At 43.1% G+C, this 127,930-nt stretch overlaps 7 protein-coding genes across 13 annotated transcripts; 5 read left to right on the top strand and 2 right to left on the bottom strand.

The window, feature by feature from the left end:
* Window positions 1–31,251: 31,251 nt before the first annotated feature.
* Window positions 31,252–33,629, top strand: rasd2 (RASD family member 2). Its single transcript, XM_034190554.1, has 2 exons — window positions 31,252–32,879; window positions 32,968–33,629. Exons 1-2 carry the CDS (start codon window positions 32,357–32,359, stop codon window positions 33,486–33,488), a joined length of 1,044 nt encoding a protein of 347 aa, XP_034046445.1. The 5' UTR covers window positions 31,252–32,356; the 3' UTR covers window positions 33,489–33,629.
* A 2,327-nt stretch (window positions 33,630–35,956) lies between these two features.
* Window positions 35,957–46,278, bottom strand: rsad1 (radical S-adenosyl methionine domain containing 1). Of its 2 annotated transcripts, none has more exons than XM_034190999.1 (9): window positions 45,952–46,278; window positions 44,243–44,376; window positions 43,940–44,144; window positions 43,502–43,867; window positions 38,628–38,691; window positions 38,407–38,554; window positions 38,023–38,077; window positions 36,731–36,837; window positions 35,957–36,638 (listed from the first exon to the last, which is right to left on the bottom strand). In XM_034190999.1, the coding sequence occupies exons 1-9, from the start codon at window positions 46,090–46,092 to the stop codon at window positions 36,542–36,544; spliced, it is 1,317 nt and encodes a 438-aa protein (XP_034046890.1). In that variant the 5' UTR covers window positions 46,093–46,278; the 3' UTR covers window positions 35,957–36,541. The 2 variants fall into 2 exon arrangements, with proteins under 2 accessions (XP_034046890.1, XP_034046891.1); XM_034191000.1 differs by having other exon boundaries at window positions 35,958–36,638; window positions 36,731–36,834; window positions 45,952–46,277.
* A 3,344-nt stretch (window positions 46,279–49,622) lies between these two features.
* LOC117528370 (GTPase IMAP family member 4) lies at window positions 49,623–54,927 on the top strand. The gene is made up of 2 exons (XM_034191001.1): window positions 49,623–49,749; window positions 53,682–54,927. Exons 1-2 carry the CDS (start codon window positions 49,731–49,733, stop codon window positions 54,704–54,706), a joined length of 1,044 nt encoding a protein of 347 aa, XP_034046892.1. The 5' UTR covers window positions 49,623–49,730; the 3' UTR covers window positions 54,707–54,927.
* A 1,039-nt stretch (window positions 54,928–55,966) lies between these two features.
* cldnk (claudin k) lies at window positions 55,967–75,357 on the top strand. Of its 2 annotated transcripts, XM_034190074.1 has the most exons (8): window positions 55,967–56,336; window positions 58,868–59,140; window positions 59,255–59,332; window positions 61,044–61,268; window positions 61,357–61,504; window positions 61,602–61,628; window positions 72,135–73,457; window positions 74,291–74,351. In XM_034190074.1, the coding sequence occupies exons 2-7, from the start codon at window positions 58,871–58,873 to the stop codon at window positions 72,677–72,679; spliced, it is 1,293 nt and encodes a 430-aa protein (XP_034045965.1). In that variant the 5' UTR covers window positions 55,967–56,336; window positions 58,868–58,870; the 3' UTR covers window positions 72,680–73,457; window positions 74,291–74,351. The 2 variants fall into 2 exon arrangements, with proteins under 2 accessions (XP_034045965.1, XP_034045966.1); XM_034190075.1 differs by lacking the exons at window positions 55,967–56,336; window positions 58,868–59,140; window positions 59,255–59,332; ... (1 more) ...; window positions 61,357–61,504; window positions 61,602–61,628 and having other exon boundaries at window positions 72,922–73,457; window positions 74,291–75,357.
* Window positions 75,358–78,656: 3,299 nt separating this feature from the next.
* Window positions 78,657–91,485, top strand: hgs (hepatocyte growth factor-regulated tyrosine kinase substrate). 5 transcript variants are annotated; one of them, XM_034190022.1, is made up of 20 exons: window positions 78,657–78,806; window positions 81,909–81,993; window positions 82,113–82,188; window positions 82,570–82,662; window positions 83,283–83,406; window positions 83,948–84,000; window positions 84,094–84,162; window positions 84,284–84,408; window positions 85,394–85,508; window positions 86,013–86,111; window positions 86,194–86,289; window positions 86,402–86,440; window positions 86,555–86,719; window positions 86,817–87,030; window positions 87,124–87,296; window positions 87,386–87,526; window positions 87,977–88,160; window positions 88,294–88,436; window positions 88,548–88,715; window positions 90,440–91,485. In XM_034190022.1, the coding sequence occupies exons 1-20, from the start codon at window positions 78,770–78,772 to the stop codon at window positions 90,539–90,541; spliced, it is 2,301 nt and encodes a 766-aa protein (XP_034045913.1). In that variant the 5' UTR covers window positions 78,657–78,769; the 3' UTR covers window positions 90,542–91,485. The 5 variants fall into 5 exon arrangements, with proteins under 5 accessions (XP_034045913.1, XP_034045914.1, XP_034045915.1 ...); XM_034190023.1 differs by having other exon boundaries at window positions 83,286–83,406; window positions 90,440–90,577; XM_034190024.1 differs by having other exon boundaries at window positions 85,397–85,508; window positions 90,440–90,577.
* A 2,871-nt stretch (window positions 91,486–94,356) lies between these two features.
* zgc:103625 (methyltransferase-like 26 B) lies at window positions 94,357–95,785 on the bottom strand. Its single transcript, XM_034190537.1, is given in 7 exon segments — window positions 94,357–94,639; window positions 94,723–94,801; window positions 94,893–94,960; window positions 95,041–95,100; window positions 95,190–95,352; window positions 95,518–95,700; window positions 95,778–95,785. Coding segments are annotated over 7 exon segments (609 nt in total). The 3' UTR covers window positions 94,357–94,591.
* A 1,411-nt stretch (window positions 95,786–97,196) lies between these two features.
* Window positions 97,197–116,348, top strand: LOC117528439 (39S ribosomal protein L12, mitochondrial-like). The gene is made up of 6 exons (XM_034191061.1): window positions 97,197–97,400; window positions 113,137–113,335; window positions 113,439–113,513; window positions 113,687–113,824; window positions 115,740–115,891; window positions 115,961–116,348. Exons 1-5 carry the CDS (start codon window positions 97,339–97,341, stop codon window positions 115,854–115,856), a joined length of 591 nt encoding a protein of 196 aa, XP_034046952.1. The 5' UTR covers window positions 97,197–97,338; the 3' UTR covers window positions 115,857–115,891; window positions 115,961–116,348.
* Window positions 116,349–127,930: the final 11,582 nt, after the last annotated feature.

Below are 127,930 nucleotides of genomic sequence, written 5' to 3'. Positions count from 1 at the left end.
GTAGAGTCATCTGTCAGGACTGTATCTTCACTTGCAATGACTGCAGTGTTACAAAGTGTAGATTTTGGAGGAATGCAATGCTTTGATTTTTTTTTTTATAAAAGCAGCCTGAGAGCCGTTGGACCACTGATGGTGTCATCTGCTCACAGCCTCCCTACTTGTGACATCACAACTTTTTCACAGTTACCCAGTTACAGCCCAGAATTGACTTCTAAGTCATACACTGCAAATCCTCTGGATGATATTCGGAGTACTCTCTGAGATGAACCACCTCCTCATATGAACATCAGTGACTTCATTGTAATTCTTGGCAGATTTCAGGGTCTTATTGCTGAAAAACTCCCACATTCAGTTTGCGTCATTTATTGTGTCCATGCTTACAAGTACTCCACCCAGATTGTATAAAAAACTTCAACAGTTTGAACTTGAATGTGGAACACAACATAAAAAACATTCTGTGGGATTCCACTTGAAGGGAAGGTAAAGGAGGTTTGCAGTTGGGGTTCCCGAAACGGGTACTACTTGTACTGACCATACAGGTCAGAAGGAGTGTCCATCATCTTAAACAGAAGAATGTGAATGGACTTGTTCTCTTCTACGCCATCAGTACTGCAGTAACATTTTCAACAGTAGTGTTCTACAAGTTGGAACCTGGATAACGTGGCCATATGGAAGTCATCCATGACCAGCAGAGGATCACCTCTAGGCTAGTCTTCAGTCACTAAGCGAAGCTGTGTGGAAAACGCCTCCCTCACTGTGTGATGACTCACCGTCTTTGGAGTGTAGATTCGACAACAGACAAATCTGAGCTTCATAATAAGCATGTTGACAGGGGTGATATCTGACACCATTAGACGGTGCAGGTCTCTCATACCTACTACCAATCAGCACTGGAGTGACCGGACTAAAGGTGTATTCACCCATGAGATCTGGCTGTTTCCAGGTCTGTGGATTTCAGCGAGCGTTGCCACAAGAATGCAAAGCCTTCCAAGCTACTTAAACAGCACTAGAAGGTGGTCATTCTTGCTGAAAGAAAGGATGTTCCAGATGCCTGTCTGCACGAGCAGCCTCACGTTTGGAACCGGGCACAGAGAGAAAATACGGCAGTAACATTTAAGATTAATATTCATGACAGAAAAGTGCTCAGAACTATTACAGCCCAGCACACATCTGCAAAGATGCTGAAGATTAAACTTCAATACCAATTCTACACAAAGTCTAGAAATCACACACACATTGTGATATTACAATTTTGCCATCTAGGAATTACAAAGAAGAAATACCTTAAAATGCAGTACATCATGAAATGAAAGCAACACAATCTCACACCCAACTCATCGCATTTTGGCTCAAATGGTTCATTTTGACAGAATGTCAATATGTGACGAGTTGGGAAGCCTCTTTTTGTCACTATATGACATGCAGGGAAATGCTAACCTGAACCATAACGGCGCTTTCACACTCTCATGATTAGCTCTGCGTTTGCCGACGTACAGTGAAAAGTTGGTTAATGGTGACCAGTGGCGAGGTCTAAGACGACATCAGTCGGGCAACACTGATGTTCATCGTGGTCCCAGATATATTTTAACATGCTTAAAGTCTTCGATGTTCATGCTAAAATACCGATAAGAGTTGAATTCCGCTACCACTACGTCACCTCCGCTATTACATTTATTTCTCTGCTCGCCTGCGCCAGCCTTCCCCATAGCTGACATCAGAGGCTTTACTGGACACATCACCTCCTCTGGATCCCTTGGGCATGAAGAAATATGAAGAAATGTGAAGCAATATGTCAAATCTGTCTTGACAACGCATCAGGAGCATGTGACACAATCGCAGAGTTACATCACATTTGAACAGGCTCCGTCACATCTCAAACATGTGACATCTCACCTACACCCTATGATAAGTCAATGTACGTAGCCAAACATCAAGCTCTGCCAGCACAACGTCGCCCACCGCTGAGCTACGTCGACCTGCGTTGAAGACACAAAGTTTGGACCACTGCAGCGAGCCTGCTTGGGCATTTCAGACATTTTTGAGTATCTGCTACATCAGCTAGTGCCAGCCGCTTCACAGCATGGTGTGAATGGGCCCTAACCTTAACCATGACCATAACCGTAAACAAAACATAGATGAATGCTGCCTGATGATGTGGAAGTGAAGAAGATAGATCTGTGTGATGTAAAGAGAAATGATATCGCTGTTAAAAAAAATGCATTTCCCCATGACAGCTCTGTGTAATTTGTCCCATAGTGTCTTAAAGGGGCACTGACCAAGCGTAAAAATATGAAGATTTGGGAATGAGAATTTGCGCCTCCTATTAGGAATATCAAATGTGAACAAACTAATAACCCTTGAATCAGTAATCATGTTACCTTCGAGGAATTCCCCTTAAGTAGATTTCTGCTTCATGACTGCATCTCAGCTCTTTACTTATTCATCATCACTAATGGAATTCTGACATCCTCATGCATTATAGAAGGCAAAATCTTTCCTGTTTCCACAGTGGATCTGATTTGGCAATATGTACTTACCCCTGCCACATTTCTCCATGTAATGTGGAGTTGCGTCAGGAAGGGCATCTGGCGTAAAACCTGTGCCAAATCAACATGCAGATCCACCTTGGATTTGCTGTGGCGACCCCGAGTGCAAACAAGGGAGCAGCCGAAGGGACTTACTTACTTTTTACTTAGTACTACGTAGCTGTGTCTTTGAAAATATAGTCACAAGAAGCAAATGGAAAGACTGGTGGCTGGTGTTAACTGAGCAGGATATACAGGAAATACCAGCTCCGCCTTGTAAAAACAAAGCACAACTCTTGGAGATGACAATAGGGCAAAGTGTAAAAAAATTTAGCAACGTCAGGAAGCGTGAAACTAGCTTCAGATGGTTCAAATGTGATTGTATTGTGCTTTTCTGTCTGGGTTTGATTGTTCTCACTGCTCACCTTGGTTGAACTCATATTTTTACACGTGCTTCAGGGTTTTTCCTCTCGATCGTGCTGCCCAGTGTCTTTATTTCTCCTGAAAACAGATGCCTGAACATTCTTTGTTCCACAACAAAAGGCCTGATGACGTCAGTGCTGCTGATTGGGGTGTGTGGCATGCTGGTGAGGTGTGGGAAGACAGAGGGGGAGGACTGATATATCAACAGCATGTTAGGGATATCGCACTTCAGAGGAAAGTCATGTGTGCACGGGGTGTACAAGACAGACTTCCATTGAGATATGCAGGCTGTGACTATTGTTGCAAATTGCAAAATTAGTGTGTGAAATCATTAACCACCTAACCTCTCTGTGGAATTTGTTCCTCTTTTCTGACATCTAGTGGTTCATATTTCATGAGTCTAACGTGGCGGCTCCAGAGGATTTTTTTAAATGGATATATATTTTAAAGTAAGTTTCAAAGACCTACTATATTTGTGTTGTTAATTCATTACACACCATCCACACAACTGTTGGAATATAAAATAGAAAATGTATAAAAAAATTATACTTATGGGTGAACGCAAAAGAAAATTGGAACATTTTAAAGAAGCTTATCGGCAGAACAATAAAAACCAGCACAGCTAACAACAAATGACACACTCAGGTTTGACGATTCTCTCCTGTAGGTGGCGCTGTTCAGTCCAGGATACAGGAGTATTATATGCAGTAGGTCCTGAACAATGATACTTTCATATGAGGTGTACACATATAAAATATGTACAACCAGTTATTGCCCTGAGTATATACAGCCAGTTCCATAATTATGGGAACACGTTTTGTAATTTGGCCTCTGCACACCAGCACAGTGGAGATGAAATGAAATGAATTAAGACGTGCATGTAGTATAAACCTATACTTTTAATTCTGATTAATTTCAGTTCAGTAGATTTAATTAGGGATATGATGGTCTGGAGGTTACAGAGTTGAGCTTGTGACCAGAAGATCCTTGGTTTGATTTCCACATCACACAACAAAATCACTAAGGTCCCTTGGGCAAAGTGCTTAATCCCCAAGTTGGTCCCAGTGTGCAGTTGAGCACCATGTGTACACTGACACTGATGTGTGTATGTATGATTGTGTGAATGTGAAGCATCACTGTAAAGCACTTTTTGGCATCTACATCATATTTAAAAGCACTGGAGAAATGCAGTCTATTGATTTCAAATAACGTAAAACAAATATAAATTAAAAAAAAATCCCATTACCCATACAACCATTTATATACACAGTGAGGAGGTGGGGATGTGCTGGTTGTCAGCCTGGGTGGTTGCCATCCAGAACCCAAAACAGTTCCATGGTGTCATGGATTTGTATGCTCCCAGATTTGAGTTGACTTGAATGTTATACACAGTTCCTTCACTTTCAGTTGCCATAAGTAGCATTTGGACAAACTAAATGTCAGGATCATTGCTTCTGAGGCTTGATTGGAGAAGCTGCACCATGCAGATTTTCTGTTGCATCACCAGTCACACAGCTTCGTGAGTGGCACAGAGAAGCACTGTCTTTTAAAGAAGATGCAGAATTTCAGCTGCATTAGGGAACATGGAAGAATGGAGCCTATAGATTTGGTCAGCTTTCTTGTATTAATAATGGATTTTTATGTTCTTGTGTTTCTACTTTATGGCCTTAAGATGGCGCTATAGACCAGTTGATAAAATGGCCACTGGCTGATAACTGATGTAGGGGTGAGTGAGTGAGTGAGTGAGTGAGTGATGAGTGAGTGAGTGATGCAGCCACACAGAAAAAAACGAGCTACAAATAAACCTGACAGTGTGATTTTCAGATGATCCATGTGGTGATGCACAGCTATCGTCTATATGTTAGTCAGACACTTATATTTTATGATATTTTAGTCATCATTGCATTATTGAGCTGGTTGCTGCAGTCTTTACGCAGCACAATTACTAATGCATGAGTAATACAAGCTTTTTTTATTGTACTTTTGGAAATTCAAATGTGCTCTCACTAGGAGAGTCAATGTCCTTTCTGCATGACACTATGTTCAGCCAGTTCATCAGAGCTTTGAGAAGGAGCTGTTACGTAGGCTGCAGCCTGTTCACTGTGTTCTTGGTTTGTGAAAAGAAGCTGAGGTGCCTTCATGGAGAAAAGCAGCATTTGGAATGTCCTCACTCCTGAAACGCTGTAGTGTGGCACCTTACAGCTGTACATCATGTCTTTTTTTCTTTCATCTTGCTGTATAATAGGTCTGGTGGTTTCAAGATGGAGCACACTGGAGCAAATTCATTCATTCACATTCTTCTGTTTTAAATTGTTATTTATGCCCCCCACTACATGTGAGTAGTTTAAAATGAGTCCAGTTTGAAACTGCTACCCTCCAGTGGACTCATAATCATGTTTTAAGAGTCATAAGAAGACTAAGACTTTTTAAATCTTTACAGTCAGAGCACATCATGATGAGAACACAGTGAGGTTATGCTGAAAGAAAAGGTCATAATGAATCACAAATTTCACAGTTAGCACAACAGGTGGTTTTTCCAAGTGTTTTAGGCTGAAAAAGCTGTATGATGATAAGTTAAGTTTATTCACATGTGAAGGGATAGTGTAAGTTGATGTGCATCACCATACAGCGAAGTAAACAAACCAGATTATAGCCTCTGGCTAATTTCCATCTGTTGAACCCTGGTAGATGTTCCACAGCATGTTTTTGATTGTGGGAGGAAACCCACGCAGACATGGGAATACATGCAAACCTCACACAGAAAGGGCAGGAAGAAATCCCACAACCTTCTTGCCATGAGGCATCAGTGCTAACCACTAATCCACCATGGTGGCACAGTGGCTTTGTGGTAACAATGAACTTAAAAATACATGAGGCCCAGGAAGCACACTTTTTGGCCATAAGTGCAGAAACAGAAGTGCAGAATAGGTGCAAAGGGGTTAAGTGTGACGCCCCTCTTAATTATTCACAGTCAAAAACATTACTGATGCCTGCCTTAAAACATCTGAAAGTTCAGCTGAAAATCTATAACTGGTTTGGCCACAACAGCATTTTAAGTCGGAAAGGTGATGAATTTTGATTTTCTTCGAGTACAAGTGACCTTATGGCCTATATTTTCATAACCAATGACACAACCAACATTTATTCAATAGCAAAAGTTAGTAGACCCCAAGACCTTTCATATAACACCTAATTTGTCCAGATATTAAAATGATAAATGTTAGAGCTGGTGTATCTGATTTAAATGGAACACTGTAAATTTGGCCTACGGTAGACTCCACCATCTAATCACGATAAGGCCTGTGGAGTTTTTCAATCCAGGAAAACTGCTCCTTTGCTGGGGGGGGGGGGTGAGGTGAGCTGAGGCGTGTCTCTCTCTTAGTTGAGGAGTGTCTTCCGCACTTAGCAGTTCTATTGCTGATATTTGCAAAGCTGTTGTTTATTTCAGCGGACATACCGCGATATGAATTTTAGGTCATATCGCACAGCCCTGATAAATGTGAGGTCTGATCGATTTCCTTTACCCTACCCGTAATTTTCAGTACGTTCGTTCAGTGGGGGCACACAAGATAATCAACTCAAATGCTTATTTTGTACCACTTAATTTGATGTTAATGTAGCGGTTGCACTATACAATCACGGCCCCAGTGTAACCGCGCTCAATTGTACTTCATGCAACTGGGCTGGTTCAGTAAACCCCTCGACTCTGCGTTGTGATTTTATTGAAGATCAGGAAGCTTGCTTCAGAATTTGGTTGTTTATTCAAAACAAAACAGAAAACTGGTCAGACATCACAGCTCGGTGTCTCACTCACGCAGCACACTACAACACAAGTTAGTGTGGGGATAAACAAGTAGTTGAATATATGTTACCAAGATATATACACTTGTAAATGATATGGACATCACTAATACATACAGTACTAATCAGTTACAGCTTCATATCCTACCAATTGTGAAATAAAACAAAATAAATTGCTAACAGTGTTGTGCTCTGCAACTCACCTTGAGCATCTCTCTCATACACTGATAAGGCGGTACCACTGCCTAAAAGGTTTATATAGTTGGCAGAGACAGAGGGCGCTCTTGAGCCATGGACTTAGTGAAAACCACACAAGGAGCAAGTGGAACGAAACTCCCCAGTCTCTGTTACATTAACATCCTTTTTCTGATGCAGTAGGCCTTTATACATAACAACATACCAAAGAAGAAAAGCTGTGGTGGGGCGGGGCCATGGACTATGTTTATTGTTTATATATATATATTCTGATTTTATAAAATAAGTTAATTTTATTTCTGATCATATTTTAAATTCTGTACACAAAGCTACACTGTGTGGGATTTAGTGTGATCTAGTGGCGAGGTTGCAGATTGCATTATGCCATTGCCATTCGCAATATTCTTTCCCTTTGTTTTTGCTTCTTTGGCAGCAGGTGTTGATGCTTGAAGACCGTCAAAACTCTAAAGAAACACCTGAAATCCTAGATCAGTATACTGGAATTCACAGTAAAAGCATCTTGATTTTATTCTCACTTCAATAATTCAAGACCATGTTATTTTAAAATGTAGTGCACATAAACATCCGCTACACTGCCCTGACATGGACAGCGGACTGGTTTCCACTCACAACTCCATCTCGAGTGATGAGTTCTACGAAAATAGCAGATCGACGTCAGCACTTAAGTGCTGTGAGATAACATTTCCGTTATTTAAAATTTTAAAGAAGCATAAGCAAAAAGCTGTTTTACAATAATTTTCATGACTCACTGAATTACATGACATTAAAATTATAATGACTGGATAAACTGAATATAAGACTGCAACAGATAAAAGATTAATGAAAGAAAATTAATCATTAGGTCTAATTGATAATAAATTAATTGTAAAAGGTAAATTTCAAGGAAATTATGTCAGATTTGCATTATGAGGGATACAAACTTTTAACTTATTTTTAAACAGTTGTATACTAAGGATAGAGTGGTTTAAACCATGGAAATAGACTGGAATTGACGTCACGTGACTAGCGGCCTGCCGCACGGCAGCCATTACTAAGGGTGGAGAGAGCACCTTGAGCCAGTTAAGGCACCTGTTAAACAGAAGCGAAATGAGAGGAAAAAAGGCAGCCAGTGCTTCGCCATCAACTGCACCAACTAAAAAAACAAATTCTCCAATACTAAAATGAACTGTACAAGAGCCTTAATGTAATTATGTAAAACAAATGTCTATTTTAAAGTCGTTATGTCGCAATTTAATATCGATATACTGAGAGTATAACTCAACGCTATAAGTTCTTTTCATTAAGCTGCGTTCACATGCATATACGGAAACAAAAATGATTAAATATATTTATGTCTACATATATATACTTGCAGTTGTTTAATATGATTTGTACATGGTGGTCACAGGCGGCATTTAAATTTTAACAGTGTGGTTGGAGGGGATGGACGAGATACTTTTTACCCTGACTGAGGGTCAAAAGTCATAAATTCTGAATGGCTTTATCTACTTGGAATAAAATGTTAGTAAAAATCATATATATGTTGTTGTCATTAAAAGACTAGCAATAATATTACAGTGGAAAAAGCAGCAAGATAAATGACCATAATGGGAAGGCATACTTCAGATTTATATTTTAATACATAAGGATTTTTTTATCCAGGCATTATTAAGCTCATTAGAGCTTTTAATCAGCTTGAATACAACTTACAAGGCTTCATTTATAAAAATCCATTGAGAATTATGATGACAGGAAAAAAAACATCACAGGAAATGAACAGAATTGTTGTGTGGGCCGCTGAAGAGGAGGTACTGCTGGCCCACCACCACCAGAGGGCGCCCTGCTTGGAGTGCGGGCTCCAAGCACGAGAGGGCGCCAGACCCAGAAGAAGTGACAGCTGTCACTCATCCTCTGCACAGCTGTCACTCGTTCATCATCACCACCATAAAGCCGGACTGCAACTCCACCTCCCCGCCGAGAAATCGACTACCATTACCAAGGTAATTTCTCTGTGAACTTAAGACTGTGTATCTGTCTAAACTCTTCTTTGCAGCCATTTTCCTGTCGGTGAGACTCGTCTGTGGAGGTGGCGTTTGAGGTGTTCAGCGACGGCTTCGCAACACCTCCCACCCAGATAAGTGCTCAAACAGGAGCTGCACGAGTGTGTGCTTGGAGGTGGAGGCGCTTCCTCCCTCGTTAACTGTGGATTTACTGAGTGTGCGGACTCACACTCACTCATCATATTTCTGCTTTCTGCCAGCAGTACCAGGGTCGACAGCCGAAGACAGAGGCCACCTGGGGACTCGGGACTTGGCGGCTCCGGTGTTCTTCAGACCGTTGGTGGTGGAAGCTGTGTGGGACGCAGCTTCTCTCTCGTCGGGGGTCTTCTATCTTCGAGCCTGCCCACACGTCACCTGGTGTTAAATTGACTGTGCAGATTACAGTACGTTTCGTTGTGTATTATCGCAACATTAAATTGTTACCTTTTTGGCTTATTCATTGTCCATTCATTTGCGCCCCCTGTTGTGGGTCCGTGCTACGACACCTTCCCAACAGGATTTCTCGGCCATCGTCATGGATTCCGAGGGGCGTCAACCCGAGCTTGAACGGCCAATGGAAGAGCCAGGAGCGCAGGCATCAGCGGGAGGCGTGTTGAGTGAGCTGCAGCATATCTTAACCGCCTTCACGGCTCGGTTAGATTTAGTGACCGAGCAGAGTGTCCTCCTTAATCGGAGGGTGGAGGCTCTCACCGCCAGGGTGGAAGCGCGCGATCAGGGCGCTGCTGCAGCCACTCCTCTGGCTGGTCCTGGGCCTGTATCAGATGTTCCACTGGTCGTTCAACGAACCCCCCCCACCGTCCCTGAAGCATACATAAGCCCTCCGGAACCGTACGGGGGCTGTGTCGAGACGTGCGCGGACTTCCTCATGCAGTGTTCGCTCGTCTTTTCACAGCGCCCTGTCATGTACGCATCAGATGCTAGCCGGGTGGCTTATGTTATTAATTTGCTTCGAGGAGAGGCACGCGCATGGGCTACGGCGCTTTGGGAGCAGAATTCACGGCTCCTAACGTCTTATACTGGGTTTGTACGGGAGTTCAAACAAGTGTTTGATCATCCCAACAGAGGCGAGACCGCTTCGAACGTGCTGCTGTCGATGAGACAGGGGCGCCGTAGCGCAGCCGAGTATGCAGTCGACTTTCGCATCGCGGCGGCGAGGTCCGGCTGGAATAACGTTGCGCTCCGCGCCGCCTTTGTAAATGGACTGTCCCCGGTCCTTAAGGAGCACCTACTGGCTAAGGAGGAACCGCAGGATTTTGACGGGCTTGTCGATTTAGTTATACGCTTAGACAACCGTTTAAACGAGCATCGTCGGGAGCAGGCCGGGGGGCGTGACCGGGCACGAGCCGTCCCTCCCCCTTCCGGTTCCGACAAGGTGACGTTGTCCCCACGCTTCACTGCCAGAGAGCTCCGTGTGGCTACAGCTCCCCCTGCTGAGGAGGCTAGGGACACGAGCAGGGCCAAATTAAGATCAAATATCAGACAAAGGAGGCTGGCCCGCGGGGAGTGTTTTGTCTGCGGCTCTTGCGAGCACATGCAGAGGGACTGCCCCCAAATGGTCAAACTACAACGCCCATCCTTAGAAACTGGGCTAAGGGTGGGCCATAACACGCATGCGGGAAAACCCCGCAAATCTGCACGAATCCCAGTAACAATCCTTTGTGGGGATTTAACCCTTCACGCCCCAGCACTGGTAGACACGGGGTCTGAAGGGAATCTGCTGGACAGCAGATGGGTAAAGCAAGTAGGGCTCCCTCTGGTGGCTCTGCCGACACCATTGCGGGTGCGAGCACTAGATGGCAACCTGCTTCCATTAATCACACATCAGACACAACCAGTGACTTTGGTTGTGTCTGGGAATCACAGGGAGGAGATAGTGTTCCATGTAACACCTTCTACCTCCGAGTGATTTTGGGCTTTCCATGGATGGTGAAGCACAATCCCGGATAGATTGGCCGTCCGGGGTAGTCACGCAGTGGAGCGAAACCTGCCACGGGAGTGTTTAGGATCCTCGGTCCCTCCCGGCACTACGGCTAATGAGGAGGTCAAAGTTCCCCCCAATCTATCGGCGGTGCCAAAGGAGTACCATGATCTTGCTGACGTTTTCAGCAAAGATCTGGCGCTCACTCTTCCCCCGCACCGTATGATTGTGCCATCGATTTGGTCCCGGACGCTGAGTACCCGTCCAGTAGGTTGTACAACCTCTCACGTCCGGAACGCGAATCAATGGAGACCTACATCCGGGACTCCTTAGCTGCCGGGCTGATCCGGAACTCCACCTCCCCGATGGGTGCTGGTTTCTTTTTTGTGGGTAAAAAAGACGGCGGACTCCGTCCATGCATTGATTACAGAGGGCTGAACGAGATCACGGTTCGCAACCGATACCCGTTACCTCTGTTGGATTCAGTGTTCACGCCCCTGCATGGAGCCCAAATTTTCACTAAATTGGATCTTAGAAACGCGTACCACCTGGTTCGGATCCGGAAGGGAGACGAATGGAAGACGGCATTCAACACCCGTTAGGTCATTTTGAGTACCTGGTCATGCCGTTCGGCCTCACTAACGCCCCCGCGACGTTCCAAGCTTTGGTAAATGACGTCTTGCGGGACTTCCTGCATCGGTTCATCTTCGTATATCTGGACGATATACTCATCTTTTCCCCAGACCCTGAGACCCATGTCCAGCATGTACGTCAGGCCCTACAGCGGTTGTTGGAGAACCGGCTGTTTGTGAAGGGCGAGAAGTGCGAGTTCCACCGCACTTCTTTGTCCTTCCTGGGGTTCATCATCTCCTCCAACTCCGTCGCCCCTGATCCGGCTAAGGTTGCGGCGGTGAGAGATTGGCCCCAACCAACAAGCCGCAGGAAACTACAGCAGTTCCTAGGCTTTGCAAATTTCTACAGGAGGTTCATTAAAGGTTACAGTCAGGTAGTTAGCCCCCTGACTGCCCTGACCTCCACCAAGGTCCCCTTGGCCTGGTCGGATCGGTGCGAAGCCGCGTTCCAGGAGTTGAAACGCCGGTTCTCGACTGCACCAGTTCTGGTGCAGCCTGATCCTGATCGCCAGTACATAGTAGAAGTGGACGCCTCTGACTCAGGGATAGGAGCCGTGCTGTCCCAGAGCATGGAGGCTGATAAGGTTCTCCATCCTTGTGCCTTTTATTCCCGGAGGTTGACCCCCCCTGAACGGAACTATGACGTCGGCAATCGGGAACTTCTTGCGGTGAAGGAGGCTCTTGAAGAGTGGAGACACCTGCTGGAGGGGGCATCGTTGCCCTTCACGGTTTTCACGGACCGTCGGAACCTGGAGTACATCCGGACCGCCAAGCGGCTGACCCCAGGCAAGCCCGCTGGTCTCTGTTCTTCGGGCGCTTTGACTTCCAGATCACGTATCGCCCCGGGACCAAGAACCAAAAACCAGATGCATTGTCCCGGGTGCACGAAGAAGAAGCCAAAGCGGGGCTGTCGAACCCCACCGAGACCATCATCCCCGAGTCCACTGTCGTGGCCACCCTCACCTGGGACGTGGAGAAGACCGTCCGGGAGGCCCTGACAAGGAGCCCGGACCCGGGGACTGGCCCCAAGAACCGACTGTACGTCCCACCAGAGGCAAGAGCTGCCGTATTGGACTACTGCCACGGTCCTAGCTGTCCTGTCATCCCGGAGTGCATAGGACCGTGGCAGTAGTCCAGCAGCGCTTCTGATGGGCGTCCCTGGAAACCGACGTCCGGGACTACGTCCAGGCCTGTACCATCTGCGCCAGGGGCAAGGCAGACCATCGGAGGACGACGGGCCTCCTCCAACCCCTGCCAGTGCCTCATCGCCCCTGGTCTCACATCGGCCTGGATTTCATCACGGGCCTCCCGCCGTCCCAGGGCAACACCGTGATTCTCACGATAGTGGACCGGTTCTCCAAGGCGGCCCACTTCGTGGCCCTCCCGAAGCTCCCGACGGCCCAGGAGACGGCAGACCTCCTGGTCCACCCCGTCATGCGGCTGCATGGGATACCATCGGACATTGTATCAGATCGTGGTCCCCAGTTCTCTTCACAGGTGTGGAAGAGTTTCTGCAAGGAGCTGGGGGCCACCGTGAGTCTCTCGTCCGGGTACCACCCCAGACCAACGGCCAGGCAGAGCGGGCCAACCAGGAGTTGGAGCAGGCCCTTCGGTGTGTCACCTCCGCATCCGGCGGCCTGGAGTCACCATCTGGCCTGGATCGAGTATGCCCACAACAGCCAAGTTTCGTCTGCTACCGGCCTCTCCCCTTTTGAGGCATGTTTGGGGTACCAGCCCCCATTGTTCCCACTGGTGGAGGGAGAGGTCGGTGTGCCCTCGGTCCAGGCCCACCTCAGGAAAGACAGGGTGAATCCGCAGTGAAGCGGATTCACCCTGTCTTTCATGTTTCCCGTCTCAAACCACACCACACCTCGCACCTCTGTACTCCGGGACCTACGCCGCCTCCTGCCCGGCTCATTGACGGGGAGCCTGCCTGGACAGTCCGCAGGCTCCTGGACGTCTGTCGTAAGGGCCGGGTTTCCAATATCTGGTGGACTGGGAGGGGTATGGACCTGAAGAACGCTCCTGGGTGAAGAGGAGCTTCATCCTGGACCCGGCCCTCCTGGCCGAGTTCTACGCAAGACATCCGGACAAGCCTGGTCGGACGCCAGGAGGCGCCCATTGAGGGGGGGGTCCTGTTGTGTGGGCCGCTGAAGAGGAGGTACTGCTGGCCCACCACCACGAGGGCGCCCTGCTTGGAGTGCGGGCTCCAAGCACGAGAGGGCGCCAGACCAGAAGAAGTGACAGCTGTCACTCATCCTCTGCACCAGCTGTCACTCGTTCATCATCACCACCATAAAAGCCGGACTGCAACTCCACCACCCCGCCGAGAAATCGACTACCATTACCAAGGTAATTTCTCTGTGAACTTAAGACTGTGTATCTGTCTAAACTCTTCTTTGCAGCCGTTTTCCTGTCGGTGAGACTCGTCTGTGGAGGTGGCGTTTGAGGTGTTCAGCGACGGCTTCGCAACACCTCCCACCCAGATAAGTGCTCAAACAGGAGCTGCACGAGTGTGTGCTTGGAGGTGGAGGCGCTTCCTCCCTCTGTTAACTGTGGATTTACTGAGTGTGCGGACTCACACTCACTCATCATATTTCTGCTTTCTGCCAGCAGTACCAGGGTCGACAGCCGAAGACAGAGGCCACCTGGGGACTCGGGACTTGGCGGCTCTGGTGTTCTTCAGACCATTGGTGGTGGAAGCCGTGTGGGACGCAGCTTCTCTCTCGTCGGGGGTCTTCTATCTTCGAGCCTGCCCACACGTCACCTGGTGTTAAATTGACTGTGCAGATTACAGTACGTTTCGTTGTGTATTATCGCAACATTAAATTGTTACCTTTTTGGCTTATTCATTGTCCGTTCATTTGCGCCCCCTGTTGTGGGTCCGTGCTACGACACCTTCCCAACAAGAATGGCATATTTTCCCCAAATTTCCACCCTTTACAAAAAACATTTTTTTTTACCAGACATGTATGGGTTCATTAGAAGAGCAACTAAAGGGCTTTAAACAAACTTACTTTTATTAAAATCTGTTAACAATAGCGACAGTAGAGAGAGAAAAGCAGCACAGTTTGTCATAATTTCCCCAAATTTCTGCATTTACATAGAATTTTTTTTTTCACCCCCACACGCATAGGTTCATTGGAAGAGCTTTGAAAGGGCTTTAAAACAAGCCTACATTTATTAAAATGTGTTAAGAAATAGCGACACTAGTACAAAAAAAGCGGTCAGTTTATTATTGATGATCTGCACAACTCCACCCTTAGTAATGGCACCTTCCTGTCCTGAGCGACGCTAATAGATTGAGGCGCACACATCCATTCCAGTCTATATTTTCATGGTTTAAACTAGTCATTTCCTTCAGTTTCTCACTTTTTTCCCCACTTGGGGTCCATAGCAGACCTGACCTACATATTGATTTGGCACATTTTACACTGGATCCCCCTTCCTGACATAGCTCACATTATATGGAGAAATGGGCATGGGTGGTCTTGAACTGCGAACCGTCTGCTCTGGAAACAAGTGCATTAACCGTTTGGCCACCACGCTGCCCTCATACACTGCTTTTTAAAAATTTTATACATTTCTACATTCATTCATTCATGTCTTTATTTCTATACCCACTTACTCCAATCAAGAGTCACAAGGGGCTGGAGCCTACCCCAGCAGTCAGAGGGTGAGAGGTGGTGCGCACCCTGGACAAGATGCCAAACTATTGGAGGGCCAGGTTTAAAGGGTTTTGAATTAATTTGAAACATTTAATATAATGGGTTAGGGTTAGGGAGTTTAATCTTGGTGTACAAGGTCTGTTAGAAAAGTATCTGACCTTTTAATTTTTTTCAAAAACCTGATGGATTTGAATCACGTGTGCTTGCATGAGCCAACCTTGAACCTTCGTGCGCATGCGTGAATTTTTTCACGCCTGTCGATTGCATCATTTGCTGGTAAGCAGCCTTTGTGTGAGGATGGGTGGAGTCTCTCGTTGGATTTTCATTGCAAGGAAAATGGCGGAACAACTGGAGCAGCGCTGTCCTGTGCACCAGCAAAATTTCCTGTATATTCGTTTTGTGAATTGTTTTGTAATTTGTGTCGGTAGCATGGCCCAAGCAGAGGGTCACCCCTTTGAGTCTGGTTTGCTTGAGGTTTCTTCCTCAGAAGGACTTTTTCCTGTCGCCTGTATGCTTGCTCTGTGGGTTGGTAAGGTTAGACCTTACTTGAGTAACTTAGTTGTGATTTGGTGCTATATAAATGAAATAAATTGAAAATAGGTGAACTGGAAACATTAAATTGGCCGTAGGTGTGAATGTGTTTGTCTGTCTATATGTGGCCCGCCTCTCACCCAATGACCGCTGGAATAGGCTCCACCTACCTGGTGACCCTTAATTGGAATAAACGGGTATAGAAAATTAATGGATGAGTGATTAGCAAATAGCAATTTAATCACTTCCAATTTTGTAGACGCTATCATGTATTTTTGTAATTAAGCTATCATGGAAATAACTACTCTACTTGGCTGGAAAACCTGCAAAATATCTAGAATGTCACTTAAAACAATGTATTTTTCCTGTAAAATGGAACATTAGTTAATCTGTGCAAGTATCTTTTGCCCTGTGTTTTAGCTATTGCACTAGTTAAAGTTAGTCTGGATCAGGATTAGGCTAAGTCTTATTTTATTAGTGGCCGATAAAACCATGTTGGTCATTGCTGCATCAATAGCCCTATGTAACACATCTGACAACTGGAAGAACAGTCCGAACGTGGCTGTTGTGTGGGCGCCAGAAGAGGAGGTACTGCTGGCCCACCACCAGAGGGCACCCTGCCGATAGTGCGGGCCTTCAGGCATGAGAGGGCGCTGCCGCCTCACAGGAACAGCCGAGGTGACAGCTGTCACTCATCAACTATGACAGCTGTCACCGATCATCTGCACTTCACCCCAGATAAAAGCAGGATGACACCTCCACCACGTCGCCGAGATATCGTTCTTCTAAGGAGGTAATATTCTCAGTCATAAACTAAACTGTATCTTAGTCTGAACTCTTTTTGCAGCCTCTTTCCTGTGGAGCCTTGTCCACTGATTGGTGGTTTGTGAGAGTGCCGACGTCTTCGCCTCTCACTCTTTCCAGATAAGTGCTGAAACAGGAGCTGCACGAGTGTGTGATTTGAGGTGGAGGTGGAATTCCCACCGTTGTTGTTACTGGGTGTACACACCCACATTTGACTGTCTTTGCTCTTCGCCAGCAGTACCAGATCCGACACGCGGAGACGGTGGCCACCTGGGGGATTCGGGACCTGGCGGCTCCAGTATCCTTCGGGTTCGGTGGCGGAGGAAACCGTGTGGTTCCGGTTCTTCTTTAGACGGACGTCTCCTATCGTCGAGCCTGCCCACACGACACCTTTATCCATTGACTTTGTATCATTCTATAATCTGCTGTGTGTGGTTGTGGCATTCACAACAGTAAAGTGTTCAAATTTGACTCCTTCTATTGTCCGTTCATTTGCGCCCCCTGTTGTGGGTCCGTGTCACTACACTTTCACAACAGTGGCAGATTTCTGATCCTGTATTAAACCCAATGTGCGAGAAGAACGAGTTACCACAGAGCAACTGGAAATACCGGACAAACAGTTGGAAAGTAACACATCCACATCCAGACCTGCAGCAACAGCCTACAAATTACTGCAATTACTCTCTAGGATCGTGATACTGGACTCAGCAAAAGGCTAAGATTCAAGCAAGTAGAGTGGATAATAAAGTTTGTCACACCTAGTGATCAAGGTGCAATTAAACCCCCATATGGACAGATTTCTGCTCTGATCCCAGTTACATTTGCCCAGTCAAGACACAAATACAATTATCAACAAGAGCAATCTGAGATTTCTGACATCCACCAAGGGTTGACAAGGACTCAAAATAAAAGATACACGATTCACATCGTGACCCGGACTTCACTGGAATCCAGATTCCACAACACAGTACAATAATTGCACACTGATCCAGAATGGTTCGCCTGATCAAGATACTGCAATCTGATATTTAATTCACAAAACAATGTGTTTTCCATGGCCTAATATCTATCTTTGGTGAACATTTCATCAAAATCCGTGCAGTAGTTTTGATGTAATCCTGCTAACAGACAGACAGACAAATAAATTCAGATGATTTTATTACATCCTTGGCAGATGTAACAATTTTATCAAATCAATCATTTAAAATTGGCAACAAACAAACAAACGTTCTCTGGTTCCAGATTCTCAAAGTTGATGAGTTGCTCCATTTCTCTGATTTCAGTGTAAACTGAATAACTGACTTTTTTAATGAAAAATTTGAAGATTTTGCCTCAGATTATGGGTAACGTTTTGTTATTTTTAATCACTTAATTGAAAAACAGCAGATATATTCATCTATAATGAAAATTATCATGACTTGGAGCTCTGGATTGGGTATAAATCACATATTAGAGGCAGCTCAACCCACTTATCTCTCAGCACAGTTAGAGCTGAAGTCATGACTTTGTCATGATGACGGATTAGAAGAATTCCAGTAATCTGTCAAACGCATCCTGGTGTTCACAGATAGATCAAGAACTGTGCGCCACTGATCCCAGATCAGGCCTACAGCCGTCAGGTTTTACTGCGTCCTGTGTCAGGAGTGGGGGAAAAAGCAGGTATTGATCCATTTATTAGTCTGAGGTGCCCTGTGTCCCAGAACAGGATGAACGGGCCTGGATCGGACACGTTGCGTCAAACGGGACGATCGTATAATGAAGTGACTCAGTTTTTGTGTGCGACTTTAAAAGTTAACCGCGTCAAAGGCGCAAAAACACCGAAGGGCGAAGCTCAGACTCACTGGTTCACTTTGCGTCTTACCTTCATGCCATGGCGCGTCAAAGGGTCCCAACTCAGGGAGTCAGAGGACAAGAACCCAGTCCCTCATTCGACATTCCCGACGATTTTGGGAAAGACGAAAGGAGGGAGAGAAGGGGAGAGAGAGAGAGAGAGAGAGAGAGAGAGAGAGAGAAAACAACGTTCAGTGCGCAGAAGTGAACATCACCAGAGATCCGGATCCTGAACGCGACACTAAAGCGCCGCTGTGCGTTCTGATCGTCAAACTTTAGTTGTGCGCGTATTTGACGAATGGAAGAGCTGGACTGCAGATGGTAAGGCACACCCCACCCCCACCCCACGGAAGAAGAAGGAAAAAAAGCGCACAGAGGGAGGGAGCAGAGGTTCAGAGCATGCAGTGTCAGACTTAACCCGCTCAGTGCCGCACCAAGAGCCACGCCGGCTGGCACAGGTGGAGCCTCAACGAACAATGCAGGGGCGGAGACAGAAAATCATAGGCGGGGGGGGGGGGGGCTGTCCACTAGCTGTGCATTATATTGTTTGAGCATATTGAAATACTGAATATTTTTCAGTCAGCATTTCAAGGGTTTGCAAACAGTGAATGATTTTGTGAAGCATGTGTTTCATTGAATATTTTAATTGTTTCAAAATGGGGAATCAATATCTGAAACAAATGTTTTATTTATAATGTGATAATTTATTTAGAGCACTTTTTAGGCAGGGGTGGTGGCCCAGTGGTTAGTGCGCTTGGTTTCAGTGTGGAAGGTTCCCAGGTCAAACCCCACCCCTGCCACATTTCTCCATGTGGCATTGCATCAGGAAGGGCATCTGGCATAAAACTTGTGCCAAATCAACATGCAGATCCACCTTGGATCTGCTGTGGTGACCTGAGTGAAGAAACAAGGGAACAGCCAAAGGGTCTTTCTTTTTTATTATTATTATTATTATTTATTTAGAACACTTTTCAAAGCATTGTTACAAGGTGCTATGCATTAATGTGATAAAAAAAAAAATACAGTAAGAACTATTAGAATGATACACAAAAATCACACAACTCATGAAGGTACAATTATAAAATATAGAAAAAGAACATTTAAAAAACTCAAATGGGCAAAAACAAACCCATGACCCGGTTCCAGATGAGCGGTTGAAAATGAGTGAATGAAACAAAAACAAAAAAATATGGAATATAGTCCCATGAATACGGGACATGTATAAATATAACAATAAAATAGAAAAGTACATTTGACATGTATAAATATTACAATAAAATAGAAAAGTGCATTTTAAATGTATTAAGGGCACAATTTTGCAATCTGTAGCATATGGCTAAAGTGTGTAGCACATTGTGTCTAACTCCACTGCTACTTAAATGGCACATTATCTGAATAAAAAGTAAGGCACACAAAGGGGGTTGTATTTAGTCAATTGATTATGGGTGTGTTTTGGGTATAACATCACTTAAACCAGTCAGATTGTCATCTGTCATTTCCTTTCAGAGCCAGGGTGAGTTGGAATAAGAATAACAATAAGATCAACTTTATTTATCCTGAAGGAATTATTTAGACGGCACAATCAAGTGAGGGATTGTCTTTTCAATCAATCAACTTTTTTCTTATATAACGCCAAATCACAACAAACAGTTGCCCCAAGGCGCTCCATATTGCAAGGCAAGGCCATACAATAATTATGAAAAACCCCAACGGTCAAAACGACCCCCTAGGAGCAAGCACTTGGCAACAGTGGGAAGGAAAAACTCCCTTTTAACAGGAAGAAACCTCCAGCAGAACCAGGCTCAGGGAGGGGCAGTCTTCTGCTGAGACTGGTTGGGGCTGAGGGAAAAAAACAGGAAAAAGACATGCCGTGAAGGGGGGCAGAGATCGATCACTAATGATTAAATGCAGAGTGATGCATACGGAGCAAAAAGAGAAAGAAACAGTGCATCATGGGAACCCCCCCACAATCTACGTCTAAAGCAGCATAACCAAGGGATGGTCCAGGGTCACCCGATCCAGCCCTAACTATAAGCTTTAGCAAAAAGGAAAGTTTTAAGCCTAATCTTAAAAGTAGAGAGGGTGTCTGTCTCCCTGATCTGAATTGGGAGCTGGTTCCACAGGAGAGGAGCCTGAAAGCTGAAGGCTCTGCCTCCCATTCTACTCTTACAAACCCTAGGAACTACAAGTAAGCCTGCAGTCTGAGAGCGAAGCACTCTATTGGGGTGATATGGTACTACGAGGTCCCTAAGATAAGATGGGACCTGATTATTCAAACCTTATAAGTAAGAAGAAGAATTTTAAATTCTATTCTAGAATTAACAGGAAGCCTTTTGAGTTTAACAGATTTGTTTAATTTAGTGTTTTTGACCGTTTTAAAACTGAAGCAGTTGTTTCATTTAGTTTATTGAGTATTTGAAATGAGTGAATTATTTTCTGAAACATTTGATGTATTTTTTAAAAGTATCAATAGGTTAATGTAATGTCCCCATCGCTGTGTGTGGAGTATTTTGGGAGGGTCTAAATTTTAAATCCACTGACCTCTGCTCAGCCTATATAATGGCCCAGTCACACGGCACACAACAATTCCTGAACGAAGGGAAAAAAGTAAAAAACAAAACAAAAAACAAAATCACAATTCGTTGAGAAAAGGCCGACGAATGAGCTTTATCACCGAATAGCCTGCGAATCAAGAGCGCAAAGGGACGAAAGAGGAATGAAACGAAACCGAAGCCAACGTTGATCAGGAAGCTTTAAATGAAACGCGCCTGAAGCCACAGGTGGAGCAGTGTGTGTCTGTATCTCTGCGTTCCAGGACTCGGAGCTGGGACGGAGCTGCAGCTCCTCCACAAAAGCGCTCAAAAACCGGCTTTTGTACAGTGTGAAAACATTCAGCTGGTTGAACAAAGTCAAACGAAAGGCTAACGTTACAAAACGAAGCAAACGATAAGAAACCGGCAGAATGACAGCAAAACGAAATACGGATGAATTTATGTTTTTGTTGCCCTTTGTTCAAATTTTCCGACAGTTTGAAAGTCCTGACGAAGCGACCGCTGTAGGAACGAAGCTGAGCGAAGGTTAAACGATGCCAACGAAAGTCAGTGAAAGTCCAGATTTCTTGTTTCGTTAGGGCTTCGTTGCCCTTCGTTAAGTGCCGTGTGACTGGGCCTTAACATACAAAAGGTTAATAATTTTATTATATGGCTATTATATATATAAACACGCAAACTTACGGTATCACCCGAATATGAAAGCTGCTGAAGGTTATGGGCTCATAGTCAGAGACTTGTTTGCTTTCTTCACCTCCATAAATGAATTGGCTTAAAAGATGATCAGGTTAGCTGGTAAACTTTCAATCTGTGTGTTTTCTCCGATGCTGTTTAGATATTTATGGAGTATGTTCATGTCCGACTTGGTTTTAGCTTTCTGGTTTGTAACGAATGTGATACACAATCCAGACCGACTGTCATGGTAATGGTCTGATATGGGAAAATATCAGACCGGAAATGTTATATAGGCTGTTGTTTTACAATAAATCTGATAATATTTTGTGCCATCAGTACAGGAGTGGCCACATTCCAAGGAGTGAGAAGTCATATAGGTATTATATCACACAGGTAATAATGGTTGTAATATGTTATGAAAATAGTGTGTAATATAAATATTGCCATTTGGATTACTTCTATATTTAGGGAAAAACTTGTGTTTGTTTTTGTTTCTTAAACTCCACAAAATTGTTACTTAATGTCATCTTGACTTTGTGTCAGTGCTGAAGCCTTGAGTTAATGACTGACCATTCTTTTGGGCGATGTTTTCGAATGAAAATTTGAAGGGGTGAAAAATCAGCTGCACGTATTATGTGCCGCTGCACTTGTGCAAAGCGGGCAAGTCACCACCTCTGTGCAACAGCGGTTCACAAACTGGGAGCACAGAACTACTGAAGGAGTGATAATAATTTCAGGCCTGTAATAATGTGTGTGCTTCTGTGACTTTAAATAGAAATGAGCTGCTGCTCCAAGCAGGAAGAACACGAGCAGTTTAACACTTGAACAGTAAGTCTGCCTCCCACAGAATGCGTGTGTCATACAAAGCACATATGAGTTCAAATGGGTTCAGCTAAAGACTCCTACTACATATTTCAAAGGTCAAAAACATGGCATTTTAGGCCTAAGTATTGGTTACAGCAGAGTAGTTCTGTATGTACACAGACAGAATTGTGTGACTTTTAGGATGTTCAACATGAAACACTAATCATCATCATCATCTTCAACCACTTATGTGGAACCGGGTCACGGGAGGCAACAGCTCCAGCAGGGGACCCCAAACTTTGTTTTCCCGTGCCGCATTAACCACCTCTGACTGGGGGATCCCGAGGCGTTCCCCAGTGTGGAGATATAATCTCTCCATATAGTCCTGGGTCTTCCCTGGGGTCTCCTCCCAGATGGAAGTGCCTGGAACACCTCCCTAGGGAGGCATCCAGGGGGTATCCTTACGAGATGCCCGAACCACCTCAGCTGGCTCCTTTCAATGTGAAGGAGCAGCGACTCTACCCCGAGCTCCCCACAGATGACCGAACTTCTCGCACTTTCTCTAAGGGAGACATCAGCCACCCTCCTGAGGAAGTCCATTTCGGGCCACTTATACCCGCGATCTAGTTCTTTTGGTCACGATCCAATCCTCATGACCATAGATAAGAGTAGGAACGAAGATCGAGAGCTTCACAGGAATCAGTCTGACTGGTTTAATTGATGTTATACCCAAAACACACCCATAATCAACTGACTAAATACAACCCCTTTGTGTGTCTTACTTTTTATTCAGATAATGTGCCATCATACTAATCATACTTAACTGATTTAAATAATTTTGAAGTATATGACCTATTAGGACCTATTTAGATTTTTTGGGGAATGCAGGCCTGGTAGTTTTTTTCTTTTTTTTGAATCCAAAGGGTGGCATGGCAGAAAACGCTGGAGCATCTCTGCTGTACAAGTCAGATCTGGGAGCATGTGCTGTGCTGTACATGTCACCACATCCAACACGGTATAGAACCTCCCTGGGTCCTGATCAGCAACCACCCAGGCAGACCACTGGTCCATACCCACCTTCCAAACATAGCCATCTATTTGCTACAGCAAATGAGACAGGCTTCAGCTGAACATTTTCCAGTTGCTGGTACCCTCTACACATTTGCTGACAGCACAGGGAAAACATTTTCACCTCCCGAAAAAGGAGCTCAGCCCCAGTACTGCAGATTCCTGCAGCTTTACCCACTCCCAGCTGTTTCATCACCATTGCAATCTCACTGACATTCAGTGGTTTACTTCTGACTGGAAGATCATCCATAAGTACCCTACAATGGAGATGTCCAATGTTCTGGCAGGTGGATCAGCCTTATAGAGTTGCTCAAAGTAGCTGGTCCAACAGGACAGTACAGTAGAGTCATCTGTCAGGACTGTATCTTCACTTGCAATGACTGCAGTGTTACAAAGTGTAGATTTTGGAGGAATGCAATGCTTTGATTTTTTTTTTTAATAAAAGCAGCCTGAGAGCCGTTGGACCACTGATGGTGTCATCTGCTCACAGCCTCCCTACTTGTGACATCACAACTTGCTTTCACAGTTACCCAGTTACAGCCCAGAATTGACTTCTAAGTCATACACTGCAAATCCTCTGGATGATATTCGGAGTACTCTCTGAGATGAACCACCTCCTCATATGAACATCAGTGACTTCATTGTAATTCTTGGCAGATTTCAGGGTCTTATTGCTGAAAAACTCCCACATTCAGTTTGCGTCATTTATTGTGTCCATGCTTACAAGTACTCCACCCAGATTGTATAAAAAACTTCAACAGTTTGAACTTGAATGTGGAACACAACATAAAAAACATTCTGTGGGATTCCACTTGAAGGGAAGGTAAAGGAGGTTTGCAGTTGGGGTTCCCGAAACGGGTACTACTTGTACTGACCATACAGGTCAGAAGGAGTGTCCATCATCTTAAACAGAAGAATGTGAATGGACTTGTTCTCTTCTACGCCATCAGTACTGCAGTAACATTTTCAACAGTAGTGTTCTACAAGTTGGAACCTGGATAACGTGGCCATATGGAAGTCATCCATGACCAGCAGAGGATCACCTCTAGGCTAGTCTTCAGTCACTAAGCGAAGCTGTGTGGAAAACGCCTCCCTCACTGTGTGATGACTCACCGTCTTTGGAGTGTAGATTCGACAACAGACAAATCTGAGCTTCATAATAAGCATGTTGACAGGGGTGATATCTGACACCATTAGACGGTGCAGGTCTCTCATACCTACTACCAATCAGCACTGGAGTGACCGGACTAAAGGTGTATTCACCCATGAGATCTGGCTGTTTCCAGGTCTGTGGATTTCAGCGAGCGTTGCCACAAGAATGCAAAGCCTTCCAAGCTACTTAAACAGCACTAGAAGGTGGTCATTCTTGCTGAAAGAAAGGATGTTCCAGATGCCTGTCTGCACGAGCAGCCTCACGTTTGGAACCGGGCACAGAGAGAAAATACGGCAGTAACATTTAAGATTAATATTCATGACAGAAAAGTGCTCAGAACTATTACAGCCCAGCACACATCTGCAAAGATGCTGAAGATTAAACTTCAATACCAATTCTACCAAAGTCTAGAAATCACACACAACATTGTGATATTACAATTTTGCCATCTAGGAATTACAAAGAAGAAATACCTTAAAATGCAGTACATCATGAAATGAAAGCAACACAATCTCACACCCAACTCATCGCATTTTGGCTCAAATGGTTCATTTTGACAGAATGTCAATATGTGACGAGTTGGGAAGCCTCTTTTTGTCACTATATGACATGCAGGGAAATGCTAACCTGAACCATAACGGCGCTTTCACACTCTCATGATTAGCTCTGCGTTTGCCGACGTACAGTGAAAAGTTGGTTAATGGTGACCAGTGGCGAGGTCTAAGACGACATCAGTCGGGCAACACTGATGTCATCGTGGTCCCAGTATATTTTAACATGCTTAAAGTCTTCGATGTTCATGCTAAAATACCGATAAGAGTTGAATTCCGCTACCACTACGTCACCTCCGCTATTACATTTATTTCTCTGCTCGCCTGCGCCAGCCTTCCCCATAGCTGACATCAGAGGCTTTACTGGACACATCACCTCCTCTGGATCCCTTGGGCATGAAGAAATATGAAGAAATGTGAAGCAATATGTCAAATCTGTCTTGACAACGCATCAGGAGCATGTGACACAATCGCAGAGTTACATCACATTTGAACAGGCTCCGTCACATCTCAAACATGTGACATCTCACCTACACCCTATGATAAGTCAATGTACGTAGCCAAACATCAAGCTCTGCCAGCACAACGTCGCCCACCGCTGAGCTACGTCGACCTGCGTTGAAGACACAAAGTTTGGACCACTGCAGCGAGCCTGCTTGGGCATTTCAGACATTTTTGAGTATCTGCTACATCAGCTAGTGCCAGCCGCTTCACAGCATGGTGTGAATGGGCCCTAACCTTAACCATGATCATAACCGTAAACAAAACATAGATGAATGCTGCCTGATGATGTGGAAGTGAAGAAGATAGATCTGTGTGATGTAAAAGAGAAATGATATCGCTGTTAAAAAAAATGCATTTCCCCATGACAGCTCTGTGTAATTTGTCCCATAGTGTCTTAAAGGGGCACTGACCAAGCGTAAAAATATGAAGATTTGGGAATGAGAATTTGCGCCTCCTATTAGGAATATCAAATGTGAACAAACTAATAACCCTTGAATCAGTAATCATGTTACCTTCGAGGAATTCCCCTTAAGTAGATTTCTGCTTCATGACTGCATCTCAGCTCTTTACTTATTCATCATCACTAATGGAATTCTGACATCCTCATGCATTATAGAAGGGCAAAATCTTTCCTGTTTCCACAGTGGATCTGATTTGGCAATATGTACTTACCCCTGCCACATTTCTCCATGTAATGTGGAGTTGCGTCAGGAAGGGCATCTGGCGTAAAACCTGTGCCAAATCAACATGCAGATCCACCTTGGATTTGCTGTGGCGACCCGAGTGCAAACAAGGGAGCAGCCGAAGGGACTTACTTACTTTTTACTTAGTACTACGTAGCTGTGTCTTTGAAAATATAGTCACAAGAAGCAAATGGAAAGACTGGTGGCTGGTGTTAACTGAGCAGGATATACAGGAAATACCAGCTCCGCCTTGTAAAAACAAAGGCACAACTCTTGGAGATGACAATAGGGCAAAGTGTAAAAAAATTTAGCAACGTCAGGAAGCGTGAAACTAGCTTCAGATGGTTCAAATGTGATTGTATTGTGCTTTTCTGTCTGGGTTTGATTGTTCTCACTGCTCACCTTGGTTGAACTCATATTTTTACACGTGCTTCAGGGTTTTTCCTCTCGATCGTGCTGCCCAGTGTCTTTATTTCTCCTGAAAACAGATGCCTGAACATTCTTTGTTACACAACAAAAGGCCTGATGACGTCAGTGCTGCTGATTGGGGGTGTGTGGCATGCTGGTGAGGTGTGGGAAGACAGAGGGGGAGGACTGATAATATATCAACAGCATGTTAGGGATATCGCACTTCAGAGGAAAGTCATGTGTGCACGGGGTGTACAAGACAGACTTCCATTGAGATATGCAGGCTGTGACTATTGTTGCAAATTGCAAAATTAGTGTGTGAAATCATTAACCACCTAACCTCTCTGTGGAATTTGTTCCTCTTTTCTGACATCTAGTAGTTCATATTTCATGAGTCTAACGTGGCGGCTCCAGAGGATTTTTTTAAATGGATATATATTTTAAAGTAAGTTTCAAAGACCTACTATATTTGTGTTGTTAATTCATTACACACCATCCACACAACTGTTGGAATATAAAATAGAAAATGTATAAAAAAAATTATACTTATGGGTGAACGCAAAAGAAAATTGGAACATTTTAAAGAAGCTTATCGGCAGAACAATAAAAAACCAGCACAGCTAACAACAAATGACACACTCAGGTTTGACGATTCTCTCCTGTAGGTGGCGCTGTTCAGTCCAGGATACAGGAGTATTATATGCAGTAGGTCCTGAACAATGATACTTTCATATGAGGTGTACACATATAAAATATGTACAACCAGTTATTGCCCTGAGTATATACAGCCAGTTCCATAATTATGGGAACACGTTTTGTAATTTGGCCTCTGCACACCAGCACAGTGGAGATGAAATGAAATGAATTAAGACGTGCATGTAGTATAAACCTATACTTTTAATTCTGATTAATTTCAGTTCAGTAGATTTAATTAGGGATATGATGGTCTGGAGGTTACAGAGTTGAGCTTGTGACCAGAAGATCCTTGGTTTGATTTCCACATCACACAACAAAATCACTAAGGTCCCTTGGGCAAAGTGCTTAATCCCCAAGTTGGTCCCAGTGTGCAGTTGAGCACCATGTGTACACTGACACTGATGTGTGTATGTATGATTGTGTGAATGTGAAGCATCACTGTAAAGCACTTTTTGGCATCTACATCATATTTAAAAGCACTGGAGAAATGCAGTCTATTGATTTCAAATAACGTAAAACAAATATAAATTAAAAAAAAATCCCATTACCCATACAACCATTTATATACACAGTGAGGAGGTGGGGATGTGCTGGTTGTCAGCCTGGGTGGTTGCCATCCAGAACCCAAAACAGTTCCATGGTGTCATGGATTTGTATGCTCCCAGATTTGAGTTGACTTGAATGTTATACACAGTTCCTTCACTTTCAGTTGCCATAAGTAGCATTTGGACAAACTAAATGTCAGGATCATTGCTTCTGAGGCTTGATTGGAGAAGCTGCACCATGCAGATTTTCTGTTGCATCACCAGTCACACAGCTTCGTGAGTGGCACAGAGAAGCACTGTCTTTTAAAGAAGATGCAGAATTTCAGCTGCATTAGGGAACATGGAAGAATGGAGCCTATAGATTTGGTCAGCTTTCTTGTATTAATAATGGATTTTTATGTTCTTGTGTTTCTACTTTATGGCCTTAAGATGGCGCTATAGACCAGTTGATAAAATGGCCACTGGCTGATAACTGATGTAGGGGTGAGTGAGTGAGTGAGTGAGTGAGTGAGTGAGTGAGTGAGTGAGTGCAGCCACACAGAAAAAAACGAGCTACAAATAAACCTGACAGTGTGATTTTCAGATGATCCATGTGGTGATGCACAGCTATCGTCTATATGTTAGTCAGACACTTATATTTTATGATATTTTAGTCATCATTGCATTATTGAGCTGGTTGCTGCAGTCTTTACGCAGCACAATTACTAATGCATGAGTAATACAAGCTTTTTTTATTGTACTTTTGGAAATTCAAATGTGCTCTCACTAGGAGAGTCAGTGTCCTTTCTGCATGACACTATGTTCAGCCAGTTCATCAGAGCTTTGAGAAGGAGCTGTTACGTAGGCTGCAGCCTGTTCACTGTGTTCTTGGTTTGTGAAAGAAGCTGAGGTGCCTTCATGGAGAAAAGCAGCATTTGGAATGTCCTCACTCCTGAAACGCTGTAGTGTGGCACCTTACAGCTGTACATCATGTCTTTTTTTTCTTTCATCTTGCTGTATAATAGGTCTGGTGGTTTCAAGATGGAGCACACTGGAGCAAATTCATTCATTCACATTCTTCTGTTTTAAATTGTTATTTATGCCCCCCACTACATGTGAGTAGTTTAAAATGAGTCCAGTTTGAAACTGCTACCCTCCAGTGGACTCATAATCATGTTTTAAGAGTCATAAGAAGACTAAGACTTTTTAAATCTTTACAGTCAGAGCACATCATGATGAGAACACAGTGAGGTTATGCTGAAAGAAAAGGTCATAATGAATCACAAATTTCACAGTTAGCACAACAGGTGGTTTTTCCAAGTGTTTTAGGCTGAAAAAGCTGTATGATGATAAGTTAAGTTTATTCACATGTGAAGGGATAGTGTAAGTTGATGTGCATCACCATACAGCGAAGTAAACAAACCAGATTATAGCCTCTGGCTAATTTCCATCTGTTGAACCCTGGTAGATGTTCCACAGCATGTTTTTGATTGTGGGAGGAAACCCACGCAGACATGGGAATACATGCAAACCTCACACAGAAAGGGCAGGAAGAAATCCCACAACCTTCTTGCCATGAGGCATCAGTGCTAACCACTAATCCACCATGGTGGCACAGTGGCTTTGTGGTAACAATGAACTTAAAAATACATGAGGCCCAGGAAGCACACTTTTTGGCCATAAGTGCAGAAACAGAATAGTGCAGAATAGGTGCAAAGGGGTTAAGTGTGACGCCCCTCTTAAATTATTCACAGTCAAAAACATTACTGATGCCTGCCTTAAAACATCTGAAAGTTCAGCTGAAAATCTATAACTGGTTTGGCCACAACAGCATTTTAAGTCGGAAAGGTGATGAATTTTGATTTTCTTCGAGTACAAGTGACCTTATGGCCTATATTTTCATAACCAATGACACAACCAACATTTATTCAATAGCAAAGTTAGTAGACCCCAAGACCTTTCATATAACACCTAATTTGTCCAGATATTAAAATGATAAATGTTAGAGCTGGTGTATCTGATTTAAATGGAACACTGTAAATTTGGCCTACGGTAGACTCCACCATCTAATCACGATAAGGCCTGTGGAGTTTTTCAATCCAGGAAAACTGCTCCTTTGCTGGGGGGGGGGGGGGGGTGAGGTGAGCTGAGGCGTGTCTCTCTCTTAGTTGAGGAGTGTCTTCCGCACTTAGCAGTTCTATTGCTGATATTTGCAAAGCTGTTGTTTATTTCAGCGGACATACCGCGATATGAATTTTAGGTCATATCGCACAGCCCTGATAAATGTGAGGTCTGATCGATTTCCTTTACCCTACCCGTAATTTTCAGTACGTTCGTTCAGTGGGGGCACACAAGATAATCAACTCAAATGCTTATTTTGTACCACTTAATTTGATGTTAATGTAGCGGTTGCACTATACAATCACGGCCCCAGTGTAACCGCGCTCAATTGTACTTCATGCAACTGGGCTGGTTCAGTAAACCCCTCGACTCTGCGTTGTGATTTTATTGAAGATCAGGAAGCTTGCTTCAGAATTTGGTTGTTTATTCAAAACAAACAGAAAACTGGTCAGACATCACAGCTCGGTGTCTCACTCACGCAGCACACTACAACACAAGTTAGTGTGGGGATAAACAAGTAGTTGAATATATGTTACCAAGATATATACACTTGTAAATGATATGGACATCACTAATACATACAGTACTAATCAGTTACAGCTTCATATCCTACCAATTGTGAAATAAAACAAAATAAATTGCTAACAGTGTTGTGCTCTGCAACTCACCTTGAGCATCTCTCTCATACACTGATAAGGCGGTACCACTGCCTAAAAGGTTTATATAGTTGGCAGAGACAGAGGGCGCTCTTGAGCCATGGACTTAGTGAAAACCACACAAGGAGCAAGTGGAACGAAACCCCCCAGTCTCTGTTACATTAACATCCTTTTTCTGATGCAGTAGGCCTTTATACATAACAACATACCAAAGAAGAAAAGCTGTGGTGGGGCGGGGCCATGGACTATGTTTATTGTTTATATATATATATTCTGATTTTATAAAATAAGTTAATTTTATTTCTGATCATATTTTAAATTCTGTACACAAAGCTACACTGTGTGGGATTTAGTGTGATCTAGTGGCGAGGTTGCAGATTGCATTATGCCATTGCCATTCGCAATATTCTTTCCCTTTGTTTTTGCTTCTTTGGCAGCAGGTGTTGATGCTTCCTTGCCTTCTCTTGTGGGTAACATCTTCCACTTCATAAAAAGGGAGGTTCTCAAACTTGTTAGCCTGCACTAATAACCACACTGAAACCACCACACTGAAACTGATTACTAAAAAAAATGCCATCTTACAGGTTTTAATGGAAAAAACCAAACGGCAGTCATTCACCAACATACCTACTGCACTGCGCACCATCTTTGGGTGTTTGTTGACACTAGTGTGGCTGTCGCTCTGCCTACAACACATGCTTTGTTGCACTGATTGGTTGTATGTCTGTCTAATTGCATCCAAAGGCAGTTATGGCTGTGTCCTGCGGTAATTCCTTCTGGAAATGAAATGGAAATGGAGAGATCAACTGAGAATTAGCCTGGCTCTGCCAGTTAACTAGCAACCAGTAGACAACATATAAGGAAGTAACTGATTTCTCTTCTTTTTGCTTAAGTCTTCTGGCTGCACTGCAAAATGGGAAAGGTGGAGTTCGTCCTTTTTGGGCTACTGTATCAATATGGTGGTGCAACATGGCAGCCTCCAACAGGGATCATTCTGTGCTTCTGGAAACACACTGATTTATTGTTGCAGGTAATTGTACACTAATCTGATGCACTGATGGCTATAAATTCTATATTCCATTTCTGCTAATCGATGCTCCAAAATCCTACACACAGTAGCTTTAAAATATAGGCACACTGATGCTGACGACTGTAGCTGCTTAGAGCTGTCAGGCTTTGAGGGATGCGAGAACTATCAGTTATCCATCATTAAAACTGGTGCTAATAATAGGACAGCACATTTAATTAGTGTGGAAAAAGAAACGGGGTGCATAGAATAAATCTGCATAATTAAAGTCTCAATTGGCGTGATTTTTGGAAGATTTGTAAAGCTGTGTTCATTTTAGGCTCATTAATATTGGTAGGAGATCTTGAGTGCTTTTGTTTGGAGATGTTTGATATTGCTATAAAAGGAAAGCGTTTTCTTGGTGAGATTCGGTGACGCATGGCATCTGCGCTTGACGCAGCTATATAAGAGACGACACCGGCTCCGTTTCGGTGGACACATGGGGAGCCAGTTCAGTTCTTAACCGTTTTAAAGCCTGTGGGTGCCTGGAGACACTTTGAGGAACAGTGAGATGAACACAACTGAGAACCTTTACCTTCCCGTTGATGCCATCTTCGAAATGTTCCAATCGCTAATCGACCAAGTGAACATTACGCACGCTGTTCTGCAGAGCGCAACCCGCGCGCCAGTCCTCCAGCAACCTAAAGTGTCAAACAAATCCAAGACAGGCATGGGCATCATCAAAAGCGTTAAAGGGCGGTGGGCACCAAGAGAATCAGATCGACCTTTAAGCTCTGGCAATCGACAAGGATCGTTTGATCACATCCCCAAGCGGTCCGTGGATCTGCCCGAGCTGGGTCTGATCAAGACGAGGAACTGTTACAGGATAGTTGTGCTTGGCGGACCGAAAGTGGGTAAAACGAACATCGTCCAGCGGTTCTTGGGTGGCGAGTTTGAAGAACGATATGAACCCACGACCGAGGACTTCTACAGAAAACTGTTCCACATAGGAGAGCACGCGTACCAAGTTGATGTTCTGGACGCAGCGCATGAAAGAGACTTCCCGGCCAAGCGCAGGTTGACCATCTTAACAGGTGAGCGCGTACGCTCCAAGATTACATGATTCCAAACTTTAAAACACAAATGCATCTATTTTTGACTTAACGGTTGCTCTTTCTGCAGGTGACATCTTCCTGCTCGTCTTCAGCGTGGATGACAGACAGTCCTTCAAAGAGGTTTGTGATCTACTCGCCGAGATCCGAGCTGCAAAAACAAAGCTCCTGAAGCTAAAACACGCTGCGGCGGTGCCAGCCGTCGTATGCGGCAACAAAGCGGACCTGGACGCGCAGTGCAAAACCGTCAGCCGGTCAGAGGTGACGCAGATCCTCGGTGAGGACACGCCGTTTTTCGAAACCTCCGCTAAAGACGGTACCGGACTGGAAGGCGCGTTCAGAGCGCTCGCCGAACTGGGCGGACTGCCCGCGGAGACCAGCCCGTCCCGGCACCAGACAGTCTCCATCCTCACCTACCAGTCGCTGTGCGTCGGACAGCAAAGCAGGAGGAGAGGGAGCCGCGCGCGCGGAGTGTGCGCGCCCTGCGCCGCCGTGGATCCCCTCGCGTGCCGCCCGAGCTTCACCAGCGACCTGCGGCTGGTGATCGGGTCGAGTAAACACAACAAACCCGAGAGGTGTCAGATTCAATGAATTATGCGCCTTCTCCACAAACCGATTGTAGCAGTAAGCTGCAATATGTCATTATGTATGGAGTTATACTCTGAAGCACCTGGCTGGACCAGGACGTTAATCTGTACAGAACCTCAATAAAATAAATATTTCTTATTGTCACACTCGTCTTCTGGTTATTTGTTCAGTGAATTCACTTTCAGATCTCGTGATCGTCACTGGATGACAATCACGAGCGTCACAGAACGATTGTTTTGAAGTGACGTCGCAGATCATCGTGGGAGGTTTTACGGTGACTCAGTCCGCGACCTCACACGTCCCAGTCTGCACACGACGGACTGTTCTCATCCTCGCCCACGACGCAGTGAACAAGGACCGAGGTGTGACACTACGATCAGTGCTCGTGGTCTGCGCGCTCATGCGTCACCATGGTGATTCAATCAAGCAATCTCCGTTATTAATATTAAAATCAGCACCATGGACAGAGTCCGAACGCCATATATTAAGGTTTTTTTTTTTTGTCTGTACATTTTACTCTCAATTTAGAACACACTCCTCAGAAATAAGCCACCAACCCACAACTCAAGGAGTTGACAACCTGAAGAGTAAACCTTTTTTGGCACAAATTTCATCCCAAACTCATTTTTAAACAACTGCAGATGTCCATTAATTGAAGGGTTGAAGGTTCAATTCTGCTCCTGTCTGTGTTCAAATGCCTTTAAGAATGTTGAAGAAAGCTCTTCTGGTCAAAAGTATTTAACAATTAAAAGGGAGTGCAGCCGTCAAGGTCAGGGAACGGTGTGACTGAAGGTCATATGTTTGATTCTCTACCAAATAAACAAAAATATTGAAGAAGAAAGAACTGTACTTGTCTCATCCTTAGATGCAAATGAAGTTTACCTATAATTCCTAAGTGTGTGTGTGTGTGTGTGTGTGTAAACAGGTGAGTGTGGTGTGTCATTGTAGCATATTAGATGGGAAAACACTGCAGAAATCAGATCCATTTACAGCTTGAATAATAATGGACACCCAAAAAATTATCAGCTGAACCAATAAATGAATGTAGCCCTAACTCAAATAAATACATCTACGAGGTCTGTCAATAAAGTATAGGTCCTTTTTATTTTTTTCAAAAACTATATGGATTTCATTCATATGTTTTTACGTCAGACATGCTTGAACCCTCGTGCGCATGCGTGAGTTTTTCCACGCCTGTCGGTGACGTCATTCGCCTGTGAGCACTCCTTGTGGGAGGAGTCGTCCAGCCCCTCGTCGGAATTCCTTTGTCTGAGAAGTTGCTGAGAGACTGGCGCTTTGTTTGATCAAAATTTTTTCTAAACCTGTGAGACACATCGAAGTGGACACGGTTCAAAAAATTAAGATGGTTTTCGGTGAAAATTTTAACGGCTGATGAGAGATTTTGAGGTGATACTGTCGCTTTAAGGACTTCCCACGGTGCGAGTCGTCGCGCAGCGCTCTCAGGCGCCGTCATCAGCCTGTTTCAAGCTGAAAACCTCCACATTTCAGGCTGTATTGATCCAGGACGTCGTGAGAGAACAGAGAAGTTTCAGAAGAAGTCGGTTTCAGCATTTTATCCGGATATTCCACTGTTAAAGGAGATTTTTTTAATGAAAGACGTGCGGATGGATTGCAGCGTCGGCTCGCAGCCGCTGCGACGCTCCGCCACAGGAAAAACACCTCTGTTGGAAGCCTTAAGGACAAGTTGGAACATGTCCAGCTGTTAAACAATTTCTCATACACTCACTCCACTGAAAGCCATCAAAAGCCGCCTGGATTTTACAAATGGTTATCAACACGGAGGTGTTTTTCCTGTGCTGCCGCACCGCGCCGGCTGCGTCCCGACGCGCGGACCCTTCCGCACGTCTTTCATTAAAAAAATCTCCTTTAACAGTGGAATATCCGGATAAAATGCTGAAACTGACTTCTTCTGAAACTTCTCTGTTCTCTCATGACGTCCTGGATCAATAGAGCCTGAAATGTGGAGGTTTTCAGCTTGAAACAGGCTGACGACGGTGCCTGGGACCGCTGCACGACGTCTCGCACCGTGGAAGTCCTTAAAGTGACAGTATCACCTCAAAATCTCTCATCAGCCGTTAAAATTTTCACTGAAAACCAGCTTAATTTTTCGAACCGTGTCCACTTCGATGTGCCTCACAGGTTTAGAAAAAATTTTGATCAAACAAAGCGCCAGTCTCTCAGCAACTTCTCAGACAAAGGAATTCCGACGAGGGGCTGGACGACTCCTCCCACAAGGAGTGCTCACAGGCGAATGACGTCACCGACAGGCGTGGAAAAATTCACGCATGCGCACGAGAGTTCAAGCATGTCTGACGTAAAAACATATGAATGAAATCCATATAGTTTTTGAAAAAAATAAAAAGGACCTATACTTTATTGACAGCCCTCGTATTTAAAAAATCATTTCATTTAAATGGGGCTGTGTGTGCGCACACGCAAACAAACACACGCGCGCACGGCATCTGTAAAAATATGTTAAAATTTATTTTGTGTCAGCGTAACCGTTTTGAGCAGATTTTTGACATACTTATACACTTTTTTATTACCATTGCTAGTGAGATTGTGTATTTATTTTGCCTGGCTTGTTAGCAGATTATACAAAAAGTCATAAAATAGTTTTAGCAAAACATGGAGGCAGTTAAGGAAGAACCAAAATTAGTCACATGAGGTCACTTCAGTCACACATCCTTAATTTTTTTCATTACTTGAGATAAAGTGTCAATGAACTATTGGCCCACTGTGAAGGTGTGTTATTTGATCAGTGATGCTCTAGTTAGTGTAAAATTCAAAATTGTTTTTTATTACAGTCATGAGCCCAGAACAAAGGATTGTTAGTGGTGCTCTGAGTTACCATGACAGCTAAACACAGAAAAAGTGTCACACAGTGAATTAAAAACTAATGTTTGATAGATTTGCCTCCTCAAATTATTATTATTACTACATTTCCTACCACCCTGACTGACTGACTGCTGAGACCTGGGTCCTGTTTCTAACATTATAGTTACTCTCCATTTCTCCTTTCACTTCATGGTCCCTTAATGGAGCTGAGAGATTTGTCCTTCCAGTTCCAGCAAGAGAGCTGGCAGTATGCTGTCCAGTAAGGCCAGTCCATCCCAGGAGCAGCGCAGACCCCTTTAAAAGAAATTAGGATGGAGGTTTACACATGTTGGAATTCAATGGACACGTAAAAATGAAAGATTCTTAAAGTAATAAGTTTCTGTCACCTGTCATCAAGGATCAGTAGCCCAGCCTTTAAAAGTTCTTGGACATCAGTGGACGCACCAAATACTTCACAGAGGGCCACCTGAGGGCTAAATAACTGCCAGTGCTGCTTGATAAAAAACACATCATAACTAAAATAAACTGAATGCATTTTGTAGCCATTTAGCAGCCGATTATGTGCTGCATAAATAAATTGAAAATTAACTGATAATCTACTTGTATCATTATTAATTATTAAGAAAATGACTAAGTATGTAATTAATGCACGATCCACACACTAATCCAAGTAATTAAAATATGAATTTAAAAAAAGGACAAAATCAAAAATTGAAATAATAATAATCCATCATTTTCTATACCCGCTTACTCCAATAAGGGTGACAGGGGGGTGGAGTCTATCCTAGCAGTCATAGGGGAGGGTACACCCTGGACAGGACACCAGTCTGTCACAGGGTCACACATAGACAAACAAACATATTCACACTCACACACACCTACGGACAATTTAAAGTTTCCAATCCACCTAACCTGCATGTCTTTAAATGTGGGAGGAAGCCGGAGCAGCCGGAGGGAACCCACGCAAACACCGGGAGAACAAGCAAACGCCACATGGAAAGGCCATAGGTGGGAAGCGATCCCATGACCTTCTTTTTGTGAGGCAACAGTGCTAACCACTAAGACACTGTGCTGCCCAAAATAGTACAAATAAAAATGACACATATTGTACTATATTCCATCCACCGATGTGTGCTTATGTAGATTTCATGCCACCTTTCAAAAACATCTGGCCGTACAATCTTAATTTTGGTGCCAAAATCATCTGCAAGGTGCAACGTTTTAGGCAGAAATGGAAACATTTGGCAGAAATAGAAGTGTTACCATGGTAACAGCCAAATCCAACAAAATCTCCACTAAGGTTAGAGAGCAGACTTTGGTCTTAAATTGCTCAAACCTCATTACTATTAGATCCAATTGAAACATTTTTGTGAAACTGGCCTGGAAATGCCTGATCTGAACTCTGACCCTGACAGAGTGACTCTCCCTGTACAGAGAGCACATCAGGAATTTAAATAACTCAGGGAGTCAAAGTCTCTATTCAACTAAAATGTCTCATTTTTTATTTATAGTATTTATTTAATATCTATCCATCAATTTCTGGTGACAGAATGTAGACGTAAAACATTTTGGTATGTTGGCTATAATTTGGCACTAAAACGGAACAGAATGTTTTTTTCTTACTATTTGTATAACACTTGGTGGGGAAACGATGATTGCTGACTGTTTTGTGCTTCACCTGATGATTAATGCCGTCCGTCATTCTCATTCCCATCACCAACACCTCCTCCAGTCTGTCAAACAAATAAGCATCATCAGAGAAATTCACAGTGACGAGACTTTTATCACAATAAGGTTGGGACAAAGTTGGAAGAGGGATGAGGGTGAGAATAACATCTCACAAGGACAGAATGTCTGAACCAAGAAGAAAACGCACAGGGAACGTTGTTAACGCTGTGCTGTACGACACTCGACCAGTAAAATGATACGTAACTGCTACATTTCACATGAACAGAGGATTTACGGCTCAAACGGCAGCCGCCCCCTTGAGTAAACTCTAAATATACTCCGCGGAAGACACCTCAGTGGGTGAGGAAGACTTCCTGTAAGTGTAACGGCTCACAACTGAAGATGGCTGAGTGGAATCCTCCTGCGTGTGCCGTGGCCTCTTTGCAGGACCTCCTGGATCCACACATCAGGCTCCAGAGTCTGGGTTCGAGCCTCCCGCTCAGCACCACCCGACCCCACAGGAACAAACCGCCCGTGTGCTCCTGTCAAAAACAAAACTCTGTCACACGCATGACGACTATTTGTAGCCGTTTTAAAATCCATCTTATTGATTACCTGGGCCCACTCCGATGTACTGCCTCCCCTTCCAGTAGCTCATGTTGTGGTGACTGAACGCATTCTGTGTAATGTTAAAAAGTAACACATTACTGTGCTCTGCACTGATAAATAACCAAGGCCTGTTCTGGTCATAGAGCGTCGATGAACACATTTCACCAATAAAGATTAAATATACTGTATAGACTGTCTCTCACAATCACAAGGCTGTACACATAACTTCCTTAGCTACTGATGAATATTCTTAAAACTGAGTGTTCCTGTAGCACATAATGAGAAATACTCAGCAAAATAATACTGTGATTTCTCTGTAAGGGAGTTAGAGTATCTTGTCAATAGTTTTACATCCTCATTGAAGACAACTTTGGATGCTGTAGCTCCTCTGAAAAAGAGAGCTTTAAATCAGAAGTGTCTGACTCCGTGGTATAACTCACAAACTCGTAGCTTAAAGCTGATAACCCGTAAGTTGGAGAGGAAATGGCGTCTCACTAATTTAGAAGATCTTCACTTAGCCTGGAAAAAGAGTTTGTTGCTCTATAAGAAAGCCCTTCGTGAAGCTAGGACATCTTTCTACTTATCACTAATTGAAGAAAATAAGAACCCCAGGTTTCTTTTCAGCACTGTAGCCAGGCTGACAAAGAGTCAGAGCTCTATTGAGCTGAGTATTCCATTAACTTTAACTAGTAATGACTTCATGACTTTCTTTGCTAACAAAATTTTGACTATTAGAGAAAAAATTACTCATAACCATCCCAAAGATGTATCGTTATCTTTGGCTGCTTTCAGTGATGCCGGTATTTGGTTAGACTCTTTCTCTCCGATTGTTCTGTCTGAGTTATTTTCATTAGTTACTTCATCCAAACCATCAACATGCTTATTAGACCCCATTCCTGCCAGGCTGCTCAAGGAAGTCCTACCATTATTTAATGCTTCAATCTTAAATATGATCAATCTATCTTTGTTAGTTGGTTATGTACCACAGGCCTTTAAGGTGGCAGTAATTAAACCATTACTTAAAAAGCCATCACTTGACCCAGCTATCTTAGCTAATTATAGGCCAATCTCCAACCTTCCTTTTCTCTCAAAGATTCTTGAGAGGGTAGTTGTAAAACAGCTAACTGATCACCTGCAGAGGAATGGTCTATTTGAAGAGTTTCAGTCAGGTTTTAGAATTCATCATAGTACAGAAACAGCATTAGTGAAGGTTACAAATGATCTTCTTATGGCTTCGGACAGTGGACTTATCTCTGTGCTTGTTCTGTTGGACCTCAGTGCTGCTTTTGATACTGTTGACCATAAAATTTTATTACAGAGATTAGAGCATGTCATAGGTATTAAAGGGATTGCACTGCGGTGGTTTGAATCATATTTGTCTAATAGATTACAGTTTGTTCATGTAAATGGGGAATCTTCTTCACAGACTAAAGTTAATTATGGAGTTCCACAAGGTTCTGTGCTAGGACCAATTTTATTCACTTTATACATGCTTCCCTTGGGCAGTATTATTAGACGGTATTGCTTAAATTTTCATTGTTACGCAGATGATACCCAGCTTTATCTATCCATGAAGCCAGAGGATACGCACCAATTAGCTAAACTGCAGGATTGTCTTACAGACATAAAGACATGGATGACCTCTAATTTCCTGCTTTTAAACTCAGATAAAACTGAAGTTATTGTACTTGGCCCCACAAATCTTAGAAGCATGGTGTCTAACCAGATCGTTACTCTGGATGGCATTTCCCTGATCTCTAGTAATACTGTGAGAAATCTTGGAGTTATTTTTGATCAGGATATGTCATTCAAAGCGCATATTAAACAAATATGTAGGACTGCCTTTTGCATTTACGCAATATCTCTAAAATCAGAAAGGTCTTGTCTCAGAGTGATGCTGAAAACTAATTCATGCATTTATTTCCTCTAGGCTGGACTATTGTAATTCATTATTATCAGGTTGTCCTAAAAGTTCCCTAAAAAGCCTTCAGTTGGTTCAGAATGCTGCAGCTAGAGTACTGACGGGGACTAGCAGGAGAGAGCATATCTCACCCGTGTTGGCCTCCCTTCATTGGCTTCCTGTTAATGCAAGAATAGAATTTAAAATTCTTCTTCTTACTTATAAGGTTTTGAATAATCAGGTCCCATCTTATCTTAGGGACCTCGTAGTACCATATTACCCCATTAGAGCGCTTCGCTCTCAGACTGCGGGCTTACTTGTAGTTCCTAGGGTTTGTAAGAGTAGAATGGGAGGCAGAGCCTTCAGCTTTCAGGCTCCTCTCCTGTGGAACCAGCTCCCAATTCAGATCAGGGAGACAGATACCCTCTCTACTTTTAAGATTAGGCTTAAAACTTTCCTTTTCGCTAAGGCTTATAGTTAGGGCTGGATCGGGTGACCCTGGACCATCCCTTGGTTATGTTGCTTTAGACGTAGACTGTGTTTCATAATTATTGTATGGCCTTGCCTTGCAATGTGGAGCGCCTTGGGGCAACTGTTTGTTGTGATTTGGCGCTATACAAGAAAAAAGTTGATTGATTGATTGATTGATTTCTGGACCATAGAGTGCAGCTGAATATAAGATGCACCCACCAATTTTAAAAAGAAAAAACAAATTGTACATAAATAGGCCACATTTGTCTATAAGCCGCAGGTGTCCATGTTGTAACATGAGATATTTACACTGAAAGATGTTGGATAGAAAGATTTTTAACTTTTAATTAAATACTTACCGTATATCCTTTTTTCGGAAGGTGTTACACATAAATACTGACGAGCACGGTGTCGCGCGGCGTTTCCGCTCTACACAGAGGCAAAACTGAGTAATTTTAACATTTTTTGTTTCTTTGTAGATCATGAGATAATTTCATTGCGTGCAGCCAGAATTGCCTGGTGTCTGTGGTAAATGAGATGTTAATGAGGCGCTGTGACTTTTTCAACTTGTGGTGCAAAGACAGAGACACTGTGGGGGGGAGAGAAGGCTCCACTGACTGGTTTGACAGGGCAACTGTGGCTCAAAGTGCCGGTGTCACAGAGAGAGTTTTCTTCATCCACGACAAGGAATTAAAGTATTTTCAGACATCGTTTTTGAACATCAGGAGGCTTTATGTGGATAATTTTTCTTCAGGATGTGATGATGAATCCCACTGAAATGAACAGGTAAGACTTTCTATTTACTCCGTGTGTGAACTTACTCCACGAGGACTGCAGCTTTCAGCCAACCAATGGACAGCATTAACTGACGTATTTCAACTTATGAGAAAGTCTGTAAAAATCCATAAATTAGCCGCATCATCGTTTAAACCACAGTGGTCAAAGCATGTGAAAAAAGTAGCGGCTTACAGTCTGGAAATTATGGAAGTAATAATAATAATAATCAGTAAAGACTCACCTTTAATCCTTTTCTACACTGAACAAAGAATAAACTTTAAAAAAGCTGTTTCAATTGGTAACACCTGAATGAATTAAGTTATTTGAACTTAAGTTAGCAAGTTAGATCAACTCTAACTTACAGACTTATGTTCAAACAACTTAATTCATTTAGATGTTACCAATTGAAACAATTCATTTAAGTTGGTTCAACTATTCTCTGTTTTCAATGTATAATCATGTCAGAGATTTGACCTTTTTTAAATATCATATTCTAACTGAAAAGTGTTTCTCAAACTGTTTAAAAAGGACTCAAAGTTTAATGATGATGATCTATTGGTCCGTCTAGCCCAGTATATTAATTAATATTTAATTAATGCATTAATTAATTAATTAATGCATTAATAAGCATTAACTATCAATGAATTAAGGCTTAACTATGTTTAGTAATCATTTATTAGGGGTGCTCATATTTATTAAGGTTTTAATTTATACATTTTTTAATAATTTATTTTAAAAAAGTAATGAACACCTTTCACAAATGATTACTAACCAATGAACACTTAATTAACTTGTCAGTTAATATATGCTTTAATTAAAAATACTGTTATTTTATCTGACCATTATTATTATTATTCCCCCCCAGAAAAGTTAGAGGAGCTGGCCAAGGATAGGGAAGTGTGGGAGGAGCTGCTTGGGCTACTGCCACCATAACCCTGATCCAGATAAGCGGACAAAAATGCATGAATGGTAATAGATAAGCATTATTGTATCTATTATCGATCAATCTATAGCCATATTTTATATAAATTAATGCTTTAAATTATGTCAGTTGTATTTGTTTGCTATTTTATTAGATGACGTTAATTATTTTAGAATGCATCCAAACTGTTATACTGACATTACAATGTTAGTATTATTTGAACAATATAGTATTTTGACTAGTTCTATTATTCATTACCACAGCAGGGGTGGTGGCCAAGTGGTTAATGCGCTTGGTTTCAGTTTAGAAGGTTCCGGGTTCAAATCCCACCCCTGCCACATTTCTCCATGTAATGTGGAGTTGCGTCAGGAAGGGCATCCGGCGTAAAACTTTTGCCAATTCAACATGCAGATCCACCTTGGATTTGCTGTGGCGACCCCAAGTATAAACAAGGGAGCAGCCGAAGGGACTTACTTACTCTATTATTCATTACCACATCAATCGCACTATCTATAGTTACAAGTCTATATAAATAAATGTTATTATTATAGTTGTTTTTGCTGGCTATTGTATTTTTTTATTAGTTATTTGTTGAATATTAGTATCTACCTACTTTTAAGAAAGGTAGCTCACATGCACAGCTTGAGAATTATGGCCTTTTGAGAAAATGTAACATGAATCTATAACCATATTTAAGCATAAAAAGTAGCTAAAACTGATTTTTTTATGACTTCTGCGATGGTGGAATCGATCCTGACGGCAGACTAAATAGGATGTGAGTAATTAATGACTTTTTTTCTAAGCACGTACATGTCTTGCAAAGTTGGACACCTCATACTGCACATATCCGTGCTTCTGGAGTGTCCGTCTGGCACACTGGTACATCGCTGCAGTCACATCGTCAGCGGGCACGGTCACCTCCCCCCGCTGAACCTGTTTAAAGAGCTGGGTGCCTCGCTCCAAGGTCAGCTGGTACAGAGACACGTGGTTGTCACACACCCTCAGCACCTCAGATAACTCCTCTTCCCAGGATTCCACACTCTGCTTAGGCCTTCCGAACATCACATCCACCGACACCCTGCCGGAGCACAGCCTGCGAGCCTCTTCAACAGTCCGCAAGGCCTGAAGGGAACTGTGGTCTCTCCCCAGAATTGTCAAGTCTTCATCGTGTAGAGACTGAAGGATTAGAAGTGCGACTGAGGTTATTGAGCTTCTACTCCTTGGTACAAGCATCAGTACCACACTCACCTGGACTCCGATTGAGAAACGGTTCACTCCGGCGTAGCAGAAGTCTTCTAACTTTGACATTCCAGCAGGAGTAGGATTGACCTCCAGCGTGACCTCTGCCGTGTTTGAGAGGTAGGTGTGCTTTGAGACAGTTTCGAGGACTGCGGCAATTGTTGAAGAGTGAGCCAGGCTTGGGGTCCCGCCCCCAAAAAACACAGAGGTGATGCTGCAAGCAAGAAAAAAAAAAAAAAAGACAGCTCATGAAAGGCCACATGCTTCAAGATGAACAGGACAGGACACACAGACAAACAAAAGTCATCATACCAGGACACCTGACTGAGCTGGAGCAATGTGTCCGTCTCTCGCTGAAGACACTCCGTCATGATGCGCTGATTGTTGCGTTTGGGGATGTACTTATTAAAGTTGCAGTAGGAGCACCTCCTGAGACAGTACGGCCACTGCAGGAGGGGAGAGGAAGGTCTGACAGCTTCAGGTTTTTAGGAGCACATGGAACAAGAGGTCTTAATCTGAATGTAAATTCTTTGATGACAGACAATATTACAATAATACAGTTCTGGATGGACTTTGAAACTGTGGGGAATGTGTGTAAAAATGTCTGTAACTCCAAAATGACTGATGCAATTCTTTTGTTAAATCTCTTGAATTAAAAATGGACATCTGGGCTACAAGTACATCTTGATTACTTCATTTTAACTCCACTGTGGTTCCCTGCAGAAGCACAACTTGTGTGCCTTAATTGAGAGACTGGCGACATGACGAGTCGGGGAAAAAAACAAAACAAAAACGATTACACGATTCACGGCACCAACTTGGTTCCAAAATAGCGTTTGCTGTTAATCTGCATGGAAATCCAGCTATTTTATTTATTTATTTGCTGAAAATGTGGGGTTGCTGTGCATTTGGAGGCACAAATAGACACAACAAGGGCTTCAAGATGTACAGATTCCAATCAGATCCGAACAGAAGAAACATTTGGGAAAATAAAGTCAGCCATGTGGGATGGAAGCCGACATCGTCAAAACTTTGAGAGGTAAATTTATTATTCAGTCTGATGTACAGTAAAATTCACCTAAACCGTCACTGTATAAATCAGATATTTGCAGTCACCGGACAAAAAAGTCCAAATATTTTTGTATTGCTTTCCACATACTAAACACTGAATATTATGGATTTTGTATAACGTTATTTTTTGCTCACACTGGATAAAATGTCCCGTCCAATCACAATGTATTTCCATTAAAAACCCAGAGCAGTCTGGACGTGCACAGTACAAATTAAAGTTCAGCGCTTTGACACTCGCCGATTTGACGAAAGTGGGTCCGCAGTCATTTCTGTGATTAAAAGTCCAACCGTTTATTTTTTTCACACCATGTTCAGACTCTGATCCACAGCTTGGACATGCACCTGTTAAATCAGATACAAAAGGCTGGGAGTTGACACTTTTCGGCTTTCACTGCTTCGTCTCGCACGCTGATTACAAATGGATCAGAAAAGTCTGCACATTTAGAGCACAAAGTCTGCAAAAGAGGAAATTGTACATTACCTTTGATTTGGAGGTGATGACTGTAGAAAGAAAAGCTTGTTGAGGGTCAAATTAGTCCATAATAAAGCACAATCAAGAGACGAGAGAACTTTAAAACCGCCGTGCACGTCATTGCATGACACAGAATTACAGCTGTGCAGCTGCATAAATCAAGCTTTAAATTAACTTAATTTATTATAGACTAATTTAAATTTACAATTTATGATGACTTATTTAAAAATAAGTCATCATAAATTGTAAATTTCCCTCAAATTTGATAACTTAACTATTTATTTTGATAGCACCTGTACCTGGATGTTTTGCTGTAGGTGGTTAACTGATTTTTAAAATGTTGAAAATATAAGCGGTTCAGGACAGCTGGAACCAAAATGGCGTCATGTTCGGACATGTTCTGAGTTGACGTCACTAGGCACCCCCCCCCCCCCCCCCCAAAAAAAAGACTTTTGGACTCGACTGTCGGTCAACTCACGTGTACATAAAGCGTCGCCTGCTTCGAGAGCTGCTGAACATCAGATACATTTTCAATGATTTCTCTTCCAGAAGTGTCCGAGAAAAAGCGCAGACCCACAGAGAGGCCACATGTTAAAACACGCGACGTGTTTTTGTTCATTTCCGGTGAGCTGCAGCTACTCTGAGCGGCTTCATTTCTGTCATCATTTACTAAAAGGAGCTCAGTTCTTGACCACAGTTTGTTAGCTCAACACGAAGACAAAACCCGACGAAGCCGTGTGAAGTCATATTTTCTCGGCTGACTTTTGTTTTTTTCTCTGATATGATATGACGCCGCGCAGCGAAACTCCAAATCGGAAGAAGAATTATTTTAGTGTATTAGGTGTATTCATAAAGGTCGCCACACGGTGGCGGTGTTTTACAGAGAAACAGCTGCACAAAGCAGTTGTGGGCAAATCGTGCGAAAGACTTTATTTTAATGAAAACACACAATTTTTTGAGTGACTTTTATTTCTTTTATATTGACTCTTGAGACCCAGCAATGCATTTTTGTCCTTTGTAGTGGAAAAGAGTTTCACAGCTTTATTTCAAAATGATTACTGAGTTAGCACTAGATCCTGCTGTACGAGAAAGGACACCTCACTCACTCACTCATCTTCAATTGCTTATCCGGGATTGGGTCTCAGAGCAACAGCTCCAGTGGGGGACCCCAAGCTTCCCTTTCCCAGGCCACAATAACAACCTTTGGCTGATGGATCCTGAGGTGTTTCCAGGCCAGTGCGGAGATAGGTCTCCTCCAACATGGATGGTCCTTGAACACCTCCTTAGGGAGGCGCCAGGAGGCGTCCTTACCAGATGACCGAACACCCTCAGCTGGCAACTTTCAACGCAAAGGAGCAGCCGCTCTACTCCAAGCTCCTCACGGCTCCTCACCTTATCTCTAAGGAAGACACGACACCAAGACCCCGAGCTACTTGAACTCCTTCACTTGGGGCAAGACCCCATTCCCTACCCAGAGTAGGCAATCCATCAGTTGTCTGCTGAGAACCATGGCCTCAGATTTAGAGGTGCTGATCCTCATCCCAGTCGCTTCACACTCGGCTGTGAACTGACCCAGTGAGTGCTGGAGGTCACAGGCCGATGAAGCCAGTAGAACTACATCATCTGCAAAAACCAATGGTGAGACCCTGAGCCCACCAAACTGAAGACCCTCCTCCCCCCGTCTATGCCTCAATATCCTGTCCATGAATATCACAAACAGGATTGGTGACAAGATGCAGCCCTGGTCGAGGCCAACCTCCACTGGAAACAAGTCCGACTTACTGCAGAGGACCTGAACACAGCTCTCGCTTTGTGAGTACAGAGATTGGATGGCCCTGAAAATGGACCCCCTCAGTCCATACTCCCACAGCACCTCCCAGGTCACCCGTTCATACACCTCCAAGACCACAAAACACATGTAGACTTGATGGGCATACTCCCAGGTCCCCTCCAGGATCCTTGAAAGAGCGAGGAGCTGTTTGGTGCATACACACCAACAGCAGTCAGAGCCCCCCCTCCCAAAAAAAACAAAAAAACAAAGGCACAGGCAGGCAATCCTTTCCTCTACTGGGGTAAACTCCAGTGCAGCAGCACTCAGCCGGGTGCTCGTGAGTATCCCCACACCTGCCCGGTGCCTCAAACCTTGGGTAACACCAGAGAAGAATAAGGTCCAACCCCTATCAAGGAGAGTGGTTTTGGAGCTGAGGCTGTGGGTGGAGGTGAGGCCCACCAGAGCTAACTGGTAGCGCTCCACCTCCCGCACAAGCTCCAGCTACTCCTCCCACAGCGAGGTGACGTTCCACACACCCAAAGTTGACTTCTGCCACCTGGGTCTGTTACGTCGAGTCCCTGGACTTTCACTGCCACTCATGGGACAGTGCACCCGACCCCAGGGGTTCCTCTTGTGGGTGGTGAGCCCACAGGGTGGAGATGAAAACTCCACATTACATTTTGGGATGATCCCAAAAAGACAATACTGACCTTATTTTGTCAGTATTGTAATTGTATTATGGGCCTCTCTGGGCCCTTGTCAATCATGGGCCCCAAGAATCCTTCTCCTTATTCTCCCCTTTTTGGCACCCCCTGGTCCACACACACAGTGACATCGAGCCTACTGAGAAAAATAACAGATAGATAGATAGATCTAATTATCTGTCATTACACTAAATATAAAACAGCAGCTTTTGTGTGAAGAACAGTGGATTAACCAGTGATCAGCTGCAGCAGACCCAGTATTGTTTTTTGTTTTATCATCTGTGAGCACTGTTTGTGCACCACATCTCATATTGCCTTGATTTCAGTTTCATTATATTTTAGTTTATACAGCGCCAAATCACAACAAAGCTGCCTCAAGGCGCTTCACACAAGTAAGGTCTAACCTTTCCAACGCCCAGAGCAAGCACAGAGGCAACAGTGGTGAGGAAAAACACCCTCTGATGATTTGAGGAAGAAACCTCAAGCAGACCAGACTCAAAGGGGTGACCTACTGCTTAGGCCATTCTACCAAAAAGGTTTACAATACAGAAAACAACACAACAACAGTTGACAAGAGTCCATGCAGGAGTCCACCATCGGGGGTGGGGGTCATTGAGCCACTTAATGGATCTGTTCCTGCAGCAGAGTTTGTCCCGCATCCGTCACAGAAATCATCCAACCCAGCACGTGGATCCAGCTGCATCTCGGACAGAGAGAAAAAGAAAACGGAATCAGTCAAACAGAAAAATTATGTGATCGCCGGCCACTAGCCCCAAGCTTGATTGGTTTACTTTCCTGTTTCTGGCCATGTGTGATTTCAGTACTGAGAAAAGTCAAGTGATTATCTGAGAACTAAAACTGTAATTATAATTACAGCCCATCAGAGTGCTCAAATGCACTTGTAACAACATGGTTTAAAACATCCACCATCTAATTAAACATTTTTTATCACATTTATCAACTGTTGATACAATATGTTCATAATATTCTGTTGTATGTGAGGATCATGTGCATTTATAAACTTTTATATTGACATTTCAGTGTTAGCACATGGACACAAATGTCTACGTATATTTAGAACAGAAATCATTGTAGCGCTGCACAGAGCTGCAAACTGTAATGAGATATTGATTTCCATGTACCCAGTAAATACACAGCTTTTAACAGTGAAATAATTTTACAGGGTCCCTTTTCAAACCTACAAATGCCAGAAGCTACTGTATATTGGATATGATTATATAATTTAAATTAAAACTTTGTCATTAGATAACTCTCTTTTATAATTTTAATTAGCATTGGGTTAATAATGGCCAAACATTACTACCTTCACCAACAGATGGAATATTTATGGCTGTAGGTGGACTTTGTGATGTCATAAAGATGGTGCATGAAGTATGTAAAAGGAAAAGAAAGTGGAAATAATCACTTCCAAATATTTTCAGTTAACCCTAATAAATGAAAGTGTGATGTGAACTGCCTTATGTTGTGATTTGATGATATATGAATACACTAAATTCAATTGAATTGAATTGAGATTAATTAGTGGTCATAACTGCATGCTGGCTGGCCGCGACCTACCCTGGAGACATTTTCCATTTATTATTAAATCTCGTACCCAATGCCTAATAAGAGAGAGAGAAAGAGTGCTGGAGAGGGAGGGGAAAATAGATGGAGAGAGAGATGATCGAATACTAAAGTACTTACCTCCATCTGGCTGCTGTGCAGTCTGTCTTTTAGGGATAATCCACATCAAAGACCTCAGTTGTGCTACAAATTGGCCAAATGGATAAAAGAAAGAAAGGTAAGCCAATTTTCTGCAATCAATGGTGCATTTTATTTTATTTTATTTATTTTTTTTTTTGCATTTTTTTGCAATCTGATGTAATTTTTGATTTTGGAGAGTTATATGAGAAATCAAAAACAGCAATAAGGAAAATACAGTTGGGCTCAGAAGTTTGCATTGCATTACACTCATACTGGACATGAACATCTAACGGGATAATGATCCCAAACACACATCATACCCGATTGTGCAATGGATAAAGCAGGCTAACATTAAGCATTTGGAATGGCCTTTCCAAAACACTGACCTCAACCCTTTTGGAAAATGCCTAGATTGTGCTGAATCCCAATCCAGATATTACCATAATCCTAACCATAATTTGGCTCTTTTGCTGAAAGTGAGGGAACAGCACTGTTGCAACTCTAAATATTACAAAACCCAGAAATTATTTAATTTCCACATAAGACTCCAAAAATAAGGGCATTATATACCATTTTGAGGACTGAATTAATTCCACCAATTAAAGTGGTACTTCAAGTGAACTGTGAAAACCCACAAGTTATAACATTTACACTGAATTAAAAAAGTTGTGGGAAAATTTCACCTCAACCCTAAAGATTTGCAAAACCCAATTTTTTTTGTTGTTATTTTTCCAAAGCCACCACAAAGTAAAACATTTTCTGTTGTTTTAAGATGTTCTAAATTCATTCCACCAATTAAAGTTGTACTTCCAGGAAATTTTGAATTCCAGAATTGTAACTTTTAGAACTGAATTCAGGAAGTTGTGTCCAAATTTTACCTGAACCATAAATGCTACAGCTTTCTAGATTTCAAAATTCACTGGAAGTAAAACTTTATTTGGTGGACTGAATTCAGAACATCTCAAAATGATACAAAAATGCCTTATTTTGAGGTGGTATTTGAAAAATAAAATTAAAAACAACCTGTGGGTGGTATAACATTTATAGGGGAGTTGTAACATTTAGGGTTGTAACAAATCACATTTTGAAACATCAATCACTCAAAAACTAAAATAATAATAATAAAATGAATAAAATCATTGACAGCTGTGAATAAACCATCAGTTTGACATAGTGGTATAAAAGCAGAGGAGTTGGAGTGCTACTTGGAACTATACCTGTTTTAAGATGGTGCTCTTTGGTAAAGGGCTTATTCAGATAAAGTCTTGAAAAGATACCAAGGCACTCATCTAATAAAAAAGTTAAAATGCCTTTACTTTATGGGCAAATCATAATTAAAAATGCACTTCAACACGTTTTGGCTAGAAGCCTTCCTCAGGAAGTGAACACTCATTCTGAGACAAGTCTGATTAAAAACCTCAAAATAGGTGGGTCAGCAGGTGTGAACAATTGGATCATCACTTAACCAATGAGAACAAAGTCAGATAAAGGGTATTCAAAGCTGTAACAAAAAACAAGAATGGCCAACAGGGGCCTAGTGTCTGCCCAGCAATACAAAAATCTGACAAACATATAAATACATTGCATATCACTAGGACAATAAACTCTTTAAAGGAAATGGCAATATTCTATATCTTCATTGCGACCCGGGTATATAGTTGCTTTTAATCTAAAAATCCAAAAAGTCTCGCATTGATTCAGTTGTTTTATCCTATTGCCTCCTCTTATAGTTTGTGGTATATGATCAATGCCAGTGGCTCTTAAAATAGAAGGAACACTATTATGTTTATCCTTAAAATGACGAGCCATAGGATAATTGTCATTTTTAGTTCTTATGGCATACTTATGCTCTGAGACTCTATCCTGTAAACGGCGTTTAGTTCTGCCAATGTAAAACACATTGCAGACTGGACACTCTAATTTGTAAATCACAAAAGTAGTTTTACAATTAATAAAATGTTGTATTTCATAAGTATTGTTTCCATGTGTATCATAAAACGTATTACATTTAGCCACATTAGAGCAATGGTTGCACTGACCACATTTAAAGCTGCCACACCGTTTGACTGATAGCCAGGTATTTTTTGAAGGTGCTGGCAAGTAGCTATGAACAAGTTTATCGCTCAAAGAAGGCGCACCTTTAAAGCTGAATATAGGGGGTTCCAAAAATGCATTACCTAGAGAGGCATCACATTGTAGTAAATTCCAGTTTTTCTTAATATTTTTAATGTGATGTGATTCTATACTGAATCTAGTGAAAAAAAAACACCCTTTCAGATCTCTGTCCTGCAGTCTTATTTGTTAAAAGGGACTGCCGTTCTAGACTTCTTGCTATATTTTTAGCACTTTTAAGGACTTTCTTTTTATATCCTCTTTGAATTAATCTATTTTCCATCTCAGCAGCTTTTTGATCAAAATCATTTATTTCATTGCAAACCCTTCTGAGTCGCTGAAATTGGCCATAGGGTATGTTATCTTTAAGATGTCTGGGATGGAAACTCTTAGCATGTAAAATAGTGTTACGAGAAGTAGGCTTTCTATAAATGGTAGTATGTAAAAAGCCTGCATTATCTCTAAATAATTCCAGATCCAGAAAACAAATCTTTTGCTTGTCAAATTCCAGAGACAATTTGATGTTTCTATTCGTGCTATTAAGAAATTCATGGAAAGACACAAGTTCAGATTCAGATCCTGACCACAATAGAAACACATCATCTATATACCTACCCCAGTAAATTATCTCATCACAGAAAGGATGTTTGGAGGGATTAAATACAAAATCTTGTTCCCATTTACCCATATATAAAACTGCATAGGAGGGACTGTAACATGCTCCCATTGCACAGCCTTTTGCTTGTCTAAATAGACAATCTTGAAAAATAAAGATGTTATTATTTAAAGTCCATCTTGTTAATTCTAGGAGAAAATGCACAGGAGGGTTTTGCATTAGTAGTCTTTCACTCAAAAAATACTTTAATGCTTCTAACCCTTCTTCATGTACAATTGAGGTGTAAAGCGACTCTACATCCATAGTGGCCAATATTGTATTTCGCCCTATGTTTCCTAGTTCAGAGATCTTGTTAAGGACCGCTGTGGTATCCTGTATACATGCTGGCAATGAAGGTAAAATGGGTTTAAGGACATAATCAATATATTTTTGGAGACAGGTTCGGTAAGGCTATCACTCCCTGAAATTACTGGTCTCGGGGGGGGGGGGGGGGGGGGGGGGGGTTCCAGATTCTTATGTATCTTTGGGAGAAGATGAAAAGAGGCTAGTTTAGGGTGCTCATTGAAGAGAAATTTACATTCATTATCAGAAATGCAGTTAGCAGGGGTGGTGGCCAAGTGGTTAATGTGCTTGGTTTCAGTTCAGAAGGTTCCGGGTTCAAATCCCACCCCTGCCACATTTCTCCATGTAATGTGGAGTTGCGTCAGGAAGGGCATCCGGCGTAAAACCTGTGCTAATTCAACATGCAGATCCACCTTGGATTTGCTGTGACGACCCCAAGTGCAAACAAGGGAGCAGCCGAAGGGACTTACCTTTTATCAGAAATGCAGTTATTATCTCTTGCTTCAGTCAAAATAGTTTTTAATTCCATTTGCAATGTTTCTGTCGAATTAAACCTCAAAACTTCATAATATTCTGGATCGTTCAGTTGTCTGTTTGCTTCTTCTATGTATTTATCTTTACCCCAAACAACAACAGCCCCACCTTTATCTGCCTTTTTGATCACTGCCGTTTTTAATTATGATTTGCCCATAAAATAAAACATTTTAACTTTTTTATTAGATGAGTGCCTTGGTATCTTTTCAACACTTTATCTGACATAGTGGTATATTGACACTGACATTATAACTATTCCTATTACAATATTGTCATTGTATGCTTGTTTATTTCCAATTAATTTTTTTCTGAATGAATTATGATTTTTTTAAAGGAATTTGACAATGATTAGTGCAAGCAGACGTAGGCTTGGCCATTCATGTGGTATATTCACTTTAAAAAATGAAAGCTTTATTGTTTTACAGCAGCTTCTCCCGAGCTGAGGCTAATGGTGGTCGGCAGCAGTGGACCATCTCAGTTCCTGCTAACCAATGTCATCCTTGGGAGAGAAGAGTTCTCCAGGGATGTCACCAGCATTTCTGGAAGTAGAAAGAACACTGGGGAACTGGCTGGTAGACGACTGGCTGTGATCAACGGACCAAACATTTACAATGAGGATATTTCTAAAACCAAGAGGACGATAGAGCTGAGAAGGTCGAAGTGTTTGTGTATCCCTGGTCCTCATGCTTTTCTTGTTGCCTTTGACATGGAGAAAATCTCCCCAAATGACATGAACACACCCAAGCTGATGATGAAGCGTTTTGGAAGGAAGTGTCTAAGGCATTGCATAGTCTTCCTGGCCTATGAAGGGAATCTGGATGGTGCTACCATGGAGGACAGAGTGCTGAAGACCTCCTGGCATCTAAGAGAATTGATTGAGAAGTTTGGTGGACAATTTCATGTTTTCAGGACGAACTGGCAAGATCGCAGTCGGGACAGAGAGCTGCTGCAGAAAATCGAGTGGCTGGTGGCCTCCTTAGGAGGATGTGCTTTTTCTAGTAGAACATTCCAGAAGGCAGAGGACAGTGTACAAAAAGAAGAAAAAAGGCTGAAGAAGCTCATGGCAGCAGAAATGGGGAAGGCATGGAATGAGCTGGGGCAGCAGTATGTAGGGGATGAGTTGCATGGACAGAAGGATGCCTACAGCATCAGGGTTGCAGCAGAGATCACAGCAAAAGCAGAGATAGACAATAGCTGGCTCAGGTCATCGTTGGCCAGAGGTTTGGGGACAGGTCTCGCTGTGGGAGCTGTCGTTGGTGCACTGGTCGGGTCCATAGAAGGACCCGGGGGGATGGTTCTTTTTGGGATCATAGGTGGTGCAGTAGGCGGCTCAGCAGGAGGAACAGCTCAGGTAGCTATAAATCATATGGACAACAGAGTGGCCCCTCCTGCAAGACTCAACTTCAACTCCATTTTCATCAACCGCTTCTTCGTTGCTCCTCGCCCTTGATCATATGACAATCTGCATTTCGGTAACAACTCACCATCTGACAGCAGATGTTTAAAGATGCCTCACATTCACTCGTTGCATTGTTGGGAACTATGCTGCACGACTCAAACCTGCATATATGAAAGATTTAAAGTTCAGCATCTTGTTCAAAAACGTCTGGATATGTGGGCAGGAGTACCTGGGAATCCAAACAGCAACTTTTACAATCACCAACACCTTAAATTTCCAGAACTGTGCTATGCTATGCTTTGCTGTTTTCCTCTGCTATGCTATGCTATGCTATGCTATACACATCTGATATAGTACATCATTGGTATACTTTCCAATTCTATGCTATACTCGTCATGACAATCTCACGGTGCAGTGGAAGGTTGGCTGTTGATCGATTCTCAGATGGGAGAGTGTACCCAGAGGAAATCTATGTCCAGTGTGGAGACCCCTATGCCTGGGTTTGTTTAATGTGGGAATGTCATTGCACCCTGACAAACACATGGTCCTTGACAGATCCTTAGTCTGTTCCGGTGGATGGGAAATCCCAGATGATCGGAGTCTGAGGACCTGCTGCAGCCTTCATCTGTCTTTACAGCCATTGGATGACAAGCCATCCCCTACTTTGCCTGATCCACCATTCAGGACTTCTTGTTTAATCAGAGCCCCATTAGCCATCTCATGTTCAGGGTTACTGTTAGGCCTTCATGGTTAGGAGCCAAAGGGCACACAAGGTCCCTAGCATATTTTACTCCAACAGGCAATCCCTTTCTTGATCCATTACACAGGTGTCACAATGTAGATGAGGGGCTGGATTTTGACACCTGCACTATACTATACTATACTATGCTATGCTATGCTATACTGTACTGTTTTCTGGCCAAATAAGATTTCAAACAGTATGCTCTTGTGTACTATGGTATATTGTTCTCTAACATACTATGTTATGCTATGCTGTACTGGTAAGCTAATTATACAGTACTATGTTGTTACCTCATTGCCAATCTAAAGTGTAACATCCATCCATCCACCCATCCATTTTCTATACCCGCTTACTCCAATTAAGGATCACAGGCTGGATCCTATCCCAGCAGTCACAGGGCATGAGACAGGGTACACCCTGGACAGGATGCCAGTCTCTCACAGGTCCACATATAGGCAAACAGACATATTCACACCCACACACACACTTTTGGACATTTTTTTTTTAAGTTTCCAATTCACCTAACCTGCATGTCTTTGGAGGTGGGAGGAAGCCGGAGCACCTGGGGGAGCCCACACAAACACTGGGAGAACATGCAAACTACACACAGAAAGGCCACGGGTGAGAATCGAACCCATGACCTTCATGCAGTGACGTAACAGTGTATTGCACGTTTTGGACTCACTGGCTTGGTATGCAATGCTTTATTTGGTCTCAGGCGTTTCCTGGTGTTTAGTTAAGTTGCAGCCCAGATAAAATTTAGGGCGGGGTCACAATGTGCAACACCACCTATTTCCTAAACAACCACTCCACACTTTAATGCACCTGTAAATCATTACAGTCTGTACATATCAGCATGAAGCTGTGAACAAAGGTTGATGTAAGCGACGGCAGGATTATCTGGTTACGGCAGAATTATTTGGTTAAGGAAAGGAGCAGGTAAGGTTATTTACGGCTCAACAAACCTTTTCAAGTTACTGTTTAACATTTTGAAAAACGTCCTCACAGAAGTCAGACCGAGGACACACTCTGATCTCTTCAGATCGTCTCAAATTACATGTTCATTTCGTGACTGTCACACTTTAGTCAGAAATTTAACCTGAAGGTTTCAGAGGGAGCAGGTTTTTGTTGTGTTTTATTTGAATGGTGACTACTGTTGGTGCTATACCTGTTTGACTACATACTTGTCCTTAGATCCTTCTATGGATCTTGTTAGCCACGCTCTGTTAGCCTGTTTGACCTTTCAACCAGTAATTATTTTAAAACTTGTAACGCTATTTATTATGATAAAGCAAAGTTGTATTAAATGCAAATAGCCTCACTGTACGTAGCTTTGATTGGAGTGTACAAAATGTGTATATACTGTACTTTGTGTGCTTATATTTAATATACGTCAAGAACACAATGTCCCATTGGTTTAGAGAATGTAAAATCAGCACATTGTTACAATTCCGTGTGAGTGCTTCTTTTTAGAGGAGCCCAAATAGTAGATCCATTTGATTATTTGATATGCTGACACATTTATTAAATGAAGAGTTATATTGAGTTGTTGTTGTTGTTATTATTATTATTATTACTACCTATAAATAGAAATCCTATACCAAAATAAGCATGTACACAAAAATGATTCATTGGACTCAGATAAAACTGAAGTTATTGTACTTGGCCCCACAAATCTTAGAAACATGGTGTCTAACCAGATCCTTACTCTGGATGGCATTACCCTGACCTCTAGTAATACTGTGAGAAATCTTGGAGTCATTTTTGATCAGGATATGTCATTCAAAGCGCATATTAAACAAATATGTAGGACTGCTTTTTTGCATTTATGCAATATCTTTAAAATCAGAAAGGTCTTGTCTCAGAGTGATGCTGAAAAACTAATTCATGCATTTATTTCCTCTAGGCTGGACTATTGTAATTCATTATTATCAGGTTGTCCTAAAAGTTCCCTAAAAAGCCTTCAGTTAATTCAAAATGCTGCAGCTAGAGTACTGACGGGGACTAGAAGGAGAGAGCATATCTCACCCATATTGGCCTCTCTTCATTGGCTTCCTGTTAATTCTAGAATAGAATTTAAAATTCTTCTTCTTACTTATAAGGTTTTGAATAATCAGGTCCCATCTTATCTTAGGGACCTCGTAGTACCATATCACCCCAATAGAGCGCTTCGCTCTCAGACTGCAGGCTTACTTGTAGTTCCTAGGGTTGTAAGAGTAGAATGGGAGGCAGAGCCTTCAGCTTTCAGGCTCCTCTCCTGTGGAACCAGCTCCCAATTCAGATCAGGGAGACAGACACCCTCTCTACTTTTAAGATTAGGCTTAAAACTTTCCTTTTTGCTAAAGCTTATAGTTAGGGCTGGATCAGGTGACCCTGAACCATCCCTTAGTTATGCTGCTATAGACGTAGACTGCTGGGGGGTTCCCATGATGCACTGTTTCTTTCTCTTTTTGCTCTGTATGCACCACTCTGCATTTAATCATTAGTGATCGATCTCTGCTCCCCTCCACAGCATGTCTTTTTCCTGGTTCTCTCCCTCAGCCCCAACCAGTCCCAGCAGAGGACTGCCCCTCCCTGGGCCTGGTTCTGCTGGAGGTTTCTTCCTGTTAAAAGGGAGTTTTTTTCCTTCCCACTGTAGCCAAGTGCTTGCTCACAGGGGGTCGTTTTGACCGTTGGGGTTTTACATGATTATTGTATGGCCTTGCCTTACAATGTGGAGCGCCTTGGGGCAACTGTTTGTTGTGATTTGGCGCTATATAAAAAAAATTGATTGATTGATTGATTGATTGGATGAACTCAATTTAATTATGTGCAGGATTTCCATAGAATAAATATATGTAGCCCCAACTCAAATAAAACGCATCCATGCAAGATCATTTAATTTATTTGAGTTGGAACTACATATATTTATTAGCTGGAATCCAATCCAGCGAGTTAGTTTTTTTAAGTGTATCACAAACAAATTACTCATTGGATGAACTCAATTCAGTTATGGGCAGGATTTCCATAGAATAAATATATGTAGCCCCAACTCAAATAAAACGCATCCATGCAAGATCATTTAATTTATCTGAGTTCGAACTACATATATTTATTAGATGGAATCCAATCCAGCGAGTTAGTTTTTTTGAAGTGTATCACACAAACAAATTACTCATTGGATGAACTCCATTCAATTATGGGCAGGATTTCCATATAATAAATATATGTAGTACCAACTAAATAAATTAAATTATCTTGCATGGATGTGTGGGCTACATATGTTTAATAGATGGAAATGCTACACATAATTTAATTGAGTTCATCCAATGCATCAGTTTTTTTTAGTGTATGTATCCCTGTCATTTTGTACAGTTTTTAAATTGATAGTATTATTTTTAACATTAATATTTAAAAAAGACACTTGAATGATTTGTAGAAATACTGGGGTTTTTCTTGAGTAAAAAAAAGAAAACATGCTGTGTTTTCAGATTATGGCCTCGACCGTTGGTCTCCTGTCTGAGAAGCACTTTTTGTGCTCTCTGTGTGGAGACATCTTCACCAGCCCGGTGACCATACCGTGTGGCCACAGCTTCTGCCTGAACTGTCTGCATCACTACTGGACACGACACCAGTCTAAGTACTGTCCCCGCTGTAGGAGAGTATTTACGGACAAACCCGACCTCACGGTCAACAGCATTTTGGCAGATGTCACTGACAACTATAGGAAGACTCGACTGCAGAAAGCACCTGAGGAGCAGATGGTATCTAAGCTTTTGTGCCAGTCAATCATTCATAGGTGATATCAGCTCGTGATTAAAACGGTATTGATTAACAGCAGTAAATTTTCATGTCCTGTGTTTCTTCCACACTTTCAGGTTATAGACATTGAAAAAATGATTCAGGAAAGGCTGCAGAAGATAGAAAGATTAAAACACTGTCTTGCGCTTCAAAAGGTAGGTTGAAACTCTTTAAGCAACATGTGCACTGACATTCAGCCAAAAGATGAATTTAGAAAAAGTTATTTCAAATATATAATGATTTTAAAAAATGCTACAGCTCAGGAAATGCTTGATGTTCAGTCTTAATTTTAGTGCCAGATACAAGTTTCTATCTGACTTACAGAAACACTTTGTCAGAAACTAATGTGTTGCCATGGCAACAGTCAAAACCAACAAAATCCACCCACTTCTCAGATCTCAGCAACTAGTGAGGCAAGAAAACAGATTTTTGGCCTAATTTACTCAGTGACACCAAGTTCCAATCCAATTTAGAAAAAAAATAGAATCCTCACAAAAACCTGAAATACAGATTCTGAGCTTTGATTCCAATAAACTCTCACTTTGTCACACTTTGTCCATCAGTAACCATTAAGATTACAGACTTCAGGTTTAATTTACTCAGAAGAAGAAGTAAGTTGTATTTATGCCCTCAGACCTGTTTTTATTGGTGCTCATATTCAGACTGTGTAGTGGGCCGAGTCTGGTTACTTCCCCAGCCAACGCTGATACCCATTTACAGCTTGGTGGACTAAGACAACCTACACACCTAAGCAACCTATGATGATTCATGATGTTAAAGTCAGTCAAGTGCATCTTCTGTCGGGTCTTCTGCACCTCTAGCCCTCTTGGGATGTCTTGATAGTAGTGTGGATACGTTGATCTCGAGGTGTCTCTGGTAGCAGGTGTTCTTTATGGCCATACACTAGGGGTAGGTCTTTCCCCAGTTTACCCAAGCAGTTCTGGAAGCTGTTAATACTAGGTAGTGATATGACGACATCACAGCAGGTTGTTCCAGGTGTCTGAGGTTCCAGCTGAAGAGGTGTGTTTGCGCAAATTAGTTCTTGGCCTGGTTTTCATGATTTTCAAATAATGTCCGCTTGTGTTTGGTGTTTGTTCCGAGAGTTTGATGAAATCACATGTCACATCATATTTGCCAAACAGAATTTTATACATTTCAATCATGTCTTCATGGAATCTACGGAACGCTACCAAAGGGAGTTTTAGTTTTTGGAGACTTTCAGGGTATGATAATTCCTTGAGAAAGCATTTTGGTTGCACAATATTGGAGATTTTCTGTGGCGTCTATATATTTCCTCAAATATGGCAACCAGATTTGGTTGGCAAATTCTACGTGTGGATGGACTCAGGCCTATAGCTGACAATGCAGAAGTGTTGTGACCAAATACAGAAACAGGTAGTGTGACAAAGACTCAAACTCAGATCTACATATTGGAAGCCCAACTCCTGATACCACTGAGCTACCAACTCTATATTACTCTAATCTAGTCAGCGTGATCCAATTAATTTATAACTGGAAAACAGTAAATGGCCGCACCTTCCCCCAGGAAAGGCTTGTTTTGACCTTTGACCCTAATGAAACGGCCTCTTACTGTATCTCAGTAACTACTGAGACTAGATATCAGTTATTGGTCTTAAAAGTTTTCCTTCCAACTAAAACATTTTTTCCCGACTATGACCAAAAGTGACTGTTTTAATGATGGGCTCCAGTTTTGATTTAGCATGTTGGGAATAATTTGACACTTAAATTCAGACTACAAAAACCTACTTTGTCTTGTCAGATCAGTCACAAATATTTTTCTTTGATCTTACGATAAATGTTGGTAGTTGAACGATAATGACAATGATGATGATTATGTCCATTCAGTCGTCTTACTTCAGAGAGGTGCGAGAGAGCCAGAAGATCTTCTCTGCCCTGGTGAACGCTATGGAGAAAAGTCACAAAGCTGTTGTTGCAACAGTCGAGGAGAGACAGCAGAATGAGAAACAAAGAGTAGAAACTCTGGTGCAAGAACTTGAAGAGGAGATCCAGCAGCTGAGGACTGCTCAAGCTGATCCTCAGTTACCCGTGAATAACAAGCAAAGTGAAGAAGTAAGGAAGTTATCTTGGCAACCTACATCAAGTGTAGGCAACATGATGATAACATGATGGTTCTGACTTCTGTGGTTATGTCTTGCAGAGCATTGTTTCTTCTGTCTGTCTATCTGAGATGAAGGACTGGTCCACAGTTACCATAGAAACTGACCCATGCATTGGGGTAACCAGAAAAGTGTTGTCAGATATGATGGATACAATCAAAGCTGAAGTCAACAGACTCTCCAAATCTGGTCAGCAACATGATTTGTAACAATCTGTTGTACTTTTACTGTCTAGGTACTGTACTGCACAGTGACTTTCCTGTTGTTGTTTTTTTTTTTTTCTCAGAATTTAAGAAAGTAGAGAAATACACAGGTAAGACACCGTTTCCAGAAACATTTAATCTCAAATGCCTTGTGTTTGTGCTGTACAGTCAGGTCGATAAGTGTTTGGACAGTGACACACCTTTTGTAATTTTACTTCTGTGCACAGCCACAATAGACGTGAAGTGAAAAAACAAGATGTGTTTACAACTTCAACTTTCAGCTGTAATTCAGGGGTTTAGCAAAAATATTATACAACCCCTGGCAAAAATTATGTAATCACCGGCATTGGAGGATGTTCATTTAGTTGTCAAATTTTGTAGAAAAAAAGAAGATCACAGACATGACACAAAACTAAAGTCATTTCAAATGTCAACTTTCTGGCTTTAAGAAACACTATAAGAAATGAAGAAAAAAAAATTGTGGCAGTCAGTAATGGTTACTTTTTTAGACCAAGCAGAGGGAAAAAAATATGGACTCACTCAATTCTGAGGAATAAATTATGGAATCACCCTGTAAATTTTCATCCCCAAAACTAACACCTGCATCAAATCAGATCTGCTCGTTAGTCTGCATCTAAAAAGGAGTGATCACACCTTGGAGAGCTGTTGCACCAAGTGGACTGACATGAATCATGGCTCCAACACGGGAGATGTCAATTGAAACAAAGGAGAGGATTATCAAACTATTAAAAGAGGGTAAATCATCACGCAATGTTGCAAAAGATGTTCACAGTCAGCTGTGTCTAAACTCTGGACCAAATACAAACAACATGGGAAGGTTGTTAAAGGCAAACATACTGGTAGACCAAGGAAGACATCAAAGCGTCAAGACAGAAAACTTAAAGCAGTAGGTCTCAAAAATCGAAAATGCACAACAAAACAAATGAGGAACGAATGGGAGGAAACTGGAGTCAACGTCTGTGACCGAACTGTAAGAAACCGCCTAAAGGAAATGGGATTTACATACAGAAAAGCTAAACGAAAGCCATCATTAACACCTAAACAGAAAAAAACAAGGTTACAATGGGCTTAGGAAAAGCAATCGTGGACTGTGGATGACTGGATGAAAGTGTTGTGTGGGCCGCTGAAGAGGAGGTACTGCTGGCCCATCACCACCAGAGGGCGCCCTGTCTGGAGTGCGGGCTCCAGGCACCAGAGGGCGCTGCCGCCTCACAGGAGCAGCCGGGGTGACAGCTGTCACTTATCGCCTATGACAGCTGTCACCAATCATCTGATCAGCAGTGGTATATCAGCAGGATGACATCTCCACCTCTTTGCCGAGATATCGCTCTACCTTGAAGGTACTGTTCTCAGCCGACTGTGTTGTCTTTGTCAACATTAACACTTTGTTACTTTTGTGCGTGAAGTAGCAGACATTCTTCCGACGAGAGGAGGAGGTGGTTTTCCCGCCATACGGGTTGCTGGGTGCACACGCACCCACCTTTAACTGTTTTTGTTCCTCGCCAGCAGTACCAGATCCGACACGCGGAGGCAGTGGCCACCTGGGAGTTCGGGACTTGGCGGCTCCAGTATTCCCGGGGTTCGGTGGCGGAGGAAATCGTGTGGTTCCGGTTCTGCTTTGGACAGACGTCTCTTATCTTCGAGCCTTCCCACATGACACATTGTGTGAATTGACTTCTTGTCTATTGTTGTAATCTGTTGTGTTTGTTGTGCTTTTTGTCACAACAGTAAAGCGTTGTTATTTGGCTACCTCCATTGTCCGTTCATTTGCGCCCCCTGTTGTGGGTCCGTGTTCCTACACTTTCACAACAGGATATCTCGGCCAACGTCATGGACCCCGAGGGGCGTCAACCGGCTGTTGAACGGCCAATGGAAGAGCAGGGCGCACAGGCGTCTGCAGGAGGAATGATCGGTGAGTTGCAGCGAATCCTCACCGCTTTTACGGCTCGGTTGGATCTAATGACCGAGCAGAACGTCCTCCTTAACCGCAGGGTGGAGGCGCGCCCTCAGGGCGCTGCTGCGGCTCCCCCTCCTGTCGATCCTGTGCGCAACAGTGACGTTCCACAGGTCGTTCAACGACCCCTCCCACCTTCCCCTGAAGCATACATAAGCCCTCCAGAGCCGTACGGGGGTTGTGTGGAGACGTGCGCGGACTTTCTTATGCAGTGTTCGCTCGTCTTCGCACAACGTCCCGTCATGTACGCGACTGATGCTAGTAGGATAGCTTATGTGATTGCTCTGCTTCGGGGTAAAGCACGCGCCTGGGCTACGGCGCTCTGGGAACAGAACTCACGGTTGTTATCAGCATACACTGGGTTTGTGGGGGAGTTCAGAACAGTGTTTGATCACCCTAACAGAGGAGAGACCGCTTCAACCGTGCTGCTGTCAGTGAGACAGGGACGCGAGAGTGCAGCCGCTTATGCAGTCAACTTCCGCATCGCGGCTGCGAGGTCCGGCTGGAATAACGTTGCGCTCCGCGCCGCCTTCATAAACGGACTGTCGTTGGTTCTGAAGGAGCAGCTGGTAGCTAAGGAGGAACCGCGGGATTTAGATGGGCTTATCGATCTCGTTATACGGTTAGACAATCGGTTGGAGGAACGCCGTTGGGAGCGAGGCGAAGGACGTGACCGGATACGCGCCGCCCCTCTCCCTTCCGGGTTCGAAAAGGGGCCGCCCTCCCCACGCTCCACAGCCGCAGCGCTTTGTGGGTTAACAGCTCCCCCTGCTGACGTTGTTAGGGAAATGCACAGGGCCAAAATGGGGAGGCTGATCCGTGGAGAGTGTTTTCTCTGCAGCTCAACTGAGCACACACAGAGAAACTGCCCCAAACGGCCAAAACGACAACACTCGCCCTTAGAGAGTGGGCTAAGGGGGGGTCAAAACATTCAAGTGAGACACAAACAAATTACCACACGACTACAGTCACAATCCTGAGCGGGGATTTAACCCTTCAAGCCCGAGCACTGGTGGACACGGGGTCAGAAGGGAATCTGCTAGACAGCAGATGGGCAAGGGAGGTAGGGCTCCCTCTGGTGGTGCTTCCTTCGCCGTTGCAGGTGCGGGCACTAGATGGCACCCTCCTCCCTTTACTCACACACAAGACACAACCAGTAACTCTGGTGGTGTCTGGAAACCACCGAGGAGATTGAGTTTTTTGTAACTCCTTCTACCTCCCGCGTGATTTTGGGCATCCCATGGATGTTGAAGCACAATCCCCGGATTGATTGGCCGTCTGGGGTGGTGGTTCAGTGGAGCGAAACCTGCCATCAGGGGTGTTTAGGATCCTCGGTTCCTCCCGGTTCACAGGCTAAGGAGGAGGTCAAAGTCCCTCCCAATCTGACAGCAGTGCCGGTTGAGTACCACGATCTTGCTGACGTCTTCAGTAAGGATCTGGCACTCACCCTTCCCCCGCACCGTCCGTACGATTGTGCCATTGATTTGGTTCCAGGCGCTGAGTTCCCGTCCAGCAGGCTGTACAACCTCTCACGACCTGAGCGCGAATCAATGGAGACCTACATCCGGGACTCATTGGCTGCCGGGCTGATCCGGAACTCCACCTCCCCGATGGGGGCAGGTTTCTTTTTTGTGGGCAAGAAAGATGGCGGACTTCGTCCATGTATTGATTACAGGGGGCTGAATGAGATTACGGTTCGCAACCGATACCCGTTGCCATTGTTAGGTTCCGTGTTCACCCCCCTGCATGGAGCCAAAATCTTTACTAAGCTGGATCATAGAAATGCGTATCACCTGGTTCGGATCCGGAAGGGAGACGAATGGAAGACGGCATTTAACACCCCATTAGGTCACTTTGAGTACCTGGTCATGCCGTTCGGCCTCACCAACGCCCCCGCGATGTTCCAAGCCTTGGTTAACGACGTCTTGCGGGACTTCCTGCACCGATTCGTCTTCGTATATCTGGACGATATTCTCATCTTTTCTCCGGATCCTGAGACCCATGTCCAGCATGTACGTCAGGTCCTGCAGCGGTTGTTAGAGAACCGACTGTTTGTGAAGGGCGAGAAGTGCGAGTTTCACCGCACGTCTTTGTCCTTCCTGAGGTTTATCATCTCCTCTAACTCTGTCGCCCCTGATCCGGCCAAGGTTGCGGCGGTGAGAGATTGGCCCCAACCAACAAGCCATAGGAAGCTGCAACAGTTCCTCGGCTTCGCTAATTTCTATAGGAGGTTCATTAAGGGCTACAGTCAGGTAGTTAGCCCCCTGACAGCCCTGACCTCTCCAAAAGTCCCCTTCACCTGGTCGGATCGGTGCGAAGCCGCGTTCAAGGAGTTGAAACGACGGTTCTCTACTGCGCCAGTTTTGGTGCAGCCCGACCCTAGCTGCCAGTTCATGGTTGAAGTGGACGCCTCTGACTCAGGGATAGGAGCCGTGCTGTCCCAGAGCAGAGAGACCGATAAGGTACTTCACCCGTGTGCCTACTTTTCACGCAGGTTGACCCCGGCTGAACGGAACTATGACGTCGGCAATTGAGAACTCCTTGCGGTGAAAGAGGCTCTTGAAGAGTGGAGACATCTGTTGGAGGGAACGTCCGTGCCATTCACGGTTTTCACTGACCACCGGAACCTGGAGTATATCAGGACCGCCAAGCGGCTGAACCCCAGGCAAGCCCGCTGGTCACTGTTCTTCGGCCGTTTTGACTTCCGGATCACCTACCGCCCCGGGACCAAAAACCAGAGATCAGATGCCTTGTCCCGGGTGCATGAAGACGAAGTCAAAACGGAGTTGTCGGATCCACCGGAACCTATCATCCCGGAGTCCGCTATCGTGGCCACCCTCACCTGGGACGTAGAGAAAACCGTCCGGGAGGCCCTGGCACGGAGCCCGGATCCCGGAACTGGGCCGAAGAACAAACTTTACGTCCCACCAGAGGCCAGGGCTGCAGTCCTGGACTTCTGTCACGGCTCCAAGTTCTCCTGTCATCCAGGGGTGCGTAGGACCATGGCAGTTGTCCGGCAGCGCTTCTGGTGGGCGTCCCTGGAGGCCGACGTCCGGGATTATATCCAGGCCTGCACCACCTGCGCCAGGGGCAAGGCTGACCACCGCAGGGCATCGGGACTGCTCCAGCCGCTGCCTGTGCCTCATCGCCCCTGGTCCCACATCGGCCTGGATTTTGTCACGGGCCTCCCGCCGTCCCAGGGCAACACCACCATCCTCACGATAGTGGACCGATTCTCCAAGGCGGCCCACTTCGTGGCCCTCCCGAAGCTCCCGACTGCCCAGGAGACAGCGGACCTCCTGGTCCACCACGTCGTCCGGCTGCATGGGATTCCAACAGACATCGTCTCCGACCGCGGTCCCCAGTTCTCCTCGCAAGTCTGGAGGAGCTTCTGCCGGGAACTGGGGGCCACGGTGAGTCTCTCGTCCGGGTATCATCCTCAGACCAACGGGCAAGCAGAACGGGTCAATCAGGAGGTGGAACGGGCCCTGCGCTGCGTGACGGCCGCGCACCCAGCGGCCTGGAGTACCCATTTGGCCTGGATCGAGTATGCCCATAACAGCCAGGTGTCTTCAGCCACCGGCCTCTCCCCTTTTGAGGTGTGTCTGGGGTATCAGCCCCCGTTGTTTCCGGTGGTTGAGGGAGAGGTCGGTGTGCCCTCGGTCCAGGCCCACCTGCGGAAGTGCCATTGGGTGTGGCGCTCCGCCCGTTCTGCTTTGCTAAAGGCCCGGACGAGGGCAAAAGCCCATGCAGACCGTCGGCGGACCCCGGCCCCTGCGTATCGGCCAGGGCAGGAGGTGTGGTTGTCCACCAAGGACATTCCCCTGAAAGTGGACTCCCCCAAACTACAGGCCCGTTACATCGGTCCCTTCAGGATCCTTAAGGTCATCAGTCCAGCCGCAGTGAGGCCGGAAGCTGAAGCCCCACTGCGGATCCATCCTGTTTTCCATGTGTCCCGGATAAAGCCGCATCACACCTCACCCCTCTGTGCTCCGGGTCCGGCGCCGCCTCCTGCCCGGATCATCGATGGCGAGCCGGCTTGGACTGTGCGCCGGCTCTTGGATGTCCGTAGGATGGGCCGGGGCTTCCAGTATTTGGTGGACTGGGAGGGGTATGGACCCGAAGAACGCTCCTGGGTGAAGAGGAGCTTCATCCTGGACCCGGCCCTCCTGGCCGATTTCTTCCGCCTCCACCCGGACAAGCCTGGTCGGGCGCCAGGAGGCTCCCGTTGAGGGGGGGGGGTCCTGTTGTGTGGGCCGCTGAAGAGGTACTGCTGGCCCATCACCACCAGAGGGCGCCCTGTCTGGAGTGCGGGCTCCAGGCACCAGAGGGCGCTGCCGCCTCACAGGAGCAGCCGGGGTGACAGCTGTCACTTGTCGCCTATGACAGCTGTCACCAATCATCTGATCAGCAGTGGTATATCAGCAGGACGACATCTCCACCTCTTTGCCGAGATATCGCTCTACCTTGAAGGTACTGTTCTCAGCCGACTGTGTTGTCTTTGTCAACATTAACACTTTGTTACTTTTGTGCGTGAAGTAGCAGACATTCTTCCGACGAGAGGAGGAGGTGGTTTTCCCGCCATACGGGTTGCTGGGTGCACACGCACCCACCTTTAACTGTTTTTGTTCCTCGCCAGCAGTACCAGATCCGACACGCGGAGGCAGTGGCCACCTGGGAGTTCGGGACTTGGCGGCTCCAGTATTCCCGGGGTTCGGTGGCGGAGGAAATCGTGTGGTTCCGGTTCTGCTTTGGACAGACGTCTCTTATCTTTGAGCCTGCCCACATGACACATTGTGTGAATTGACTTCTTGTCTATTGTTGTAATCTGTTGTGTTTGTTGTGCTTTTTGTCACAACAGTAAAGCGTTGTTATTTGGCTACCTCCATTGTCCGTTCATTTGCGCCCCCTGTTGTGGGTCCGTGTTCCTACACTTTCACAACAGAAAGTCATATTCAGTGATGAATCTCGAATCTGCATTGGGCAAGGTGATGATGCTGGAACGTTTGTTTGGTGCCTTTCCAATTAAATTTATAAAGATGACTGCCTGAAGAGAACATGTAAATTTCCACAGTCATTGATGATATGGGGCTGCATGTCAGGTAAAGGCACTGGGGATATAGCTGTCATTACATCATCAATAAATGCACAAGTTTACGTTGATATTTTTGACACTTTTCTTATCCCATCAATTGAAAGGATGTTTGGGGATGATGAAATCATTTTTCAAGATGATAATGCATCTTGCCATAGAGCAAAAACTGTGAAAACATTCCTTGCAAAAAGACACGTAGGGTCAATGTCATGGCCTGCAAATAGTCCGGATCTTAATCCAATTGAAAATCTTTGGTGGAAGTTGAAGAAAATGGTCCATGACAAGGCTCCAACCTGCAAAGCTGATCTGGCAACAGCAATCAGAGAAAGTTGGAGCCAGATTGATGAGTACTGTTTGTCACTCATTAAGTCCATGCCTCAGAGACTGCAAGCTGTTATAAAAGCCAGAGGTGGTGCAACAAAATACTAGTGATGTATTGGAGCGTTCTTTTGTTTTTCATGATTCCATAATTTTTTCCTCAGAATTGAGTGATTCCATATTTTTTTTCCCTCTGCTTGGTCTAAAAAGTAACCATTACTGACTGCCACATTTTTTTTTTCCTGATTTCTTATAGTGTTTCTTAAAGCCAGAAAGTTGCCATTTGAAATGACTTTAGTTTTGTGTCATGACTGTGATCTGCTTTTTTCTACAAAATTAAACAACTGAATGAACATCCTCCGAGGCCGGTGATTCCATAATTTTTGCCAGGGGTTGTATTAACCATTTAGGAATTACACCTATTACACAGTCCCTCCAGATTCAGAGTACTTGGACAAACTAATGTCCAGTGTATGGACTATAATTAATACAAATCATCGCTTTTATGGACAGTTTTTACCCGAGGCCGTTAAATATGGCCATCGGGTATTGCAAAGTCTTTGTGTTCATCTGTCCGTCTTTCTGTGCTCAGCATAAATCCAGTCATATTACTGCCAGAGTCTTCAAATTTAAAGGGAACAATCTTGGCACACAGACCTTGGACAGGTTCAAAGATGGCTAACTAATACCTTTTTAAGAGGTATTTTAAAAGGTTGAAAAGTCACACTCTGTTTGAATTTATTCAGTTTTGTTTTTGAGTGGCAGGCATGTCAGCCAATCAGAGTAGCACTACACTGTGACAACAGTGGCTGGTCTTTCTAAAATTGCTTTGTATTGTGTATTTCTATGCATGTTTCTCATATATTATGTAAAAGCTAATGAGAAATAAACAAGTCTAAAACTGAAAATGCTGTTTTTGGAACCTAATAAAACCTCTGAACTTATTTACAAGACATTTCGCGGATGTTAGCATGGTGATATCACAGCCTGGTACCTAGCTGCAAAACTCTTGTTTTGTGTGTTTATTTACATGTGTCTCATATGTTATGTGAAAACTGAGAAATAAACACTTCTAAAACTGAAATTGCTGTTTTTGAAACCTAATAACACCTCTGAACTTATTTACAAGACATTTCACAGACATTAGCATGGTGACATCACAGGCTGGTAGCTAGTTGCATATCTCCTTTTTGTTTGTGTGTAAGTATATCCTCTGTCATATATTATGTAAAAGCTAGTGAGAAATAAACACTTCTAAAAACTGAAAACACTGCTTTTGTAACCAGATAACACCTCTGGAGTCATTTACAGATGTTAGCATGCACGCTAACTTCCTATGGAGTTAAATTTGTCTCATTAATACCCGCAAATGCACAGAGGGTGATCTACAAATATTCCTTGATTTACACAACTTCTGCTCTTAAAGCGTAAATATTGTTTTTGATTGATTGACTGAACATGTACAAGTTGTACGTAACACAATAGGATCTTAATAATTAATTAAACAACTGCAAATGATAAAGAACACAATGCACAAACGGCCGAGGGTATTTTAGCATTGTGTTATATATATATATATATGGAGGACACCAGTGAAGGAAGGCACCGGGACACCCATGAAACCTATGAAGGAGTCATAGGGTCCCCTGTAGGGTCCCCTGTTTCTCCAAACACATCCACAGAAGCCTATAACTCCTTCAGTGTTGCCAGGGTATCTTGGTGGCTTCCCTTGCTAGTTTCTTTTTGGACAGTCACTAACGTTTTGAGAACTGTGGACACCAGACAAATTTACCATACTGTTTGTATTTATTAATACTGAAATAAATGAAGTTCAAAACAAATTCACTGACTTGGAAATGATCATGTATCCATCTTCTAACTTCTCAGAAGAAAGCGGATATAAAAGTAATGATTTATATGAACATTAATCATTATACGAGGTCTGTTAGAAAAGTATCCGACCTTTTTATTTTTTTCAAAAACTATATGGATTTGAATCATGTGCGCTTGCATGAGCCAAGCTTGAACCTTCGTGCGCATGCGTGAGTTTTTTCACGCCTGTCGGTTGCGTCATTCGCCTGTGGGCAGGCTTTGAGTGAGCACTGGTCCACCCCCCTCGTCGGATTTTCATTGTCAGGGAAATGGCTGAGCGACTGCCACCTTGCTCCATGAAAATTTTTTCAGAAACTGTGTGAGACAGCCAGGTGGAAACCATTCGGAAAATTCAGATGGCTTTCGGTGAAGATTCTGTTGGCGTCACACAGATTAAGGAGGATTACAACCGGATTAAAGACGGCCCACAGTGGCTGAGGGCGTGCCACGCTTCGAGTGGCCATCGACATGCTGAAAAGACCAGATCATTTCCAAAGTGAAAGCTGTGTTGATCCGGGACGTCATGTGACTACCAGAGAAATCGCACAAAATGTGGACATCAGCACTTTTGTGGCACATTCCACTGTTACAGGAGATTTTGTAATGAAAGACGTGCGGAGGAATCCGCGCGTCGGGACGGAGCCGCTCATGGCGCACAACAAAAAACACCTCCGTGTTGGAAACCATTCGGAAGATTCAGACGGCTTTCGGTGGCTTTTCAGTCGAGTGAGTATCCGAGAAATTGTGTAACAGCTGGGCATGTCACAACATGTCCTGTGAGACTTCCAACACGGAGGTGTTTTTTGTTGTGCGCCATGAGCGGCACGAAGGTTCAAGCTTGGCTGATGCAAGCGCACATGATTCAAATCCGTATAGTTTTTGAAAAAAATGAAAAGGTCGGAAACTTTTCTAACAGACCTCGTATTTAGCAGAAGTGGGACAAAGTCACTGTCAAGTCATTCTCAAGTAATCAATCTGCAAGTCCCAAGTCAAGTCTCAAGTCAGCTTGCAAACAGTTGGTGGTCATTATGATGTGAGATTTAACTTGGCACTTGCTGATTCATGATTTGAGAGTGACTTGATGGTAACTTCGTCCCACCTGTGATCTTTAGTTAGACCAATTACTTGTCTGAAAATGGAGGGATGGTGTGTAATAATAGTTGGAATTCTGAAATCATTAATGATATATTTTTGTAAAACCCCTTGATATTAAAACTGAAAGTCTTTACTCCAAGAACATCTTGATTGTTTCATTTCACTGCCATCATGGTGGTTTACAGAGGGAAATTACAAAAACTGTCCAAATAGTTATGCTCCTGGCTGTAGTCATCTTTCTTTCTCCTTCCTCTTTCTTAGTGGGTGTCAATCTGAGCACTAAGACAGCCCACCCTGCCCTCACTGTCTCAGATGACAGGAAACAGGTGAAACATACAAACAAGCTACAGGAGGTACCGGACAACCCAAAGCGGTTTGACCGTGTGCCAAATGTGCTGGCCAAAGAAAGTCTCAGCAGTGGAAGGTACTACTGGGAGGTGGAAGTTGGTGAGAAGATCGAGTGGGACCTGGGTGTTGTAAGACAGTCCATCAACAGGAAGGGCAAATTCACTGTCTGCCCTGCAAATGGTTTCTGGACATTAAGCTTGAAGCCTGGAGGACACTATATTGCCAACAGCTCTCCCGTCACGCCACTGGCTGTAGAGCAGAGACCCAAGAAGGTGGGAGTCTTTCTGGACTACACAGAAGGTCGTGTGTCATTCTTCTGTGCAGAAACTGGATTACATCTATATATGTTTACAGACATGTTCACTGACAGGCTCCATCCATTCTTCAGTCCAGGCTGCCTGCACGCTGGCAAAAACGCGGCTCCTCTAATCATCTCTTCAAGCTTTTGCAGTATCTAAATGTGGCCAATTTCTGCTTTTAATATTCAGCCTTTTCAGTATCTATCCACTACAACCAATATAATTATAACCCAAGATTCAACATAATACATAGCGCAAAACTATTTTTTTTTTATTATAATCAGAATCATTTCTATGTAGCAGTTCAGTTACCCAGAAGAATTAGAGAAGGCCAAAAGAAGGAGTGACTCCTTATACTTACAAAACTTCAATGAAACCCATAAACAGATTAAACAGATTGAAAGGACAAAGGAGAAGGGTAGAAGAAAAGAGAAGGCTCTCATAAATGAACAAGCGAGTCAAAGTCTTAAAGAAGAGAAAATGGCTTGCAGGGTTGAATGGATGCTCTGGGCTGCCGGGTTGGGACCGAGGTTGAGGAGGAGCGGGGAGGCAGGGTGCAACCAAACAGCGAGGCATTGTGCTCGTACACCAGGCACTGGGAGACACGCACACATTGACACAATCGTGCACACAAGCACATGCTTCTGCCCACTGCCACGCAGACTCGCACTGGCATCTCAGAGGGTCTCCAGTCCTGTCCTGGATGTCCAAGCTGATCGCCCTTCTTGTCCACCTGGCCTCAGAGACAGATCATCAGCCTGCTCTCCGGTCATCCTGCTCAGTGAACTGAATTCTCAGGGCCAGAATCCACTGCTTCTGGACATTCACACCTGATCTACACAAGCAACATCAAAACAACAACAACAAATAAAAACCCAACGCCAGCCTGTGGAGCATCTCTGAGGGGAGCAGGGTGAATGCAAAATCTTCTATTGAGGTAAATATCTTGGATAATGTTCTTTACTGCTACATTTGTGTCTATATTTCCTGTTATAATGATATTATAAAGTATTTCACTGTTGCTCCATTCTGCAAAAATTCCAAGAAACATATCCTGATCCAAAAAACAGGGAAAGCAATTTGTTAAATGCGATAATCCAAAGGATGGAGGAATCAGAGGTTAGTCAAAGGGTTTGAATGTGTTAATGGAGGTAATCAACAGGAACATATAGAGAAGAATTGGAAATGTTTTTTTGTTGTTATTTCATATGCTTTGATTTAGTACAGTGGCTATTATTTGTTCAAATAACAGGTAATACTAAAAATTATCTTGAGTCTGGAGATAAGTGAAATGTGTGAAAAAATGTAGCAAACTGTTAAAGCTCAATAAAGTGGCTGTTTTTAATCTGTGGCGCAGAGAGGGTTTGATGGGTAAAATATGGATACTATGAAGTGGGATAAATGGATGACATAGGACCTCCTGGCCCACTCCAGTAGCCTTCATGAAAGCTGCTTGTGTTCAGAATCTCCTCATGTTTTTCTGAGATAATCCACTCACAGCAAGGCGTTGCTCGACGCCTACAGCTGTGTCAAAGAAAGCTATTCTCTGTGGCTCACTGGAATCCACTAAACACGGGCCTCCCAGCCTGTTCCTAGATGTTTATGATAAATATATGAAGCCCATCAGTCGTCTGATGCTTTAATAAAGTAAGACCAATTGTTTGCAAAAATAAAGAATTTATATTTTGTATCTCTAAGGATATGCCACACCATTTGTAAGGTGAGGTAAATGCAATTAATTGAATTCTATTCATGTTTTTCCTGTTTCAGGTTACCTGTTCGTGTCTGACACATCCTCACGCAGCGACACAGGATCCGCTATTGCAGCCAGACTTTCTTGGTCCTGTTGTCACATTTCTGTGTGGGACTGTAGGTGAGCCTGGTGCAACAGACTAGACACTTCCAACTGATTCAAACATCTTTTGCCATGGCAACAACAGGCATGCAGCTGTTAGGCCTAGTCATGTCCATCGTGGGCTGGGTGGCCGGCGCCGTAGCCTGCGCCATCCCCTTATGGCGGGTCACTGCCTTTATCGGGAACAACATAGTGACGGCTCAGATCATCTGGGAAGGTCTTTGGATGAATTGCATCGTGCAGAGTACAGGCCAAATTCAGTGCAAAGTGTATGACAGCATGCTGGCTCTGCCCAGCGACATGCAGGCTGCCCGCGGCCTCACCGTGCTCTCCATCATGATCAGCATCATGGCGCTTGCTCTTGGAGTTCTGGGAGTCAAGTGCACAAAGTGCATCGGTGTAAACAGTGTCAAAGCCCGTATTGCTCGTATTTCTGGTGCTCTCTTTGCCATCGCGGGGTTTCTCTACCTTGTGCCTGTCTGCTGGACTGCCCATTCCATCATCAGGGATTTCTACGACCCACATGTGGCGGCTCCACACAAGCGTGAGCTCGGTCCTGCTCTCTACATCGGTTGGGGCGCTTCAGCTTTACTCCTCATAGGAGGGTCGCTGCTATACGCAGGGTCAAGTCCCCCTGGTGTCCCGGGTTCTCCGACCTTCAGCAGCGGGGAAAGCAGTCCCCGCCGGGGGGCACCTGCCACACAAGTCAAAGGCTACGTCTGAGTTCCCAAAATGTCTGAAAGATACCATGTCCCCAGAATCTTCCCTCACGTCATGACAAACCTGTTCCTCTTCTCTTGATTCTGGTCCTCTTTAATTATTTTATATTTAATGCCATTTGAGTTTGTCTTTTCTTTGAAAAACCACAGGAGGTCATTTAGGGACATTTGAACTTGTTTAGTTATTTCATGCGTCACATTCTCCAATAACCTTTTTTTTAAATGTTTGTCAGTGTAAAATATAATAAAATCTTGGTTTCTTCTGTGGGCTTATGTTTTCATAAACACAGAGGAACAGTCCTCACCAGCGTATGCTTACAGAGTACAAGAGAAGGTTTGGAGCAGGGAAAATGGGAAAACATGCAGGAACAGGATTGATAACCCCTGCCACAGAAAAGCCCTGTAGAGCCAAAAGAAATCCGGATATGGGCTTGTGTTACATATGTCACAGAAGTCTACAACAACCCATTTCAACCCTAAAGGTTTCTTATAGCAGGAAAATTTGGACTTGTATTCTTAAATTTTGGGACTTTTGGGATGTTCAGCACAAATCCCAATCAAAACGGACAAAAGTAGTTTAAAGCAAGTTTTGCACAATACTCCTTTAAAAAAATTGTCTTTTATTGGGGCTCTTTTATATGAACACATGGGATTTGGTGCCATATGGCGAGATACGCGTAGAGTGTAGTGTTGTAGTAATGGTCATGGTCTCAACTCAGTCTCACCTCTTCCAACACTCACAACACACACAGTTTCGCCCCCTCCAAAATCTCAAAGTGAAGACCAAGACTTTGAAATTTTGGGGTGGTTGAGACAAAATCAAGACCGGACTCGAGTACTTCAACACTAACAGTATGAGTGCTCTTCTTACCCTGTCCCAGGGGGTGAAATAAACACATTCACCACATGAAAATTCTGGTATTCCTAACTGACAGAGCACAACACATGCCAGGCATCCACTTCTCCCTCTTTACTGTCAACTGGTATGTTGAATTGTGTGGAAACATGCAGTGTGGCATGTTGCTGGACAAAGAAAATCTTTATTATTATTTATTCATGAGGCATTGTTGGGATGTCAGTGCTCCCTTAGAGACATCTAATTCATAGTAAGGGACCCTTACTATGAATTAGATGTCTCTAACAGAACCCAGTGAAGGATACTCTTGGGAACAATTAAATGTTACCGTTAATATCACTGTGTTTGTGCTTCTTCTGCTGTAAACAGTAAATATGATCATAATGGTGAGCGCGTACTCAGTTGCTTCTGTCCATAAGGGCAGAGAAGCACAATGCCACTTTGTGGCATTACAGCATCACGGTGACAATGGTCACTAGTGTTCCAAGTGCTAGGCAGTGACTCATACGTGACGTAAGATGGTCTGTGCCCATGTTGATTCAGTTATGCTGCGAATACTGTAAGGTAGTCTGTGTTACAGCACTGTACAGTTGTAAACGAGAAGAAAACTGAAAGCAATAAGCATTGTATAGGGTCTAAAAATAGCTTTCAGTGGGCCAACAACACTCACTCACTCATCTTCCTAAACCTAAAAATAAATCATCAAATATAAATGACTTTAATCCTTCACTAGAGAGTATTATTCAGCACGCCATTCAAGAAATATCCACCACATCAGCTACAGTACCGGTTTCAAAGAAAGAGTAGTTGTAGGTCCTAAGGATTATTGGAGCCATGCTTACCTCCAGATTCCATAGTGTGACGTGGATGAGGGTCTACAACTCCCCCAGATGGGATGCCAGCCCAATGCAAGTTTCTTCCCTACCCAAGGCCAGTACTCATTTAAAGCTGGTTGGACAGGAACAATGCAGATGAAGTATCAGGTGGTATGACGAAGAGAGGCAACTCAGGTCTACATATTGGTAGCCAAACTCTTTAGTCCACTCAACTACCTGCAAAGATTGGCTTAAAGGAAGTCAAAAGTAATTTAATGGTTAATTGGAAATCAAGCAAACAGAACACATTTCACCTACTGGCTGCTATAATGTTCAAAAATTGTACTTACTTATATACATTTAAATGTGATTGTGGCACTCTGTTAATCATTGTAAAAGTTCCACTTTTCTTTACCTGTGTGTGCAAAATTATCCTTCATTAAATAAAATTCATTCTTGATATGGCTCGATTGAGACTCCATTGACCAATATCACAGATGTCCATGTCTGGACTCCAGCTTTCTACGTGAGTCACATCCATCACGTCGGTATGGGCTCAATACATGCAACAACATACAACATGCTCACCAGGTCTCTGAGAGAAAGACTATCCATGACGAGAAGCAGCTCCTTTCTACTCAATACGCACAGAAAAACAATTTCCAAAAAGATACCCAAACTGGTATTTTTAATATGTTTTGAGACAATTGGGCATTTTATATTAGCTCGCTCAAAGGTGTATAATATGACCCTTTTAATGTCATGGAGCCTAGATTATATGTGTTTACAATTTTTCTACAGAGAGCCTTAAAATAGACATTTTATGTTTTATTTTTGAAATGCATATACTGTAGTGCAGTATTGTTATTTGCATTCATCTGTATCTGCAGAGAATTGAAAATTTGGAATCAGAGGAATATAAATAACAGTTTATATTAATTCTGAGTATGGCAGTCATTTTCCCTGCAATTAGCAGGACAAAAGTATAGTGACAGTGAGTTAGTCCACAAAGTTTCTGTAACGCTGTAAAAACTACTGCATATTCACCTTTGAAATTTTGGATTCTTCTAGATACAGGTGAGGACCAGCAAACCTAATATTTTAGGCCATACTGCCACATAATAATTAGGAGGGGTTTTTATCCATTAGTTGAAATGAGAATATTGGCACAGTGGGACATGTCTGGGCTTGTGAAGGCAATCTTTCTGTTTTTACAGCATAAGAAGGAACTAGTGATGCTTTCTTCCTTGTCTCTCATCTTTATTTTCAATAAACCCAGAAGGTCAAGTGGTTAGTGCACTTGGTTTCTGTACAGAAGGTTCCCAGTTCAAACCCCACTGCTGCCCATTTGCAGTTGTGTCACGAAGTGCATCCAGCGTAAAGCTTGTGCCAAATTAATATGCATATCCACCTCAGATCTGCTGTGGTGACCCCAGGGAAAAACAAGGGAGCAGCCAAAGGGACTTACTATACGAGTACAAAAATTAAATTGTAATAAAAGGTTAAACGTACCAAACAGTACATAAGTACCAATCTAATAAAGGCTGCCTAAATTTGCTAAAATATTTCACATGACATCAGTATGAAAACAATAAAATTTTAAGTAAACACACAATAAAAAAAGGGGGGGGGGGAGTGTTCAGTCGTCTTCTAACGGAGCTTCGAAGCACGTGACAAAGCCTGTTCCGTTGAACCCATGCATCGATGGCTGTATCGTTTAGCAGGTCTGCTGTCTTTAACGACACTAAATAGAAAAAATCATTTTTATCATTTATGTAAAGAGGATGTCTCGCTTTCAAGATGTCATATTTCTCTATACAGCTCGTATTTTGAGTGAACACTGGAAACTTCGAGCATGAACCCATTTGACAGGAAAGCTTCAATGCTTCATCTTACGTCATTAGAAGGAAACAGGAAGTGCAGCACAGCTGTGTGGCTAACAGAGAAGCTACCATCACTCAGCTGAGCAAACAACACGCACCGATTTCAGACTCCCAGTTTATCATGGGGAAAGGCGGGGGTACATTTGAGAGGCTTCTTGGTGAGTTAAAAGCACACTGGACAGTTTAATGGCTCCTTCTGCAGCTATCATTCAAACGCCGATGTTTTCCAGTATTTTGTTTTTGGGCTGTGACTACCAGGCCGGCTAATGTAGCTTGCTAGCATTGGTGTCATTGTTTAGAGGCCTAGTTTGACAGGGAATTTACCACCGTGTTCAAGTACTGAATTTGGTCCCTATTTTTTTTTTTTAATGGCTGATTAACCTAAGCTATGTAATCTTTATCCTTTTATCATCCTCATTAACAGTTGATAATGTGAGTGACTTGACATCAGCAGATTGTGCTTCCCATTAACACTACATGATGAAACCCCCACCCTCAACAAAAATCATTCGTAATCAATCTTTAACTGATCTATTAAACGATAGTTGTTTCAGCGCTGTTTAAAGTAATACCAAATTCGTGTGAGTTTTTATAATTTGTGTAACTTATTATGCGTGGACATTTGTTACATAACTTACAGTGATAGGACTACAGCTTTTTAAGTCATAAATTTTGACCAAAATTCTGAAATAATTTCAAATCAGACTTCACAGTCAGCCTTAGGTGCTGTTGTGAGGGATTAGTTTACTGTCCTTGACTTAAGTTTAAGGATGCGGCAACCTGAGGCATCATATCATGCTTTCAGATCTGACCTAACTGTCAGAAAGAAAAACAACCTTCTGTTTGTCAACTTATCATATATGAGTGAAGCGCCACGATGCTCGCTCTTGGACGAAGCCACAAGCCAGAAATGGCACGAAATGATTCTATCCACCACCATCAATAGCCTTTTTGCTTAACAATTTTGTTATCGATCCTTCAGAGTGGCCATTGTTTTTGAGGGTGTTTGTCAGGAAAATGATCATTTCTCTATGTTGATTGCAGACCCTTGAAGCGGTTCTGTAGTCAACCACTTCTGCAGCAGCTGTTCTTGTTCTTGAACCAACAAAGTAGTGCTCTGACCCACTGCTTTGTTGGTTCATTGCTTCGCTGCTTTGCAGAAGCGGCAAGTCCCCTTCTTAACCCCTCTCAAAGCTATTTAAAAATGTCAATCATGAGTCACTTTTGTGTGGATTAAAGTCACTAGCTGGGACTACAATCGACTAAAATGTTTTTTTCCTCCCAAAATGAGATGTCCTGCGTTCTTTATGAATTACATTGATGCTGACGTGCAGCACAGCTGGCTGAACTCAGCTCAGAGGTATGGAGTGACATTCATGCCATTAATGTGTGAAATGAAATGCTTTTGACAAAAACTGCCAGAAATCAAGGATCCATCATGTAGATTTTATTTAAGTCCAGAGATCAACGATCCAGTGACCAATTTCATATGTTATTTACTGTGAGATTCAAAAAATGTTGTTGACATAGAAAACCTGTAAAGCCTACTTTTAGTACACAGAAAATTCTCAAGAGATATTGATAAGGGAATCGATAAGGAAGCAGGTCCATAAGTGGAATCGATAATGGCATCGGTATCGATAAAAATCTTATCAATACCCATCCCTAGACTTAAATGATGTGGTGAGATGCTGAAGAGCTTTGCTTGTTCATGTCTGTGACATATACATATGAACTAAAATTACAGGGCATTTTATAGGTTTGTTAAACACTGATGTGAGTGTTTTCTGTTGACTTGTTACAGTTACTCTGTCTTAAGTCTCTTCTTTTGTCACTCAGCTCATCTGACACCTCCTTCAGTACATCCACGTACTTCCTTTTTGGTCTTCCCCTTTTCCTTTTTTCTTTCTCCAGCCCTTGTATTTTCCTTTGTTGTCTGCCACCATCTGACATTTTTTTCCTTCCCTCCTCCTTTGAGCCACTATGTTCAAGCCACACATCACTGCAGACCGAACTATCGTCTGATGAATTTGTCCCTTTTTTTTTATGTTATCTCCAATTTATTTTCAATTATTATTTATATTGCACCAAAACACAACAAAGCTGCCTCAAAGTGCTTCACACAAGTATGGTCTAACCTTACCAACCCCACTGAGAAAGTGCACGGTGACAGTGCTAAGGAAACCTCCCTCTGATGATATTGAGGAAGAAACCTCAAGCAGACCAGACTTGCAGGAGTGACCCACTGCTTAGGTCATTGTAATAGTTACAAGGTTTTTACAAAGTTTTACCAAGCTGAAGAACAGAATAACATCAACACAAAGTGAATTATTGAGGTGAGCATGCAGTCACTGGCACCACAACAGGGTGTCTTGAGATAAGTCCGGTGCCTTGGAGTGCAGGGTCAGTGTCCATCCATCGCCTCTTCAGTTTCACTTGACTAAAAGCTGTCTTCATGGAAGACTGCATTCAAAAAGCAGACTGTCCTGAAATCCTTCTCTTGCCACACCGTTCTACCTACACTTGAAACTATCAGCATTGATTTGATTTTTATATATACAGTACTGTGCAAAAGTTTTAGGTATCCCAGAGTTGTAATAAAAGTGGAATTTGATGCTCCCCGACCCCCCCTTTTTATTAGCATGTCAACACAAAATCATTTCCAACAAAACTGAATATGTGAGCATATTTTTAAATTTAATATCTTTACGTGTACTGGCCAGTAGAATACCATGTAAACACAGTTGCAAATGACCATACAATATTAAATGTTTATAAAACACAATTACTCATACTTTAAGTCGCATTGTTTTTAAAATAGTCTGAGGTCCTGCGACTTGTATACTGAAAATCACATTTAAATGGATCCAGATCTTCATATTGATTTTGATTAAAATTGAAACTCATCACACATTTCATTTATTTATGAATACTTGTCAGCTTTTCATACATTTAATGCCTTCATGATGCATTAAATGTGCCTAAAACATTGCATATTACTGGTGTGTGTGTGTGCATATATATATATATATATATATATATATATATATATATATATATATATATATATATATATATATATATATATATATATATATATATATATATATATATATATATATATATAAGGTAGAGTATAGCAAATTTGGTGGCTATTGGTGACTGACTGGTAAATAGGCCGGCAAGGGCTTTCCTTATCACCTACAACTGTGTGCTTTTTAATATATATATGTATGTATGTATGTTTTAATCAACTGCAGATAAAGCCACCAGTCAGCTGCTGCTGGAAACTGACTGGGAATCTATCCTCCAGATCTGTGATCTTATTCGACAAGGGGATACACAGTGAGTTATTCTACCTTCTTTTTATTTTTGTGCCTACCTTCAGCAGGTATAAATAGCCCCGTAAGAAGGACGACTCCACTGATATGACTTGTATTTGGACTTGCTTTTTGTTCCTGCAGAGCTAAATATGCCATTGGGGCCATTAAGAAGAAACTGAATGACAAGAATCCTCATGTGGCTCTCTATGCACTTGAGGTAATATAATCTATTTTTCACAGGCTATGAAAAATACAGGTGAACTGCGTTAATTTGCGCAAGTGGGGATCCAAACATCGAACGAACTGCCAGTTATCTGAAACTGATTTAATGAGGTTGACCAAAAACATCCATTAGTCTTTATACAGTAGTCTAAATTTTTGGGGTCCACAAATCAACTGTGAGTAAAGCCGAAACATGAGTTAACAGAGTTCACCTGTACCTAGAACCAATATTGATGAACTCTTTCATTTTCCTTTCAGTTCTGTAAATGTGTAATCATTTTTCCCCACACAGCTATATATTTGTGGGCAAGCTGCTATGATGTGCCATGTATGTATAATATAACAGATGTGAGTAATCACTTGGCTTCACCCTTAGGTTCTTGAATCAGTTGTGAAGAACTGTGGCCAGACAGTCCATGATGAGGTGGCTAGTAAGCAAACTATGGAGGAACTAAAGGATCTACTTAAGGTGATCTTTATTTTAGATGCAGTATAACTTCTTTTTCTTTCTCACTTTAATTTCTAAAGGTTCTTACTCATTCATTATCACGTTATTTTTATTGGCCTTTCTTATAACTTATGATTTTGATGGTGTTGTGGTTTTTGGTTACGGTGAATGTCCAACAAATTTCCCCTTGGGAGCAATAAAGACATCCTTGATCAAATTTAGATTTATTTATTTATTTATTGCATTTCATAATTTCTGTTATCAAGCAAGCTGTGTTTCCACTTGCGTCATTGTGTCAGTTAAATGACGTGTTTATTCACAAATTGACTGCGATCCACAAAGATGTTGGGCATGGGCTGGCATTGATACTGTTGCAGAGAGGGAGCGTGACTGCCCCAAAGTCTGAGAAGGGCTACTTTAAAGAGACATTCTTTTAAAAAGTAAATGAGTAAAAAGCACACCAAAACTCTGTTTTGATTTGGACACTTGATCAGGTCAGCTATTATATGTGACAGCTAAATTGGAGAAGATGAATATGAGGATTTAAAGTTGGAGCGGGGGGGACGGGACTTTCTTACACACACACACGTACATATATACACACTCGTATACATTTTTAAAAATGAATCTCCTCACCCTAGAAGCAGACCGAGCCGAACGTCAGAAACAAGATCCTGTACCTGATTCAGGCCTGGGCCAATGCCTTCCGCAATGAGCCCAAGTACAAAGTGGTTCAAGATACTTACCAGATCATGAAAGTAGAAGGTAAGTGGATATATGCATATGTGACAAAATAGTTATATTGGTGTTAAAGTCAACTCTGGGAGCAAGTCCTGGTGTCATGCTTGCTTCATCCACAACACCACGGATCCCCCTTGCGTCATGAATGACAACCACCTAGTCAGGCCCATCCCCGCTTCTCGATAGTAGCCATCCATCTGCTGCAGTTAGGTGAGGGGTGGACATCCTCTTGTCCTTCTTCAGTCACTGGGGTCCTCAACACTCAGGCACCCATGTGCTGTTAGTTTTTTTTTTTAATAGCTTTAACTTTGTGTTAAATGTATTGAAATCTGCTTGAAAGGACATCGCAGCAAATCTGAATGTACAATGAAGTGCATGTTTCCTGTCTATAATAATATTGGTGAATAACTTTATTTAAGATGAGGGATGACCAAATAATTCCCATTCCCACAGTGTTGCAGTGAGGATTACTAATCAAAGAATATTGGCATTATGTATTTTTTTCTTTTTTCTTTCTAATAGTAGCATCTATGCCTATGGCTAACAGATTTTTTTTTTTTTATAGGTCATGTGTTCCCAGAGTTTAAGGAGAGTGATGCAATGTTTGCAGCTGAAAGAGTATGACTTTTTAACTTGTCAATGAATAAGATTCACATTTATTTTTCTAAAAGAGACCTACAGTGTTATATTATGTCTGTTTATTCTGTCCAGGCCCCAGACTGGGTTGATGCTGAGGAGTGTCACCGATGCAGAGTCCAGTTTGGAGTTATGACAAGAAAGGTAGGCTGTCCTTCAACATACATAGAGCACAAATATTTACAGGCTTCTACGTTCGTTTACAGCACTCTGTAGTGCATGATTTGTGCATAACCTGACCTAGTTTTGTTGTTTGCTTTTCTAGCACCATTGTCGTGCCTGTGGCCAGATTTTTTGTGGGAAGTGTTCTTCTAAATACTCGACCATTCCAAAGTTTGGCATAGAGAAGGAGGTGCGCGTATGTGAACCCTGCTTTGAGCTTCTTAATAAGTGAGTCCATAGACTTGATAATGGAGAAAGTATCTTTATTTTGACTCTGCATGTATAATGTACAGGACACCTGGGCTATTATCTCTATATAACTGCAGTAATGCACCAATATTCCAAGTTTATACACCTGTTGTGTTACGTTGTTGTTGTCTGTTGCTACTTGCTTTGATATGTATAATAATTGTGCCACTTCTCCTGAAAATTGAACAGTTTGGCACTAGACTGAGGAAACAGATGATGATATTTTAAGGATAGTGCCATGCATTTTGTTTTTGCTTGGACAGCAACTGGCAGATGTTCTTGCTCATGTGGTGGTTAAGGTTTTGACCTTACTCTGTCTATAAAGCGACTGAGATGACTTGCATTGTGAGTTGGCACTGTATAAGTGTGTTAAGTTTAAAATGAAGTGAACTATAAGGCAAGTAAAGTTTAATTATTTTTCTGACTTATTCCAACATGTTTATTTTGCCATATTTTCTAAGATGTTGTAGAGGCTTACTTGTTTTACACAAGAGGTTATATTTTAAAGGTACATCTGGTGCAATTTGTAACCAAATCTGGGCAACCCATGCATGTCAGCTCCAGACAATGCTAAAATAAATTAAATAAAAATAAATTAGATGGCAACTGAAATATAGGGAAATAGTCCAGCACTGTCAAATGTATAGAAAGTCATAATGTTGTGATTTTAGGTCTTGTTTTGCACAGATGTCACAGAAATGATCATACAAACCTTAATATTTTCAGGGATTGAATAATGCTTAAAAATGTGGTATGCAAATCTTGTCTCTTATCAATCATTATACCATTGATGAAAATAAAATGTATTCATTAATTCAACTTGACGCAGCATTGGCAGATGTGAGATGAGTTGTCTGTTTTCTTAAATGATTTGTTTATAAATGAGAGTTCTTGGTGTTTTGACATCATGCTCTCATCTGTTGATTTACAAGACTGTTTGTCCTCCCTGATCCCTTTTCCTCACCAGCCACCCGTCCCTCTCTCCTCCGCTTAGGAAAGCCGAGGGTAAGACAGCGCCTTCAGGCACTGCTGAGCTTCCTCCAGAGTACCTGACCAGCCCACTATCCCAACAGTCACAGGTACCTTCTTGAGAGAGTAGAGAGTGCTAAATTTACTTTGTAAACAGTTGTATAGCAAGAATGGGACTTCGCAAGCTTAATTTTCATCAGTTATTGCCTATAAGCTCATTGATCATATACAGGTCTTCCAGTGCACAATATGGCTTCAGTCTTAAGATATGGCACAGCAAGCATTACATTCAATATAGTGTAAAGAATTCTGAGCATTATCCCAAAGCCGTCGCTGTGTATTTTCTTCTTTTGTCTTTACTCCAGTTTTCAGGTATAATACCTTTTGTCTTTTTTTTAACATCTTAAATGTCAGAAAGGTCTTGATTAAAATAAATATATTGTGGAATTGAAATCATTTGAAGACATAATTGGTTGTTTGAATTGTTCTTTTGCCTTCTCTATGCTTTGTATCGGAAAATTGTACTACTTTGTTTCCCCAGCCAACCTCTTCATTGGGTTTTTAGTCTGATGATGTGATTGTTTTTATTATTTCTTTTTGCCCCATTCCACCAGATGCCCCCCAAGAGAGATGAGGCTGCACTGCAGGAGGAGGAGGAGCTGCAGCTGGCAATTGCTCTCAGCCAAAGTGAGGCAGAGGAGAAGGAGCGAATGGTGGGTGACATGACCCACAATTCAGTTTTACTCTTAACCAGCTTGTGTGAAGAGACCGATTCATGGCTGTGTTTAATTACAGAGACAGAAGAACTCTTACTCAGCATATCCCAAAACTGAGCCCACTCCTGTGACATCATCGGCACCACCAGTCAGTACTCTCTACACATCCCCTGTGGTAAGATGACTTCTCATGCAACGGCTTTGCAGCATTTAAAACTAACACTTCTGCAAATGGCCTCATCCAGACAGTTTCTTACTAAGACAAATGTGAACTCTGTTTTCTCTAGAACTCTTCTGCTCCGTCAGCTGAAGAAGTAGACCCTGAGGTATTATTATTGTTATTTCTCCTTTTTTTTTTCTTTTTAAATGTGTTGTTTTACAATATGGAAATGTTGTGCTATTTTAAAAGTATTAATATTGAATGTATTGCCTCATTCTAGCTGGCCCGTTATCTGAATAGAACATACTGGGAGAAGAAACAGGAAGAGGCTCGTAAGAGTCCCACCCCCTCAGCCCCGGCCCCTGTGCCTTTGGCTGAGCCCCTGCCATCAGTCAGTCAGCCTGTAGAAACTCTCATGCCTGCACAACCTGCCAGCATAGTGGAGGTATATTGTGCTCGGGTTTTATTTGTACTAAGTGCATTTCTGCTGAAACTGGTGTGGGCAGCCCACAAATCATGACGCATTACTGCCCCTATTTCAGCAGCAGTACCAGAATGGGGAGTCAGAGGAGAACCACGAGCAGTTTCTGAAGGCTCTGCAAAATGCTGTCACCACTTTCCTGAACCGCATGAAGAGTAACCACGTGCGTGGCCGCAGCATCACAAATGACAGTGCAGTGCTGTCTCTCTTCCAGTCCATCAATAATATGCATCCACAGCTATTGGACATCCTCAACCAGCTGGATGAGAAGAGACGTGAGTCCTAGCTTTACAGGAGCATTTATACGTATGGAAGTCTGTGTTTCTGTCACACTATCTACAGTGTGACATCCTTTGTGCTGTCAACAGTGTACTACGAGGGTCTGCAGGACAAGCTGGCCCAAGTGCGCGATGCTCGGGCAGCTCTCAACGCCCTTCGAGATGAGCATAGAGAAAAGCTTCGCCGTGCTGCAGAAGAAGCAGAAAGGCAGAGGCAGATCCAGCTGGCACAGAAACTGGAGATCATGAGGCAAAAGAAACAGGTGTTTCATTTACTCTCTGCAGTGACACTGCAGATACAAATCCTTTTTGTGCTTTGTAGTACTTGTGCTCATCATTCTTTACATTTCAGGAGTACCTGGAGATGCAACGGCAGCTAGCCATTCAGCGCCTTCAGGAGCAGGAGAAGGAGAGGCAAATGCGTCTGGAGCAACAGAAACACACAATCCAGATGAGAGCTCAAATGCCTGCTTTCTCTTTGCCCTATGCACAGGTACAGGTTGTGGAACTTTTGAATAATTGTAAAATGGATGTGAAATACAGCGATACTCTCTTCTTCATCAGCTGTCAGTGACTTGAATGTCTAAATTCTGTTAAGAAAAACAGATGTTACTCACCCATCTCTGTCAGCAGTGAAATCAGTCATGCAGCGTTGAAGTCAGAATATGCATGTCCCACTCATTCACAGTAGAAAAGTTGCCGCATAAATACAATCTCCGGGGTGACTGTAATTCTCATGAAAAGCTACACACCCTTATGAATTTATGACATGGTTTTATTTATTTATTTTTCTAATTCTCAGTCGTGCACTTTATGGATCATGTTATATTAAATGTGTTCTTACGGCTACGATAAGAGTTGAACACTGTTTGGTTTTGTAGTTAATGTATATTAACAGAGTCAGTGCACTTAGATGTATTTTGGATTATCTATTCACATGCAGATGCAGTCCTTGCCTCCCAACGTGGCAGGGGGTGTGGTGTACCAGCCTGGTGCTCCACCCAGCTACCCAGGCACCTTCAGCCCTGCTGGCTCAGTGGAAGGTTCACCTATGCACAATATTTACATGAACCAGGCTGGACAGACTGTTCCCACACAGTATCAGGCCATGCCTGGTTCCGCCACAGGTGAGCAGCTCACCGAGAGCATTAAAGATAAACTATGAATTTAAGTTTGAGGTACTGTTCATTGACTCCTAATCTGCTGAACAGGAAGGTTTTCTATATGTGGATGATTACACCTTTTCTTTTCTCCCTCTAGACCCCAGTATAGTTAATCCCTACATGTACCAGACTGCCGGCAACAATGGTCAGCCACCACCACCTCCTCCTCCTGGCCAGGCCCCTCCCACAACAACATCAACCTACTCCAACTACCAGCCAACACCTACGCAGGGCTATCAGGTGTGATTGGCTGACTGGAGCCTAGTTTCAATTCTCTTCCTTAAGTGCTGCTGCAATATCTAGTGGTAACAAATTATTTTACTAATTTTTGTCCCTGGTCTGGCCTCTCAGGGTCAGAGTTTGCCCCCCATGTCCCAGGCAACCCCCACAAATGGTATGGGTTACATGGGCTATCAGCCATACAGCATGCAGAACATGATTACAGCATTGCCAGGACAAGACCCCAATATGCCCCCCCAACAGCCCTATATGCCAGGCCAGCAGCCCATGTACCAGCAGGTCAGTCACTTATTTCCTTTCATAAAGTCATATTGGAAGAGCAGCAACACGCATTTAAGTGATTTTACAATGTTTAATTGTTCTGTTAAAATAATGTGAACTGTGCCAGATGGATACAAGAAAGTCTCCATTTTAATTTTTTTGTTATTTAAATTTTAAAGTATATCTTTTAAATTAATCTTTGCTCGGATCCCAATTTCTCTAAAATAGGAAGTAGAAAATGACTTCTTACTGAAAATTGGGGCAAATGCTTATCTGTGGCAGGACAAACTGTTGCCTCAGTGCTGTAGTGCAACAGATAACTGAAATGATCCTTCAAATGGTGATGCAAGCATCAAATTCGGCACAAATACTCCTTAGACATTACTCTTTTGAAAAAAATCGATAGGCCACTTGACTTTTCAGTAGGCAGCCAGGTAGGGGTCAGTTGTAGAATTAGACAGGAGGCAAAGTTAAAAGATGCTCCAATCATATTGAAAACTACACCACATTATTTGTCTGATCATAAATATTCCAAAAAGGTATAATTTGGACAATCTGTCACTGAATGTTTTGGGTTAAAAACAGCAAGAATGGTGGCAAAGATCAATTTATGTTTGTACAGGGGTCAAAAGTTAAATTTGCTCCAAATTTGGTTAAAAGTAGTGCAAATTGGTTAACCTAATAGGATTAATAAATGGAATAGTTTTGACTGTATGGAATGTTTGGTCTGCTAAGTAAATAAACAATGTCGACATCCGTTGGATTCTATCTTATGTGACATGTTACCACGTAATGTGATAACCAAGCATGACACATGGTGAAAATTATTCCTTTTAAAACCCTATTGACCAATCATTTGCAATGAGAGCAATTTTAACTTTTGACCCTGTACAAACTGAAATTGACCTTTGCCACCGTTCTTGCTGTTTTTTTTACCCCATAACTCCATAATATTCAGTTATAGATAGTCCAAACTATAGCTTTTTGGAATATCTGTGATAAGACTAATAGTGTGGTATAGTTTTCAATATGATTGGAGCAACTTTTAACTTGGACCCCTGTGTAATTGTTCAGTTGACCCCCACTTGCCTGCCTATTGAAAATTCAAGTGGCCAATTGTTTTTCTTTTTTTTTTCTTCTAAGGAGTATCTGTGCCAAATTTGGTGCAGGATTTCTCTGTAAATTATTCTGTTATCTGCTGCACTACATGTAGAAAAGGAATGCAACTAACACATTGACTTAAAGGATATTTTTCAAGACAATCTTGACTTTGGCATGCACCAGTGATGTCCTGGCATAGTCCATAATACAATTTAATTGAGAAAAAAAGTTTTTTTTTTTCTTACTTTCATACTGCTGCACACCATCCATTGGCAGCTGTGCTCACATTCCAGGTGGAGGAATTTTCAGTCATTCTTTTAGTGAAATTAATGATACATCTAGTTTACAATATGCCACATACAGATAAAATGTGAGTGCAGTATCAAATACTTTGTGTGTGTGTGTATGTGTGTTGGGGGGGGGGGGGCAGATAAACTCAGTCAGGCGTGTTCAGTCAATCAGCTAGGCTGACCAAGAAACACACCTGATTTGTGTCAGTATGAGCAGTTAGAGCAGGGAGAAATGAGCAGGGCATAGTACTTGAGGTCCAACGGTGAGGATTGGGAACCACTGCCCCACACAAATTTTGGCCACCTGCCTGTAACATTTTGTAATTGCATGCCTTCCATTTTCTTTGGTAGGTGGCGCCCCCTGGTGGTCCACAGCAGCCTGCTCAGCAGCAGGCCCAGGCTGTTCTGTCTGTCCCAGGTACCGCAGAAGCACAGCTCATCTCCTTCGACTGAAAACTGACGAGCTGCAGAATCTAACACACTACAGCTTCTCCTTCTTTGTCCCCTGGATGACTCGGAGGTTCCCCTCTGGTTACTCACACACATCTCTTACCCTCCACTTTACTCTGATGTTGTGGCAATGTAACATATTGTGATGATGTTGCCAAACTGTGGCCCACCTTGCCAGCTGCCATTGCCCCACTGAAGCAGTGCAAGGGACAGCACCATAACCCAAACCTTCCAACCTCTTCCTGGCTGGCAAGTATTTAGTATTTCCTTTAATAAATCAATAACTGAAACTCAAATAGTTAGTGGTATTAAATTTAAAATGACTAAGAAAATATGACTGTAAGGAAGGCAAGAAAAATGATCAAAGCATAACCTCTCTTGGTCTCATATTTTTCTAATGCAAAATCTGCATGCATTTTTTTTTTTTTTTTTTTATGAACTGAAAGTGAATTATTGCAACTTCATGTAAATCTGTTGGCAGTGATTGCGAAACATCTGTATGTGCTCTTTAATGGATTGTAGATTGTGGCTATAAATTGATGTCTGGAGGGAGTAAGCACATTCAAACGCCTGAAACAAATGGCACCAAGTCATCTGCAGTAAGTAGGTTCATATGTTGCAGCATCAGTTTCTGTTCCTTCTTGTGATCACAAACAGATGCAAAATAAGGTCATATTATCTTGTGCATTAATTTGGTTATGCACTATATTTTCTAAAAACATTCTTTTTATTGATGATTTACAGATAGCTAGTTAGATGGATTCAACATCCAGCCTGCATGTCTTTATTCAAATTTTGTGACACCACAACACCCTAAAAATGGCGACGTTACTGGAGGTTGCCTCCAGGTGCCCAGCCCATGTGAATTTGGTTATAATTGAGTCATAAATGAAGGTATATATGTTAAAAGCACAGGTTGGCAGTCTTTTTTTTTTTTTTTTTTTTTTTCTACTTGAGTATACTTGGGGACTGTGGAAACAAGAAAATGCTAGCAGAGTAAATAATGTTCCGCATGTATGTAACACAAACCAAATTGCTGACTTCTGTAACCCTTCAGTTGCCATTTGTGGAATTCTTTCTCATACTGATCTAACTTTAAGTAATTTTAAAATTATATTTAATAAATATCTGGTTCTTATTGTCCTACCTGCTTTATTCTTTTTCTCCTACATATTATTATTCTGATTGGCCTTTGTACATCTGCCTGCAAAAACCACTGATATACACTGGAATGGACCACTCACATTATGAATTGATGTGTGTGTGTGTGTGTGTGTATATGTATGTGTGTGTGTGTGTATATACATATGCACACACATACAGTGCATCCGGAAAGTATTCACAGTGCTTCACTTTTCCACATTTTGTTACAGCCTTATTCCAAAATGGAGGAAATTAATGTTTCTTCAAAATTCTACTCACAACACCCCATAATGATAACATGAAAAAAGCTAGTAATCATATCATCTGACCATCGACCACGTGTCATGGACACTCGGGTAAATAGAGGGGCTGATCTGTCGACCGATCACCACCTGGTGGTGAGTTGGATCCGCTAGGAGGGGAAGAAGCCGGCCAGACCTGGCAGGCCCAAACGTATCGTGAGGGTATGCTGGGAACGACTGGCGGAACCTTCTGTCAGTGAGGTCTTCAACTCCCACCTCCGGGAGAGCTTCTCCCAGATACCGGGGGAGGTTGGAGACATGTAGTCCAAGTGGTCCATGTTCTCCACCTCCATGATGCGGCCACCTGTAGCTGTGGTTGCAAGGTCTCCGGGGTCCTTTGCTAAGGGCTATCCGGTTCCTGTACGATCACAGCAGGAGCTTGGTTTGCATTGCCGATAGTAAGTCAAACCTGTTTCCAGTGCAGACAGAATTTCTAGGCGCAGCCAGGATGTAGAGGGAGTCCGGTTTTGGAACCACAGAATCTCATCTCTGCTGTTTGCGGATGATGTGGTCCTGTTGGCTTTGTCAAACCAGGACCTTCAGCATGTACTGGGGCGGTTTGCAGCCGAGTGTGAAGCGTCCGGGATGAGGATCAGCACCTCCAAATCCGAGGCCATGGTTCTTGACTGGAAAAAAGGTGCCTTGCCCTCTTCAGGTCGGTCGGTGGGGTATCCTTACCTCAAGTGGAGGAGTTTAAGTATCTCGGGGTTTTGTTCATGAGTTAGGGACGAATGGAGCATGAGATCGACAAACGGATCGATCTACGTTCCGACCCTCACCTATGGTCATGAGATTTGGCTCATGACCAAAAGAACAAGATCGTGAGTACAAGCAGCCGAGATGAGTTTCCTCCGCAGGGTGGCTGGGTGCTCGGTATCGAGCCGCTGCTCCTCCACGTCGAAAGGAGCCAGCTGAGGTGGCTCGGGCATCTTTTCTGGGTGCCCCCTGGACACCTCGCTGGAGAGGTGTTCGGGCACGTCCCATCGGGAGGAGGCCCTGGGGAAGACCCAGGACACGCTGGAGGGACTATGTCTCTCAGCTGTCTAGGAACGCCTCTGGGCTCCCCCGGAGGAGCTGGGGGAGGTGTGTGCGGATGGGGAGGTCTGGGCGGCTTTGCTTGAATGGCTGCCCCCGCGACCCGACCTCGGATAAGCGGAAGAAAATGGATGGATGGATGGAAAAAAGCTTTTATTTTTGTAAATTATTAAAAATAAAAACTAAGAAATCACATGTACATAAGTATTCACACCCTTTGCTCATACATTGGCAGCTATTACAGCCTCAAGAGATGTTCAGTCGGATTCAGGTCTGGTTTCTTGCTGGGCCACTCAAGGACATTCACAGAGTTGTCCTGACGCCACTCCTTTGATATCTTGCCTGTGTGCTTAATGTCATTGTCCTACTGAAAGATGAACCATCGCCCCAGTCTGAGGTCAAGAGCACTCTGGAGCAGGTTTCCATCCAGGATGGCTCTGTACATTGCTACATTCATATTTCCCTCAATCCTGACTAGTCTCCCAGTTCCTGCTGCTGAAAAAACATCCCCACAGCGTGATGCTGCCACCACCATGCTTCACTGTAGGGATGGTGCCTGTTTCCTCCAAACGTTACACCTGGCATTAATGCCAAAGAGTTCAATCTTTGTCTCATCACATCAGAGAATTTTATTTCTCGTTGTCTGAGAGTCCTTCAATTGTCTTTAGGCAAACTCCATGTGGGTTGCCATGTCTTTAACTAATCAGTGGCTTATGGCTTACGTCTGGCCACTCTACCATACAGGATTGGTGGATTGCTGAAGAGATGGTTGTCCTTTTGGAAGGTTCTCCTCTCTCCACAGGAATGCTGGAACTCTGACCATTGGGTTCTTGGTCACCTCCCTGACTAACACCCTTTTCTGATTGCTCAGTTTAGACGGGTGGCCAGCTTAGGAAGAGTCCTGGTGAATCTGAACTACTCCCATTTATGGATGGCGGAGGCCACTTTACTCATTGGGTCCTTCACAGCAGCAGAAATGTTTCTGTACCCTTCCTCAGATTTGTGCCTTGAGACAATACTGTCCCAGAGGTCTACAGACAATTCCTTTGACTTCATGCCTGGTTTGTGCTCTGAAATGCACTGTCAACTGTGGGACCTTATATGTAGACAGACAGATGTGCCTTTCCAAATCCTGTCCAATCAACTAAATTTACCCCAGGTGGACCCCAACTAAGCTGTAGAAACATCTCAAGGATGATCAGTGGAAACAGGATGTACTTGAGCTCAATTTTGATCTTCATGGCAAAGGCTGTGAATACTTATGTATGTGTGATTTCTTAGGATTTTTTAACAAACTTGCAAAAATAATAAAAAAAATTAATTGGACCTACATCTGAAACCATCCTGTGCCAGCTTCAGTTGGGTACTTAGTTGCTAGTATGTACAGTATTATCTTCACATGGCTGTTTGCTGTACTTTGAATTGACAAAAATGATTCATGAAAGCAAAGTGTTACAGTTCACATTTTAATATAAGGTTTACAGTAAGGCTATAGCATGACTGATGTCATATACTCAAATGTTTGATTCACAGTTGGAACAGGAGAGCAGTCTTGATCCAGTGTTTGTTCTCTTTAAAATTTTCTGAACACGAGGCATTTGTTGTATTCTTCCATCTCAATCTGGAAATGAAAGACTTTTAATGCAAATTATATTATGTATTACTTTTTTTTTTTTAACCAAGCACCCAAGTTGAATGACTTACCATCCTCTCCAAATGCAGCCCGTTGCTGTAGGCCAGCTGCCTCAGAACATCAATGTCTCGAAGGCCCCACTGTGGGTTCCTGTGTAAACCACATCATCACTTTCTTCTAGTAATCACATTTCACCCGCGCAACTTGACAAAACACTTGTCATTTTTTAGTGAAAACTCACTTTTTTCTCAGCTCGGCATCCAAATGTTCATTACAGCTCGGTGTAATTAAGCCATTAATGGCAAATACCTGGAAAATATTTTAAAAATGTATCAAAATGCTGTCAATTGATTCAGTTTCTCAAGTGACTGTATTTCATAGACACCTACCCCGTATATTAACAAAAGACCATCTTGTTTGAGGATCTGAGCTGCTCCATTGAAAACACCCTTTGGGAATAGTATATAAAATAAAAGGTTCAGTGATATTAAGTTACTGGTGTGGATTTTGGATTTAGAACAAACTAGCTATGGCTAACCACTGCTGTTTAGAAGGAGCTGCACTGCAGTAAGTTGATGGCAACAATAACATCAAAGGAGTTGCGAAGAAGTCCTGCCCATTTCTCCCAGGGTTCACTGGCATCCAGGTGGACAGGTTGCAGCACAGTTTTTGATTTAGTTGCAGTAATGTATGCCTAAATACTGCAAGGCAAAGTGGAAAATTTTTATTAAAATGACATTAAATCACTTGCTGGCTTATACGTGCACCTTTTTCCTTCTGTGCGTCATGAGAATAGATTAGGCTCTGCCTGTTAAACCTGGCTGGTTCATGCTACATAATCAGTGATGGTGTTGCAGTGCACAAACCTGTCAAGGAGCTCCCTTTGAATGTCAGAAGGTTGCCAGGTGATGAAGGGCATTTTTTGGGCAAAGCGTATGACATGTTGGCCAGTTCCAGAGCCCAGCTCTAAGGCAAACAGTTGTTTGTGGGACTGGTCCTCCAGCACATCCCCCAGTACATCACACAGGCTCAGGAGACAGCAGCATGCTCTGGATGTTGAAAGCAGAAGAACATGTTACCCTGCAGGTCCACCACATCGGAAAAATGACACCAAAAGCATTGGTACCTTTGCATTATACCCTCCTCTTCCAGCAGGCAACCAGGCGTACCTTTATTTTATGGGTCAACAACGGTTAGTAGAGGAAATAACAGACTGGTGATGCTTCCATGGTGACAAATGACTGTAACAGCAGATGGGTACAGAGATTACCTCCTTAAGAGGATTCCCACTGTGCTCCTCCCCGGTGTCCAAAACAGCACTGGCATAGCCGGGGTACACTCCGAGAGAGCAGATGTAGAAAAACATTAAATCCAATTTTAAAATCAGAATGCCGATTGAAGCTTTTTACCAACATCCAATAGCTCCATATGTATGACTGAACATAAATGTAATGCATATAATTAATTAGTTTCATGATGTTGAGTCTAAAGTGTTATTCGATTGCTGCTGTGACCACTAGCTCAGGTACAACTGGATTGTTGACGAAAAGAAAGGTTGTTTGATCTCGTCTGTGTGTTGAAGAGTCCTTGAGCAAGACACCAAACACCAAATGACTCCCAATGCATAGTTGGCCCGTATTTCTGAAACGGTAAATGGATTCTGCAGCGCTTTTCAAAGCATTTTGCAAGGATGCCCTATGTTTGCAAACTAGAGGTGGGCGATACCGGGAATTTTGGTATTGATCCAATACCAAGTAAATACAGGCCCAGTATCGCCGATATTGATACTGATACTTTTTCATATTTAAGCTTCATAGATCCAAAAGACCTAGCATAGAATTTCGCCAAACATTGTACGTGACAACAAAATACTTTATCACAATCAACATTTTTGTTTAAAAAAACACTCAACACAACTTAAAATCTCCTGAGGTAGAGGGCTGACAAACCACAATACATGGGTGCACTGCTCTGTGTTGTGTGACACAGCGCAGCGCTACTCGTACAGAGAGTAGACTTTGATGAATCTGCGTGCGGGAGAGGAAAAAAGCTTGAGTATCGATCTTTTTACACTAGAATCGTTCAATATCAATACCAGCGTTGGTATCTATTATCGATATTAGGATCGATCCGCCCACCTCTATTGCAAACTAATGTCAGATACTTGTCATGCATTTGCACTTGGCAAGGACCCTGCTCAAGGGCACTGCAGTGACTTTTTTCCTCTCTGAAGAGGGAAATGAACAGAGGATTTGATTACAAGCCAGCATCTTTAGGCCATTTCTTCGCTAATGTGAAGTGTTTAAGAAACATTCTACTTGTTGACATGGATCATTGTGAGTCCATATAATTTAATAATTTAAGAGATATTTCATGGATTAAACTCACTTCAGTTATGTACTGTATGCGATGAAAGTGGGGTGAATTATATACAACCTCATAAAAAGCAATTTTAAGTAGACTTAAAAAATACACAAAGTCCTCACAAAGTGAACAAGACAGCACGTGAAGGGAAATGGAACGCAGCCTGGACGTTCCTCACTGTTCACGTAGTGCATTGTGGGTAGGTCACGAACAGGGACAAGTCCATGTGCTTTTGACTGTTAGTGAGGGAGAAAATAACTAAAAATAAATAGCTGCTTGTTTTAATAGTGACTCTCGGTCACACAGAGCCGGTTACCGTGAAGATGTACTGCACCAGACGCTGTCTCCTGAGCGCGCTGCGCGCCGCCGCGGGCTCACAGCACCGGTACGTAGCCACCCGGTTAGCGTCCGGCTACCTGCAAGTCTGTGCTAACCGTGTCTGCTCGCTCAAGGACACACGGCGCTTAACGAGAGCGTTTTCGTTTATACAACACACTGATGTTTATAAAAATTCATAAAAAATATATGTGGAGGTCAAAGGGAAAGTCCCGTCTGCTGGCCTCGTAGTTTGGCTATCATTAGCTAGTTAGCTAAAGTTTGAAACTAAGTACAGCATCATCTTACATAAGATACCAATGACTGGTTCTTGTCTTCATATTTTATTTTTAAGTTTGGTGTAAAAACCGAACCCGTGAAGACGAAATCATGTCTCCATATTGTTATATATCACTTATCAAGGTTATGTTGTGCTTTTGAGCTCTTCAAGCTGTTTTAGTTTTAACATTTATTATGAATCAAAGGTTAAATGTTTAAGTATCAAAGAAAAATCAGCTGTTCCTGTGCTCGAGGCAAGGCCATAAGTATTTGGACTGTGACAACCTTTGCAATTTTGCCTCTGTATAGAGGGTTTTCATGTGACGTATCGGTCATGTCATTTTGTGTCCCGTGGCCATTCTGGATTACGACGCATTGGCCGCTGTGATACACTACGTGCATTTGGCGAACACTTGCAGAAGCTTCAACGACGGTGCGAAGAAGCCTCGCGGCACTGTAGCGCTAAGAGAGATCCGCCGCTACCAGAAATCCACTACTCCCAGAATTTTATTTTATTTTATTCTGCAATAAAATTATATAAGAATACATAAAAATACTGCAGAGGATAACACAAGAACGCTTTCAATACGGATGCTTATTTGCATTGTGGTCCTCGAGCACCGAGCAGCTGATCCGCAAGCTGCCCTTCTAGCGCCTGGTGAGAGAAATCGCTCAGGACTTCAAGATGACCTCTGCTTTCAGAGCTCCACCGTGATGCTCTGCAGGAGGCCGGCGAGGCTGACCTGGTCAGCAGCTTCCAAGTTCACAATATCGCAGTGTGACACTGTCGGCCAGTTCGTTACATCACCACTAAATTCACTATCTGGTACAAGATACGGATCCACTGAACCAACTGCTACACATCTATCACGATAATTAGCTTTATCTTGAGGGTTTAAAGCATCGTAATAACCAGACATTGTCTCCATTTTTTTTATCAGGTGTCTAAATTGTTTTATGTATAGAGGGTTTTCAATCACGTGACCGATTTGCTGCAGGACAGGTGCCGTCTCCATCCTGGATTGGCAAGACTCCTGGGGTGGACGAAATCCGTCCTGAGTACCTTTAGTCTCTGGATGTTGTGGGACTGTCCTGGTTGACACATCGCATGGCGGTTGGGGACAGTGCTTCTGGATTGGCAGACCGGGATAGTGGTCCCTCTGTTTAAGAAGGGGGACCGGAGGGTGTGTTCCAACTACAGGGGGATCACACTCCTCAGCCTCCCCGGTAAGGTCTATTCCAGAGTACTAGAGAGGAGAATTCGACCAATAGTCGAACCTAGGATTCAGGAGGAGCAATGTGGTTTTTGTCCTGGTCGCGGCACACTGGACCAGCTCTACACCCTCCATCGGGTGCTTGAGGGTTCATGGGAGTTCGCCCAACCAGTCCACATGTGCTTTGTGGATCTGGAGAAGGCGTTTGACTGTGGCCCTCGAGGCACCCTGTGGGGGAGTGCTCCGGGAGTACGGGGTCCGGGGTCCTTTGCTAAGGGCTATCCGGTCCCTGTACGACCACAGCAGGAGCTTGGTTTGCATTGCCGATAGTAAGTCAAACCTGCTTCCAGTGCACGTTGGCCTCCGCCAGGACTGCCCTTTGTCACCGGTTCTGTTCATCACCTTTATGGACAGAATTTCTAGGCTCAGCCAGGATGTAGAGGGAGTCCGGTTTGGGAACCACAGAATCTCATCTCTGCTGTTTGCGGATGATGTGGTCCTGTTGGCTTTGTCAAACCAGGACCTTCAGCATGTACTGGGGCGGTTTGCAGCCGAGTGTGAAGCGTCCGGGATGAGGATCAGTACCTCCAAATCCGAGGCCATGGTTCTCGACTGGAAAAAAGGTGCCTTGCCCTCTTCAGGTCGGTCGGTGGGGTGTCCTTGCCTCAAGTGGAGGAGTTTAAGTATCTCGGGGTCTTGTTCATGAGTTAGGGACGAATGGAGCATGAGATCGACAAACGGATCGGTCTACGTTCCGACCCTCACCTATGGTCATGAGATTTGGCTCATGACCAAAAGAACAAGGTCGTGAGTACAAGCGGCCGAGATGAGTTTCCTCCGCAGGGTGGCTGGGTGCTCCCTTAGTCATAGGTTGAGGAGCTCGGTATCGAGCCGCTGCTCCTCCACGTCGAAAGGAGCCAGCTGAGGTGGCTCGGGCATCTTTTCTGGGTGCCCCCTGGACACCTCGCTGGAGAGGTGTTCGGGTACGTCCCATCGAGAGGAGGCCCTGGGGAAGACCCAGGACATATGTCTCTATGTCCCAGGACTATGTCTCTCAGCTAATTAATTATATGCATTACATTTTTCTATCAGGTGTCTAAATTGTTTTATGTATAGAGGGTTTTCAATCACGTGACCGATTTGCTGCAGGACAGGTGCCGTCTCCATCCTGGATTACAAGGAGGCTGGCGCGTGATAGAAAAATGGAGAGAATATACGGTTATTCCGATGCTTTAAATCCTCGAGGTAAAGCTATTTATCGTGATAGATGTGTAGCAGTTGGTTCAGTGGATCCGTATCTTGTACCAGATAGTGAATTTAGTGGTGATGTAACGAACTGGCCGACAGTGTCACACTGCGATATTGTAAACTTGGAAGCTGCTGACCAGGTCAGCCTCGCCGGCTGGAGGTGGACCTCTGAAAGCAGAGGTCGTCTTGAAGTCCTGAGCGATTTCTCTCACCAGGCGCTAGAAGGGCAGCTTGCGGATCAGCTACTCGGTGCTCGAGGACCACAATGCAAATAAGCATCCGTATTGAAAGCGTTCTTGTGTTATCTGCAGTATTTTTATGTATTCTTATATAATTTTATTGCAGAATAAAATAAGATAAAATTCTGGGAGTAGTGGATTTCTGGTAGCGGCAGATCTCTCTTAGCGCTACAGTGCCGCGAGGCTTCTTCGCACCGTCGTTGAAGCTTCTGCAAGTGTTCGCCAAATGCACGTAGTGTATCACAGCGGCCACCGGGTCGTAATCCAGAATGGCCGCGGGACACAAAATGATGTGACCGATACGTCACATGAAAACCCTCTATACCACCACAAAGAAGATGAATTGAAACAGGATGTTTGTACTCTATTAAGTGGATTTTTGTGGCTAATTTTCCTTCATATTTACACAGAAGACTCATAGACTGCATTTTTATACATCCACTTGTAGGAGAATCAATATGGAGTTAAATTTGTCTCAATAGAGAGTTTTCAATCACGGGACCGATTTGCTGCAGGACAGGTGTCGTCTCCATTCTGGATTACAAGGAGGCTGGCGCGTGATAGAAAAATGGAGAGAATGTACAGTTATTACGATGCTTTAAACCCTTGAGATAAAGCTATTTATCGTGATAGATGTGTAGCAGTTGGTTCAGTGGATCCGTATCATATACCAGATAGTGAATTCAGTGGTGATTTAACGAACTGGCTGACAGTGTCGCACTGTGATATTGTGAACCTTTTGGTGTTTTCCACTTCACCATTGTACACCATGGAGGAAGCTGCCGACCAGGTCAGCCTTGCCGGCCTCCTGGAGAGCATCACAGCGGAGCTCTGAAAGCGGAGGTTGGTCTTGAAGTCCTAAGCGATTTCTCTCACCAGGCGCTGGAAGGCCAGCTTGCGGATCAGCAGCTCGGCAGATTTCTGGTAGCGGTGGATCTCTCGCAGCGCCATGGTGCCGCGCCTGTAACAGTGAGGCTTCTTCACGCTGACGGTAGCTGGACCACTCTTCCTGGTGGTGTGCTTGGTTCTGGCCATATTAAAGCTTCCTTCAGATCTGCTGAGCCAGGTCTCTGTGTCCCTTAGAAAGCTTGTAACACTCCACTGCTTGATGCACAATAACTGCTGGCAGCCTGTAAAATGAGTGACCTGCCTCATTTTTATCACCTCTGTTTGAACAACTGATGACAGCACAAAAATTGACCATTGTTGAAGTTTCTGCAGTTGTTCGCCAAATGCACGTAGCGTATCACAGTGGCCACCGCGTCGTAATCCAGTATGGCCGCGGGACACAAAATGACATGACCGATATGTCACATGAAAACCCTGTATACTTGCAAATGTGCAGAGGGTGATTTACAAATATCCCTTGATTTGTACACATGCTTTGATCCACAAACACAAATTTCTGATTTGTAATTTGTGTGTTGGATTTACAAATGTTTATTTGTAAAAAATTTTTTTTCATTTGTAAAAAAAAATCATATCAATTTTATTTATATAGCGCCAAATCACAACAAACAGTTGCCCCAAGGTGCCTTATATTGTAAGGCAAGGCCATACAATAATTACGGAAAAACCCCAGCGGTCAAAACGACCCCCTGTGAGCAAGCACTCGGCAACAGTGGGAAGGAAAAACTCCCTTTTAACAGGAAGAAACCTCCAGCAGAACCAGGCTCAGGGAGGGGCAGTCTTCTGCAGGGACTGGTTGGGGCTGAAGGAGAGAACCAGGAAAAAGACATGCTGTGGAGGGGAGCAGAGCTCAATCACTAATGATTAAATGCAGAGTGGTGCATACAGAGCAAAAAGAGAAACACTCAGTGCATCATGGGAACCCCCCAGCAGTCTAAGTCTATAGCAGCATAACTAAGGGATGGTTCAGGGTCACCTGATCCAGCCCTAACTATAAGCTTTAGCAAAAAGGAAAGTTTTAAGCCTAATCTTAAAAGTAGAGAGGGTGTCTGTCTCCCTGATCTGAATTGGGAGCTGGTTCCACAGGAGAGGAGCCTGAAAGCTGAAGGCTCTGCCTCCCATTCTACTCTTACAAACCCTAGGAACTACAAGTAAGCCTGCAGTCTGAGAGTGAAGCGCTCTATTGGGGTGATATGGTACTATGAGGTCCCTAAGATAAGATGGGACCTGATTATTCAAAACCTTATAAGTAAGAAGAATTATTTTAAATTCTATTCTAGAATTAACAGGAAGCCAATGAAGAGAGGCCAATATGGGTGAGATATGCTCTCTCCTTCTAGTCCCTGTTAGCACTCTAGCTGCAGCATTTTGAATTAACTGAAGGCTTTTCAGGGAACTTTTAGGACAACCTGATAATGAATTACAATAGTCCAGCCTAGAGGAAATAAATGCATCAATTAGTTTTTCAGCATCACTCTGAGACAAGACCTTTCTAATTTTAGAGATATTGCGCAAATGCAAAAAAGCAGTCCTACATATTTGTTTAGTATGCGCATTGAATGACATATCCTGATCAAAAATGACTCCAAGATTTCTCACAATATTACTAGAGGTCAGGGTAATGCCATCCAGAGTGAGGATCTGGTTAGATACCATGTTTCTAAGATTTGTGGGGCCAAGTACAATAACTTCAGTTTTATCTGAGTTTAAAAGCAGGAAATTAGAGGTCATCCATGTCTTTATGTCTGTAAGACAATCCTGCAGTTTAGCTAATTGGTGTGTGTCCTCTGGCTTCATGGATAGATAAAGCTGGGTATCATCTGCGTGACAATGAAAATTTAAGCAATGCCGTCTAATAATACTGCCTAAGGGAAACATGGCAGGGCTTGACAATAAGGCAATTTATGCACTGGCCCACAGGGCCAGTAGAATCTGAAAGTTACTGGCCCGGATGAAAATATCACTGGCCCATACTTTCACGCCTGTGCCGAACCGGGGGGTAACTGATAAGAATTTTTAAATCAACACTCAGACATTAGAATTGGGTTTCCTTAATGTAAAAACACTTGAAAACAAACACAAAATTATTATACTACATGATAAAAACCTTAAAGTGAGTAAACTTTGAAAAAAATGTCGGTAGGTAACTGATAGGAATTTTTTCAACACTCAGACATTAATACAAAAATAAATTTATTTCTTGATCATTTACAAAATTAATATGTTAAATTTCATAAACCAAGTTCCCTTGCTAATGTTGTCACCGTGGGGTTTCCACAAGGGCATACTGATTAGACTTTTAAACTGGCGTATGAAATCATACCACATTGTCTACCAGGACATGGTATATTTATACTTACTTGTTAGCATATTCTGGCATGGCCCTACAAGTTCCACAGAACACAACCTCACTCTCCTCATCACGCTCCAGCTATGGCCGTCTTTTCTTCCAGGAAGTTTGCCAAGTTTTCCTCACCCTTCTCATATTCAGCATCAGCAGCCTTCCTCTTCTGTGCTTGTTTTGAGGGTGATAGCTGTTCTTTCCTTTGCTTTCCTGGTTTCTGCCCAGGGGCAGGAGGTTTCAAGAAATTCATAATATTCACTGCGCTCGATCTTGCTTAAGCGAAAATGACGCGTCGATGTTGAAGCGAAATTTGCGCCACATCAGAAGATGCGCCTGCAGACGAAGTTTGTCTGCACTTCGGCAATGTTCCCAACATTGCGAAGTGGTGCAACATGTCCTGTCTCTGGTAGCAGCCTGTGAGCAGGACGTATGTCTCTTTTGTCCTTTATTTCACAACTATGACAAGAGTTTTTGGAGGAGCAGCAGCCCCACAGCAGCGGGAGCGGAGTTTCTTTTTCTTTTTTTTTCTTTTTTTTTTAATTGTTTACATGTGCGCGCGTGAACGGGACAGTTGGTCCTCAAGTTGGGTCCTGCAGAGGCAGAAGGACCGCTGAAAGCAGCCATCATCCAGACGCAGCTCCTGCAGCAAATAATGATACTGCCTGAATTGGGAACGTCTCATGACGTTTGTCAGCTTTCCACAACAACTCGCTCCGTGTGATCAAGGTCCGTCATGTTAACTTGACTGACAACCGGAGCCGGCGAGCTGAATGGAAGCTCCTCCTATTTGATGACGCACCGGGGCGAATTTTCGCAGCAAAAGCAGAGCGACACACCGGGTGAAGGAGGCGCGTCCGTTGCCACGCGACCCCCGCGAATTTGTAGCATCTGATCGCGCCCGGTGTGAACGCGGCATTAGACTAATAAATCTGCCCAAAGCGATTTTAATTCTTACTGGCCCATACGGACCAGTGAAATATGAACTTCACTGGCCCGTGGTGGCCCGGAACATGTAAAAAAGGCCGCCGGGCCATCGGACCAGTGCTATTGTCGAGCCCAGCATGTATAAAGTGAATAAAATTGGTCCTAGCACAGAACCTTGTGGAACTCCATAATTAACCTTAGTCTGTGAAGAAGATTCCTCATTTACATGAACAAATTGTAATCTGTTAGATAAATATGATTCAAACCACCGCAGCGCAGTGCCTTTAATACCTATGGCATGCTCTAATCTCTGTAATAAAATTTTATGGTCAACAGTATCAAAAGCAGCACTGAGGTCTAACAGAACAAGCACAGAGATGAGTCCACTGTCTGAGGCCATAAGACATAGACATGTTGATGGTTTGGAGGAAGTAACTAATGAAAATAACTCAGACAGAACAATCGGAGAGAAAGAGTCTAACCAAATACCGGCATCACTGAAAGCAGACAAAGATAACGGTACGTCTTTGGGATGGTTATGAGTAATTTTTTCTCTAATAGTTAAAATTTTATTAGCAAAGAAAGTCATGAAGTCATTACTAGTTAAAGTTAAAGGAATACTCGGCTCAATAGAGCTCTGACTCTTTGTCAGCCTGGCTACAGTGCTGAAAAGAAACCTGGGGTTCTTATTTTCTTCAATTAGTGATGAGTAGTAAGATGTTCTAGCTTTACGGAGGGCTTTTTTATAGAGCAACAGACTCTTTTTCCAGGCTAAGTGAAGATCTTCTAAATTAGTGAGACGCCATTTCCTCTCCAACTTACGGGTTATCTGCTTTAAGCTGCGAGTTTGTGAGTTATATCACGGAGTCAGGCACTTCTGATTTAAAGCTCTCTTTTTCAGAGGAGCTACAGCATCCAAAGTTGTCTTCAGTGAGGATGTAAAACTATTGACGAGATACTCTATCTCACTTACAGAGTTTAGGTAGCTACTCTGCACTGTGTTGGTATATGGCATTAGAGAACATAAAGAAGGAATCATATCCTTAAACCTAGTTACAGCGCTTTCTGAAAGACTTCTAGTGTAATGAAACTTATTCCCCACTGCTGGGTAGTCCATCAGAGTAAATGTAAATGTTATTAAGAAATGATCAGACAGAAGGGAGTTTTCACGGAATACTGTTAAGTCTTCAATTTCCATACCATAAGTCAGAACAAGATCTAAGATATGAATAAAGTGGTGGGTGGACTCATTTACATTTTGAGCAAAGCCATTTGAGTCTAATAATAGATTAAATGCAGTGTTGAGGCTGTTATTCTCAGCATCTGTGTGGATGTTAAAATCGCCCACTATAATTATCTTATCTGAGCTAAGCACTAAGTCAGACAAAAGGTCTGAAAATTCACAGAGAAACTCACAGTAACGACCAGGTGGACGATAGATAATAACAAATAAAATTGTTTTTTGGGACTTCCAATTTGGATGGACAAGACTAAGAGTCAAGCTTTCAAATGAATTAAAGCTCTGTCTGGGTTTTTGATTAATTAATAAGCTGGAATGGAAGATTGCTGCTAATCCTCCGCCTCGGCCCGTGCTACGAGCATTCTGGCAGTTAGTGTGACTCGGGGGTGTTGACTCATTTAAACTAACATATTCATCCTGCTGTAACCAGGTTTCTGTAAGGCAAAATAAATCAATATGTTGATCAATTATTATATCATTTACTAACAGGGACTTAGAAGAGAGAGACCTAATGTTTAATAGACCACATTTAACTGTTTTAGTCTGTGGTGCAGTTGAAGGTGCTATATTATTTTTTCTTTTTTAATTTTTATGCTTAAATAGATTTTTACTGGTTATTGGTGGTCTGGGAGCAGGCACCGTCTCTACGGGGATGGGGTAATGATGGGATGGCAGGGGGAGAGAAGCTGCAGAGAGGTGTGTAAGACTACAACTCTGCTTCCTGGTCCCAACCCTGGATAGTCACGGTTTGGAGGATTTAAATTGACAAGATTTGTTATGCGTCGACGCGGGTTGAGGAGCGGACCTGCGTCTGACAGAACCCAGCGGTAAAAATAACCAGAAGGCGGTTCCCAACAGAAACAATTTATTTTTCACCTGTGCTTACAAATGTAAAACATAAAAGCGTCCCTCTGGTGGAGTGATAAGTGGCACGTTCACCAGCGCCCACAAAGATTAAAGCCCGGCGCTCCTGGACTCACTACCACCGCCAAACACCCCCCAGGTGGACACGACGAACCGATTCTCTGTGGAGCAAAGAGAAGGTGAGGTGAGTCAGCAGATACAACTCTATCTTTCGCATAACACACGCTATCAGCAACACACTCAGGTCAATGTTTCTTTTTAACTTTATGCAAATGAGCAGCCTCTCACAACAGGTGGAGGATCACTTATCCTGCACGCCACCGCAGTGAGAAGCAAGCTGCACAATTCTCTTCACAATCTCAGTTTACTGTGTAACAAAACACCAAGATACTATCAACACTTACTTAATCAATTACCTTTAGCGTGTGCTGACAGCATGTGTCCTCACCCTTCCCTGCTTCACGGCTCGATATGTCAAACCCAGGCGCGGTCCTCAGCGTCTCACAAACGAACATCACAAGGTCGAGTTCCCGGCAGTTCTGCTCAAATCACACATGACTTGTATGCAGAACGCCATCCAATTATCTGCTTCAGCTGCAAGTCTTCAAGGCCGCACGTGAGCCCCTGCCACAGGTGTTCCACATGACGCTAATAAGGGTGAGGACTCTTCAGCCAGCACTTTCTCCACAGACAAATCAGCCCTCATGCCACCTGGAGAGCAAAGAAAAGAAAAGAACACCAACACAGCCAGCCACGCCCCCCCAACACACAACAGTACCCCCCCATCAATGGGAAGCCTCCCGGCGACCGAACCAACCAGGCCCGAGAACAGCATCCCCCTCCAGGGTCCACGTCAGGAAGCAGGACAGGCACCGCAGCAGGAAGGCCGGCTGGAACCAACAAAAAACCCCCAAAACATTCCCCAAAAACAGGGTCACTCACACAGGAAAAAAAAAACAAACACAAAAACCCACCCAACAACCTCCCCAGGGGACCGTCCCATCAACCCCGGGAAGAAAAGAAAAACCCCCAAACGCAAAACCCCCAACATAGTCCCACAAACACAATACAAACGTAAAAACATAAAAGAAAAATAACAAACAACCCCCCCAGAATGACCTGCAGAGCCCAACCCCCCCCAGAAGGCCTTCATTGCCAGTTCCAGGAGGAACAGCCAAAACCATAAGCCCAACAAAGGTCCCCAGGTGCACATGGAGCAACACGGCGCCCCCCCCAGGGGACCGTAACATCAACCCCAGGAGGTACCCACCCCACAACCCCGGAACCCCAGACTTGGTCACACATGGCTGGTCGGTCCCAAGCCAACTCCCCCCCAGGGGACCGTCCCATCAACCCCGGAGGTGGAACCCGGAAGGAAAACAAGATGAAATCAAAAACCAACCCCCGGAGGGCAACCAAAAACAACCCCGGGGGGATAGAAACGACCACAAATCCCGCTACCCTCTCCAGCACCCCGAAAGACCCCAGGTCCCTCCCAGAGCCCCCCGGCGGCTCAATTTCGGCAAACGGCCCAAAATAGTAAGCCGGAGAAGGGAACAAGGAAAAAACCAACCCAGCTCAACCCCAAGGCGCAGCAGAGAACTGGAAATGCGTCCAGTGCCACAACTCGGCCATACCCCAGCCGCTCAGGAGGGGTGGAACTACCGAAATGGCAAAACGGCAACAGATCGGCCCACCCCTCCGACTGAGGTAAGTCTCCGCTGCACCACACCCCGGCAACACCAATGACGAACGGTACAAAGGTTCACCGAGGCTGGAGTGGAACCGGGCCCTAACCAAACCAAAGAAACGCCTCCAACACCCCCCCCCCCCCAGGTGCAGAGGTCTTCTGAGAATGCTCAGCATGACCAACCTGCACCACCCCACAACCCACAAGACGAACGGTCGTGGGGCAAGTGAGGTCGGGGTTAGGGATGTAGAGAAATAAAAACAAAATAAAACGACCCAACAAACCCCCAAAAAAAAAAACCTAAACCACATGCAAACTTGACAATTAAGTGAGCCCAACAATCACTCCACCAGATACGCCCCTAAGTCCCCAAACACTCATAACCCCTGATTAAAGAAAACAAAACCTTTACTTGTGCTGGAAATTTTTTTTTTTTTTTTTTTTGTGTTATGTTGCCTGTCCCAGAACACTTGGAGTTACGTCGCCGTTATTTCTCTTGACGCTTACGTGTCGGGGCAATACAGACATCTCTACTCGTCCGAGCTGCATGGGCTCGTCAACAGGAGGAGCTGGAGGTCCCGTCGGAGGAGCCTCAGTGGGGTGAAGAAGAGGCGGTCCAGACCTGTGTCGGGGAAAGCCCCGAGACAAAAAAAACCGCTCTGATGGGCATCCTCTCTCACGTCCATGCTCCCTCATCCGATCATCCAGACGAATCACCAACGATATTAGCTTGTCTAAATCGTTTGGCTCATCACGGACCGCCAGCTCGTCTTTTAGTGCCTCATTTAACCCGTCTACAAACACGCCCCGTAAAGCTACGGCATTCCAACCGGATTGAGCAGAAAAAATCCGAAAGTCCACGGAATACTCCGCCGCACTCCGCCTCCCCTGCCTGAGATTCAGTAACCGTTGAGCACCGGTATTCGTTTTCACCGGATGGTCAAAAACCAATCGGAACTCCCGGGAGAAATCCTTAAAGGACCCTAACAATGGCGAGTTGTTACTCCACAACGCAGTGACCCAAGCTAAGGCGTCGCCTCGGAGCAGATTTGTTACATAGGAAACACGACTTCCATCGGAAGAGAAGGAAGCCGGTCGCTGAGTAAAGACCAAAGAACATTGCATCAGAAACGAAGCACAAGCTTCGGCGTCTCCCGCATAAGGCTCCGGATGACAAATAACCGGTTCGAACACCGAATCCCTGGGTGACGGAGTTATCTGCCCCGGTATCGATGATGCCACAGCTGGAGCTGCAGGAAGCGGAACGGCTTGCGCTGCAAGCTCCGTAACACGGGCGTCTGTTTGTTCAAGTCGATTGCGAGATGCTGTAATTGCTTCCATATTTTCTCCAAGTGTTCTTGCACCTTTTCGGCAAAAGGAACCGCCTCTGCCGCTGAGTCCATTATGGAATGGCCGGGAACTACTGTTATGCGTCGACGCGGGTTGAGGAGCGGACCTGCGTCTGACAGAACCCAGCGGTAAAAATAACCAGAAGGCGGTTCCCAACAGAAACAATTTATTTTTCACCTGTGCTTACAAATGTAAAACATAAAAGCGTCCCTCTGGTGGAGTGATAAGTGGCACGTTCACCAGCGCCCGCAAAGATTAAAGCCCGGCGCTCCTGGACTCACTACCACCGCCAAACACCCCCCAGGTGGACACGACGAACCGATTCTCTGTGGAGCAAAGAGAAGGTGAGGTGAGTCAGCAGATACAACTCTATCTTTCGCATAACACACGCTATCAGCAACACACTCAGGTCAATGTTTCTTTTTAACTTTATGCAAATGAGCAGCCTCTCACAACAGGTGGAGGATCACTTATCCTGCACGCCACCGCAGTGAGAAGCAAGCTGCACAATTCTCTTCACAATCTCAGTTTACTGTGTAACAAAACACCAAGATACTATCAACACTTACTTAATCACTTAATTACCTTTAGCGTGTGCTGACAGCATGTGTCCTCACCCTTCCCTGCTTCACGGGCTCGATATGTCAAACCCAGGCGCGGTCCTCAGCGTCTCACAAACGAACATCACAAGGTCGAGTTCCCGGCAGTTCTGCTCAAATCACACATGACTTATATGCAGAACGCCATCCAATTATCTGCTTCAGCTGCAAGTCTTCAAGGCCGCACGTGAGCCCCTGCCACAGGTTTTCCACATGACGCTAATAAGGGTGAGGACTCTTCAGCCAGCACTTTCTCCACAGACAAATCAGCCCTCATGCCACCTGGAGAGCAAAGAAAAGAGAAGAACACCAACACAGCCAGCCACGCCCCCCCAACACACAACAAGATTTCTAGAAATGAGAGCTGCTCCATCCAAAGTGGGATGGATGCCGTCTCTCCTAACAAGACCAGGTTTTCCCCAGAAGCTTTGCCAATTATCTATGAAGCCCACCTCATTTTTTGGACACCACTCAGCCAGCCAGCAATTCAAGGAGAACATGCGGCTAAACATGTCACATGTCATGTCCGATTGGGGAGGGGCCCAGAGAAAACTACAGAGTCCGACATTGTTTTTGCAAAGTTACACACCGATTCAATGTTAATTTTAGTGACCTCTGATTGGCGTAACCTGGTGTCATTACCTCCGACATGAATTACAATCTTTCCAAATTTACGCTTAGCCTCAGCCAGCAGTTTCAAATTTCCTTCAATGTCGCCTGCTCTGGCACCCGGAAGACAATTGACTATGATTGCTGGTGTCGCTAACTTCACATTTCTCAAAACAGAGTCGCCAATAACCAGAGTTTGATCCTCGGCGGGTGTGTCGCCGAGTGGGGAAAAACGGTTAGAAATGTGAACGGGTTGGCGGTGTACACGGGGCTTCTGTTTAGGGCTACGCTTCCTCCTCACAGTCACCCAGTCGGCCTGCTTTCCCGGCTGCTCGGGATCTGCTGGAAGGGAACTAACGGCGGTTAAGCTACCTTGGTCCGCATCGACTACAGGGGCCTGGCTAGCTGTAGAATTTTCCACGGTGCGGAGCCGAGTCTCCAATTCGCCCAGCCTGGCCTCCAAAGCTACGAATAAGCTACACTTATTACAAGTACCATTACTGCTAAAGGAGGCCGAGGAATAACTAAACATTTCACACCCAGAGCAGAAAAGTGCAGGAGAGACAGGAGAAGCCGCCATGCTAAATCGGCTAAGAGCTAGTAGCTGCGCTAAGCTAGCGGATTCCTAAAAACACACAAAGTGAATAATGTGTAAATAATTTAGAGGTGATTCAGCAGAGGGAGTGCTTTAGTTAAGGCACATGAAGATTACACTGTGAAACAAATCGTTATCTAGTTAACTAGATCAATCTAACTGCGCAGATTAAACAGCTAACAGATACAGCAAAACACCGCTGTGCTCCGGAACAGGAAGTGATACAATACCGCAGTGAGAGCCAACCACTAGTAGAGGCAAAAAAGGCATTTGCAAAACTGAAAATTATGTTTGTGAAGTGTGATTCAGCAACACTGCCATCTACTGGATGGAAATGTGAATAGCGACTTATATACTTGTGAAACTGAGCAGTTTTGCGCTGAGAATGTTATCAATATTGCGTAACCGAGCAAAGTGGTGAATGCATGTGTTCGGTGATCCACAAATGCTGAATCATACTTCACAAACAGAATTTTCAGTTTTGCTAATGCTTTTTTTTAATAAATGAAAAAAAACGACATACTTACAAATACACTTTTTTTTTTTGTTTTTGGTAAAAACCAACACAAGTTACAAATCAGAAATTTGTGTTTGTGGATCACAAAACACATGTACAATTCAAGGAATATTAGTAAATTGCGCTCTGAATTTGCGGGTATGAGGGTGTTGCTTTGTGTGAATCGTGAGCTGTTTGTGGATTTGTGCAGTTTTGCGCTGAGAATGTCAGTATTGCGTAACTGAGCAAAGTGATGAATGTGTGTAATCGGTGATCCACAAATGCTGAATCACACTTCACAAACAGGATTTTCAGTTTTGAAAATGCCATTTTTTTTACAAATGAAAAAACTATTTACAAATAAACATTTGTAAAAACCAACACACAAGGTACAAATCAAGGGATATTTGTAAATCACCCTCTGTGTATTTGCAGGTATTAATGAGACAAATTTAACTCCATAAATCGATTGTCATATAAAATTCTGTTGATACTAAGGCTGCAACTGATTATTTCATAATTGATTAATCAATTAGTTGTTAGGTCGATAAAATGTCAAAAATAGTGGAAAGATTTGGTTTTTATCCAGATTCCAAGATGAGGCGTTCAGGTGTCTTGTTTTATCCACAGCCCAAAGATATTTGGCCATGGATATTGTTACAGTAACCTCAAGTATGTGTTGGTAAGTTGTTATATGGCAGTTATGTGACACCCTAATGGATTTTGTGTACATTTGAATTTAATATTGAAAAGCCCATTTGTTGCACATTTTGCATTATATCTCAATCAAAAGTGCCTCAGTCACTCTCATTTGTGACAGTGGGGTGCAAACTGGCACTCTATGAGTAGAATAAGTCTGATCCGGATCTGATCCATACTGCGGATTTAGTGGATATTTGATCTTAACATTGAAAAGCTACTCTTAACATGACTTTGACTTTGAAAATTTTTTCCAAGGTAAAAATTAGTGGACTTGGAAACTAGTGTTGGCAGAGGTTTGTGCTGTACGAGCACGGTGCTCTAGTTAAGTGTTTACATGCAAATATGGTTGTGTGGTTGCACTGCACAACAGTAATGTGTTTCAGATTGCCCCACTGAAATTTCTACAGGATATTACAGTATGGGTTGTACAGTGATCTCTGACAACCAGAGGTACCGACCACTCATGCTCAGTTGTCATTTCGCCTGTAAATGATTGTCTTTCAGGCAACAACTTCAATGGCAGAATCTAGCCCTGTGTGCACTCAGACTTCTAAAGACAACTTCAGCCACCCACTCGGACGCACTCGCCACCCCTCCTCTAGATGATGCACCTAAACAGTATTCTCCTAAAATTCAACAGCTTGTCAATGACATAGCCAGCCTGACGTTATTAGAGGTGTCAGACCTGAACGAGCTCCTCAAGGTGCGGGACAGTGTTGGAAACTATTCTTAGCAAATATTAATATGAACCACAGTCAGGCTCTGATTATGTTTTCTTAGAAATAATCTTTATCTTTTTGTTTTAGAAAACTCTGAATATAAAGGATGTTGGAATGATGCCGATGGGGACCATGGCTGCATCAGCTGTACCAGCAAATCAGGTGAGCTTTTTGCTCCACAGGTTTTAACTGTAGTGTGGAGCGTGCACAATATAACTGTATAACATTTAACACCTGACAGTATTTCAGCATTTTATCACGATACCATCCTCTCTGGCACAGTAGTAACTAAAAAAAAATCTCAGGTTGTAAATGTCATTTTTGTTGTGTAACAGGCTGATGAAGAGGAGGAGGTTCCAGTGAAGAAAGAGAAGACTTTTTTCACAGTGAAATTGACAGCAATAAATGTAGCTGATAAAGTCAAAGTTATAAAAGAAGTGAAGAACTGCATGCAGGGCTTGAATCTGGTGCAGGTAAGCTACATTTTTTTTCACTCTCATCCTGGTCCACATCATGTAATATTGAATTTGGAACACGGATCAGGAAGGGCCTGATCTGTGTTCCAAATTTATCAGCTATAAAATGTGTATTGTGGCATCATTGCATTTAACTTTAAAATGTCCCTTCTGGTTTGCAGCATTGAAAACTGTTTTCCCTGCATATGCTGCAAAGTTATCATAGCTGCAGTACAGGCAGACATTATAGCGGTCTCTGTAACATGGCGGGAACCCCTGCCAGACCAGAAACATTTTCACAATGCAAACAAAAAATATGGACAAATATCCATTAATTTGTATGTCAATATCTTACTGGTGGTCACCTGATAGCAGCGCAGCATTAAAAACTTCTGCTGTCTGCTTCATTTAAAGTTAGGAGTCAGAGCGTTCAACAGATATTAAAATGTGTCATCTATTCCACACATTAAAAAAGCAACCTCTGAATATATTTTGCACTACACTCATTTTTTTTTTTCGTTAGACACTTTCTCACCGTTTGCGCAGTCTGTCACCATTAAAAGTCCTGTCTGCAGCTTGGACTTCACCTTTGCACTGCACAGTTTTTTCATCAACCACTTGATTTCTGGTTGCGCTACTGAAACACCTCATTTAACTCCTTATTCACACCAAACCTCTTGGCTGCTAAAGTCGGTCTCATTAAAAAAAAAAAGTATAACACTTTGATTCTTAATGTGGTCTGTGTGATGGTTTGTGGCACAGCTGTCTGGCCACTGCGCAACACATGAATGAAGGTTACTAGCTGGCACCCTGTGAACCACATGAGGCCTGGCCTCCTTTTTGTGTGCACATGCTTTTGTTCACCAGAGTGTCTGGACTTGAACTTTGAAGCAAAATAGTTATCACTGAGATCTGTCAGTGATGACTATATCTCAGTCCAGTACACATCACGACCCACTACACCCCTGTTCACACTAATTAGATAGACATTTAACATGAAAGAAATATATTATGAAGCATAAATTGTAATCCTTGACATTATCTCTTTCCTATTTCTATATTTTAGAACAATTTTTGCTTCTTCACAAGGTGGTTCTTCTGTGGAGCAGCCTTTAAAAAAAAAAAATGGTATCACAATACTCATTTTTTAAATTTGATATAGGGTCCATGGTGTGATTATTACAATAAACAATACATCGTTCCACCCCTAATTCACTAGTACCAAGATGTATGTCTGTGTAAAATACATGAAAATGAGTAGTGTGGCAGAGTGAGATACCTGATGGAGCATCCTAATTTCCACTGCTTGTATCTGTGACATTGTTCTTTCGGTCATTACCCACACTTCATGACCGTAAGTGAGGATAGGAGGCGAAATCCAGAGCCTCAGCTCTTTCTTCAGCATCACGGTCCGGTTCAGCATTGGCAGGACATCAGAAGCCCCAATCTGTCTGTCGATCTCGTACTACGTCTTACCCTCACTCATGAACATGACCCTTTGATAATTTAACTCCTCCACTTGGGGCAGTAACTCTCCCCTGACCTGACAAGCCGCCCTTTTCCATTAGAGGACCATGGTCTCGGATTTTGGAGGTGCTGGTTCTTATTCCAGTCGCTTCACACTTGCCTTCAAACCTGCTCAGTGCACACTGGAGGTCAACATACTGTAATGTTTGGGATAGATGATGCCATCTGCCATGTTGGTAAATCTGGTAATTTCCCTGGTTCAAATGATCAAGATCTTGTTTTAGCTGATATTATTACTGCTTTTCACACAGTTTAGTGTCCATTCCTTCGTGAAGTTTGGTGGATTTTTTTTTTTTTTTGTCTGTTTTCCTGCTGTTTTATGCTTATTTTATGGTTGTAAATTAAGCTGCAGCTCACGCCGCTAATGGGTTATTAACTCTCGTGTCCATTTTTTTTTTTACACCAGGCCAAGAAACTAGTGGAGTCACTTCCTCAGGAAATTCGGACCAATGTGGCCAAAGAAGAGGCAGAGAAAGTAAAAGCAGCCCTGGAGGCAGCAGGTGGCACTGTTGAGCTGGAGTAGCCAATATCTCTGCTCGTCTGGTTTGCCATCATTTTGCTGCTCCTTCACCCCCCCCCCCCCCCCCCCTTTTATATATATATATATATATATATATATATATTATATATATATATATATATATGATGATGTTGGGGACAAAAGTAACAAGGAAATACCGTGTCAGAGTAAAATCTCTTGATGCTGGTGATGTTGGGCCCAATAACTGACAGAACTTTTCAGGTGTGTCGACGGCACACACTGCTGCCCTGTTGTCTGCTTTTTCAGTCGTCCTTCTTGTTTGTTATTTTGTTATGGAGCAGCTATGCTACAAAAATCCTGTCCTTTGGTGCCCAGTCAGTCATTCAGTCATTCTCTGTATGCAGGTACCTCAGCAAGATGAAAAGTTTTGCAGTAGGGACTTGAATACGTTGTCCTGTTTGAAGAACACAAAATTGAGCCTTACAGGCAGCAGAATTGTTACTTGTGATTAAAGTTGAATTATTGATAATGTTATTCTCTGATCATGTGTTTTTACATTGGTGATGTGGTTGATTTTTTTTTTTTTTTTTTTTTTTTTTTTAATAACCCCCACCCCGTCCACGAGCCTTGTAAATGCAACTCTTCTAAAACTGATTGGTGGGTTTCAGTGAAATTTTACATAATGGTAGAACACTGGGGGGGGGGGGGGGGGGGGTTGTTTTGGTTTGGTTTTTGTTTTGTTTGAGGTTGCTGGCTTTATAATAAAACAAAACCAAATCAATGTGGGGGCCAAAATATGGCCCACAGGCAGTGCCCAACTGAAATGAGCACTGCCATATTTGTCTGAATAGACCCATGATGCTGTCTGTGTGTATGATGATCTCACTCTCCAAATGAAATGGGTTCTTCAAGCCTGCTTTTGTTCAAACTGCTTTACTGCTTGTGGCCACTAGATGTCACAAAAGCCACAAAGAAAAACCCTAGTTGTGTGGTGTGGCACTGTATGAGCTTGTCTAATGTTATGAATTATGTTTTAGAAATTACTCATTTGGCAAAGTTTCATTGGAATCTTTTTTCTGTAGTATAGGTTCATCAGTCCAATTTGTGGTACTGTAACCATTTTAAGCACCTCATCATTTTGAGCTGCTTGATTACTCTTCGATAATTGGTCCAGAATGCCAAATTATTCTAGTCGTCATTCAGTGGTTTTGTTAGTCATGTGATCTTTTACCTATGTAAATTACACCTGCATGAGTCGATGGCAAACAAAGTGAAGTGTTTTCAATAATGGAAAATCAGGCTGACATGTTTAAAGGTAAGATTTTGACAAAATGTGCTCTCTGTAAAAGCACTGAGCACTCTATTTTCATCTATTATCTATTTGCATCTGTTTTCACACCCCTTCCTGTTAAATGGTACTTGGCATACTTTAAGTTGTACAGCAAAGGAGAAAATCTATTGAGACCAGCAGGAACAAAGACAAGCTGATGGCCTGAATTTTAAGACCAAACATGGTGCATCCGGAAAGTATTCACAGTGCTTTACTTTTTTCACATTTTTTGTTACAGCCTTATTCCAGAATGGAGTTAATTCATTTTGTTCTTCAAAATTCTACTCCCACAACACTCCCCAGTGACATGAAAAAAAGTTTTTTATTGAAATATTTTGAAAATGTATTCAAAATAAAACTAAGAAATCTCACGTACAAAGTATTCACACCCTTTGCTCAATACTTTGTTGATGCACCTTTGGCAGCAATTACAGCCTCAAGTTTTCTTGAATATGATGCCACAAGCTTGCTGCACCTATCTTTGGGCAGTGTTGCCCATTCCTGTTTGCAGCACCTCTCAAGAAGCTCCATGAGGTTGGCTGTGGTGCGTTGGTGCAGAGCCATTTTCAGTTCTTGCCAGAGATCGGATTCAGGTCTGGGCTCTGGCTGGGCCACTCAAGGACATTCACAGTGCAGCCACTTCTTTGATATTGTGACCGGAGGACCTTTGTGGCCGGGATGCTGGTGGGATCGAACCCTGGACCGGGAATTCCCCTTTGGCTGACCTGGTAGAGTTCTGGTCGTTAGTTCGAGCAGTCCGGGGTTCGATCCCACCGCCGTCCCGCCCACAAAGGTCCTCCGGTCACAATTGGCATTGTTGGCAGGATGTGGGTAGTCACAGAACATGCTTAAATGCACCTGTGACTTCAGGACGAAGTCAAAAATGGTGGGGCGATAAGTAGCAAGATGAAGTCCAGAATGAAAAGGCGTTCCCCCCAGCTTGGCTAACGGGGAATTCCCCTTTGTCTGACCTGGTAGAGTTCTGGTCGTTAGTTCGAGCAGTCTGGAGTTCGATCCCACTGCCATCCCAGCCACAAAAGGTCCTAGAGTCACAATATCTTGGCTGTGTGCTTAGGGTTGTGATGCTGCCACCACTATGCCTGTCTGGTTTCTTTCAAACATGACACTTGGCATTCACACCAGAGAGTTCAATCTTTGTCTCATCAGACCAGAGAATTTTGTTTCTCATGGTCTGAGAGTCCTTCAGGTGCCTTTTGGCAAACTCCAGCTGTGGGCTGCCATGTGCCTTTTACCAAGGGCGTAGGTTTGGTCTCAGCTTTGGTAGGGACAATACCACACCCCCCGGCCCCCCCTGCTCACCACCATCACCCCCTAACCCACTCATACCATTAGACGCACAAGTACAGCATAATACATAACATATGATGACATAATGCTGAATAATTTAACACTTTATTTACAATATTGTGTAGGCAAACAAACAAATAGCTTAAATAACAAAATTGCACCCAAAATCACGAATCTATTCTATAGGCCTACACCTGAGAGAACAAGACAACAACAAAAAAAAATACTTGTGGAGCTAACAAAATAAAAAAAAAAAAAGTTTTTGCAAACAAGATGTATAATCTATTCTCTTCATCAATAATGCAGTTGTAGGTATCTGGCAACCTAATTTGCCAAAAAAAAAGGGATTTCCAATTATATATATGGTGTATTACGGTAAACGTAAGCCTGTGATGTCATAACGCAGAGGAAAAACACGGAAGTTTCACACTAGTGCGCCGCTGATTCTCATTACCGTAAGTTCTCATGTAAGCCCTCACTCTGAAAAATTTCAACACTGACAGCAAGCCAAGAACCCGTGCTTTCCAACAGTATGCTATATGTTGCATATATTACGGTAAAGTGCGTTCGGTGACTTTTGAAACGAGGGAAAAGTATGAAAAAGCGCAAAAGTGACAGAAAAGTACATAGACAGACAGCAAACATAAATGTAGTATTTTTTGAGGAAAAGGCAGGGTGTTAGTGTCATTTGTGAAGGTGTGTGCAGTTTATTTTAAGTGTGGCGCACAGCATTGTTCGCAACCCCTCCCCCGCCCTTCTTGTTTTTCTGCACCGGAGCAGTGTTGCCAGATATGAAATATGAAACTATCCTACCAAAACCTCAAAATTATCGTATTTTGGGAGAAATTATCGTTCACAAACAAAACGCATACAACGTAGCTATTTTAGCGTTTTTTTTTAATTTACAAAGAATTTTATGTCACATTTTTAAACAGTAATTATAGTAATGGGGAAACTATGGCACAAAAAGAACGCAAATGCACTAACAGACTGTGAAGTAACACAAACGTGTTAATTACCAGACTAGAAAGAGTCGAATTCAACCTCGAGGTGGCTGTCGTCATCCGATGCCACTTGTGCAGATTTTGTTGAACACAGAAAAAATGTTGACACCTCCATAAGGAACTTGAACTTTTTTTTTATTTTTCTTGTATATCTCTTTGCTCTTGTGTTTTGTTCGTTTGTTATTGCATTTGTTGAAATACAGTTTCGAAAAAAAAGAAAAGATGTTGGTTGGGGAATCTTCCTGTCCTGTCCTGCAGAGATTGGATGGGAACTCATTACTTTGTATGAGAGGGGGCGGGCTTTCAAATGACTGTCCCGGCAGCCCAAAGCCAGCAGCAGCCCTGTGTGTGGTGTGTCTTTGATGCCGCCTGAGTGCAACGCCTGCAAAATGATTCTTGGGTGTCAGAGAGAGATGCGTGTTTGGGCAACCAACTGAAATTATCGTACATATTTGGGGTTTTTTTCCCATTATAGATCGTACATCATACAGAGGGCAAAACTATCGTACAAATACGATAATTATCGTACATCTGGCAACACTGCACCGGAGCCACCCATCCTCTGCGCTCCGGGACCTCCCACTTTACAAATGAAGCACTGCCTGCCACGAGATGCGCTTTGTTTACGTCCATGTGAGAAGAACGTGAGCCAATGAAATTGCAACATGGGTAACCCTGTCACTCTGGCACGTCGAAAACACAAAACGTGACGACTAAAATTATAGTATCGAGTTCGCAAAAAAATAGTGAATGATTTTGTTATATAAACAAAAATGCTAAATATTGGTAGGGACTATTTTGCCATCCCAAAATATTGGTTGTGACTTGTCCCTATGGTCCATATGCAAACCTACGCCCCTGCCTTTTACTAAGGAGTGGCTTCCGTCTGGCCACTCTACCATACGGGCCTGATTGGTGGATTGCTGCAGAGATGGTTGTCCTTCTGGAAGGTTCTCATCTTTCTATTTAGGAATGCTGGAGCTATGGCAGAGTGACCATGAGGTTGTTGGTCACCTCCCTGACTAAGACCCTTCTCCCCCAATCGCTCAGTTTAGACAGGTGTCCAGCTCTAGGAAGCATCCTGGTGGATCCAAACCTCTTCCATTTACAGATGATGGAATCCACTGTGCTTATTGGGACCTTCAAAGCAACAGAAATGTTTCTGTACCCTTCCTTAGAATTGTGCCTTGAGACAATCCTGTCTCAGGTCTACAGACAATTCCTTTGACTTCATGCTTGGTTTCTGCTCTGACATGCACTGTCAACTGTGGGACCTTATATGTAGACAGGTGTGTGCATTTCCAAATTATCTCCAATCACCTGAATTTACTCCAGGTGGACTCCAATTAAGCTGTAGAAACATCTCATGGGTGATCAGTGGAAACAGGAGGCACCTGAGCTCAATTTTGAGCTTTATGGCAAAGACTGTGAATATTTATGTACATGTGATTTCTTAGTTTTGTTTTTAATAAGTTAAGCAAAGATTTTAAAAGTGAAGTGCTGTGAATACTTTATGTGCACAGTATCTTATTCATAAAAAGAGAACAGATGGGTCTTTAATCTGGACTTGAATGAGTCCAGAGATTCAGACTGTTTTATCTTGGCATGGAGATTGTTCAACACAACATGTGCAAGAAAGACAAGAGGTTGCTCTGTGGCCTGCTGACTTCATTTTAACTCTTGGAACATGCAGTAATCCTGCCTCCTGAGAATGCAGAACATGAGCCAATACATTAAATTTAATAAGGTTGGACAGATAGGGAGGTCCATTAAGAATTTTGACAGTAAATAACAAAACCTTAAAATCTTGCATCAATCAATCAATCAAGTTTTATTTCTATAGCACTTTACAACAGTTTTCACTGAACCAAAGTGCTTTCCAATAGCACCAGCTAGAGATAAAAAGAAAAGTACGAAAAACACAAAACACAATAAGAGCATCCAAAATAGAATAAAAATAGACAAAAAAAAAAAGTGTCAAAGCAATTATGTGCAAAAAGCTGCCCTGAACAAGTATGTTTTTAACTTAGCTTTAAACAGAGGCAAGCTATTAATGGACCTCAGTTCAGGAGGTAATGCATTCCACAACTTAGGACCTGCTACTGCAAAAAAAAATGGTCACCCCATGGGTCCAGGAACGGTCCTGCTGCATGGGTCCAGGAAGCCAGTGAAGAGAGGCCAGACTTTCTGCTCCGAGTCAGAATTCTAGCAGCAGCTTTTTGAACCAGCTGAACACCACTGACGTTGTGGTATGCCAGAGAGTAGGACATTGCAGTAATTAAATCTAGAAGCAGCAACAACAGTGAATCAATGCTTCTGTCAGCCATGTACAGGATAGGATGAATCTTCGCAATATTATGGAGGTGAAAGAAAGTGGCCTTAATGATTTCTCAAGGACAGCATGGGATCAAAAGTTAGCCCCAAATTTTTCATTCATCACTGTTACATCTAACACGAAAGTCCAAGGTTAATGTTAGCAGGTCACACTGATGCCTTTGTCTTCTCGGACCAATGACCATCATTCTGTCTTGTCAGAATTTAGAAATAAAAAGTTGCTAGACATCCAGTTTTCTCTGAATCCAAGCAACCAATTTATACAATTTGGACCAAACTTGGAATGACTTGTGAGCGTAGCACACACAAGATTTAATTTTATGAATAATCGGCTAAATGTTAGTCACACGTCACAAGCCAGGCAGAGTGCATTCATAGAGGGGATATTTAGTGTGGATATTTTGAGAAATTGGTCAAAGATACACCTACAGTGTTTTACAGGTGTATAATATCATCCATGTCTGAGTGAGGGAGATGGCTGGAGGGTGTCAGGTTCTCTTTATTTCCATCCTCTGTCACTAACCTCACTTTAACTTGCAACCTTGCGTCACAGATTATGTTAAATCATCTCTTGGGATGATATCAGTGTTCTAAATGAAAACTGATTACTTTCAATGGCAGGAGGAACAACATTTGCACCTTCTCACTGAGGTTCATTAGTTTGCAGCTGACTGGACGACCAGAACCCGGAAATATTCTGAATTTTTTATGTTTAATAATAATGATAAACAACACACATTCAATAATCTACCTATTTGATATTCTCCTAATTTTACAACATCACCTGATGACAGCAAAAGTATGTTTGCTTTTGAACTTTGGTACACGTTGAAAGACAGAAGCCCCGCTTTATTAGTTCAGCTTTAGATTGACGGCTGCAGTTTCTTCTTTTGATTTCTTTAATGCATGTCTGGACATTTGTGGTCATGTTCACTCTGCTGTGCTTGATTCTCTCAGCTGGATGTTTGAATTTGAAACACCCAGGAGCCTCAGGCAGAGAAATCACTTTTTGTAAATGACTTTCAACCTTTACATGTGCAGATAGTTGATGCTGTCAGTGGTCTTTGCACCAGCAGGTGGAAAAGCACACCAAATAAATCTCAGTAACTTGGTCTGTGTATATTTACAGAATGCACTCTGATATAATGACAGCATTTTTCTTCTCAAATGGTGACATATTGCCTTTCACAGTAGCCCATTTATGGGACTGTTGGAACGAGATAAGATTCTGATTGTGGTTCCTGGCAAAGCTCTGTGCCATTACACAGGAACTAAAACACATGTCAACTGGAAAGATATGCCAGCCCAAATAATATTTTCAATATTATTTTAACATTTTCATAAGTTTGATTTTGTGTAACTATATTCAGCAATATAAATGCAACACTGCGGTTCCCATTTTAATGCATTGAAGTATATGATTTAAGGTTACTACACGGAAATGCTCATTTCTCTCAATTTTGTTCAAATATGTAAGATTGTATGTTGGTGAGCATTTTACCTTTGCCAACAACCTTGGTTTTCTATTGTGACCAGTTTAAGGTACATCTGTGCAGTATGTTGTTTAATCAGTGGTTTGATTATCTCGCAAAGATGAAATGCTCCCTAACAGATTTTTATTTATTTATTTATTTATTATGATTGGAGGAAAATGTGCCTGATGTGCATAGAAGAAGGCTTAAATACTTAATGTTGGAAAAAAAAAACAGGAGCAAAAACTACAGTGTTTCATTTAGATTTTTCTGATAAAGTGCACCTGGAAAGTATTCACAGCGCTCGACGTTTTCCACATTTTATGTTACAGCCTTATTACAAAATAGAGTAAATTAATTTTTTTCCCTCAAAATTGAACACACAATACCCCATGATGGCAATGTGAAAAGTTTTTTTTTTTTTTTTTTTTTTTTTTAGATTTTTGGAAATTTATTTAAAAAAAAAAAAACAAACAACAGCAAAACAACTAAGAAATCACATGAACATAAGTATTCACAGTCTTTGCCATGAAGCTGAAAATTGAGCTCAGGTGCATCCTGTTTCCACTGATCATCCTTAAGATGTTTCTACAGTTTAATTGGAGTCCACGTAGGGAAAATTCAGTTGATTAAACATGATTTGGAAAGACACACACATGTCTACATATAAGGTTCCACAGTTGACAGTGCATGTCAGAGCACAAACCAAGCATGAAGTCAAAGGAATTGTCTGTACACCTCTGAGACAGGGTTGTCTCGAGGCACAGTGGCCCAGGACTGGGTCACGGGAGTGAATGCAACACCGCCCCTGCTGTGCCGATTCTCCAGCCAGTCTCATGCTCTATTGTTCCCTCATTTGTGAACAAAACCCCAAGATACTTGAAGTTCTTCACTTGCAGCAAGACCTCATTCCCTACCTGGAGTAGGCAATCCATCGGTTTCCTGCTGAGAACCATGGCCTCAGATAGAGGTGCTGATCCTCATCCCAGCCACTTCACACTCGGCTGTGAGCCGATCCAGTGAGTGCTGGAGGTCACAGGCTGATGAAAACAACTTTACCTGAACTTATTGGACGACACAAATGGCAGCCATCTTTTAGTGATTTGCACATGAACACCAGGAAGTAAATGAGCACAACTGGTATGCGTGTGTGCATTTACTTCTTGGTACTCATTTGCAAATCACTAAAAGATGACTACGGATTAAAGCATAGCGTCGTTAGGTCGCGACTTCGAAAACGTCATGCGGGGCTACACCATGTTTACAGCGGGGTTTCCTCCATTCAGATAATGGGTCACTGTTTTGCTCCACTAACAAATAAACAAATGGTTCTGTTTCAAAACACCCATAACACTGAATTAAACAACTGCTTTGTTGTTGTTTTGAAGCACTGACACATAAATGCTGCATTAATACTTGTGATTAATGCACAGGTGCAAACTGCAGAAAAAAGTGGCGATCCCATTTCATGGAGCTCACTGCATGATGACGTAAGGAGATCACGAAGCATTCTGTACCATACAGTGTAACAAGGCATGTCTGGAAAAATCTCCTTGTTTGCCTCCACGTCAGAATGAAGCTCCAAACAAAACCTTTTTTGTTTGGAGCTCTTTATCAGGCACTCGATTGCTGATGGAAAACAGATGGTCCACTGTGATGGAAAACATCCAGAAGGGAAATGGAACATGGTGATAGTAATGTTTTACACACACACACACACACACACACCACACACACACACACACACACACACACACACACACACACACACACACCACACACACACACACACACACACACACACACACACACACACACACACACACATAATAACTGAATAAAAAAATCAGCTTACATGTTTTAGCTCATTTTAATGAGTGTTAGGTTGAAAATTGGAAAAACAAAAAGTATTTGGCTACCACTGTTAACTTGATGTCTCCACAGTGGATCCAGTAAAGATCCACTTTGGGATTTGGTATAAATGCAGATGGCCTTCTTGGTGCAAGACCAGTTCAACATAGAGAAACCTGCTGACAGCTTCTGGCCAGCCCATTAATAATCAGGAGCTCCTCTGATTGGCGTCTGAGATCTGATGGGATCAGGGTGGTAAGGCTGAACATCAAAACGACGGCAGTGGAATTGTAGCATCTCATGAATGAGTGGATGATGGTTTGCAACAGGGAGTGATGGAGTCAATTTTATGGAGCTTTTCGTTCTGTTTGATTACAGCCATCAATATGGTCAATGATTTAATTTTTAAAAAAATCTCCATCAACAGCATAGTCTCCTGAAGCTTCCTTTCAGATCTGTTTGAAGTTTTACATGGCTAATAGCTGCTAATATTCTTATATTTTTCTCTCTACTGGATTATTAAAAAATGGCAGTTCATCATTGTAAATGAAGTTCTGATCGATTCAATAATTCCACAGTTGACAATCTTAGGGGGTATTTCAATCCTTAAACACAGCTAGCACCAATGGATCAATGATCACTTTCATTAAAATTACTTTTTTGTTTCTTAACTCTTTGAAGTTATGGTTCTATCATCGGACAGACAAAGGTAACGGTTCAGTATTTTTCAGCTAAGCTGAAAAGCAATATAGTGAAGCAAAGCTGATTTAGCACTTGCATTAATCGTAGAGGTGCATTAAGGTAGGATACGTGTGGAGACACTGATGGGACGGACTCCAATCCGACTGGAACCCTTCATATAACTGTAACTGTGATGTTTGTGAAAACCAGTAAAGTGCTTTTCTCAAACAGGTCACTACTGTATTAGGATTCCTCCGTGGCGTCTTTTCACATTAAACTTACAACATTTCCCATAAATTTCTGGAGGTGTCCTGAAAAGGCAATACCCATAATAAAGTCAGATGATCTGATTTCTTTACGGCCTGTGGCAGATATCAAGTTTAATGTTACAGTTGGAGTTGGGGCTGTATTTTTTTTCCACTTAATATGAACTGATTAATGATCCTGAAAACTTTATGTTCTCACACGTTAACGACTTGGAGTTGTAAGATGCTGTCATGCAGTTCTTTCCAGATGATTTTATTACATCTTTAATAATGTGCAGGCAGATGCTTGAAGAGGAAATGCTGCGGACTGCATGCTGCTAAACTCTTCACCAATGAGCTCTTATCCTCTTGACTTACTGTCTGTTGAATCTTCCCGTGTTAAAACATTTGCAGCTCACGCTGGGAGCTCCCTATACCGATGATCAATGGGGCACAAGCTCATTACTGGAAGTGTTGATTTTGAGGCATTTTGGGGGCCTGGCTGATTCGGAGTTCTAGCCTTTGTGGCTTCTGGCAGGTCTGTGTGGAATCGCAGCGCTTTCAGAATTTTAGCGCCTTCACCACCTACACAAAGTTCAAACCCATTATGCCTATATGTGCTTTTTTTTCAAAATATGACTATTATAGGAAGATAAGGTGCCAAGACTCTTTCTGGAAGTGTCATTGAGTGGAATTCAACACGTCACTGTTGGGTTAATCCAGGAAAGCATCCTGTCATCGTTTTTGTTTGACACGTTCAGAATCTCAAGGTGCAACTGCAGGTTGGTGAGCACTCAGAGTTTCGCGATTGTCATTAGTGAAGATATATGTGCAAGATTTTGGCACATTCATCAAGCTGTTAAGAAGTACTGATGCTTGTAGGTTGTCAAGTATGGGAGTTTAGTGTTCTTTATTTCTACCATTAAATACAGTTGGAGATAAATGATAAACATTCACAAAGTCCCACAGCTCATTTTCATTGCATGAAGAAACTACACTGCTTTAACAAAAAAATTATGCTTGAAAAAACATTGTTTTTTATCTCTGTTGCAAATATGATATGGCTGCCGTTCTAATGCGTTTTCAGGATGTTCCACCCCAACCATAATTCCAAATTACTATAGAGCACCAATTCACAACATAACACACCCGAAGGTACTACACATAGAGTAAGATTTTAAACTGTAACCCACTCCATGTGTACTCACATAGTCAACAGTGGTTCATCTTCTTATTATAGGAAGAAACCTCAAGCAGACCAGGTCTCAGTGGGGTGACCATGTGCTTTGGTCATTCTAACAATACACAAATAATGAGGAGTAGAAAAAAGAATTGTCAAAGAAGCACAGACAGAACTATTGGAGCTAAACAATCATATAGTCCAGTCATCACAACAACTCCTAGCTCAAAAGAACCAAGAAGTGACGAGCAAAGTCCCAGTAAAATGGCCTACAATTCCTTGACCACATGATGGTCCTCTAACAGATAGCCACGCTCTGGATCCCCAGCAGTTCCCACATGCTACCATCCACAGCATCTACACATACCAAATAGTCCAGCACCTCTTAGCGTTAACATTTCCGTCCTGGTTACCCTGACCAAAGTCTACAAAGTCAACCATTTTCTCCCTGTCTTTGGTCATACTCATTTTATGGCTTACAGTTGTGTAGTTTCTTGATACATGATAAAACAGATCAGGTCAGGTCTGAGAGAATGTGGTAATGGTGTAGTCTGCTACTTTCAGCACACACCAGAACTATTCCTAGCAACCATGCAGGCAGACGACCGCTCCATCCCCAGCTCTTGAAAGTAACTATCTCTCTGCTGCAGCCAGGTGAAACATTGGCATTCTCTTGACCTTTTGCAGTTCCTGTGGTCCTCAACACTGAGG

This window comes from Thalassophryne amazonica, chromosome 16 (assembly GCF_902500255.1).
Source record: "Thalassophryne amazonica chromosome 16, fThaAma1.1, whole genome shotgun sequence".
Taxonomy (NCBI): Eukaryota; Metazoa; Chordata; class Actinopteri; order Batrachoidiformes; family Batrachoididae; genus Thalassophryne; species Thalassophryne amazonica.
Note: the sequence above shows the minus strand (reverse complement) of the source record. Positions and strands in the feature narration are given on the sequence as shown.

What these genes read in the sequence shown, in the direction of transcription:
- cldnk (XM_034190074.1), top strand. Translation starts at nt 58,871, where the DNA reads ATGGCCTCGACCGTTGGTCTCCTGTCTGAGAAGCACTTTTTGTGCTCT. An exon ending in AAGCACCTGAGGAGCAGATG is followed by an intron (nt 59,141 to 59,254) that starts GTATCTAAGCTT and finishes CCACACTTTCAG; the next exon opens with GTTATAGACATTGAAAAAAT. An exon ending in ATAACAAGCAAAGTGAAGAA is followed by an intron (nt 61,269 to 61,356) that starts GTAAGGAAGTTA and finishes TATGTCTTGCAG; the next exon opens with AGCATTGTTTCTTCTGTCTG.
- LOC117528439 (XM_034191061.1), top strand. Translation starts at nt 97,339, where the DNA reads ATGTACTGCACCAGACGCTGTCTCCTGAGCGCGCTGCGCGCCGCCGCG. An exon ending in ACCTGAACGAGCTCCTCAAG is followed by an intron (nt 113,336 to 113,438) that starts GTGCGGGACAGT and finishes TTTTTGTTTTAG; the next exon opens with AAAACTCTGAATATAAAGGA. An exon ending in CAGCTGTACCAGCAAATCAG is followed by an intron (nt 113,514 to 113,686) that starts GTGAGCTTTTTG and finishes GTTGTGTAACAG; the next exon opens with GCTGATGAAGAGGAGGAGGT.
- rsad1 (XM_034190999.1), bottom strand. Translation starts at nt 46,092, where the DNA reads ATGAACAAAAACACGTCGCGTGTTTTAACATGTGGCCTCTCTGTGGGT. An exon ending in AGGCGACGCTTTATGTACAC is followed by an intron (nt 44,377 to 45,951) that starts GTGAGTTGACCG and finishes CCCCTCCTGCAG; the next exon opens with TGGCCGTACTGTCTCAGGAG. An exon ending in CTACTGATCCTTGATGACAG is followed by an intron (nt 36,639 to 36,730) that starts GTGACAGAAACT and finishes TTTCTTTTAAAG; the next exon opens with GGGTCTGCGCTGCTCCTGGG.
- rasd2 (XM_034190554.1), top strand. Translation starts at nt 32,357, where the DNA reads ATGAACACAACTGAGAACCTTTACCTTCCCGTTGATGCCATCTTCGAA. An exon ending in CAGGTTGACCATCTTAACAG is followed by an intron (nt 32,880 to 32,967) that starts GTGAGCGCGTAC and finishes CTCTTTCTGCAG; the next exon opens with GTGACATCTTCCTGCTCGTC.
- hgs (XM_034190022.1), top strand. Translation starts at nt 78,770, where the DNA reads ATGGGGAAAGGCGGGGGTACATTTGAGAGGCTTCTTG. An exon ending in ATTCGACAAGGGGATACACA is followed by an intron (nt 81,994 to 82,112) that starts GTGAGTTATTCT and finishes TTGTTCCTGCAG; the next exon opens with AGCTAAATATGCCATTGGGG. An exon ending in CACCTACGCAGGGCTATCAG is followed by an intron (nt 88,437 to 88,547) that starts GTGTGATTGGCT and finishes CTGGCCTCTCAG; the next exon opens with GGTCAGAGTTTGCCCCCCAT.